At 47.6% G+C, this 144,179-nt stretch overlaps 1 protein-coding gene and 1 long non-coding RNA gene across 2 annotated transcripts; one reads left to right on the plus strand and one right to left on the minus strand.

Annotated features, from left to right (window-relative positions):
* The first annotated feature begins 1,945 nt into the window (after window positions 1–1,945).
* vmn2r1 (vomeronasal 2, receptor 1) lies at window positions 1,946–39,233 on the plus strand. Its single transcript, XM_072474407.1, has 6 exons — window positions 1,946–2,227; window positions 17,516–17,807; window positions 19,568–20,458; window positions 24,545–24,772; window positions 34,771–34,894; window positions 37,933–39,233. The coding sequence occupies exons 1-6, from the start codon at window positions 2,013–2,015 to the stop codon at window positions 38,925–38,927; spliced, it is 2,745 nt and encodes a 914-aa protein (XP_072330508.1). The 5' UTR covers window positions 1,946–2,012; the 3' UTR covers window positions 38,928–39,233.
* LOC140389843 (uncharacterized) lies at window positions 34,553–115,824 on the minus strand. The gene is made up of 3 exons (XR_011934492.1): window positions 115,623–115,824; window positions 95,827–95,893; window positions 34,553–34,867 (listed from the first exon to the last, which is right to left on the minus strand). It is a non-coding gene; the product is annotated as an uncharacterized lncRNA (long non-coding RNA).
* Between the last annotated feature and the right edge of the window lie 28,355 nt (window positions 115,825–144,179).

The following is a 144,179-nucleotide window of genomic DNA, read 5'->3' on the forward strand; positions in this document are numbered from 1 at the left end:
TGTACTTTTCTTTGTTCTTTATTCTATGCAATTGGCTACTACTAGGCAGAAATTGAGCTAGCATCTAGAACCTAGCTTTGACAAAGAGTCATCCAGACCCAAAACGTTTGCTCCCTTCTCTCTCCATAGATGCGGCCAGACCTGCTGAGATTGTCCAGCATTTTCTGTTTTTGTTTCAGATTCATCTTTTGCTTTTATCGTGAGCTGGCATCAATTGCTTTTTGTGGGACAGAATTCCACACTTCTACCAGCATTTGGATGAAAAGGTTTTCCTTCACTACTGTCCTGGCTGTGATTTTAAGATGGTGTCCCTTTATCCTGGGCTCCCCACTAGTGGAAAAACAACTTTATCTCTTTACCTACATTGAAACCCATCTGTCACCATTTCCCCCCACTCTCTCTCTCCCTGGTTAGGTGACAGCCAGGCAATCATGCAATTTAAAAAATGTATAATAGATGTGAGATTTAAGATGCTCGTTGTAAAACTGAAAAAATCATTACAAACTTGAATAATTATCGATCAACTGGCACTAGAAATGTAAAAGAGAATGAGTAAATGCTTTTTCAATGACTTCCCACATAAAAAGAATGCTCTGACACATTGTTACTGTCGCTGGGAATGATCCAGAAAATCATGAGTCATTTGAACCATAGGTGAGATTATTATTACTTCATGGCCATGGCAACTGTTAACTAACGGAGCAGTTATTTGGAAGTGTAGTTCTGTACAGTTAATTGTTTAATCTATGCTCAAAGGTATATTAATTATGATTTTCTAGCAGAGGGAATAGGACATAATCATCGTTCATATGGAACAGATTTGTTATTGTTTCACGTAAATAAAATGTGTTTACCAATTGAGAATCAGATCCGCTTTCTAACCATTCGGAAACAGCTAACCAGTCGCGTTGGATGAGATTGGTACACCGCCCCCCCCCCCCCATCTATCAGGCGATTGGAAATTTTGGCATTTTAATTCCTCCTTACTGAAGGGAAATTGAAATGAAAGGAGAAAGGGGAGGTTTTGTGCCCTGTTTGCGTTGCTGCATACACTGAGAAGGTCTAGCGTGTTAGACAAGGACGCGTTCGGTAGAAATGCTGACTGCCCTTCCAAGGGTGGCGTGACGAACAGGTACAAGGGGGTAGCCATTGTCCCAAAGGATACATTTGAACTAGGGTGGAAGATAAGTGTGTCAGCCCCATGGGGCGCTGTGCCAAACAGATCAGGACTTATCCGGAGACCCGCAGAGGCTTCAGAACAGAAGGCTCCATCAGCTGGTACTGAGGTCCATGGTGGCTCTGAACATGTTTGTCAGAAACATTGGCCAATCTCCGCTACTGATTGCGACCCATCCCAATGGTTTAGAAGAAAATTAATCAGCTGCTTGTCAATGATGTTTCGCTGTAATTAATTAACAGGGGACAAAGCTTTCGAACAGCTATTTCCAACAGCCCCAGGGCTGGGTACATTTAAATACCAATGCAACCAACCTCCCCTGCTTCTACTGCTTAAAAAAAAATTAATGGTCCCAATTTTATGTTAAGATTTTGACCTCATATTTAAATGAGACTTGTCTCTCTTGCAGTTTTATTTGAAAATGAGTTGCTCTGTGGTCGTTTCTTAGCGTGTAGCAGCGACCCATATTAATCAGTTCATCAACAGAGTTAACTAGTTGACGAACTAAACTCAGGATGAAATATCATCGGGGTTCCATTCAATATTAAGCGATCTCTGCAATTTATGGAAATAAAACCTATCTGGAAATGTAATTTTTATCTTTTATTTCTAACATTTGCCAGAGACGATTTGCCGAAATTGAACAGGCAAGACCAATGGTAATCTAACTCTGCTTCTTAACTACACTCCTGTCCCTCTGGGAGGTTACCAGCGGCGTTTCTTTTGCCCACTTCACTATTTTAACCAATGGGCTTATAGATGGCGTCCCAGGAACCCATAAAAGCTGGGGACTGAGTGACATTCGAGTTTTTTCCCACGTCCTGCAATCCCTGAAATGGAGCTGCTAAATTATTTCCGTTTTTTGGTGTACTTCACGATTTCCGTGGCCGTCTCTGGAAAATCGACATGCAAGCTGAAAGGGACGTTTAATCTGAATAGTTTCAAAACGCCAGGGGATGTGATCATCGGAGGGATGTTTCCCATTCATTACAGAGTGGTGGCCTCGAATTCATCGTCCAGCACATCGCCCCAGTCTTCGGGTTGTGAGGGGTAAGAACTGGAAATGCATAGTAGTCAGGTTATTGAAACTCGGGGTAATCCCCAGACTAGCGAAAACCTGTCTAAAATCATCAGAGCAGCTAAGGAAACAAAGAAGTCAAGTTTCCCCATTAAAGTAGAATCTCTAATTGTTTACAATTCTTTGGACTGGAACTTCAGACAGTGACAGCATCAAAAAAAAAATTCCAATCAGATTCCTTGTTCCATGAGATGTGTTACTTCTTTATTGAATTGTTTAGTTCCAGAGCCACAATGTATGGTTTATGCTGTAGGTTTATAAAGCACACGTTCAGTGGAATGTGGAAAGCCATTGGATCCTTGGGACTGGAGATAGTTTGTGGTCCAGTTGCGATCTCAGGTGAACGGTGGGGTGATAAGACTATTGTCAGTGCCGTTGTTTTCAGGGGGTCCTTATTTGAACGTTTGTTTTCGAGATGCATTTACTATTTATCACCAGCTGATTGAAGAAACCAACGTGGCAATTCAGTGAAACACCGTTCGAATCAAAAATCAAGCGAATACATTTTAACACGAGCTAATTTAACGTTCCCGCGAAAATATAGTAAAAGATCAACACTTAGATGGAACCTATGGATTTTATGATAGATTGCAGAGCTCGATATCTTACTGTTATCTAATTGGTGTGTTAACGATGCGCTGTTAAGAATTTCCAGTATTGACAAGAAGGTAAACACTTTCTTGGGGATTTTTGCGCACTGTCACATCTTCAGTTGAGTGACATTTCAGCCATTCACTGGGTGGGGCGTTTGTGCTTCCAATCAAAAACTTACAACTTGATGGTGAGTCATCTGTGTAAAACCGAATCAGGGGCTCTGTATGGTAATTGGATTTCAGGTAATAGCTGGAGGGAAAGTTGGGTTGATCCCAAATGGCCAAGGGAAATTGCAGATATCCAAAGGTGGAGGAAAAAACAGAGCAATGACCTAGATTTTGTGGTTGACGGTGCTTTTTCTACACTGACCTTGAAGCGAGCTGTTCACAAAGATTTGGTGAACCCTGGATTTTCCCTTTCCAGATTTAATTTAAATCTAGGGCTAATCGGAAACGCCAAGCGTCCAGTAACAGTGATGGCATCAAGCAGGGGAAGGAACCAATCATATTCCCTCAGACAGTAAATCAGGAAAATGCAGTGATGATCTGCCATCTTTTACTCATTTTGAAGAGAGTTATTATTTAGTCATGGGATGTGAGCATCAATGGAAGGCCATCATTTTTTTGCCCATTCCTAATTGCCCTGAAGCAGGCAATACTAAGCCACCTTCTCGGGCAGTCCATGTGGTGTACATATGGCCACAGTGCTTTTAGGGAGATAATGCTAGGATTTTGACCCAGCAGCAGTGAAGGAATGGTGGTCTAGTTCCAAAACCTGGATGGAGAGAAATTTTCAGATGACAGAGTTCAAATCATCTTGATTTGATTTATTGTCACATGTACCAAAGTACAGTAAAAAGTATTTTTCTGCGGCCAAGGGAACGTACACAGTACGTACATAGTAAACAAAAAGAATAATCGACAGAGTACATTGACAAATGGTAGATCGACAAATCGTGTTGATGTCCTTCTCGGTGATAAAGGTTACAGGATTGTAACGTAATGGCAAAGGAGCTTTGGTGAGTTGCTGCAGTGCATCCTGTGCATTGTACACACTGCTGCCACTGTGTGCTGTTGGTGAAGGGGGTAAATATTTTAAAAAGTGGATGGGGTGCCAATCAAATGGGTTGCTTTGTCCTGGATGTTGTTGAACTTCCTCGGTTTTGTTCGAGCTGCACTCATCCAGGCAAGTAGTGAGTATTCCTTGTACCTTGTAAATAAATGGTGGACAATTTTGGGAAGTCAGAAGATGAGTCAGGATTCCCAGCCTCTGACATGCTCTTGTCGCCAGAGACTTTGTACAGCTGGCACAGTCAAGATTCTGATCAATGTTAACCCCCAAAATGTTGACAGTAGGGATTCAGTGATGTTAATGATACTCAAAATCAAGGAGGGTTGCTTAAATTCTTCCTCTTTGGAGATGCTCATTGCCAGCACTTTTGTGGTACAATTATTACTTGCTACTTATCAGCCCAATCCTGAATTTTGTCCAGGGCTTGTTGCATGCAGGCATGGGCTGTTTCAGTGTCTGAGGAGTTGCAAATGGAACTGAACACTGTACAATCAGCAGCGAACATCCCCACTTTTGATCTAATTATGGAGGGAAGAGCTTTGATGAAGCAGCTGAAGATGGTTGGGCCGAGGACACGACCATAATGGTTGCAAAATAAATGATTGGGGCATAGATGTTAGAAGTTGAAATACCATAAACACTTAATGAAAATGATTACGTTAAAAATCCAGGGATTTAAAAAATCAAGTGAGATACACTGACATTACTGGAATATGTATTGGGCGGGATTCTCCGTTGCCTGCCGCCAATAATTGGCGATTGGGCGGAGAATCAATTCCGACGCTGGAATCAGGGCCGGCGCCGGTTTGGCCCCGGTTTGGGATTCTCCGCCCCCTCCAAACTGGCGTCATTGGGACACGCGCCGCACGCAAGGCCTTTGGCGCCTCATCAGCCGGCCCACCCATGATGCTCCAGCCCAATGGACCAATTCTCACCGGCGCGGGACACATATGGTCTTAGCCGGCGTGCCGGCTGCAGACTGTGTCCAGCGTCACCACACTCGGCTGAGATCCATGCCGCTGGCCGGGAGGGGGGACGGGGGGGGGGGGGGGGGGGGGGGGTCTGGTGGGGGGTGGCCAGGGGATGGGCTGTAGGGTCTCGGTTTGTGGGTTAGGTTACGCGCATGGCCGGCATCATGTTGTACGATGCAACCGGTGCAGGTCGTCAGCCGTGCGCATGTGTGGCCCGGGACCCGACCCTAGCCCCTCACCGGTACCGGAATCGATGAAGGGTTTGTGCCGATTTGCTGGTCGTGAAACACCACGGGCTGGATTCTCCTGTCATCGATGCCGAAATCGCGTTTGGCGATTGGCCGGAGAATCAAAGTTCCTGACCGAATGGGGTGGTGCCGCTTTCCCGATGCTCCGCCCCCTCTGCGTATGCCACGCGATGAATCAACAGCAGGCCCACCCCCGATACTCCACCCCCCGCCCCGCTGTGTTCCCGACGGCATCGGTCGCGTGTGGTCTCATCCGTCGGGAATTCGGCGTGGTGGCTGTGGAGTCAATCCAGTGCCGCCACAGTCGGGGGAGGGTCGATACGCAGGCGGGGGGGGGGGCTTTATCAGGGGCACTGTAGTCTGGGTGGTCTGGGGCATGTGAGCCGGCCAAAGGGGGGGCACTATTTCATGGGCCAGGTCCACGAGCGGCCTCCGCCATGTAGCACGGCGCAGTTGCTGCAGGCCGTCGCCATGCGCGTTCGTTGCCACGGCACGGCAATTCTCCAGGTCCTATCGGCAGCTAGAGCCGGGTGCTCTATGCAACTGCCCAGCTAGCCCCCAGCCGAACTGATGATCGACGGCCGTTTTACGCCATTTTCTCGTGAGGACATAGCTTCAGAATCGGAGAATCCAGCCTCATGGGTCCCATGCCAGTGTTGGCACTTGTGCAGAAATGGAGAATTCCGCCCATTGTGTTTCCCAGGGCCAGAGAGGTCATTCAGCAATAAATATGACTTAGTTTTCTATTTAAGAATCAAATTACACATCATTAACACAGTGTAATCTTTTCAAGGATTGTTGGATATGACATCAGGGCTTAAAAAGGAAGTTCTCTTCAGTTCAATAATTTCGAATTGATTGCAGTCTGTAGAGACTTCTTCAGGAGAAACACTTAATCACTGAAAGCAACTTTTGAATTTCCACACATAACTACACGTTTGAACACCATAAATTGCTGTCTGTTTCTTGCGTCAGAGAACAGCATAATCTAGATCGATGAAATAATGCAAGGAATACAAGCAAATCATTTAATTTCGATTGTAAACATGATGAACTCATACCAGCTTTAAATATTAACTGCTTCAATGACCTTTCTATCATAAGGTCTGAAGTGGGGATGTTCGCTGATGATGTTCAGCACCATTCATGAGTTTGCAGATACTGATGTCCATATGTTTTGGTCATGCCCGGCACTGGAGGGGTTCTGGAGAGGAGTGGCGGGAGCAATATCTCAGGTGGTGAAAGTCCGGGTCAAGCCAAGCTGGGGGCGAGCAATATTCAGAGTAGTGGACGAACCGGGAGTGCAGGAGGCGAAAGAGGCCGGCATTCTGGCCTTTGCGTCCCTAGTAGCCCGGCGAAGGATCTTGCTAATGTGGAAGGAGGCAAAGCCCCCCAGCCTGGAGGCCTGGATAAACGATATGGCTGGGTTCATAAAGTTGGAGAGGATTAAGTTCGTCTTGAGAGGGTCTGCGCAGGGGTTCTACAGGCGGTGGCAACCGTTCCTAGACTATCTCGCGGAGCGTTAGAGGAAGGTCGGTCAGCAGCAGCAGCAACCTTGGGAGGGGGGGGAGGGGAAAGGGGGGACTGCCTGGGAGGGTGGATGAGCAAGAGATAACATGAAGGGTTGGGGAAACTGGCATGTACGGGAGAGGGCCAGTGTACAAAGCTGTGTAAATATATCTTGCTCTGCGTGATTTCTCATTTTTGTGCTACGGGGGGGGGTTATTGTTTGTAAGGGAGAAAAATTGTGTTAAAAAACTTTAATAAATATTTTTTTAAAAGAGTTTGCAGATACTGAAGCATGCCCAAATGAAACAGGGCCTTGGCAATATCGAGGCTTGGTAATTCTCCTCGAAGCCACACACCATCCTGACTTGGAACTATAATGCCACATACCATCCTGATTTGGAACAAAAACTTCACTGTCGCTGGGTCAGCATCCTGCAACTCTCTCCGTACAGCACATGGACTGCAGATGTTCAAGAAGGCAACTTGCCACCACTTGCTCAAGGATTATTAGGGATGGGCAATAAATGCTGGCCTATCCAGCAATGGCCACATACCATGAATGAATTTTTAAAATGTTATGATTCAAACGATAACGGGTTGGATTATCCGTTCCTGAGACTATGTGCCAGCGCAAATGGAGAATCCGTGGGACTTTCACGATGGGAAAATTGGGGTAAACCACTCACCAAATCTGGTACCGGTGAGGGGCTAGAACTGGTGCCGCGTGTAACGGCCGGTGAATCGCCAGGTCCCAGGCCACACATGCGCAGGGCTGACGACCTACACCGGTCGTGCTGCAAAATATGGTGCCGTCCGTGCTGGAACCCTAACCCACCCACCCCGACCCCACCCCCGTTCCACCCTCCACCACACCCCTCCCAGCCCTAGCTGACGCCCACCCCGGCCAGCGGCATGGATCGCGGACGAGTAGGGTGGCCCTGGACACTGTCGGGGGCAGAGCATTGCAGTGGGCCAGCTGATGACGTGCCAACGGCATGCGATGCGGGTCCCGTGACGCCAGTTTCGAGGGGGTGGAGAATCGCAAACCGGCCTCAAACCGGTACCTGCCCCGATTCAGACGTCAAAATCCATTCTCCGCCTGATCGCTGATCCAGATTTCAGCGTTGGGCTACAGAGAATCCAGCCCAACCAATGCATTGGCACATCACTACACTGCGTCACAGAATAATAATGTGGAACTACAGGAAAGAAGCAGGGCATTTAGTCCACTTGGTCCATGATGTTATTAATGCTCCTCATGAGCTGTCTCCCAACCCTCCTCATCAAACCCTCCCAGAATTCTATCCTTTTTCCCTCATGTGTTTATCTGCCTTCTCCTTCAATGTATCTCTGCCCATTCACTTCAATTATTCCATGTGGCAGTGATTCTACATCTAATCACTCTCTGAGTAAAACTGAACTTTCTCCTGAATTCTTTATTGGATTTTTCAGTGACTGACATATATTTATGGCCCTTCATTTTTGTCTGCCCCACCCTGGAACTACCTTCTCTACATCTACTCTATCAATCCCTTTATAATCTTAAAATCCTCTATCCAGTTCCTCCTCAGACTTCTCTTTTCTTGATAAATGAGTCCCAGCCCATTCACTGGAACACAGATTTATACTTGTATCACTTAACACAAACAGATGCTCCATTTCCCCCATAAAATTCAAGAGTGGACGGAATTATGTTCTTGTAAACCTTCTAGTAGTTAGCTCAAGAGCAGGCCTAGGAGAGCATGTGTGTTATAGGGAAACATTTAAATATTCATTCATAAATGATTTTATCATAAATCATAAAACTATAAAATGATGGGCGATACGCTAGCACAGTAGTTAGCACTGTTGCTTCATAGCGCCACAGATTGGATTCGATTCCCGGCTTGGGTCACTGTCTGTGCGAGGTCTGTACGTTCTCCTCGTGTCTGTGTGGGTTTCCTCCGGGTGCTCCGGTTTTCTCCCACAATCCAAAGATGTACAGGTTAGGTGGATTGGCCATGCTAAATTGCCCTTAGTGTCCAAAAAGGTTAGGTGAGGTTACTGGGTTATGGGAATGGGATGAAGGTGTGGGCTTGGGTGGGGTGCTCTTTCCAAGAGCCAGTGCAGACTCGATGGGCTGAATGCCCTCCTTCTGCACTGTAAATTCTATGATTCTATGATAGCAGAGAATGAGTCCATTAAGGCTTGTGCCAGTACTGGATCTGCAAGTAAAACAATCTATACAGTTAAGAATTCTGCTGATGTTTGTTGCGAGGGTGCCTCAAAACCCAGAAGGGTAACTTGAAACACTGGTTCTCAATTTGATAAAATGTGAGGATAAATATGCAATCCAGGGAGGGAAAGGGTCCAGTCTTCTTGTAATCACTGAAAAAAATTATGTATATTATCATTTTAAAATGCACAATAAGAAAGGCCACAATACAAAACAAAGGTACTTAACTACAATAGTGGCTAAACACATGCTACATTCTGGAATTACACCCCATTCCCATCTATCTACATAGAATCATAGAATTTAGGGTGCAGAAGTAGGCCATTCGGCCCATCGAGTCTGCACCGGCTGTTGGAAAGAGCACCCTACCCAAGGTCCACACTTTCACCCTATCCCCATAACCCAGTAACCCCACCCAACACTAAGGGCAATTTTGGACACTAAGGGCAATTTAGCTTGGCCAATCCACCTAACCTGCACATCTTTGGACTGTGGGAGACAAACGGAGCACCCGGAGGAAACCCATGCACACACGGGGAGAACGTGCAGACCGTCCGCACAGACTGTGACCCAAGCCGGGAATCGAACTTGGGACCCTGGAGCTGTGAAGCAATTGTGCCAACCACAATGCGACCGTGCTGCCCGGTTGCATGCCAAACATACCTGAGCTCTGAAAAATGCCCTTGTCCTTAAATGTCCGTTATCCCAAAACAATCTTCCCATACTGTATAATTCTATGAGTGAAATCCAGCAAATAATTACCACCTACGGGTTATCTTTAAATTTAGGAAGTCTTCTTCAGTGCAGCACATATTGTCTCTTAAGTTTTTCAAATCAGCAGTTTCTAGCCTAGAGTTCTGCTTTCTGGAGCAAGGCATGGCTGTGATTGTAATTGCTTTCCAGCTGCTTCTCTTCTTTCTCCTTTATGCCTCTCCTGTCAGTACAGAGCAAATGGCTACTGATATACCATATTTCCCTTTTGATTTTCTCCTAACTAAACAACTCGCCAGGCTTTTGGCATTATGCGTGAAATGTATTCTCATGTCCCCACTTTGAACTAATCTCTTCTGCAGTTTTAACATCTAAAATTCTTTTTATTTTTATTGTTCCCACCTCACTTTGGGCAGCAAGGTAGCACAGTGGTTAGCACTGTGGGTTCACAGCGCCAGGGTCCCAGGTTCGATTCCCGGCTGGGTCACTGTCTGTGCGCACGTTCTCCCCGTGTGTGCGTGGGTTTCCTCCCACTCGTCCTGAAAGACGTGCTGTTTCGTTATTTGGACATTCTAAATTCTCCCTCTGTGTACCCGAACAGGCGCTGGAATGTGGCGACTAGGGGCTTTTCACAGTAACTTCACTGCAATGTAAACCTACTTGTGACAATAAAGATTATTATTACTATATTATTTATTAAAGATTATTATAATAATATTACTTATTAAAGATTATTATTATTACTTAAATAAATAACCATTTAGCTTGCCTCTAAGCTAATTCGCATATCAAAATTCCCTCAGACAGCTGCACACTTTTCAATTCCTCTTTCATCCCGTTCTTCAAACTTTATTTTATCCAAGCTTCTTTAATCTTTATTGTATCCTATTCTTAAATCTTTACTTTATTCAAGGTCTTGGCAACACCAATCTCATTTCTTGGCATCTTGTTATATTCTCCTGTTAGTGGTAGATTTTCCGATCGTGGAAAGGAGGCAATTGGACTGATGTTCCATAATGTTTTCATGCATGCCAATCAGGAATGACCACCTCACTTAAGCCTCCCAAAATACACCCAAATGTATACTTGAAACAAGTTTTGTGCCTGAAATTTAATTTGCTAATTAATTAACGCAATGTCAATTAGAGGGGTGCAGTGCTCTGACAGTGAGATGTGGCAGGTCCGGGAGGCATCCAGCGTCCCGGATGGCTTCATCTGCAGAAAGTGCACCCAACTAGAGCTCCTCACAGACCGCATGGTTCGGTTGGAGCAGCAGTTGGATGCACTTAGGAGCATGCAGGTGGCGGAAAGCGTCATAGATCGGAGTTATATAAATGTGGTCACACCCAAGGTGCAGGCAGAGAAATGGGTGACCACCAGAAGGGGCAGGCAGTCAGTGCAGGAATCCCCTGTGGTTGTCCCCCTCTCGAACAGGTATACCCCTTTGGATACTGTCAGAGGGGATAGCCTATCAGGGGAAAACAGCAGCAGCCAGAACAGTGGCACCACGGCTGGCTCTGATGTTCAGCAGGGAGGGTCAAAGCGCAGAAGAGCAATAGTCATAGGGGACTCTATAGTCAGGGGCACAGATAGGCGCTTCTGTGGATGTGAAAGAGACTCCAGGATGGTATGTTGCCTTACTGGTGCCAAGGTCCAAGATGTCTCAGAACGGGTAGCGGGCAACCGGAAGGGGGAGGGCAAACAGGCAGAGGTCGTTGTACATATCGGTACTATGACATAGGCAGGAAGGGGCATGAGGTCCTGCAGCAGGAGTTCAGGGTGTTAGGCAGAAAGTCAAAAGACAGGCCTCTCTTGTTTTAATCTCAGGATTACTCCCTGTGCAACGTGCCAGTGAGGCTAGAAATAGGAAGATTGAGCAGCTAAACACGTGGCTAAACAGCTGGTGTAGGAGGGAGGGTTTCTGTTATCTGGACCACGAGGAGCTCTTGCGGGGCAGGTGTGACCTGTATAAAAAGGACGGGTTGCATCTAAACTGGAGAGGCATAAATATCCTGGCTGCGAGGTTTGCTAGTGTCACACGGGAGGGTTTAAACTAGTATGGCAGGGGGTTGGGCACGGGAGCAATAGGTCAGAAGATGAAAGCATTGAGGGAGAACTAGGGAATAGGGCCAGTATGGCTCTGAGGAAGAGCAGACAGGGAGATGTTGCTGAAAACAGTGGGTCTAGTGGCCTGAAGTGCATATGTTTTAATGCAAGAAGTATTACGGGTAAGGCAGATGACCTTAGAGTTTGGATTAGTACTAGGAACTATGATGTTGTTGCCATTACAGAGACCTGGTTGAGGGAAGGACAGGATTGGCAGCTAAATGTTCCAGGATTTACATGTTTCAGGCGGGATAGAGGGGGATGTAAAAGGGGTGGCGGAGTTGCGCTACTGTTTAGAGAGAATATCACAGCTGTACTATGGGAGGACACCTCAGAGGGCAGCGAGGATATATGGGTAGAGATCAGGAATAAGAACGGTGCAGTCACAATGTTGGGGGTTTACTACAGGCCTCCCAACAGCCAGCGGGAGATAGAGGAGCAGATAGGTAGGCAGATTTTGGAAACGAGTGAAAACAACAGGGTTGTTGTGATGGAAGACTTCAACTTCCCCAATATTGACTGGGACTCACTTAGTGCTCGGGGCTTAGACGGGGCAGAGTTTGTAAGGAGCATCCAGGAGGGCTTCTTAAAACAATATGTAAATAGTCCAACTAGGGAAGGGACTGTACTGGACCTGATATTGGGGAATGAGGCCGGCCAGGTGGTAGAAGTTTCAGTAGGGGAGCATTTCGGGAACAGTGACCACAATTCAGTACGTTTTAAAGTGCTGGTGGACAAGGATAAGAGTGGTCCTAGGATGAATGTGCTAAATTGGGGGAAGGCTAATTATAACAATATTAGACGAGAACTAAAGAACCTAGATTGGGGGCGGATGTTTGAGGGTAAATCAACATCTGACATGTGGGAGGCTTTCAAATGTCAGTTGAAAGGAATTCAGGACCGGCAAGTTCCTGTGTGGAAGAAGGATCAATACGGCAAATTTCGGGAACCTTGGATAACGAGAGATATTGTGGGCCTCGTCAAAAAGTAAAAGGAGGCATTTGTCAGGGCTAGAAGGCTGGGAACAGACGAAGCCTGTGTGGAATATAAGGAAAGTAGGAAGGAACTTAAGCAAGGAGTCAGGAGGGCTAGAAGGGGTCACGAAATGTCATTGGCAAATAGGGTTAAGGAAAATCCCAAGGTTTTCTACACGTACGTAAAAAACAAGAGGGTAGCCAGGGAAAGGGTTGGCCCACTGAAGGATAGGCAAAGTAATCTATGTGTGGAGCCAGAGGAAATGGGCGAGGTACTAAATGAATACTTTGCATCAGTATTCACCAAAGAGAAGGAATTGGTGGATATTGAGTCTGGAGAAGGGTGTGTAGATAGCCTGGGTCACATTGAGATCCAAAAAGACGAGGTGTTGGGCGTCTTGAAAAATATTAAGATAGGTAAGTCCCCAGGGCTGAATGGGATCTACCCCAGAATACTGAAGGAGGCTAGAGAGGAAATTGCTGAGGCCTTGACAGAAATCTTTGGATGCTCACTGTCTTCAGGTGATATCCTGGAGGACTGGAGAATAGCCAATGTTGTTCCTTTATTTCAGAAGGATAGCAAAGATAATCCAGGGAACTACAGGCTAGTGAACCTTACATCAGTGGTAGGGAAATTACTGAAGAGAATTGTTCGAGACAGGAACTACTCCCATTTGGAAGCAAATGGATGTATTAGTGAGAGGCAGCATGGTTTTGTGAAGGGGTGGTCGTGTCTCACTAACTTGATAGAGTTTTTTGAAGAGGTCACAAAGATGATTGATGCAGGTTGGGCAGTGGATATTGTCTATATGGGCTTCAGTAAGGCCTTTGACAAGGTCCCTCATGGTAGACTGGTACAAAAGGTGAAGTCACACGGGATCAGGGGTGAGCTGACAAGATGGATACAGAACTGGCTAGGTCATAGAAGGCAGAGAGTAGCAATGGAAGGATGCTTTTCTAATTGGAGGGCTGTAACCAGTGGTATTCCACAGGGATCAGTGCTGGGACCTTTGCTGTTCGTAGTATATATAAATGATTCGGAGGAAAATGTAACTGATCTGATTAGTAAGTTTGCAGACGACAGAAAGGTTGGTGGAATTGCAGATAGCGATGAGGACTGTCAGAGGATACAGCAGGATTTAGATCGTTTGGAGACTTGGGCGGAGAGATGGCAGATGGAGTTTAATCCGGACAAATGTGAGGTAATGCATTTTGGAAGGTCTAAGGCAGGTAGGGAATATACAGTGAATGGTAGAACCCTCAAGAATATTGAAAGTCAGAGAGATCTAGGGGTACAGGTCCACAGGTCACTGAAAGGGGCAACACAGGTGGAGAAGGTAGTCAAGAAGGCATACAGCGTGCTTGCCTTCATTGGCCAAGGCATTGAGTATAAGAATTGGCAAGTCATGTTGCAGCTGTATAGAACCTTAGTTAGGCCACACTTGGAGTGTAGTGTTCAATTCTAGTCACCACACTACCAAAAGGATGTGGAGGCTTTAGAGAGGATGCAGAAGAGATTTACCAGGATGTTGCCTGGTATGGAGGGCATTAGCTATGAGGAGCAGTTGAATAAACTCGATTTGTTCTCACTGGAACGACAGAGGTTGAGGGGCGACCTGATAGAGGTCTACAAAATTATGAGGGGCATAGACAGAGTGGATAGTCAGAGGCTTTTTCCCAGGGTAGAGAGGTCAATTACTAGGGGGCATAAGTTTAAGGTGCGAGGGGCAAGGTTTAGAGATGTACGAGGCAAGTTTTTTAACAGAGGGTAGTGGGTGCCTGGAACTCGCTGCCGGAGGAGGTGGTGGAAGCAGGGACGATAGTGACATTTAAGGGCATCTTGACAAATACATGAATAGGATGGGAATAGGGGGATACGGACCCAGGAAGTGTGGAAGATTTTAGTTTAGACGGGCAGCATGGTTGGCACAGGCTTGGAGGGCCGAAGGGCCTGTTCCTGTGCTGTACTTTTCTTCGTTCTTTGTTCTTATTCTTTGAACTGGGGCTGGTGCAGGAATCTGGTGGAGTTAAATCTGAAAGCCAAAAGCTTGCAAAGTCTAAAGCTGGATTTAAAGTGAAATGGCCAGTTATTAGCTTGGTTAAATTTTGTCTAGGGCATAAAGATTGGCTGGCAAAAATCGAAGGATTGCAAAACAAATCTTGATATTAGAATTGATACTGTGAGCAATTAATGCGCGGCATCCAAAACCCTGCTTGACAATTGGTGAACTGGAGGGCTGCTGCATGAGATGCATGTGAGCAGGATTCCCTGTTTGTCATTTTAGAACATTGTGCACAGGAGATATCAATGCAGCACTCCTGGCAAAAGGAGGCCGCCAAGGTCAATACTGTGTACAGTTCTCTTAGGACCTGGGAACAGTTGCAGAAGGAAATGGTATCTGATGGAAGCTGCCACGGTAAGTTTATTTAATATACCATTTAACAAGTCTGAATGTTTCAAAGCAACCTGTTGCACAGTACTTCGGGCTCTTTCATGCTTAATTATACTTCAGCAAGGTGCATGTATATGGGAAGTATTGCGGCACATTGAAATCTTCAAAGGACTTTAAACATGAAATAATAAAATATCAGAATCTAAATGCACAATTGCTTACTGACACCCATAATAGGGTGTAAATTGGGAATATATTTGTTGTTTAATCTACTCCATACCCTGGAGAACAATTTATCCTCTCCAGTCTCACCACATAATCTGATGATCCACATCCATGATACCATTCTGATATATATGAAGGTGTATTGTGGAGCCAAAATTGGTTATTTTTCTGTTATTGTAGGTCTGGAAAATCCTGCCAGGATTGCCTGGAATCACAGCACCTTACATTTCTCTCACCAGTGTATGCAATCTCATCTGTACATCTTGCAGAAGGTGTAGTTAGTTTGAGGTGGCAGTATCAGTTGATTCACCATTTACGGGTGAGGAGGATCGAGTGGTTGTTGCAGATGTGGATCAGCAACCCAATACCTGGTTGTCCACATGCCCGCCGACAACCATTCCTCGGCTTTTGAAAATGCAGCAATCATGGGCAGCACGGTAGCACAGTGGTTAGCATGGTTGCTTCACAGCGCCAGGGTCGCAGGTTCGATTCCCGGCTTGGGTCACTGTCTGTGCGGAGTCCAAAGATGTGCAGGTTAGGTGGATTGGCCATACTAAATTGCCCTTAGTGTCCAAAAAGGTTAGGTTGGGTTACGGGGCTAGGATGGAGGTGTGGGGTTAAGTGGGGTGCCCTTCCCAAGGACCGGTGCAGACTCGATGGGCCGAATGGCCTCCTTTTGCATTGTAAATTCTATGTTCTATGGGCAGGTGTGCTATGATGGCTGTTGGTGTTGAGTAAGAATGGAGTTGAACATGTTGGCAGCACTTACCAATAACTTTGGCTAATGTGCCAGTCATATATTTGATATATATATATATCTGTGTGTGGCTATCATAGAAACATAGAAAATAGGAACAGGAAGAGGCTATTCGGCCCTTCGAGCCTGCTCCACCATTCAATATGATCATGGCTGATCATCCAACTCAAGAGCCTGTTCCCACCTTTCCCCCATATTCTTTAACCATTTCACCCCAAGAGCTATATCTTTCTTCGCTATAATCCTTCTTGAAAATATGCAATGTTGTGGCCTGAACTACTTTCTGTTGTAGCGAATTTCACAGGCTCAGTGCTCTCTGGGTGAAGAAATTTCTCCTAATCTCAGTCCTAAATGGTCTATCTCGTATCCTCTCACTGTGACCCCTCATTCTGGACACCTCCCCACCCCCGTCAACCCTCAGTAACATCCTTCCTGCATCTATCCTGTCTAGTTCTGTTAGAAGTTTATAGGTTTCTATGACATCCCCCCTCATTCTTTAGAACACCAGTGAATATAATCCCAACTCAATCTCTCCTCATACGTCAGTCACGCCATCCCAGGAATCAGTCTAGTAAACCTTCGCTGCACCCCCTCTATGGAAAGAACATCCTCCCTCAGATAAGGAGACTAAATTTGCACACAAAATATTCCAGGTGTGGTATCACCAAGGCCTTTTATAATTGCTTCAAGACATCCCTGTTCCTGTACTCAAATCCTCTTGCTATAAAGGCCAACATGCCTTCTTTACTGCCTGCTGCACCTGCATGCTTACCTTGAGTGACTGGTATACAAGGCCTAACAGATCTTGTTGCACATACTCCTCTCCTAATTTATAGCCTTTCAGATAATAATTAGGCTTCCTGTTTTTGCTACCAATGTGGGTAACCACACATTTATCCACATTATACTTTATCTGCCATGCATTTGCCAACTCACTCAGTTGTCCAAATCATACTGAAGTATCTCTGTGTCCTTCTCACAGCTCACTCTCCCACCCAGCTTTGTGCGAACTGCAAATCTTGAGTTCGGATCTCACAATGGAAAATTGTCAACTTTTTGTTTCAATATATCTGGCCAGAAAATCACCATGAAAATTCCCATATTGCTGTTTTTAAAAAAAACACGGCTAGTTCACTCAGGTGTATCATGGTTGAGAACATGCCTTCTCCACTTGGTCTGGCCAACATTTAATTTGAGCCTGCACCAAATGGTTTATTCTTAATACCTTATGAAATGAAATAGTAATCACCATCATTTTATTGCAGGTAGGCATGGGTAATAACTGCAGCCTTGCCAGCATTGCACATATGGTGAGAAGAAATAAGTAAAAAGAACATTTTTGCTCATATAAAATCACTTACTAGGCTAATGTGAAACTGTTTGAATGGGTTAATGCACTGGATAACTATATTTTCTCTGCGTAATATGTGGCTTTGTAAATGTGAGATGGAATTTTCTCTTAACCTCTCATTGTATGGCTGAACAGGTTCAACTTCAGAGCTTTCCGCTGGGCCAGAACAATGATCCACGCAATTAACGAAATCAACCAGAACAATTCCATTCTACCAGACATACAGCTTGGGTACACAATCTATGACTCTTGTTTTACCATTTCCAAAGCTGTTGAAGGAACATTAACCTACCTGACTGGACAAGATGAAGCTGTACCTAACTACCGGTGTGGCAATGGAGCTCCTTTGGCAGTGCTGATTGGAGCTGGCGGATCAGCTCTTTCTATTGCAACTGCCAGAATCCTGGGACTGTATTACTTTCCTCAGGTAACAGAATGGAAAATGCAATGGTGATAGGCTCTATGTTTTCATTAGAACTTCATTAAAAATGTGAGCATTAAGCTGAGGGATATTGTCTTAACATGACAAATTATCCATGCTTGTAAAGTATTTCACAATCTAAAGTCTTAACATGATAAACAGTAAAATTGAGTGAAATAACTTCAACGGTTTGTCTGAAATTACGACAGATCTTACTGAAAGTTACCTTATGAACAACATTGTGTGTTAAGAGTGAACGGTATTCCAGGCTATCTCAAACTCAACCAGTTCAAGAGAATTAATCCATAATTGCGCCATTTCAGATTCAGATCATTTTCATTAAAGTGTGAAAACTTGTGTATCTTTGGATAGAAATTCATAATTCTTCCTGCAGAAACTGTTGAAGCCCGCTAACTCCCTGACTCAGTTCTAGAATTCATTGGAAAAAATGTAAATCACGTTTAATGTTCTGTCTGTTATAAAAATAGGGCAATCTGAACCTGCAATGTGAAGAGTTTTAAAATTCATACCAAATGTACATTTTAATTAGATTTGGAAGATAATTTGTTTGTGCCTTTAATTTAGCTTTTCCAAACTGAAATCCAAAGGTGAGGCACAGAGACCTTTCTTAATCAAATAAAATCGTACTGGTGAATTCCGGATTTTATTTTGCCCCAGTTTATGATAAATATTTTTGGCATCGACTACCTTATTGAACAGGAATTAGAAATAAGTAAAGGCTGTATGAAAATGCCAGAAGATATATCCGATGGCAGAATGTGAAATGTACAAAGGAAGTGGTAGAATACATTGTTTTGCCAAATGTTTTGTTGTGGAGTGTGAGGAAATGGATTCCTCGTATAAATCTTTGCACATTCACATTCATCTTTTAGCACTGTATTTAATGCTGATCAGGGTGAAATCCAAGGCTGAATCAATAAGTTGTTCTTGCAGTTCATAAGCCCAAATGGCTTGACCAAGATTAATATCGAGGAGGATTGGCAACATTAACAAAGTGCATAAAACATCTTCAGTTGGGATGTACCCCATGGAGATTTAAGGGAAGCTCAGGAAATAAAATAAAGTGATATGAAAAAAGTGTGACATAAGTTGCTTGGTAGTTTGGAATTTGAGTACTGCTGAAAGAGACATCCTGTCAAAGCTTTTCATCTTACACTCATCAGGCCAGAGGCAATAAAGCCAAATTTCAAAGGGAGCAGCACCTTATACTGCATGAGAAAGATTCTGGTTGGTTGGCAAGTTGGTTCTGATTGGTCAAGGCATTGTAATAGACAATGCACCAGTGAGCTTTTGTCCCCCATGCCTTTGTTTAATTCAAAAAGGTGCAATGCCTGGACATGTTCCTTTTGCCTGGAGAGGTCAGGTCCCAGTGTATGAATATATGCAGCTTCGGGAAGTGTAATTTTTTTTCAACTAAACAAAAGCGTGGGGGTAACAGCTCCTTGTGGCATTCTCCATGGCAACCCTCAACCAATCAGAGCCAACATGCCACCAGTTTTACCAACCTTTTTCGCGTGGAGTATAAATTGTTGTCCCTTTTGAAATTTGGCATTCTTGCATCTGAAACTAATGAGTGCAAGATGAAAAGCTTTGACAGCATGTCTCTTTTTTCAATAATACTCATAACAAAAGTTTTCAAAAACTGGGGGGGGGGGGGATAAAGTAACTTGCACGTACTGCCATTGAAATATTGTATTGTTTTTGGCTGAATGTTTTACATAATTTCTTTGACTACTATTTTGCAGGTGGATTACTCAGCCTCTTGCTCAGTTCTCAGTGACAAATTTCAGTTTCCATCCTTTATCCGCACCATACCAAGTGATGTTTTTCAGTCCAAAGCAATGGCAAAACTTGTGGTACACTTTGGATGGACATGGGTGGGCACAATAGCATCAGATGATGACTATGGCAAATATGGAATAAAAAATTTCAAAGAAGAGGTAGAAAAGGTTGGAGTATGTATTTCATTTTCTGAGACTATCCCCAAAGTTTATGCAAGAGAGAAAATAGATCGGATCGTAGACACAATTCAGCAATCAACTGCCAAAATCATCGCCGTTTTCTCCGCTGATATTGACCTGAGCTACTTAATGGAAGAAGTCCTGCGACGCAACATTTCTGGCAGAACGTGGATAGCTAGTGAGGCTTGGATTAACTCCGCACTGATTTCCAAACCGGAATATTCCTCTCTTTTGGGTGGAACTATTGGATTGGCAATTCAACGAGCTGATATCCGTGGTCTACAGAATCATCTCATTCAATTAGATCCAATAAATGCTGGAGAAAAACTGATAACTGAGTTCTGGGAGAGAGCCTTTGACTGTATGTGGCCTGAGAGTGGTGTGGCTGTCAGTAGTATGTTTGATGCTGAAAAAACTGACACTAACAGAACAGGTATTAAGAATAGAATCCATAATATTCCCCCTCTTTCTCAGAGGTTCTGTTCAGGAAAGGAGAATTTGTATGGAATCTACAATACATACACTGATGTATCCCAACTGAGGCTGACATACAGTGTGTACAAATCTGTGTACACTGTGGCAAATGCACTTCACAATCTGCATACCTGTAAGAAAGGAGAGGGCCCTTTTGCTGGCGGATCATGTGCAAACATCACAAATTTTCAGCCGTGGCAGGTATGTTTTCATTGAATAGCTCTTCATGGAATTAATGGATTTATTTTAATTTGATTCTATTTTGTAACAATGTGCTGCTTTTCAGTCAAGCAACAATACACACATCAGTAAAGTATCTGTCCACACTGAGTAAACATTCAAGAGTAAAAAAGTCATATTATGCCCATTACTCTTCTATTCTGTGTAGCTGCCCTGTTTAGTCTTCGAGTAATAGAACACAAAGGACACCATATGGCTCTCGGTGACGTTGGCAACTGTTTGAAAAAGCTAGCCAATTCGTCACAGTCCTTTGCTCTTTCCCCATTGCCTTGAAAATGTTTTCTCTTCAAGAATTCATCCAGTCCCCTTTGAAAAGTTACTATCGAACCTGCTTTCACCAGCCTCTCAGGCAGCGTGTTCCAGAACACAACTCTGTGTGTGAGTCTTGTTGCTTTTAAGAGAAGCAACAAGACTCACACACCAGTAAAATATCCCTCCACACTGAGTGAAATGGAAAGAGTGAAAATGTCACTCTTCCTGAAAGTTAAGCCCATCTCATGCCTGTCCTCTGTACCTGCCCTGTTTTAGCTTAGAATAATACAGCATAAAGTAGATCATTTCATTCCATATTGAAATGGACGCAAACTTCAAAGTTGTTCTTGTTTTTGGGAGTATTGAAATATTTGATGAGTATTATTGAATCAGGCTGTTTTAAAGGTGTCTTCTTGTCTTTCTAAACTTGGTGTGTCCTCTCACTCGGGAGTCCCTACCTCCACCCTATGTGCTGCAGCATGTGACGTGCACACCAGAATGTGACCCAGGAGACTCTTCTCTAAATGCCCCACCGAGGTGATAGTCTCTGTGATTGTGGAGGGTGCAGATGACAGTAGTGACAAGAAGTCAGTGTCTTCCCCGGATTGGTGCCTCGGGGTATTCTGGGGCTGTGTCTGGGGACGGGGTACCCCAGACAGGCCGGTATGGTCTGATGATGTTCCCGCAAGTATCTGGCGAGAGGGGTGACTCACTTGCTACTGGGCCATCACTCTACATCGGGAGCTCACTTGCTTGTCACAGGCTGACCGCGGCCTCGGAGATAGCCCTCTTTTGTGCTTCCCTGGCTAATTCCTTCGTCCTTTGCTCCATGAGAGGGGGTGAGAGTTCTTGAGGTCCAGGCGCCCTTTCTGGTCCTCTCTGGCTCCCTACTGTAATGGGCTGCTTTTTCTTCAGGCTCACATAAAAAACATGATAGGATGCTACACGGGGAGGGACTGTACCTGGTGGCATGTGTGTGCAAGGCACCTGGCCAAAGAGAACAATACAGGTTTGTAGGCTTGGTGGGATGTGACGGAGATGCAGGAAGGTAGATTTTGATTGGCCTCTATGGGAGTGGGGATGTGTTGTGGGGAGTGAGGGATAGGAGTGATGCCAGGGGAACAGAGGTGGTGACTCACCCGAGCTGCCCTAAAGAGGTCATTCATCTTCTTCTGACATTGCGTGCCAGACAGTCTAGTGAGGCTGGCAAAACTGACCACCTCGGCCACCTCCGCCCAGGTGCAGTTGACCACGTGTTGGAGCCTCCTGCCCACCCTAGGGAAGAGGGTGTCGTGCGTCTCCTCCACTGCATTCCAACATTTGATCATCGGGAGAGTGGGGAATTGCTGCACAGAATAAACACCCTTGTGCACAACCAGTATGATGATTCTGTCACTTTTTTCCGCAATGCGGGTCGACCTCTGAACCCTTGACCTATCTCTCCAAGCATCCCCCTCCTCCCTGGGCACACCGCGTGCAGGTGATGGGTGTGAGCGAGCACTCAGCTGACAGGCAGAGGTCAGACTATAGCGTAGATTGAGGAGTGCTGACACTCAGCTCTCTGAGTTATCATCAACCCCTGCCTTGACAATGACCCGCTGACAGTGTTGACACACTCCCATCATCCTGGAGTGATGTGACATCGAGTCTGCTCTGCCATTCAATCATGATATTTTCTCATTCTCCTGCCTTCTCCCCATAACCCCATATCCCCTTATTAATCAAGAACCTACTATCTCTGTTTAAAAGACACTCCGTGATTTGGCCTCCACAGCCCTCTGCGGCAAAGAGTTCCACAGATTCACCACCCTCTGGCTGAAGAAATTCCTCCTCATCTCTGTTTTAAAGGATTGTCCATTTAGTCTGAGATGATGTCCTCTGTTTTTAGTTTTTCCTACAAGTGGAAACATCCTCTCCACATCCACTCTATCCAGGCCTCGCAGACGGACCAGACATTGCCCTAAGTGAATTGGGCAAGTATGAGGGCCTCCCTAGCCATCCGGACCCTCAATGCTGCCGCCTGTCCTGCACCTGTTGTTGTTCCGGTTCCTCCCTGGGTTCGTCCCCCAGCCCCTGCAGGTCTGGCGCTGCCTCATTATCTTCCTCCTCCTCCTTGGAGGTGGCCGCATGTTCCTCATTACTAATTTGTGCTTTGACAAAGGGTCATCTAGACTCGAAATGTTAGCTCTTTTCTCTCCCTACAGATGCTGCCAGACCTGCTGAGATGTTGCAGCATTTTCCCTTCGGTTCCTCATCACCAACCTCCAGCTCATCGCCCCCCCCCCACTCTGTGCAAGGTTTTGGAGGACACAGCAGACCACCACAAAGTGGGCGACCCTCCGCGGGTGTGTACTGCAGAGCACACCAGAGTGGTCGAGGCATCGGAACCGCATCTTGTGGAGTCCAATATACCGCTCAATCACAGCCCGGGTGGCCAGATGTGCTTCGTTGTAACGGGTCTCCACTTCAGTCTCTGGCCTCCATACTGGCATTATTAGCCAAATCCTCAGCAGCTACTCTTTACCCCCAAGTGCCACCCATCCTAGGGTGATCCTCGAAGAGGCCGGGGATGATCGACTGCCCCAGGATGTAGCTGTCGTGCACTCTCCCTGGGAAGCGTGCACACATGTGCATTATCTTCATCTGGTGGTCACACAACAGCTGTATGTTGAGGGAATAGAAGCCCTTTCTGTTAACGTAGGGCACTCGCAGATGGCCCGGTGAGCACAGGGCAACATGTACCCTAGACACCCACACATATCATCACCTGGACCAGGCGCTGGTCCCCTCCCCACCCTCTAGTCGTGGACATGTCCCTGGAGCTGTGTCCCATCCCCTGGGATTTCATCTTTTGGCTGCTGTATGTGTGGTGTTGCCTCTCGCAGTGTTCAGGCACAGTGTCCAGGCATCACAGTCTGATTGGGATGCTAGGAAATGACTCTCGCATGTTACATGGCCCGCCCACCCACAGAAATCCACTTGGGTTGTGTGAAGTGCTCACTTAACCACGATTGGCAATTGCCTATTAGTCTTCAGCCACATGATCAGAGGCCTTGGCAGTTGGCGTGGGCTATGGGTTATCGGTGTGGCAGACGGGCAGGGGCAAGGGTTGCCTCCGGAATAGGTACACATGATCCAGGTGTTGGCATGGTGGTGCTGTGTGCGGTTCCCCCCCTCTCCCCCCCCCCATTTCCCTCCCCCAGCGCCTCCCCCACAACACTCCCATGGCCACCCATCCCAGCCGAGGGCTCCCCAACCCCCGTTGTACACTGCGATGGCAAGTCCAGCACGCCGGACTCTTTGCCTGTGAGTAAAAATGGCAACTCACCTCCTCGACTCCCCACAGAAGCCCTTCCGCCGGGTTCACGTTTTGAAAAAGGAGTACTAATCGGCGCCAGCGTGAGCACTTGCTGAGGAGGCCGCTGAAGGCCGTAATATATGGGGTGGCTCCCGTTAATTGTATGGAAATAGGGCTTAATTGGTGATAATTGGTTTCTCGCCATGCTACGGCGAGATCCTGATTTCGCCTACGGGAGCGAGCTGGTTGCATCACAATCCGTTGGCACTTGGTGGGTTTTCGTTTTCTCCTCTCCGCTATTCACCGCCCTCATTTCGCTCAAGCGAGAGCACAACAAGGCTGGAGAATCACGCCCATATTCTCTCAAATGGAGAATTTGACCGAGTCACTTTCAGGTCATTTTAAAGCGTGTCTTAAATGAGAAAAGTGGGAATGAGAGGAGCGGCTAAGCATGAGATGCTGTTTTATATTGTTAATCTGTCCTCTGTTCTTTCCAGCTTATGTATTACCTGAAAAATGTTCGGTTTAGGAGCCTTCTTGGGGAAGAAATATATTTCGATGTAAATGGAGATATCGATGCAATGTATGACATTATGAACTGGCAGAGAACCTCCGATGGGCATATCTCTTTTAAGGTAGTCGGTAGTTACAACGGGACCGCACCACCAGGACAAGAGATGACCATTCAAAATGACTCTATTCTTTGGAATGCTGACCAGGTTACGGTATGTAAGTAGTGAAGCATCAGCTTCATTTCTAACAGAAGATGATTTAGTAGAATTTAATTCCTATCTGTGCTTAGTAGTGGCAAAGTCAAATGGGGATAAGTGTGTGAGTCTGGGAGGGGTTTGGACAATATGGGGGCGGGGAGCGCATTTGTTGATACTTCTTCTTTTGGACTAAATGGGTCCTTTTCTGATTGGCAGGCAGTGACTAGTGGGGGATCGCAGGGATCTGTGCTAGGACCCCAACTGTTCACATTATATATGAATGATTTGGACAAGGGAACTAAATGTATTATCTCCAAATTTGCAGATGATATAAAGTTGGGCGGGAGGGTGAGCTGTGAGGAGGATGCAGAGATGTTTCAGTGGGATTTGGACAGGCTGAGTGAGTGGGCACATGTATGGCAGATGCAGTATAATGTGGTTAAATATGAGGTTATCCACTTCAGTAGCAAAAATAGGAAAGCAGATTATTATTTCAATTGATGTAAATTGAGAAAGATGGATACTCAGTGAAGCCTTGGTGTCCTCGTGCATCAGTTGCTGAAAGTAGTGAGAGGATTTGAGTTTAAGAATATAGACATTTTACTGCAATTGAATAGGGCATTGGCGAGGTCACACCTGGAATATTGTGTGTAGTTTTGGTGCCCTTATCTGAGGAAGGATGTTCTTGCTTGGGAGAGAGTGCAGCAAAGGTTTACCAGGCTAATTCCTGGGATGGCGAGACTGTCATATGAGGAGAGACTAAGTCGTTTAGGATTTTATTCATTGGAGTTTAGAAGAGTGAGAGGGAATCTCATAGAAACTTCTAAACTTCTAACAGGATTAGACAGGATAGATTGAGAAAGAATGTTCCTGATGATGGGAGGAGTCCAGTACTAGGGATCATAGTTTGAGGATAAGGGGTAAACCTTTTGGACTGAGGTGAGGAGAAATTTCTTCATCCAGCGAGTGATGAATTTGTGGCATTCGCTACCGCAGAAAGTAGTTGTGTACTTTCAAGAATGAATTAGATATAGCTCTTGGGGCTAAAGGGATCAAGGGATATGGGGGGAAGGCGAGATCAGGGTATTGAATTGGATCATCAAACATGATCATAATAAATGGCGGACCAGGCTCGAAGGGTCGAATGGCCTTCTGCTGCTTCTATTTTCTATGTTTCTATGCTTTCATAATTCAAACCGACAAATGAATTCAAGAGGAAGCCCCACGATTCTCTGATGCCTCCCTGGTGGAGGTTCTATTGCAGGAGATAAGGGGAGGAAAGAGGGACATTTTCTTTCTCTTAAATAGGTGGTGGCTTGTCAATACTAAAACTAAGCATCAACATCACATTTTACACTTTGGTCTGCAGTATCTTTCCATAATAGCTCCTGAGCCTGCTTTGCCAGTAATATAAAAGTTGGATGAGTTATTTCAATTGTTACAACCCTCATGGGGAACTGTAAACCAAAATAGCCAAATTCACTGAATGATCCCTGAATGAGGGAATTAACAACAAGATTCCACCTTTTGTAGCATTTTCTTTAATACGAATCAGAACAAACGCAAATTACATATGAATTAACAGGCAATTGATACTTCAAATAAAAAGATAAATTTTACTTTAAATAGTTTATACAACAATGTTACAGCTTACATAACCACACCCATTCCTCCTCACCATGGCATTATGTAATTCCACATATGCTATTCACTCAGGGTAGGTCTGGAGTTCTATCCAACAATAGCTTTCACCCCGTGTTTCATGGGAATGATCATCATCAGCAAGGCACACTCCTACACAACCTCTCTCCCTCTGGTACAATCCTGATAGTGTAGTTTTCCAGAGTTCCTTTTCTTTTTAAAAAAAATATATATTTTATTCAAATTTTTTCGGTCAAACAAGAACAGTACAGGATTTTCCCCTTTTTACAACTTTAAAACAATATAAATAATAATGACCGTTTTTTTTTTAACAAATAAATAATATATTAACTAAACGGCAACTGCCAACAACAAAATAATAACTCTCCAAGACAATAAAGTCCCACACGCCAGTATAAATAACTAATATACAAACAACTATAGGAAACCCCTGAGGGCCCGCGTGGGCCCTCCCCTCCCCCGGGGGGGTTTAGCTTCTTTCCACATAAGTAGAATCCTTCGCCGGGCTACTAGGGACGCAAAGGCCAAAACATCGGCCTCTCTCGCCTCCTGCACTCCCGACTCATCTGCAACCCCAAATATAGCCAACCCCCAGCCTGGTTCGACCCGGACCCCCACCACCTTTGAAATCACTTTTGCCACACCCACCCAGAACCCATGCAATACCGGACATGACCAAAACATGTGGGTGTGGTTCGCCGGGCTTCCCGCGCATCTCCCGCACCTATCCTCCACTCCAAAAAAATCTACTCAGCCTTGCTCCCGTCATATGCGCCCTGTGTAGAACCTTGAATTGTATCAGGCTGAGCCTGGCACACGAGGACGAAGAATTTACCCTACTTAGGGCATCTGCCCACAGCCCCTCCTCAATCTCTTCCCCCAGCTCCTCCTCCCATTTTCCCTTCAGCTCCTCTACCATCGTCTCCCCCTCATCTCTCATTTCCCTATATATATCTGACACCCCACCATCACCCACCCATGCCCCCGAAATCACTCTGTCCTGGATCTCTTGCGCCGGGAGCTGCGGAAATTCCCTCACCTGTTGCCTCACAAATGCCCTCACTTGCATATAGCGAAATGCATTCCCAGGTGGCAACCCATATTTTTCTGTCAGTGCTCCCAGACTCGCGAACGTCCCGGCTAAGAACAAGTCCTTCAATTTCACAATTCCTGCTCGCTGCAAGATTTAAATCCCCCATCTATCCTTCCCGGGACGAACCTATGGTTGTTCCTTATCGGGGACCACACTGAGGCACCCGTCACTCCCTTATGTCGTCTCCACTGCCCCCAAATTTTCAGTGTTGCCACCACCACTGGACTTGTGGTGTACTTTTTCGGGGAGAACGGTAAAGGCGCCGTCGCTAATGCTTTTAGGCAGGTTCCCCTACAGGACGCCATCTCTAGTCTTTTCCAGGCCGCTCCCTCCCCTTCCCCCATCCACTTGCATACCATTGATATATTGGCGGCCCAATAATAGTCATTTAAGCTCGGCAGTGCCAGTCCCCCCCTATCCCTGCTACGCTGCAGAAACCCCCTCTTCACTCTTGGGGTCTTCCCAGCCCACACAAAGCTCATAACGCTCTTATCCACTTTTTTGAAAAAAGCCTTGGTAATCATCACAGGGAGGCACTGGAACACAAAAATAAATCGCGGAAGGACCACCATTTTGACCACCTGCACCCTGCCCGCCAGTGACAAGGGCACCATGTCCCATCTCCTAAAATCCTCTTCCATCTGCTCCACCAATCTTCCTAAATTAAGCTTATGCAAGGTTCCCCAGTTCCTGGCTATCTGGATCCCTAGGTACCGAAAATCCCTTGTTACTCTCCTCAGCGGCAAATCATCTATTCCCCTGCTCTGTTCCCCAGGGTGCATCACAAACAGCTCACTCTTCCCCATATTCAGTTTATATCCCGAAAATTCCCCAAACTCCCTGAGTGTCTGCATTATCTCGGGCATCCCCTCCACTGGGTTCGCGACATACAACAACAAATCATCCGCGTATAATGACACCCGGTGCTCTTCTCCTCCCCTAAGTACCCCCCTCCACTTCCTAGAGCCCCTCAGCGCTATGGCCAGTGGCTCAATTGCCAGCGCAAACAGTATCGGGGACAGGGGACACCCCTGTCTTGTCCCTCTATATAGACGGAAGTAGTCAGATCTCTGCCTGTTTGTGATCACACTTGCCACCGGGACCCTATATAAAAGCTGAACCCACCCAATAAACCCCTCTCCAAATCCAAATCTCCTCAACACTTCCCACAGGTAATCCCACTCCACTCTATCAAATGCTTTCTCAGCGTCCATCGCCACCACTATCTCCGCCTCTCCCTCCGGCGGGGACATCATCATCACACCTAGCAGCCTCCGGATATTAGTGTTCAACTGTCTCCCCTTAACAAACCCAGTTTGATCCTCGTGAACCACCCCGGAACATAATCCTCGATCCTCGTCGCCATCACCTTGGCCAAGAGCTTGGCATAATACATTCAGAAAGGAGATAGGCCTGTAAGACCCGCACTGCAGCGGGTCTTTTCCCTCTTCAGGAGCAACGATATCGTCGCCTCCGACATCGTCGGGGGCAACATCCCCCCTTCCCTGGCCTCGTTAAAGGTTCTCGTCAGAAGCGGGGCTAGTAGGTCCATGTATTTCCTATAAAATTCCACCGGGAACCCATCTGGTCCCGGGGCCTTCCCTGCCTGCATGCTCCCAATCCCTTTTACCACCTCCTCCACCTCAATCTGTGCTCCCAATCCTGTCCTCTCCTGCTCCTCCACCTTCGGGAATTCCAGCTGATCCAGGAAGTGCATCATTCCCTCCTTCCCTTCCGGGGGTTGAGCCTTATACAGCCTCTCATAAAATGCCTTAAACACCCCGTTCACCCTCTCTGCTCCCCGTTCCATCTCATCCTCCTCGTCCCTCACCCCACCTCTCTCCCTCGCCGCCCCTCTCTTCCTCAATTGTTGGGCCAGTAACCGGCTCGCCTTCTCTCCGTACTGATACTGTACTCCCTGTGCCTTCCTCCATTGTGCCTCTGCTCTGCCCGTGGTCAGCAAGTCAAATTCCGTATGCAACCTTCGTCTTTCCCTGTACAGTCCCTCATCCGGAGCCTCTGCATTCCACCCTCAAAATTTCTCTCAACAATCGCTCCCTCTCTTTACTCTCTTGTTTCCCCTTATGGGCCTTTATGGAAATCAGTTCCCCTCTGACCACCGCCTTCAGTGCCTCCCAGACCACTCCCACCTGAACCTCTCCATCATCGTTAATCTCCAGGTACCTTTCGATACATCCCCTCACCCTTACACACACAACCTCATCCGCCAACAGTCCCATATCTAATCTCCAGAGTGGGTGCCGTTCCTTTTCCTCTCCTACTACCAGATCTACCCAATTTGGGGCATGGTCCGAGATGGCTATGGCCGAATACTCCGTCCCTGTCACCTTCGGGATCAGTGCCCTTCCCAGGACAAAGAAGTCTATCCGAGAATACACCTTGTGGACATGGGAGAAGAAGGAAAACTCCCTACTCCTGGGCCTAGTGAATCTCCAGGGGTCTACTCCTCCCATCTGCTCCATGAAGTCCTTAAGCATCTTGGCTGCTGCCGGCCTCCTCCCGGTCCTAGACCTGGACCAGTCCAGCCCTGGATCCTGCACCGTGTTGAAATCTCCCCCCATTACCAACTTTCCTGCCTCCAGGTCCGGGATACGCCCCAGCATACGCTTCATGAAGTTTGCATCATCCCAGTTCGGGGCATATACGTTCACCAGAACCACCGCTTCCCCTTGTAATCTGCCACTCACCATCACGTATCTACCCCCACTGTCCGTTACTATGGTCCTCGCCTCAAACACTACCCGTTTCCCCATTAATATAGCCACCCCTCTATTTTTCGCATCCAAGCCCGAATGAAATACCTGTCCCACCCATCCTTTACGTAATCTGACCTGATCCGCCAGTTTCAGATGCGTCTCCTGTAGCATGACCACATCTGCCTTTAATTTCTTTAGGTGCGCGAGTACCCTTGCCCTCTTAATCGGCCCATTCAGCCCTCTCACATTCCACGTGATCAACCGGGTCGGGGGGCTCTTTACCCCCCCCCCCATGTCGACTAGCAATCCCCTTTTTTAGACCAGCTCCTCACCCGGTTCCCACGCTCCCGTTTGTCCCCCCGACGGTGTCCTCCCGTCCCGACCACCCCGCCCCATAACAGCTCCCCCTTTCCCTTAGCAGCAGCAACCCAGTTAACCCCCCCCCTCCGCTAGATCCCTTTCTAGCGTAATTGCTCCCCCCATGTTACTCCCAGAAGTCAGCAAACTCTGGCTGACCTCGGCTTCCCCCGTTTATCCTTGGCCCCCCCCATTGTGTAAGGCCCCCTCCTTCCTGTGCTCCCTTTCCCGCCGCAATTACCATAGCGCGGGAACAAAGCCCGCGTTTCCCACTCGGCCCCGCCCCTAATGGCGCAGCTCCCGCTCTCCTTCCTCACCGGCGCCCACAGTTCACCATACCCCCCCCCCCCCCAACGAGGGGAATAGAGAAAATTTCCCCCCCCCTTCCCCCTTCCCCGTCCCATACAATCCCCCCACTACTTTATTGCAGAAACTCCTTCTCTCTCCAGTCTAGTCCAACTTCTCCTCTACAATAAATGTCCACGCCTCTTCTGCCGTCTCGCAGTAGTGATGTTTCCCTTGGTGTGTAACCCACAGTCTCGCTGGCTGCAGCATTCCAAATTTAACTTTCTTTCTATGTAGCACCGCCTTGGCCCGATTGAAACTCGCCCTCTTTCTCGCCATCTCCGCACTCTAATCCTGGTACACGCAGATCACCGCATTCTCCCACCTGCAGCTCCGTGTCTTTTTCACCCATCTCAGGACCATCTCCCTGTCCTTATAGCGGTGAACCCTCACCACTATGGCTCGAGGTATTTCTCCTGCCTTTGGTCTTCGCGCAAGGACTCGATATGCTCCCTCCCCTTCCAAGGGGCCCGTCGGGGCCTCCGGTCCCATTAATGAGTGAAGCAATGTGCTCACATATGCCCCGACGTCCGCCCCCTCTGCACTTTCGGGAAGTTCTTCCTCCTCGAGTTATTCTCCAAGGCTTCCAGCCTCTCTACACACCTTTTATGCAGTGCCTCGTGCATCTCTGTCTTCACCACCAGGCCCTGTATTTCATCCTCACTCTCAGCAGCCTTTGCCTTCACATCAGGAAGCTCCAACTCCTGGGTCTTCTGTGCCTCCTTTAGCCCTTTAATCGCCTGTAGCATCGGGGCCAACACCTCCTTCTTCAGCTCCTCCACACAGCGCCGCAGGAACTCTTGCTGTTCCGGGCCCCACACCGAACGGCCTCCTTCCGCCGCCATCTTGCTTTGTGCTTCCCTTCCTTGCCGCTGCTCCTGAGGATCCTCTGCAATCCAGCCACTACTCTCTTCTTTCTCCATATATATCCGGGGGGATTCCCTTCTATTTCACCGCACAATGGTTTTAGCCGTCAAAAATTGCCGTTGGGGCTCCTAATAAGAGCCCAAAGGTCCGTTCCAACGGGAGGTGCCGAAACGTGCGACTCAGCTGGTCATCGCCGCACCCGGAAGTGTCCAGAGTTCCTTTTCAACCAAGCACATCTCAATTTGGCAATTTCTGGGAAAACACCCATCTCTTTAGCATCTCCAACCTATCCCGGCAGCTTTCAAGGTTTGGGCCACTTTTTTAGCAAGCCGAAACAGTCCTTCCAAGATCTCCCTTGTCTCATTTTCTGCAAAACAGAAAACCTGATCTTTTCCTGAAAATAATTTGCTTCTCCCCCTCAAAAATAATTCTTTGTGTTCCTCTTTCTGCCTCCGTCTGCTTCTTCTTTATGTCTCCCGTGCGCTGATTGCTTTCACCCTCAGGCTCCTCGACTTAGAACATAGAAGCCGTTCACATGGACCAGTATTTCTTATTAACCAAGAGAAGTACAATCGATCCCTTTACAATTAATACAAATTCTTAAAAATGTCGCTCAAAATTCCTTCATACATGTTTTCTTCATCAGGTGTAGCTGTTATTGCTGCTGCATCCTTGAAATGCAATATTCACCACAAATATGTTGGCTGCCCCACCCACCACTGCCATTGTCCAGCCCCACTGAAAGTCAATTGGCCTTTTGCTGGGGTCCTGCAACCCCTATGGCAGATCCTGCTACGGCGGGGCCTGAATATCTCTGCCTTTGTGTGGGACATACTACAGAGAGCAACCAGACCAAGTCCAGCATCCTAAAGCTTTGCTCCTAGATCTCAGTATAGTACTCCTTGTGGTCCCACAGCTCTGGTTATATTTGAGATGTTCTGGTATGGTGATATTTTCTTTTACTTTATTCTTTTATGGGATGTGGTTATTGCTGGCAAGGACAGCATTTGTTGTGCATCCCTAATTGTCCTCGGACTGACGGGCTTGTTAGGCCATTTCAGGGGGCAGTTAGAGTTGATCATGTTATTGTGGATCTGAAGTCACATGTAGGTCAAACCGGGTAAAGGTGGCAGATTTCCTTCCCTAAAGAACATTAGTGAACCAGGTGGGTTTTTATGATAATTGATGATAGCTTCATGGTCACTGTTACTGAGGTTAACTTTCAATTCCAGATTTTATTAATTGAAATTTTAACCCGTGTCCCCAGAGATTACCAGTCCAGTGACATCCTCACCCACCCCTATTGCAGCTCAGCACAGGGGTGGGTGAGGATAACCTTTGATCCCAAACAGCTATCATCTTATATTTTTAGAAGGTGGAATAGTGGGGAGATTGTTGATTCTTGCAGGATAAAGGCATCGTGACCACTGCCTACAAAAATGTCAGTGGTGTGCACGGGCCTTCTGTGGTCTCATCGCAGTTCATGCAAGCTGCTATCTGTGTTTTCTGGTGTCCTGTCATGCTACCTGAGTGCACTCTGTAACATTGGACACGAGGGCAACTAGCCACAGCTGCAAATCCTAGAGTGCTCTCATTTTGATTGTTGATGTCAACACAATAAATAATGTTTAAGTTGGCCCTAGAAAATAAACATTGTTGACCTGACAAACGCAGTTGTGCATTGTCGTCTGGGAGATACAATAGAGGTCCCTGCAAAGAGCCGGGAGCAAGAAAGTTCAAGGCGACGGTATCTTTGACAGCCACTGGCAATACAAGGTCACCGGGCCTAAACGGCAGCAGATTGTTTACAGGAGGCTTCACAGATCAGTGACAGACTCTCCATTCACTGCACCTCAAAGATAACCAGGACAATGGCCATTGGTCCATAAAAGTCTCTGAATTAGATAAGGTCTCCTATGAGTGACCTTCCTGACTTGTTATCTTTTAACAGGCCAATTTGTTGCACCTTCTGGTTTTGAGGCGACTGCTATTGTCCCTTTGTCTCTTCTTTCATCCAGGATATTAAGTTGGAATGCCAACATTGTAACCTGTGACTGCTTATTCAAGGACATGTTAGGCAAAAAAGATCAAAACGAAGGCTCGAAACCCATTGAAAATCCAAAAGCTACAACAGCACACAGATCCCTACGATCTGAGTATCTCTACCTCGTCAAATATTGCTTCCAGTCAGAATGCCATTCTAATCCTGTCATGTCTTACTCAGCGAGTACTGAGAACAGCTTCTTCTTATTTTTTGTTAAAGATGCATCAGGATCTTAATTACATCTGTCTCAATTTACATGTTTTAATGAAATGCCCCCTGCTTCCAGGATATGCCTCAATTGCCTAAAAAGAACTGATTAAAATTGGGACTGATTGGGACCTGTGTGATAAATGCTCTGAAACAATATTAACATAACTTTCCCATTTATAGCAGGAGAGTTAAGTTTAAACTCAATGGGGTTGTGCCACTTTGCCTTGTATTGTTCAAATTGCAGCAACTAAATCATTTATCTTTGTCTCTGCATCTCTTCTGGAATGTTCCTTGTAAATACTGAGGAAAATGCTGACAGTTTCCATAGGCATTGGGCCCATTATAATCTACAATATGATAAACAGATCATATTTTGCAAATATTTATCAGTATATTTTTTATTGTGCACACTATCATAAACATTCACACAATTTAATTTGTATAATTTATCATGGTGCATAAACCATGTAGGAGCAAAACGTATTGCTACCTTTCCCCAATTTAAAATTGTTATGTGCAAAACAATATCGGTCTTGCAGTAGGTTTTCACAACACAACATATTCACTACATTCATAAAGTGCTTTATTATGCTTTGTTTTTGAGATAACAGCTTCACTTGTAATTTTTATTCAGGTCAGAAAATTATCAGTTTTGATTTATATGTAGATTACTCTTTGGAAAATCCTGCTTAATTTGTATCAATGTTCCATTTGGCAGCCTCCATTTTCTGTATGTAGTGAGAGCTGTCAGCCTGGCACCAGAAAGGGAATTCGCCAAGGTGAACCTGTTTGCTGCTTTGACTGCATTCCATGTGCTGATGGCGAGATAACCAATGAGACGGGTTAGTTACAACATTTTAATATGAGATAATTCTCATGTTTTTATAAATTTATGTAAAATATTCATTCAATTTTGTATATTCACACAGCTTATTTTAATAATAACCTTTTATTGTCACAAATATGAAGTTACTGTGAAAACCCCTCAGTCGCCACATTCCGGCGCTTGTTCAGGTAAGCTGGTATGGGAATTGAACTTGCGCTGCTGGCCTTGTTCTGCATCACAAACCAGCTGTCTAGCCCACTGAGCTAAACCAGCCCTACCTATTTAGCATAATGCATCACAAACCAGCTGTCTAGCCCACTGAGCTAAACCAGCCTTGCTTACTTAGCATAATGTATTATAATTTAAGATAATGCACGAGCACTTAAAATACCAATACACAAACATATTAATTTCTATTAGTACAGTAACAGAAGTGGTAGTTTTATGACACTCAGCTCACAATTTTGTTACTAATGGATGGACACTGGAGATTATGCATCTAAATTCCTAATGTACAGGTAAGACTTCTGATTATGAGGGTGATTTTGTTACATTACCCTTAGAGTTCACGTATAAAAAATACCATATTTTAATTCCTTAATAGGGGGAATCTAGTGAAAGCATTAAAAGAAAATGTTCAACTTGTGCATTTGAGTAAGATGCGCTATGTACCCAAGGATCAGCATGGAAAGATTTGCATGTAATGAGTATACAGTGGAATAGCTGTTCTTCAATTCAGTTTGCACAAACCTAATAGTTGATTCATTTGAATAATGGATCCATTCAATTTTAATATGAACAAATAAAATATTCTCAATTATACAATTACACTAAGCCTACATTGAGAATCTTGTGACACACAGAAACATAATCCGCAGTTTTGTAGTTCCAGATATTTAAATGAATGTCATGGCTCTCATCTCTTATGCTGTTTTGTATTCCCGGTATTTTAGCAATGTTTCTGTTCTTTTACCTCCCTCCGCACTGAACAGTTCCTTTCTGGGGGATGGGGGTTAGGTGATAGTTGAGGTAAATCTTCTTGCTCTTAGGTATTTGCTAATACCTGCTTCATAACCGACTAATACTACACTGTACTCAGTCAGTACATGCTGCACTGAAGTTGTGAAGTTACAGTTGTGCCTGCTCCAGTTTTCTTACACTCCCATGAAGAAGCTGTTTGATCTCCACTTGACATCTTTCCTAATCAAAGTTCAGGAAATTGAAGTGGAAGAAATTGCTGGCATGAACCTACATATCACCACTGCATGATATACTGTGCCAGATAACCAACATACTGCTTCACCAGCTTATAACAGTCTCATCATAATCCTTATCACACTCTGTCATCCTGTTGGCATAGTTTATCAGTGGTAAATAAAGAAAGAAGGTTGGTGGTAGTAAGAGACATTTATAACTTGAATAATAACATTTGAAGTTAATCTCTTTAAAAAGTAAAGCAAATAGTAAGGTACAATAGTTGTATAAACATACAATTTCATGTGGTAAAATATAATGAATCTGAACACCAGAATTCTGAATTAATAAAACACTACACATCTTATTTGGGAAGGCCTCTGAGAGGCTTAACACTAGATCGGGCTAAAATTAATTTGTAAACTTCACTTGCCTCCATCCAGACAGTAGGGACAAAGAAAGGAATGGCCATTCATGTGATTGAACTATATGGATGTGTCGACCTGAATTTTTCATTGTGATATCAGAAATCACCATTGGGTTGTATGAGGTCAATTCGCTCACTTTTCCCAAAAATGTCAAATAGCTTGGGCAGTATTTGATGGAGCAACTGACGGTAGAGCCCCAGTCATCTCTTTCCAGGAAGACCCACTAAATTTATGCCAATTAGATACTTAACTGTGCCTTTCCCGCAATCAAGGACTGGCAAATTCTTTGTTGCTCGGCAGCGACACTAAGGAGATGGCACTACTGGGATTACATCCACCGGAGGACAACGATTGCCAATGGACATAGGCAGATGTCAATGGTGGCATATGGTTGCAGGGTGGTCAGAAGCAAGTGCAAGGATTTGACTCTCAACGGGCCTATCCTGCTCAATGCCAGGTCTCTTGACTACCTTTGAGGGATACTCCTGGGCGCCTGCAAGCAACGCCTTCGCCTCCATCAAATATCATCCATATTATTTGTCATTTTAGGGAAAAGCGAGTAAATTGATCTCGTACGATCTAGTCATGATTTCTGGATGAATACCAGTGGATGAGGGATAAGACCCTTAAATGGGCAATTGCCCACTCAAGGGCTTCAATTAGCGATGGCAAGAATGCTTTCCACCAGTCCTCTGCCAACAGACTTTGTTGGGGAACTGGTGGATTGCCACCCTCCTGCCTAATTGAATGGCCCCTGCCACCAAACCAGCCAAGGAGGAGAGCATTAATTCTGAATAAGTGAAAAAAATGAAGCCTTTAATAAAATAATTTGATATTTATTTGACTTATCCTAAAATTACCTCAGCTGGGGATAGGGGAATAGCTTCTTTAAGTAAATAATTATTTATCATTTGGCGGTGGTGAGTTAAAATTTACTCAGGTAGGCTAAGTTGCAATGGAAACGTGCACTTTTACATGTGTGGTATAGTCTGGAGCTTCTGTATACTGATGGTAGAGGCTGCAACGTTTTTTCCATCACATGGCGAACCAGGAATTGCTTCCACTCTTACCTCCTGCCATTGGTGTATGTTGGAAGATTTTCAGGTTGACAATCAACTGTTTGGCTGTGTTATGAATATATCTCCCTCGAGCCCTGGGCGGGTGCTCGAACCTGGGGCTTCTGGCTCAGAGGCAGGACAAGATTACTCACTGCACCACAAGAGTTGCTTATTTACATGGATTAAAAGTTAAGATAAAAGCAGCACTACAAGTCAGATGTTAATACTGCAATAGTGATTGGTTAATTGAGTATATTTACCAAAAGTAATCCCAATAAGTGGGATTAGCAATATATTGCAGGACTGAACATGATAATGAATAGTACATATGTATATGTCAACAGCATAACAATATTTTGATGTTCATTTAACAGATTCGAGGGAATGCATTCAGTGCCCTGAAGATTACTGGTCCAATGAAAATAGAGATGAATGTGTGCATAAATTGATTGAATACCTCGGTTATAATGATGCTTTGGGAATGGCATTAATAGCACTGTCGGTATTTGGGGCCTGCATTGCTATAGCCATTGCTGTAGCTTACATGGTCCGAAGGGATACTCCCCTTGTCAAAGCTAATGATCGTGGACTGAGCTTTGTGCTGTTGTTTTCACTAGTTATATGCTTTCTCAGCTCAATTGTCTTTGTTGGCTTGCCAGTCGCATGGTCTTGTATGACACGGCAGGTTCTCCTTGCTATTAGCTTTTCTACCTGTCTTTCATGTATGTTATCAAAGGCTGTTAATCTGATGCTCAAAGCCAGAGCAAACAAAGCAAAATCACCAGAAGGCACAGAAAAGAAACCTTTGAGCCCTTTTCAGCAAAGAATGATTACATTGGTCTTTGTCTTGTGCCATGCCTGTCTGTGTGCTGCTTGGTTATTAATACTCCCTCCTCACCCTATCAAGAATACACAGTCTCAAAATATCAAAATAATTATGGAATGCAATGAAGGTTCCGTAATATTTCTGTGCTGTGTGTTAGGATATGATCTATTATTGGCGGCTATTTGCTTTGTTTTTGCTTTCATTGCTCGGAAGTTACCTGATAACTTCAATGAGGCTAAATTTATGACCTTTGCCCTGCTTGTTTTTTTTATCGTTTGGATTTCTTTCATCCCAGCCTACTTAAGTACTCGGGGAAAATATATGGTAGCTGTTGAAATGTTTGCCATTCTGGCATCCAGTTTTGGTTTGCTTGCTTGTCTTTTTGTTCCTAAATGTTATATTATCTTACTGAAGCCAGAAAGGAACACAGAGGAGTTAGTTAAGGGCAAAAATGATACAAATGACAAGAGTGCACCACCAACGTCACAGTCAGTGACCAGCTCAGCAATAAGCACCACCTGTTCAACCGTTACACTCAACTAATAAACGTGCTTACAAACAAGATCTGTACATTATGCTACAATTGTTTTTGCTGCTTGAATGTACATTATTATACTCACGCACTTAAGGAAGTTTAGATTGTATATCATACATATTAAATGCTAATGGATTCTATTTTAATGTCAGAATTTGTAGAATGTATTTTTCTCTGTTCTTGCCTACCCACTGAGCAATTCTCTGTATGCAAAACTATAAAAGTGTAACAACTTGAAGCAGCAAATTAAGGTCATTGTGTACTCTCAACTGCAGGACCCATAACCTCACTTTATGTTTGAGAAAATAATGAAGTAAAGCCATTTTGTTTAAAAAGTGTAATATCTCAAAAGTACTATTTCCAAAACCTATTTTAAAATATGATTAGATTGCATGGTTTGTCTACCGCTCTTCAAACCCAGAGGCTGGCATTTAAAATGAGAAACTAACAGAGAATCAGCTATATTGAGGAAGAAGGGTGACGACATAATCAAGCAAGCTGCATAATTGTGGATTACAACATCTGAACTAAAAGATATAATGAAAAGTAACTGTGGGAGGGGATTTTGACATTGTTCATTTGGAAAATTGCATTCCTCGTACCAATTCTATGTATAAAGGCCCATATAGGGTACGTTTTATCACATTGCAACCATGTCCCAACTGAAGGTTTAGGTGTGCATGCTGAATGCACATTCAGCTTTAAATATGATACCATGGACTGAATTTCCAAGGAGTAGTAATCCACCGTCAGATTGCCACTCGCTCCACTCCACTTTTCTTACCTTGCACTGGAACTCTGCATTTCTCGCCCAGACCTCTGAAATTTGGAGTGTACATGTTCTGGGAGTTCTCCTTCATGATGCAGGGTCATCAGGGGAAGCCAGGCCACACCTCCTTTTTATGGCACTAGCTGTCACATTCTGATAAGTTTAAATGGCCCAGCCACTTTGCAAAGTTACAGGGAGAAGGTAAGTGAGTGAGGGGTAGGGTGGCAGGTGGATGGATGAGAGGCTAGGGTGGCTGGTAAGCGGGTGAAGGGTTAGGGTTGGTCGGGGATGAGCGGGTTAGTCAGAACGGGATAGTCAAGGGGATAGTTGGCCAGGTCATGGGGGTTAGTCAAGTGCTCCGTGGAGCAGTCAGTGGCGGGGGTGGTGGTTTCTCAGGAGTCTGGGGGTCAGTAGTAATTACCCAGGGTTTAAAACTGCTTAGAATCCTTCCAAACTTTCCTGGGTAACTATCCTGTTAAGTAAGTTGGAACCAACAGAAGTCTACAACTCTAACTCGGAGTTTCCAGAGGATTCCAGATGAGTGGAATTGCCCATCGGAAGTCCAGACTTCCTGGGAAATTCCCACATAGTCAGTCCAACAAGACTTCCAAGGGGTCCCCCAGTGGGGGTTACCTCCAGAGTACAAAGATCCTGAGATCGGAAAGTCTTGTTGCGCCCATATGTTTCAAAGGATGTGGTGCAACATTGTAATGGATTTTCACTGGGTTTAATCAAATCAGACTGCACTTGTTCTGCACATAAACAATTCTAATGTAGCTGCGTTTGTGTTCTGCTTTTGAAAATGAAAAATGAAAATGACTTATTGTCACAAGTAGGCTTCAAATGAAGTTACTGTGAAAAGCCCCTAGTCGCCACATTCCAGCGCCTGTTCGGGGAGGCTGGTACGGGAATTGGCCTGCCTTGGTCTGCTTTCAAAGCCAGCGATTTAGCCCTGTGCTAAACAGCCCCTTTTTTATTTAACACAAATTAGTTAAAACATAATAGTTGAACATTTAATGTGTTTTTATTTAATAGCAAACTTTCCTTGGCTATTAAAATAAATGGACAATTTTATATTAAAATAATGGGGAAAAATGTAATTTAAACACATTTACGTATTTGCTATAATTGCCAAATCATTTTGGGTTAAGGTTTTTAATTTAAATGACAATTGTGTTATTCTGAGGGCAATGTATTTACAGAATATCACACCAAAATCAAATATAAACAGACATGTTCTGCCTGCCAACCTCGTCAAAGGTTTAAGTTCTCTCGGGTGCTGTTTATTCCAATTGGACCACACGCTTGGGTTGATGTAAAGGATTAATTAAAAACAAGCAATTTATTTACTTGGTTTTCTTTCCCCTCCCATTTATTAAAGTATACCATAGCCTTTTGATGAATTAAGAATAATCCTTTAAAAAAATGTCTCCCCTTTAGGCTTGACACGCTCCATATCCGAGAGGACCATCTGCTGGAAATGCAGGATTGCAACTTTGTAACTGTTCTCCCTGAAGCATTTCCTCACTTAGCATCTCCTCACAATGGCGAAGGTACACCAAAACCTTATTGGGGTGGGGGATGAATTCTATTCTTCCACTCAATGGCACATCTTTTATTAAATAGCTTTGAATTTATTTCCATCCTTTATGTTAGCTTAACTGGTAATACTATCCAATCTCGTGAACTAATTCTAATATTTGATAAAGAAATCTTACAATAAACTTAATTATGAGTCAAAGGTTTGTGATATCAGAGGATTTAAAAAAAAATATTCATGGAATCTGGGTGTCACTGACTAGGCCAGAAGTTATTGCCCATCCCTATTTTCCCTTCAGAACCTGGCAGTAAGATGCCTTTTTGAACCACTGCAGTCCATGTGATGTAGGTACACCTAAAATGCTATCAAGGAGGGAGTTTCAGAATTTTGACACAGCGGCAGTGAAGGAACAGCGATATGGTTCCAACTCAGGATAGTGTGTGGCTTGGAGGGCAGTTGGAGGCCATCTGGAGCGTATTCCCATGCACCTGACGCCTTCGCCCTTCTGGATGGTAGCGATGATAAGGGTGGAAGGTGCAGTCGAAGGAGTCCTGATGAGTTCTTGCATTGCATCTTGCAGATGAGTGCACACTGCCGCCACTGTGCGTCGGTGATGGGTGTGGACGGTTTTGGATGGGGTGTCAATCAAACAGACCGCCTTGTCCTGGATACCAGAAAGGAGAGCATTTTCCTGGCCCGATCGGCGCTGGCGCAAATCCCGTTATGGCCGCTAACACTCGCAAGAGGGCCTTAACGAGATTTGCGCTGGGGAGATCTCAGACCTGAGGGGAACAGATGGTGGGGAAGACCTTTAAATGCCTTTAAATTAAGTTCCCCATGACATCACCAATGGGATGCAGGGAAAATCGGAAAAAGAAATCTCACCGGTGAGAATCTTGTCTTCTGATTCTCGTGAGATTTTGCACCCAAGTAGCCGTTTGTGCTTAGGGTGAAGACGGGTGCAAAATCGCCCCTGTAGTGGTTAAAATGAGACACAAAAGGGTGGATGACAAATGTATGATTCCTAATGCAACAGAGAACCAAGCTGAATTTAGAAAGACCAGAAGAGATCTAACAAAGGGAATAGGAGGCAAAGAGAAAGTATAAGATTAGATTAGTGGAAGGAGCACAAAAGTCTTTTAAGAACACATAAATAGTGAAAGAGCAGTTGAAGCAGGAATTGGAATGATTAGGGACTTGCAATGGGCTGGATCTTTTGTATTTTATATCAGAAAGAGAGGCCTTCAGAAATGTTAGATATTTATTGAATACCCTTTTTGATGTTCGCTTGTGATAGACACCACAGACCAAATTTTCTGATATTGAGTGCCATATAGATCAATCTATTTTTGCATGCACGTAAAATGAAGTTCAATAGGGATAAATGTATGGTGCTGCAAATTAGAAGAAAAATTAGGAAGACGTGTGTATTCCATAGATAGGGTAGAAATGACCAAAGCAGACATTAAGAACTGAGCCTGCCATTTCAGTGAGGACATTTTGACCCCTGTTGGAATTACTTTGTAGTGAGACTTTCAGCCACCTAATGCCACAAGCACTGACTCTGTCACAATGTTTAGGTCAATTTAGTTTGAATAGCAAACCCTATCTTCAAGCGTGGAAAATCTTCTGATTAAGAGTATGCCTATTTGACGTGGAAAACATAGATATGAATGTTGTAATATTTTTTTAAATTCACTGATTAGGGTAGGCCTCCTCCATGAGAATGTCACTGAATATTCTCCTACAAAATACAGTGAATTTGGAGATTCCTGCCACTGGATTCAGGTATATCATTGTCTGACTATCCCCATGTGCACACAAAGAACAAAGAAAATTACAGCACAGAAACAGGCCCTTCGGCCCTCCCAGCCTGCGCCGATCCAGATCCTTTATCTAAACCTGTCATCTATTTTCCAAGGATCTACTTCCCTCTGTTCCCCGCCCGTTCATATATCTGTCTAGATGCATCTTAAATGATGCTATTGTGCCCGCCTCTACCACCGCCGCTGGCAAAGCGTTCCAGGCACCCACCACCCTCTGCGTAAAAAACTTCCACGCACATCTCCCTTAAACTTTCCCCCCCTCACCTTGAAATCGTGACCCCTTGTAATTGACACCCCCACCCCTTGCTATCCACCCTGTCCATACCCCTCATAATTTTGTAGACCTCAATCAGGTCCCCCCTCAACCTTCGTCTTTCCAACGAAAACAATCCTAATCTACTCAACCTTTCTTCACAGCTAGCACCCTCCATACCAGGCAACATCCTGGTGAACCTCCTCTGCACCCTCTCTGAAGCATCCACATCCTTCTGGTAATGTGGCGACCAGAACTGCATGCAGTATTCCAAATGTGGCCTAACCAACGTCCTATACAACTGTAACATGACCTGCCGACTCTTGTACTCAATACCCCGTCCGATGAAGGCAAGCATCCTGTATGCCTTCTTGACCACTCTATCAACCTGCATTGCCACCTTCAGGGTACAATGGACCTGAACTCCCAGATCTCTCTGTACATCAATTTTCCCCAGGACTCTTCCATTGACCGTATAGTCTGCCCTTCCAAAATGCATCACCTCGCATTTGCCTGGATTGAACTCCATCTGCCATTTCTCTGCCCAACTCTCCAATCTATCTATATTTTGATGTATTCTCTGACAGTCCCCCTCGCTATCTGAAACTCCACCAATCTTAGTATCATCTGCAAACTTGCTTATCAGACCACCTATACCTTCGTCCAGAACATTTATGTATATCACAAACAACAGTGGTCCGAGCATGGATCCCTGTGGAAAACCACTAGTCACCTTTCTCCATTTTGAGACACTCCCTTCCACCACTACTCTCTGTCTCCTGTTGCCCAGCCAGTTCTTTATCCATCTAGCTAGTACACCCTGAACCCCATGCAACTTCATTTTTTCCATCAACCTGCCATGGGAAACCTAATCAAACGCCTTACTGAAGTCCATGTATATGTCATCTACAGCCCTTCCCTCATCAATTAACTTTGGCACTTCCTCAAAGAATTCTATTAGGTTTGTAAGACATGACCTTCCCTGCACACAAAACCATGCTGCCTATCACTGATAAGTTTATTTTCTTCCAAATGTGAATGGATCCTATCCCTCAGTATCTTCTCCAACAGTTTGCCTACCACTGACGTCAAGCGCACAGGTCTATAATTCCCTGGATTATCCCTGCTACCCTTCTTAATCAAAGGGACAACATTAGCAATTCTCCAGTCCTCCGAGACCTCACCCATGCTCAAGGATGCTGCAAAGATATCTGTTAAGGCCCCAGCTATTTCATCCCTCGCTTCCCTCAGTAACCTGGGATAGATCCCATCCGGACCTGGGGACTTGTCCACCTTAATGCCTTTTAGAATACCCAAAACTTCCCCCTTCCTTATACTGACTTGACCTAGAGTATTTAAACATCCATCCCTAACCTCAACATCCGTCATGTCTCTCTCCTTGGTGAATACCGATGCAAAGTACTCATTAAGAATCTCACCCATTTCCTCTGACTCCACGCATAAATTCCCTTTTTTGTCTTTGAGTGGGCCAATCCTTTTCTAGTGACTCTCTTGCTCCTTATATACGAATAAAAGGCTTTGGGATTTTTCTTAACCCTGTTAACCAAAGATATTTCATGACCCCTTTTAGCCCTCTTTATTGCGCGTTTGAGATTTGTCCTACTTTCCCGATATTCCTCCAAAGCTTCATCAGTTTTAAGTCGCCTAGATCTTATGTGAGCTTCCTTTTTCATCTTAGCTAGTCTCACAATTCCACCCGTCATCCATGGTTCCCTAATCTTGCCATTTCTATCCCTCATTTTCACAGGGGCATGTCTGTCCTGCACTTTAATCAACCTTTCCTTAAAAGACTCCCACATTTCAAATGTGGATTTACCCTTAAACAGCTGCTCCCAATCCAAATTCCCTAGCTCCTGCCGAATTCTGTTAAACTTGGCCGTTCCCCAATTTAGCACTTTTCATTTGGACCACTCTCATCTTTGACCATGAGTATTCTAAAACGTACGGAATTGTGATCGATATTCCCAAAGTAATCACCGACTGAAACTTCAACCACCTGGCCGGGATCATTCCCCAATATCAGGTCCAGTATGGCCCCTTCACGAGTTGGACTATTTACATACTGCTCTAAAAAACTCTCCTGGATGCTACTTACAAATTCTGCTCCATCTATGCCTCCAACACTACATGAGTCCCATTCAATGTTGGGGAAGTTAAAATCTCCCATCACGACCACCCTATTTCTCCTACATTTTTCTGTAATCTGTCTACATATTTGTACCTCTACTTCACGCTAGCTTTTGGGAGGCCTGTAGTGAAGCCCTAACAATGTTACTGCACCCTTCCTCTTTCTAAGCTCTCCCCATATTGCATCAGTGCTCGAATCCTCCATAGTGCCCTCCTTAATCACAGCTGTGATATCATCTTTGACCAGTAATGCAACTCCTCCACCCCTTTTACCTCCCTCTCTATCCCTCCTGAAGCATCTGTACCCTGGGATATTTAGTTGCCAATCTTGCCCTTCCCTCAACCAAGTCTCAGTAATACCAATAACATCATATTCCCAGGTACTAATCCAAGCCCTAAATTCATCTGCCTTACCTGCTGCACTTCTTGCATTAAAACAAATGCAACTCAGACCACCTGTCCCTTTGCGTTCATCATCTCTTCCTTGTCTACTCTTCCCCTTAGTCACAATGAGTTTATTATCTAGTATCTCACTGCTTGCTTAAAGTGATTGGACAATGCTTGTGCCAAATTTAATCAAATTACATGAATGTGCAGGAATCTCATGTTTATAAGTAACCTAAAAACTAACAGTTGCACTCAGTTTCTCGCCTGGGCACCCATTCAGACCAGAAATTGTACCTTTGGGTGTGATTTAACGGCTTCGTCACACCTGGCGAGAATCGGTGTGAGCTGGTTTAATTGCGGGAGCAGCCTAAATCCGGAACCTCGCCAGGCACCAAGTGGTTTGTGATTAAACTGGCTCATTCCCGTTGGCGGATTGCGCAACCCATCTAGGTGCGGTGAGAAAACAATAATCACCAATTAAGGCCAATCTCCATCTCACTAACATAAGAACTAGGAGCAGGAGTAGGCCATCTGGCCCTTCGAGCCTGCTCCGCCATTCAATGAGATCATGGCTGATCTTTTGTGGACTCAGCTCCACTTTCCGGCCCGAACACCATAACCCTTAATCCCTTTATTCTTCAAAAAACTATCTATCTTTATCTTAAAAACATTTAATGAAGGAGCCTCAACTGCTTCACTGGGCAAGGAATTCCATGGATTCAGAACCCTTTGGGTGAAGAAGTTCCTCCTAAACTCAGTCCTAAATCTACTTCCCCTTATTTTGAGGCTATGCCCCCTAGTTCTGCTTTCACCCGCCAGTGGAAACAACCTGCCCGCATCTATCCTATCTATTCCCTTCATAATTTTATATGTTTCTATAAGATCCCCCCTCATCCTTCTAAATTCCAACGAGTACAGTCCCAGTCAACTCAATCTCTCCTTGTAATCCAACCCCTTCAGCTCTGGGATTAACCTAGTGAATCTCCTCTGCACACCCTCCAGTGCCAGTACGTCCTTTCTCAAGTAAGGAGACCAAAACTGAACACAATACTCCAGGTGTGGCCTCACTAACACCTTATACAATTGCAGCATAACCTCCCGAGTCTTAAACTCCATCCCTCTAGCAACGAAGGACAAAATTCCATTTGCCTTCTTAATCACCTGTTTCACCTGTAAATCAACTTTTTGTGACTCATGCACTAGGACACCCAGGTCTCTCTGTACAGCAGCATGTTTTAATATTTTATCATTTAAATAATAATCCCTTTTGCTGTTATTCCTACCAAAATGGATAACCTCACACTTGTCAACATTGTATTCCATCTGCCAGACCCTAGCCCATTCACTTAACCTATCAAAATCCCTCTGCAGACTTCCAGTATCCTCTGCACTTTTTGCTTTACCACTCATCTTAATGTCGTCTGCAAACTTGGACACATTGCCCTTGGTCCCCAACTCCAAATCATCTATGTAAATTGTGAACAATTGTGGGCCCAACACTGATCCCTGAGGGACACCACTAGCTACTGATTTGCCAAGCAGAGAAACATCCATTTATCCCCACTCTTTGCTTTCTATTAATTAACCAATCCTCTATCCATGCCACTACTTTACCCTTAATGCCATGCATCTTTATCTTATGCAGCAACCTTTTGTGTGACATCTTGTCAAAGGCTTTCTGGAAATCTAGATATACCACATCCATTGGCTCCCCGTTATCTACCGTACTGGTAATGTCCTCAAAACATTCCACTAAATTAGTTAGGCACGACCTGCCCTTTATGAACCCATGCTGCGTCTGCCCAATGGGACAATTTCCATCCAGATGCCTCGCTATTTCTTCCTTGATGCTAGATTCCAGAATCTTCCCTACTACCGAAGTTAAGCTCACTGGCCTATAATTACCCGCTTTCTGCCTACCTCCTTTTTTAACCAGTGGTGTCACGTTTGCTAATTTCCAATCCGCCTGGACCACCCCAGAGTCTAATGAATTTTGGTAAATTATCACTCGTGCATTTGCAATTCCAAGCCATCTCTTTTAGCACTCTGGGATGCATTCCATTAGGGCCAGGAGACTTGTCTACCTTTAGTCCCATTAGCTTGCTCATCACTACCTCCTCAGTGATAACAATCATCTCAAGGTCCTCACCTGCCATAGCCTCATTTCTATCAGTCACTGGCATGTTATTTGTGTCTTCCACTGTGAAGACCGACCCAAAAAACCTGTTCAGTTCCTCAGCCATTTCCTCATCTCCCATTATTAAATCTCCCTTCTCATCCTCTAAAGGACCAATATTTACCTTAGCCACTCTTTTTTGTTTTATATATTTGTAGAAACCTTTACTATTTGTTTTTATATTCTGAGCAAGTTTACTCTCATAATCTATTTTACTCTTCTTTATAACTTTTTTAGTAGCTTTCTGTTGCCCCCTAAAGATTTCCCAGTCCTCTAGTCTCCCACTAATGTTTGCCAATTTGTATGCTTTTTCCTTCAATTTGACACTCTCCCTTATCTCCTTAGATATCCACGGTCGATTTTCCCTCTTTCTACCGTCCTTCCGTTTTTATGGTATAAACCTTTGCTGAGCACTGTGAAAAATCGCTTGGAAGGTTCTCCACTGTTCCTCCATGAAATCTTTGCTCCCAGTCTACCTTAGCTAGCTCTTCTCTCATCCCATTGTAATCTCCTTTGTTTAAGCACAAAACACTAGTGTTTGATTTTACCTTCTCACCCTCCAGCTGTATTTTAAATTCCACCATATTGTGATCGCTCCTTCCGAGAGGATCCCTAACTATGAGATCATGAATCAATCCTGTCTCATTACACAGGACTAGGTCTAGGACCGCTTGTTCCCTCGCAGGTTCCATTACATACTGTTCTAGGAAACTATCGCGGATACATTCTATAAACTTCTCCTCAAGGCTGCCTTGACCGACCTGGTTAAACCAATCGACATGTAGATTAAAATTCCCCATGATAACTGCTGTACCATTTCTACATGCATCCGTTATTTCTTTGTTTATTGCCTGCCCCACCATAATGTTACTATTTGGTGGCCTATAGACTACTCCTATCAGTGACTTTTTCGCCTTACTATTCCTGATTTCCACCCAAATGGATTCAACCTTATCCTCCATGGCACCGATGTCATCCTTACTGTTGCCCGGATTTATTCCTTAAATAACAGAGCTACACTACCTCCCTTACCATCCACTCTGTCCTTCCGAATAGTTTGATACCCTCGGATATTTAACTCCCTGTCGGGACCATCCTTTAACCATGTTTCAGTAATAGCCACTAAATCATAGTCATTCACAATGATTTGCGCCATCAACTCATTTACCTTGTTCCGAATACTATGAGCATTCAGGTAAAGTACACTTATGTTGGCTTTTTTACCTCTGTTTTGAATCTTAACACCTCGATCAGTAACCTCTCCTAAGTTATATTTCCTCTTAACTTTTCTCCTAATTTTCTTTGTCGATGAACCCATATCTTCCTGTAACAACCTGCTGCGTCGCTTACCATTAATGCTTTTACTTCCCGTTTTATTCCTTTTAGTATTACTGGGCCTATTCACTGAGCTCCCCTCAGTCACTGTACCTTGTACTGTCGCCCTTTTTGATTTTTGACTATGGCTTCTCTGCCTTACACTTACCCCTTTACTGCCTTTTGTTTCTGTCCCTGTTTTACTACCTTCCAACTTCCTGCATCGGTTCCCATCCCCCTGCCACATTAGTATAAACTCTCCCCAACAGCTCTAGAAACCCCCCCCCCCCGCCAAGGGCATCGGTTCCAGTCCTGCCCAGGTGCAGACCGTCCGGTTTGTACTGGTCCCACTTCCCCCAGAAGTTCTGTTCTGACTAGCTCGTGGCACTGGTAGAAATCCTGAGATTACTACCTTTGAGGTCATACTTTTTAGTTTAACTCCTAACTCCCTGAATTCAGCTTGTAGGACCTCGTCCCATTTTTTAACCTATATCGTTGGTGCCTATGTGCACCACGACAGCTGGTTGTTCACCCCCCCCCCCCAGAATGTCCTGCAGCCGCTCCGAGATATCCTTGACCCTTGCACCAGGGAGGCAACATACCACCCTGGAGTCTCGATTGCGTCCGCAGAACCGCCCGTCTATTCCCCTTACGATTGAGTCCCCTATCACTATAGCCCTGCCATTCTTCTTCCTGCCCAGCTGCGCAACAGAGCCAGCCACGGTGCCATGAACCTGGCTGCTGTTCCTTCCCCTGGTGAGCAATCTCCCTCAACAGTATCCAAAGCGGTATATCTGTTTTGCAGGGAGATGACCACAGGGGACACCTGCACTGCTGTCTTACTCTTGTCTTTTGGTCACCCATATTCTATCTCCCTCAGTGCCTTTCACCTGCGGTGTGACCAACTCGCTAAATGTGCTATCCACAACGTCCTCAGCATCGCGGATGCTCCAAAGTGAGTGCATCCGCAGCTCCAGAGCCGTCAAGCGGTCTAACAGGAGCTGCAACTGGACACACTTCTTGCACGTGAAGGAGCCAGGGACAGTGGAAGTGTCCCTGAGCTCCCACATCGCACACGAGGAGCATGACACGGGTCTGGGATCTCCTGCCATGTCTTAAACCAAAGGTAAACTTATACAACTACAATTCCAAAAAAGAAAGAAAAAATAAATAAATTAGACAATGAAAAGAAAAACTACTTACCAGTCACGTACTAGGGATAAAAAGTACCTCCTCCCAATCCAGCTTCGAATTCCCACCTAGCTTCAAATTCCCAAACTCACTCTTGGTTGTGTCTCACACTGGCTGTGTCTTCTCTGGCTCACTGAAGAACTCACTGGGAATGAGTTACAAGTTCTTTTTAAATTGGCCTGAGTTGACTCCCCTCCCCCACCTGCTTTTAGATCAAAGTAGATTAAGGTGACTGACACTTAACTGCCAACCAGTTATGTGAGTGGGCGGGGCAGCCCTTGTTTACCTACACTGCACAATTCTAGATTAATTTAAATTAATTTAAATTCCTTAGATTTAAAAGGAACAGTCTTAACGATTGGATTGGATTCAATTCCCACCTAGCTTCAAATTCTCAAACTCACTCTTGGTTGTGACTCACTCTGGCTGTGTCTTCTCTGGCTCATTGGGAGAACTCACTGGGAGTGAGTTACAAGTTTCTCTTTTTAAATTGGCCTGAGTTGACTCCCCCCCCCCTCCCCCCCACCACCTGCTTTTAGATCAACGTAGATTAAGTAGATTAGCGAGATGGTCGCCCAATCCAATGGCCTCCTAGGATTGAATGGGGTCGCCAGCGTGAGGTTCCGCGAGCGACAATTATTACTCGTCAGCACAAACAAGAACCATGCAGAACAGCACCTGGGACGTCTCCTAGGCTGTTTGACAACCCGGAGTGGTCAGGGACAGGGCAGGGTGGTACCTTGGCTCTCCCCCTAGCACCCGGGCACCTTGACACTGCTTGGCTGGCACCTTGGCACCACCACCGTGGCACTACCAAGGTACCATGGTGGCACTGCCAGGCTGGCAGGAGAACTGACGGGTGCCAGGGTGTCAGTGCCAGGATGCACTGCCAAGGGTCCAGGCCTGAGAGGATAGATGCCTGTGAGAGGAAGTATTATGAGGAATATGGAGAGCGGGAATGAAGGGCACATAGGTGGCCTCTGGTATGTTGGGGGTTACAGGGTAGGTGTCCCAGAAAGGGGTAGCCAAAAAGGGGTGTGGAATGGCCTGAAAATGGGGGCCTTCAGCGACCCTATGATGGGGTATCCTCACTGGGGGGTGGTGTGGGGGATTCCTCAGGTGTGTGGGTGGTGACGCTCCCCGTGGGTGGGGATGTGGGGGGGGATCCTCAAGCTCACTCAGAGATTGGGGGCAGCGTTGCAAAATGGCGGCCCGATCTCGGAGGAGCAGGTTTGGACAACGAACTCAGCTCCATAGTGCTAAAAATAATTCTAAATGTGGGCTTGCCCGGAGAGGAACTCGTTACGGCCCACAAAAACGACTAAGTGCCATTCGATTGCGGTCAGGAGCTCACCAAAGCGACTGTCGGGGAGCTCATGGGAAACCTCGCTCGCTACTGCACTTAGAACCTGTCTCATTAAATTGCGCCCTTTGTGTTCATTTTACTGAATTAATTATCTTTGAACAGTCCTCCATGGTCTGCTGGAATGTACTGCTGCAGGTTTACGTGATTCTGGCTGATTGGCAGATTCAGTGAAATTGCCCATCAGTCAATCAGATTTGAACCTCAAGCTTCTCAACCACTCCCTGGTAAAATTGTCAACAAACCCGGCCACCTGATTTAGAATGTGGCTCTCATTCAAGATATCACACAGTCACTTCCATAAAAAGATCTATGACTACGTGCTTCATCGTATTACATGACCTTTTGTCTCTCCAAACCATTTCAATACATCATCTGTTCACCAGTATTCTGAAACGTCTTCAGCTTAAATATCTAACACGATGCTTCTGGTGTCAGGCAAAAAGCAGTGAAAATAATTTGCTTTGCAAAATCATGAACCCCATTGTACAGAAATGTAGAGAGCACATTTCTGCTAAGTAACAGTAATGGCTTTCTATTGATATTTCTCTATTTCACCAATAATAGTGTCAACAATTCAAGGAAAATTCTCAGGAAAATTTAAATCATTCTTTCCCTTAGATTTTGGAGTAAGTTTAGATTTTTAAAAGATTTATAGTGCCCAATTATTTTTTTCGAATTAAGGGGAGGACGTGCAAACTCCACGCAGACAGCGACCCGGAGCCGGGATCGAACCTGGGTTCTCGGTGTTGTAAGGCAGCAGTGCTATCATACCATAGCATGCAAGGCTATGGACCAAATGTTACAAAATGGGATTGAGTAAATAGGTGCTTGATGGCTGGCATGGACATGCTGGGCCAAAGGATCTCTTTCTATTACTCTATAAGCACCAGCATTCTCAGTTTCTACACTGTTCATCCTCCCCTTGTGACCGGAAAATCCAGAATCTTCCTGCAATTGGTGGGGCGTTTCCATTATGCCCCCACTGCCAGCCATGTCCCACTTGCACCTCCCACCCCATCTCCCATGTAAGAGGACCACTGACACTGAAGGAAAGGTACAAGGTGCATGGGAGCACCATTGCCTCCAATGGGAACACCATTGCTTTCAAGTTTCTCTCCAAGTCACACATCATCCTGACTTGGGCATATGATGCTTCACCCTTTATTGTTGCTGGCGGAGCTTGCTATTTAACAACATCTTCACCACATGGACTGAAGCAGTTCACAAAGAAGATCCACCCCCATCGCCTCAGGGCAAACAGGGGATGGGCAATTCATATGAGTAGAAGAGTTAGTAAACAAATTTAGAAAAAAGCACTAGAGGTCAACTCTTGGGCGAGAAATTATTCCAAGGTGGTTATTGTATTTGCCATTTGTCATAACTCCTGAGAGGCCCACGGGGAAATTATAATTCTTCTCACCATGGGGCTCGTGGAGTACAAGCTTCCCCAGTATTGGGCGGAGGCCCACTCAGCTGGGGGTTGTAAAATCGAGCATAAAAACGTCCGCAAACAGGGACCGGCATGTTGGTTGTCTCAATGGGGTCTGTGAAGCGTAGATGGTTACAGCCGTGGGCAGACTGTATGTTCTGTTAAATAACTCCTTTGCTGGCTTCCTGGTCATTAAACCGGCGATGAGGAAAAGAGAAACTCTGGACCCTACTTCAGGATGCCCCAGCTGCCCTGGAAAACTGCTGTGCAGCAGCGTGCAGAATTAGGTTTCAAAACTGCTTTTTGATAATCTGGAGGCCTTTGACACAGGCCCGGAAGACTGGGCTCAATACTCAGAATGTATGGGCCGTGTTTTTCAGGCCGATGGAATTTTGGGAGAAGACCGGGAAAAAGTAATCCTCCCAACAGCTTGCAGGACCCCAACCTTTGGTATTGTAAAATGCCTTACCTTTCTGGTTGCTCCAGATTCCCAGTCATTTGATGATTTGTTGCTCTGGTGTCTAGCCATTATGACCCAAAGCCATCAGTCATTCTGCAATGGTACTGGTTCAACACAGCTGTGCGAACTCCGGGAGAGTTAGTGACTGATTTCTTTACCCGCCTCCGGCAGGTGATGGTGCACTGCGGGGCAGCACGGTGGCAGTGGTTGGCATTGCTGCCTCACAGCGCCAGGGGCGCAGGTTCAACTCCAACCTTGGGTAACAGTGTGGACTTTTCATGTTCTCCCCGTGCCTCCATGGGTTTCCTTTGGGCGCTCCAGTTTCTTCTCACAGTCCAAAGATGTGCAGGTTACGTGGATTAGACATGCTAAATTGACACTTTATGTCTAAAAAGGTTAGGTGAAGTTACGGGGATCGGGTGGGGGAGTGGGCCTAGATAAGGTGCTCTTTCAGAGGGTCGGTGCAGATTCAGTGGGCTGAACGGCCTCCTTCTGTACTGTAGGAATTCTATGATTTTACAGAGTTCGGGCCATCCCTATCCGGAATGTTGAGGGATAAGCTTGCGCATAGAATCAGCAACATGGCCACGTAAAGGAAGCTGTTGCCAGAGCCCACATTGGATTTAAAGAGGACCATTGAGCTAGCGTTAACCCACAAAAACGTGGAGAAAGAAATCCGGGAACTACAAGATTCCATGGACTACGGAGTCCATAGTATTACCTCATCTCTGTACTGGGCTTGCACGACATCCCAGGACAGTGCCCGAATGGCCAGGTCTCTCCCAAAGTGACAACCAAGGATACAATACCGCAGTCAGGCTCAGTATTCGGGAGCCACTACAGACCAGTGGGACACCTCCCCGAGGGCAAGGGGGTATTCCAACTGCATTGCTAGGCATGTGGGCGTAGAACATGCGGTACTCAGGGCTGCCAGAATCGCCAGAGAGGGTGACACCCTGGACAGGTAATGAGGTAAACTGCATCACGGCCCTGAAGGTGGCGCCGATTTGCATCACACTAGAGGTGAATGGACACCCCCTAGTGATGGAGATGGACACAATAGCCACCATCTTCATCATTAGTCAGCAAACCTTCCGCCGACTCTGCACAGGAATCTCGGCACTAACCCTGCATGACAGCAGTGTATTTGGATTGGTGACTTGCATAGATGAACCACCACTGGGCCGGTGACCCAGGGACAGCAAACAATCAGGCTACTTTTAGTCATGGTGCAGGCGCTGGGACCGAACCTGCTGGGCCGTGATTGACTGTGTGTCACCCATTTTGTTTGACGGAAGATTTTCCAGATGGGCACTGGAAACCTGTCTGAGGTCCGTGGCAAATGTCCAGAGGTATTCCAAGAAGGCCTGGTCAAGATAAAGGGAGCTAAGGTTCGCTTCCACAGAGACCCAAAGGCTCAGCCCAGATATTTCAGCACACAGCCTGTTCCTTACATCTTACTTGCTAAGGTAGATGCAGAGTTGCAGCACCTGGAAGATCTGGGCATCATATGCCCAGTGCGGTTTGCGGAGTGGGCCGCACCAGTAGGACCAGTGGTGAAGCTGGATAATCTGTTCATCTCATGTGGACTACAAACTAACAGGGAACAAGGCATCCTGCCTGCACCGTCACCCTATGCCTCGGGTAGAGGGCTTATATGCAAAACTGGCTGCAGGGTGCTCCTTTACAAAACTCAAAACTTGATATGAGCCATGCTTATGTGTAATTGGAACGGGAGTCCGTATCTCGAAGGTATGCAACTGTAAACACCCACAGGGGATTATTCGCGTACACCCACCTCCCGTTCGGCACTTCTTCAGCTCCTGAGATCTTCGAAAGGGTGATGGAAGGCATACTTTCAGGGACTGCCAAAAGTAGCAGTGTATTTCGATGATGTGCTCATTATGGGGACCACTGACAAGGAGCACATGGAAAACCTGGAGAAGGCTGCCAGAATCAGCAGCGAGTGTGACACCCTGGGCAGGTGATGAGGTCATTGTGAGCCAGGGCCTTGCACAATTCTCCAGATTGATTCCTGCCTGAAATAAATCAAATGCATTTTTAGAGTGAAAGCTGTGACGTATTTGGGGTATAGGGTGGACAAATACAGCCTGCACCTGTGGAGGAGAAGGTTCAGGCCAAAAAAGGGGCCCTGATTCCAAGAAATGCCACAGAACTATGATCCTTTAAATAGGCTTTGTGAATTACTATGGAAAATTCATTCCAAACTTGGCTACCCTGTTGGCACCCCTACATATTTTATTAAAAAGAGAACCAGAATGGTCCTGGGGAGCTCCATAGGAAGAGCCATTCGTTGGGGTGAAGAGGTTGTTGTCATCCTCGCAACTACTCACCCACCATGAACCCTTCGATCCACTCATCCTCACTTGCGACATCTTCCCCTATGCCATCGGGGCGGTACTGTCCCATAGATGGGACAATGGCACTGAGCGCACTATTACATTCGCATCCAGAACTCTGGCAGACCTGAACATTGTTATGCCCAGCCAGAAAAGGAAGGCTTGACGATGGTGTGTGATGTAAAATAATTTCATCAGTATGCTTACGGGCGATACTTCTTCATTATTTCCAACTACAAGCCTCCGCTGAGCCTTTTTTGGAGGACAAAGGTATCCCCCCAATAGCATCGGCCCGAATTCAGGGCTGGGCACTCTTGCTCGCAGCATACGAATATACTTTTCAACACCGCCAGGGCCCAGATGGCCCAGGGTGATGCCCTCAGTCATCTCCCACTACCTGTGAGCCCCCGTCTCCACCAGTGCGGTGGCGGATGAAGTTGTGCCGATTTTGAACTTTATAGAGAGCCTGCTGGTGATGGCTGTATAGATATGTGCATGGATGCAGAAGGATCCCAAATTGACAAAGCTCAACATGTTGGTATACAGCGGGGTTCAGGGGACCGCCTGAATAGTTGGTTGAATAGTTTCCATGTTTTTTTATTGCAGGGATTGAGAGTGTTGAATGAGATAACATGAGGTGTTCAAGCAGAAGAGAATTGTGTTTCAGGAGAATGAGCATATCAACTGAAGTGTTGAATAATGAGCCCAACCCTGGCATCTCTGACAGTAAGGGGTTGTAGTCTCTCTCTCTCTCTTATGCTCCTTCTGAACCTTCCCTTGTCTTACCCACCATACACTGAGTTCCTCTTGCTCTGCCTCCTCCATGCGCAGCACTCAATTTATGAGACTCTTCAAAAGAAAATTACTGCAGATGCTGGAATCTGAAACCAAAAGGAAAATGCTGGAAAATCTTAGCAGGTTTGGCAGCATCTGTAGGGAGAGAAAAGAGCTAACATTTCGAGTCCAGGTTACCCTTTGTCAAAGCTAAAGACAGAGAAAGTGGGAAATATTTATACTGTGGAGTGAGAATGAAAGATGAGTCATAGCCACAGAAACCCAGGGAAATGGGGGGCTAATAGCCACAGACGGCAAGGGGAAAGAGTGCTAATGGCAGTCCCCAGAGAGAACAAAAGATGTGGAAGACCAAACTGTAGAGAAACTAACATCAGAGGGTAAAATGTGACAGATATAGATGTGGGGGAGGGGAAGAGGGAAGCAAAGGGGAGAAAGAGTAACAAAAAGTGGATAGGATGGGGGTTGAATATATATAAAGAAAGACAAGAGAGAAAGAAATGGTAAAAAAACAGTTAAAATGAAATGAGATGAAAACAAATGGGATGAAATCCTTTTTCGGTCAAATGTTACAACCACTTTTTACCCAATATATCTACTATTTTAGCACCCCTACATCAACTGCTGAAGAAGCACCGATGTTGGAAGTGGGAAATTCCCAAAGGAAGTCTTTCGACCAAGTCAAACAGGCATTTGTTTTTTGCCGATCTTTCACCATCCTCTCGGACCACAAAACATCTCTTGGCATTTTTCGTAAAGTTAAATCAGTCCCACTAATAGCATCGGCCAGAATGCATGATGGGAATTACTGATGGCCGCTTATTACGAGACCTTTCAACATATATCGGGTATTTCCAGCTTGGGTCAGTGTCAGTGAGGAGCCTGCACCTTCTCTCTGAGTCTGCATGGGTTTCCTCCAGGTGCTCCAGTTTCCTCCCACAAGTCCTGAATGACGTGCTTGTTAGGTGAATTGGATATTCTGAATTCTCCCCCCGTGTACCCGAACAGATGCCGGAGTGTGGCGACAAGGGGATTTTCACAGTAACTTCATTGCAGTGTTAATGTAAGCCTTCTTGTGACTATAATAAAGATTATTAAATGCTGAATAAAAGCAAATTACTGCGGATGCTGGAATCTGAAACCAAAAGAGAAAATGTTCCAAAATCTCAGCAGGTCTGGCAGCATCTGTAGGGAGAGAAAAGAGCCAATGTTTCGAGTCCAGATGACCCTTTGTCAAAGCCTTTATTAAATGCTGATGCTGGCTCTGAAGTTTCTCAGCTCTCTAACATTTCCTGGGAAATAGCGAGGTAAGTCAGAACCGTCCAAACTCTCTGACTCTAACTCAGAAGTGGAGACTTTCTCAGAGTGACCATGGAGCAGGGGAATTGTCCTGGGAAATTCCCTTGGAGTCCTTGTGCGGGAATTTCCTCCTCCTCTGAGGCATGTTCTGTAGTGATGGAGGGCAGATCGCCAATGCCTGGCGATTGGATCTTCAGTTCCCGCCATTGTCATGCACCCCTCACTGCTGCGAAACCCGTGGCAGCGGTGCACTGTCGGCGGACCATAAGATCCTGCCAGCGTGAACTACCAGAAAACCTCACCCTTTGTGTGGGAACCCCTGAGGGATCCCGTAGCGTATCTTCCAGAGTGCCTCCCGTCTCCAACTATCTAGGGACTAGAAGGTTTGGACCATTGTTTCTTCTCAAGCAATCAAATTTACGGATCCTTACTTAGGCACATGAAGTCTGAACCAGGAAGTATATGTTAGAACATTGAATTCAATGGAAAATCGCAAATAGAAAGCAAAATAAGGAGAGGGAAAGAAAGATGGGATAAAGAGGTTCTTGATTAATAGGGGGTGAAAGGTTATCAGGCATAGGCAGGAATGTGGGGTTGAGGTTATAATCAGATCAGCCATGATGGCATTGAATGGGGGAACAGGCTCAAGGGGCTGAGTGGCCTACTCCTGCTCCTAATTCGTATGTTCATAGAGAGAGTTGAAAAAGACAGAGAAAGATAAATAAAAAGGCTTTGTTTTAATTCTCAGTTTTTGCAAAAATTCTAAAACCTATTTTGAAGGAATAAAATTCCACACTTGTAAAGTAAATTTTCAGCGGCCAAGAGATTGCTTGGTAGCAATTAGGATTTAATGCACCTTTGAAAATTCACTTGCACTTGAACGAACAAGCGCTCAGGCTTCCTGGTGCTTGAGAGGGTATCTCATGGTAGGTACCACAACCTCACGTCGTGACTGTGTTTGAATGCCAAACGTCTCAGTGAAGTACTGTGTAGCTTGTAGAGGAAAGGGCAAATTGGACAGCAACTTTCTGATTCTGTGTTTATGTGCAAAGTTGCTGTCTTATTTACTCCATAGTAACAGTTGCTGCTCATAGCCTCACTGTTAATCTGGGGAAATGTATATCCAAGTTTATGTTTTAAGGATTGCAATACCATGTTTTGCTCTGTAACACTTGTTTGGAATTTTGCACATAATAATGCAATGTACATTACTGTATGGTGACTCAATTATGCTTGTTGATCTAGAATTCTGATTTATGCAGTCTTTACAGGTTGTATAGTAGCAAACCAATAGATGTTTGCCTTTGGGGCTCTACATTAATAGTATACAATAGTAAAATATTTAATATTAAAAGCATGTGTTGTCACAACACCATTGCATATTACCATATATTCCTTAATTTCAGCTGTATAATTTATATTACTTACAGTTGTTTTGTAGAATGTGATTAGGATGTGAGTTAAATTGAACACAGATGATTAAGATTTTATATTTCATGAACAAGATCTTAAATTGTCGCAAGTTATTTGCAAGTTCAAGGGAAATCCACCGAGATGTTAGATGCTGAAGAGCCAGGTAAGAATCTGCCATTAATTGAAGATTTAAGACAATTATTTGCTTGAACATTGTGGTGGTATGTATTAGGGGTAGTACGGTACCTGTGAAGCCGAGAGGCTATTGGCAGACAGGCACCGGGTCCTGGTTGGATCTGCCGCCTGCTGGCTCCGCCCAGCAAGGCGGAGTATAAGAGCCCGGGTTCTCCCAGCAGCCGCATTCTGTAACTGAGCTGCTGGGGAACAAGTCTTGCTTAATAAAGCCTCGATTGACTTCATCACTACTCGACTTGTGAGTAATTGTTGCGCTACAATTTATTAAGCAGACTTAAAAAGACTATGGAGCTCCGGATCACCCTGGAGAGTCTGCGAATCAGCCCCCATGCAGCAAACTCGGCGGCTGTGTTTAAACACTGGCTAGCATGCTTCGAAAGTTACCTTCGAACAGCCCCCGGCCGGACCACGGAAGACCAGAAAATGCAGGTCCTGCATTCCAGGGTGAGCCCGGAGATCTACACGTTCATCGAAGACGAGAAGGATTTCCCGACGGCACTCACCATGCTGAAAGGAGTATACATTCGGCCCATAAATAAAGTCTATGCACGCCACCAACTCGCGACGAGATGGCAAATCCCCAGAGAATCGCTAGACGAGTTCTACAGCGCACTGTTGATATTGAGAAGGAACTGCAACTGCCCGTCAGTGAGCGCAAACGAGCATACGGAGCTCCTAATCAGGGGTGCTTTTGTGGCAGGGATGACTTCTTCTCAAATTCGCCAGAGACTGTTGGAGAGAGACTCGTTAGGACTCACAGAGGCACGGGCCCTTGCGGCCTCCCTCGACGTGGCCTCACAAAATGCCCGTGCCTACGGCCCCGACCGCGCGGCAGCCCCTTGGGCTCCGTGGACCCCCGTTGCGACTGACTCACCGGCACCCCCCACCCCCCCGCAAGCCTGCGCGGCTAGAGCACCAGACCATCCGGGTGGGCCCTGCTACTATTTTTGCGGGCAGGCGAAACACCCCCGGCAGCGCTGCCCGGCCCGCTCAGTTATATGTAAGAGCTGCGGCAAAAAGGGGCATTACTCAGCGGTGTGCCAGTCCCGGGGGGTCGCTGCTATCTCCGGGGGAGAACGGGGACAGCAGACTCAACCCCCCCAACGATCCATGTGCGGCCCGCGGGCGCCGCCATTTTGGGTCCCGGATACCACGCGGGGAGTATGGGCGCCACCATCTTGTGACCCCCGGCCACATGCGATCCATGGGGGTGGCCATTTTGTCCACCCCCAACCGCGTGCGATCCATGGGCGCCGCCATCTTGGCTGATAGCCAAGGACTCCAGCAGAGACGGCTCCATGGGGTCTGAAGAAAACGCAGCGATGCAACAACCACGACTGGCTTCGGTGACCTTGGACCAATCGCGGGCCCGAACGCTCCAAACAGCAACAACAACGGTGCTGGTCAACGGGTACGAGACGCCATGCCTGATCGACTCTGGGAGCACGGAACGTTTTATCCACCCGGATACGGTAAGACATTGTTTTCTTTCCATTCGTCCGAGAACCCAAAAGATTTTCCTGGCAGCGGGATCCCATTCCGTAGAGATCAAAGGGTTCTGCATCGCGAACCTAACTGTGCAAGGGAGGGAGTTTAAGAATTATCGGCTTTATGTCCTTCCCCAACTCTGCGCTCCCACTCTCTTGGGGTTAGATTTCCAATGTAACCTCCAGAGCCTAACGTTCCAATTCGGCGGCCCAATACCCCCACTCACTATCTGCAGCCTCGCGACCCTCAAGGTTGAACCGCCTTCCTTGTTTGCGAACCTCACCCCGGATTGCACTAGGAAACCGGGTAGAAGCAGAGGATGGTCGTAGACTATAGTCAGACCATCAATAGGTACACGCAGCTAGATGCGTACCCTCTCCCCCGCATATCCGACATGGTCAATCAGATTGCACAGTACAAAGTCTTTTCCACCGTGGACCTCAAGTCCGCATACCACCAGCTCCCCATCAGCCCGAGTGACCGCAAGTACACGGCCTTCGAGGCAGATGGGCGGCTCTACCATTTTTTAAGGGTCCCATTTGGCGTCACGAACGGAGTCTCGGTCTTCCAACGGGAGATGGACCGAATGGTTGACCAGCACAGTTTGCGGGCCACGTTCCCATACCTCAACAATGTAACCATCTGCGGCCATGACCAGCAGGACCACGACGCCAACCTCCACAAATTCCTCCAGATCGCTAACGCCCTGAACCTCATCTACAACGAGGAAAAATGCGTTTTTAGCACCAACCGTCTGGCCATCCTGGGATACGTAGTGCGTAATGGAATGATAGGCCCCGACCCCGAACGCATGTGCCCCCTTATGGAATTTCCCCTCCCCTACTGCTCCAAAGGTCTGAAACGCTGCCTGGGCTTCTTCTCGTACCACGCCCAGTAGGTTCCCCAGTACGCAGACAAGGCCCGTCCGTTAATCCAGTCCACTACCTTCCCCCTGTCGACAGAGGCCCGCCAGGCCTTCAGCCGCATCAAAGCGGATATCGCAAAGGCCACGATGCACGCAATCGATGATTCCCTCCCCTTCCAAGTCGAGAGCGACGCATCCGATGTAGCTCTGGAGGCCACCCTCAACCAAGCGGGCAGACCCGTGGCCTTTTTCTCCCGGACCCTCCAAGCCTCAGAAATCCGCCACTCTCAGTGGAAAAGGAAACCCAAGCCATAGTGGAAGCTGTGCGACACTGGAGGCATTACCTGGCCGGCAGGAGATTCACTCTCCTCATTGACCAACGGTCGGTAGCCTTTATGTTCGATAATGCACAGCGGGGCAAAATCAAGAACGACAAGATCTTAAGGTGGAGGATTGAGCTCTCCTCCTATAACTATGAGATCTTGTATCGTCCCGGAAAGCTGAACGAGCCATCCGATGCCCTATCCCGCGGCACATGTGCCAACACACAAGTAGACCGCCTCCAAGCCCTCCACGAGGATCTCTGCCACACGGGGGTCACTCAATTCTACCATTTTGTGAAGTCCCGCAACCTCCCCTACTCTGTTGAGGAGGTTCGTACAGCCACCAGGAACTGCCAAATCTGCGCAGAGTGCAAACCACACTTTTTCAGGCCAGATAGAGCACACCTGATAAAGGCTTCCCGTCCCTTTGAACGCCTCAGTTTGGATTTCAAAGGCACCCTCCCCTCCACCGACCGCAATGCATACTTCCTAAATGTGGTGGACGAATACTCCTGTTTCCCCTTCGCCATCCCCTGCCCCGACATGACAGCGGCCACAGTCATTAAAGCCCTCGGCACCATCTTTACACTGTTCGGTTTCCCCGCGTACATCCATCGCGACGGGGGGTCCTCCTTCATGAGCGACAAACTACATCAGTTCCTGCTCAGCAAGGGCAATGCCTCGAGCAGGACGACCAGTTACAACCCCCGGGGGAACGGTCAGGTAGAGAGGGAGAACGGTACGGTCTGGAAGACCGTCCTACTGGCCCTACGGTCCAGAAATCTCCTAGTTTCCCGTTGGCAGGAAGTCCTCCCGGATACCCTCCACTCCATCCAGTCACTGCTGTGTACCACCACGAATCAAACGCCTCACGAGCGCCTCCTTGTCTTCCCCAGGAAGTCCTCCTCCGGAACGTCGCTGCCGACCTGGCTGGCAGCCCCAGGACCCATCTTGCTCCAAAAGCATGTGCTGGCGCACAAATCGGACCCGTTGGTCGAGAGGGTTCACCTTCTCCATGCAAACCCTCAGTACGCCTATGTGGCGTACTCCGACGGCCGACAGGACACGGTCTCCCTGCGGGACCTGGCGCCCGCCGGAACCACACACACACCCAACACCAATCACCCCCTCCCTCCCACCGGCGCACCCCACGACTGCTCCCTTCCCGGGTGGATCGGTCCTTCTCCCTTGCCCGCCCAGGAGTAAAGAAACAGGGACGAACAGCGCAACGCTCCCAGAGACGACAGTGCCCGAGCCAGCACCTGCACCACCACCGGGGCTGAGGCGATCGACAAGGATGACCAGGGCACCTGCTCGACTCGTGGAATCCGCGTGACAAAAATCTGTAAATAATTCTGACAAAACCTGTACATAGTTAACTGTTGGGCTAAATGCATAGCCACTGTATGAAATTAGTTCCAGGACCAGACTTGTAAACCCCTACCACCATGCGACCCACCACCCCGCCGGGTTCTTTTTTAACAATGGTGAATGTGGTGGTATATATTAGGGGTAGTACGGTACCTGTGAAGCCGAGAGGCTATTGGCAGACAGGCACCGGGTCCTGGTTGGATCTGCCGCCTGCTGGCTCCGCCCAGCAAGGCGGAGTATAAGAGCCCGGGTTCTCCCAGCAGCCGCATTCTGCAACTGAGCTGCTGGGTAACAAGTCTTGCTTAATAAAGCCTCGATTGACTTCATCACTTCTCAACTTGTGAGTAATTGTTGCGCTACAAACATAAAAACAAATAGGTTAGTTTTTTTTTAACAAACAATTTTAATGAGGTATTTTTGGGCATTACAAACAACAGCAGTATAAAAACAGTGTACAAAGAACAATAAACATAGTGCAAACACCGACAACCATCCCTCCAAGACCCGCCTATTTAACCCCCTATTCTACGCTACCCTAGCGCCCCCTGCTGACGATTAATTCTCCGCAAAGAAGTCGATGAATGGTTGCCACCTCCAGGCGAACCCTAACACTGACCCTCTCAAGGCGAACTTAATCTTCTCCAGGCCGAGAAAGCTCGCCATGTCAGTTAACCAGGCCTCTGACTTTGGGGGCTTTGAGTCCCTCCAGACTAATAATATTCGTCTCCGGGCTACCAGGGAGGCAAAGGCCAGAACATCTGCCTCTTTCTCCTCCTGGACTCCCGGATCTTCTGACACCCCAAAAATCGCCACCTCTGGACTCATTGCCACCCTTGTTTACAATACTCTGGACATGACGTCCGCAAACCCCTGCCAATATCCCTGAAGTTTTGGACACGCCCAGAACATGATGACATGGTTCGCTGGTCCTCCCGCATATTTTACACACCTGTCCTCCACCCCAAAGAATCTACTCTTCCGGGCCACTGTCATATGGGCCCGATGAACCAGCTTGAATTGGATCAAGCTGAACCTTGCGCATGTAGCGATCGCGTTGACTCTGCTCCACTTACGCTTCAGCTCCTCGATCTGCATCTCCTCTGCCCCCATTAGTTCTTTGTAGATGTCTGAGACACTCCCCTCCCCCATCTATCCCCTAGACACTACCCTATCCTGGATCCCCCTTAGTGGCAGGAGTGGGAAGGATGATACCTGCCTGCGCAGAAAGTCCGGCACCTGTAAATACCTGAAGTAATTCCCCCTTGCCAACCCAAACTTCTCCTCCAGCGCCCTCAAGCTAGGGAAGCTCCCTTCCAGGAACATGTCCCCCATCCTCTCAATTCCCGCCCTTCGCCATATTCGAAACCCCCCATCCAGGCTCCCTGGGGCAAACCGGTGGTTGTCACATATTGGGGACCAAACCGATGCTCCCACTGCTCCAACGTACCTCCTCCACTGACCCCAGATCCTGAAGGCCGCCACCACCACGGGACTGGTGGAATATCTCACCGGCGGGAATGGCAGAGGTGCCATTATCAACGCCCCCAAGCTGGTGCCCCTACATGAAGCTGCCTACATCCGCTCCCAAACCAACCCTGCCCCCACCACCCACTTCCTTATCATAGCAATGTTGGCCGCCCAGTAGTAATTACTGAAATTTGGCAGGGCAAGCCCCCCCTCCCCCGATCCCTCTCGAGCATCGCCTTCTTCACCCGCGGGGACTTACCCGCCCAGACAAAGCCCAAAATGATTTTATTAATCCTCTTAAAAAAGGACCGCAGGATGAAAATTGGGAGGCACTGGAATACAAATAAAAATCTCGGTTGGACCGTCATCTTAACCGTCTGCACTCTCCCAGCCAGCGACAGCAGTAGCGCATCCCATCTCCAAAACTCGCCCCTCATCTGCTCGACCAACCGGGACAAGTACAGCTTGTGCAATCGGCCCCAGTCGCGTGCCACTTGTATCCCTAGGTACCTAAAACTGTCCCCCACTAACCTAAACGGTAGCTCCCCCTGCCAACCCTCCTGACCTCTTGCCTGGACTACAAACATCTCGCTCTTTGTCATGTTCAGTTTATATCCCGGAAACCGTATAAATTCCCCCAAAGTCACCATGATCTCACCCATCCCTGCCCCTGGATCTGCTACAGATAAGAGCAGGTCGTCCGCATACAGCGAGACCCTATGTTCCACCCCCTGCCCCCCCGAACCAGCCCCTTGATTCTCTCAGAGCAATTGCCAGCGGCTCTATAGCTAGCGCAAACAACAGTGAGGATGGGGGACGTCCCTGTCTTGTCCCCCGGTGCAGTCTAAAATAGCCCGAGGTCTCCTATTCATCCTTACACTGGCCTCCGGGGCCTGGTACAACAGCCTAACCCAGTCGATAAAGCCCCTGCCGAACCCAAACCGTCCCAGCATCTCCCATAAATAATCCCACTCCGCCCGGTCGAATGCCTTTTCCGCATCCATTTCCACAACTACCTCAACCTCCCTACTCTCCGGGGGCATCATAATCACATTGAGCAGCCTTCTTATATTGGCCACCAGCTGCCTGCCCTTGAAAAACCCGGTTTGATCCTCCATAATCACATCCGGCACGCAATCTTCAATCCTGGAGGCCAAAGCCTTGGCCAGCAACTTGCCGTCCACATTAAGCAGGGAGATCGGCCTATATGACCCGCATAGTTCCAGGTTCTTGTCCCGCTTCAATATTAACGAAATAGTGACCTGTGACATCGTCGGGGGCAGCACCCCTCTATCCCTCACCTCATTGAAAACCTTGACCAACAACGGCCCTAATATCCCCGAGAATTTCTTGTAGAATTCCACCGGATACCCGTCCGGCCCTGGGGCCTTACCCGACTGCATTGCCTTCAAGCCCTCAGCTATTTCTTCGGCCCTGATCGGGGCTCCCAGCCCATCCACCAGCTCCCTGCCCACTCTTGGAAAGGTCAGTCTGCCAAAAAGCGCCTTACCCCCTCAGGCCCTGTGGTGGGTTCCGAGCGATAGAGTCTGCTGTAAAAGTCCCTGAACGCCCTGTTTAGCCCAGCCGAGTCCCCTACCAGATTCCCATCCCCATCGACCACCTTTTCTATTTCCCTGGCCGCCTCCCCATGTTCATAAAACGCGCCTCTGGCCTTTCTAAGCTGCTCCACTGCCTTACCTGTGGACAACACCCCAAACTCAGCCTGCAGCCTCCGACGTTCCCTTAACAGCTCCACCCCACCCCTGGGGTCGCCGCATACCTCCAATCTATCTGTAGGATCTCCTCAACCACTCGGTCCATCTCTGCTCTATCCGTCCTGTCCCTATGAGCCCGGATCGAAATCAGCTCCCCTCTCACCACTGCTTTCAGCGCCTCCCAGACCACTACTGCTGAGACTTCCCCCGTGTCATTGACCTGCAGGTAGTTCTGCATGCACTTCCTCACCCTCTCGCACATCGCCTTGTCCGCCAACAAGCCCACATCCCTTCTCCATTGCGGGCGCTGGAAGCTCTCCTCACTAACCTGCAGTTCCATCCAATGTGGGTCATGATCCGAAATAGTGATGGCTGAATACTCCGTGTCCACCACCCCCGCCAGCAAATCCCTGCTCAGAATGAAAAAATCAATCCGGGAATAAACCTTATGCACATGCGAATAAAAAGAAAACTCCCTCCCCATCGGCTGCCTAAACCTCCATGGGTCGACCCCCCCATCTGCTCCATGAACCCTATCAGTTCCTTTGTCATTGCTGGCACCCTCCCCGTTCTCGAACACGACCGGTCCAGGCCGGGGTCGATGACCATATTAAAATCCCCTCCCATCACCAACTTGTGTGAGTCCAGGTCAGGTATCTTCCCCAATACCCTCTTTATGAATTCTACATCGTCCCAGTTTGGCGCGTACATGTTAACCAAGACTACCTTCCTCCCCTCCAGCTTACCGCTCACCATGACATAACGGCACCCCCCGTCCGAGACTATACTGCCCACCTGGAATTGCACCCGCTTATTGATTAAAATCACCACCCCTCTAGTCTTCGTGTCCAGCCCCGAATGAAAGACCGGACTGACCCAACCCTTCCTTAACCTGATTTGATCCGCCACTCTCAGGTGTGTCTCCTGCAACATCACCACGTCCGCCTTCAGAGCCCTCAAATGCGCGAACACACGTGCTCTCTTGACCGGCCCATTCAGCCCTCTAACATTCCACGTGATCAGCCTGGTTGGGGGGCACCCTCCCCCAACTCCGCCGATCAGCCATCCCCTTTCCTGGGCCCGTCCACAGCCCATGCGCTGCGCCTCCATCGGCCCGCCTCCTGGCAGCTCCCACCCCCGACCTCCTCTCTGTCCCAAAAACCTAAGTCCCTCCCTCATCAGCAGAGTAATATCTCCCTCCCCCCACCCCCCCAAGGCAACACCACCCTGTAACCTAACCCCTGCCATGTGTTGAACATATACACCGCCCCCCCCCTCCCCCCACTGTGCTTCCGTAGACTAGCTCACCCAGCTAAACAACTGGTTAGTTTTATGCATTTTGTTTGCTGTCCTTACTTGAAGCAAGATTATAACAACATTTTTCATGCGGTAATCATATCACTGAGGGTTTATCTGTAGTGAATCATTGTGATTCAGCGCTCCCACTCCCTCACTGTTCTCTACATTATCAGCGTTCTCTCCTTTATCAGGATGAAGATCCTCACTTAGTGATGACTTTATGTATTATTGCAGAGCGAAGTTATACAGCGTTCTGCAAGCCTCTATTGTGGGCACCATAGTGTCGTGCTTATGCCACTGAGCGATTTGTCCAGTAAATTCAAATCCAATAGGATAGTTTGAGAAGGCTGAGTTTTGTGAAGCTGCAACTGTAGAGGGTCCACTTCCTTCACATGTAGTTGCACTGCTTGTGACACCACAGCCAGTGATGTCACAGCTGCCTGTATCAAAGATGGCAACTCTATGGGCAAAACAAATCCTTTCTTTCAGCGATGTATGCCAAAATCTTCTAGCAGCAATGCACATGCTGGTGCTGAAATTCTGGATACCAAAATGTCAAAGGTCTGAATGTTTTATCCGGTGGATGTATCTCTTGTCCAGGCAATGTTTAACCTTGCTGAGAAACAAAATTTAAGATTAAAAAAAATAAATTTAGGGTAACCAATTATTTTTTCTCCAATTAAGGGGCAATTTAGCGTGGCCAATCCACTTAACCTGCACATCTTTGGGTTGTGGGGGTGAAACCCACGCAGACATGGGGAGAATGTGCAAACTCCACACGGACAGTGACCCAGAGCCGGGATTCGAACCCGGGTCCTCAGCGCCGCAGTCCAAGTGCTAACTACTGTGCCACATGCCGCCCTGAAACATACTTTAATAAGGACACGGGGAGTCCACAGCAAGTGAAATAAAGAAAAGTAGTTTTATTTACAGTATGGTATATACACTGCCCGGTAGATCTGTGCTGAATTCCTGTATTGATTGGTGCCTTACTGGCCGACCTTTTATACAAAGGTTAATAGGGGTCCCCCGCCCCTAGGGGGAGGCTCGTACTCCTCAAGTACCACGGAGAAGATAATCATTGCCACCCTGTGGGCCCCATGTGGGCTATTACACTGCACAATCCCTTTCTGGTTTGCAGCAGAGAGAAGGAGTGAAGGAGCATGTCTGCTGGGTTAGCGAGTGATATGCTGAGTCCTAGGAGAGTGAGATGGGGATGATTGACTCGTTTGTAAAGGCCAGTGACTGGAACACCACATGGAGAGGGAGTAGGAGAGGGGTGGGGAGAGAGAGCAGGAGAGAGGTGGTGAGGGCATGAGAGAGGGGCAGTGAGGGCTTGGGAGAATAATAGTGAGGTGGTGATAGAGGGGTGTTGAGCTAAAGGGAGGGACAGCGAGCCCATGAGAAAGCGATGAAGAGGGTATGGATGCGAGCTTATGAAGGCATGTGAAGGCTCACAAGGGTGTGGGAGAAGGGTAGTGAGGGTGCAGGAGAGGAGCAGTGAGGGTGCAGGAGAGAACTGGTGAAGGCTCTGGAGAGGATGCGGGATAGGGGCTGAGGATTGGTGTGGGCGGGGGAGAGGGGCAGTGAGAGCTCAGGGCATCAGAGGGAGCAGACAGGTTGGCTCCCAAGCTGCAGGCAGCAAGAGTGGAGTGATCTATGTGACGGTGAGAGTGGCTGGCTGAGAGACATCACCATTCACACAGATGCAAACCAGCACTACTGGCATTAGCAGATGGGCACACACCAATGATGTCAGTGGTGAAGAAAAACGCTCATGCTGGTGGTTGCAGTGCGAACTGTGTGCTCCTATGCAACTGTTCCTGCCACTTGGCTGATTGGCATCAGGAGCTACAGTGATCAAAGAATTTGTTTTTTTGAATGAAAAGTTGCTACCAGTAAAAATGACACTGAATTGTCATTAAAAACCCAACTGGTTCGCTGATGTCCTTTAGGGGACGAAATCTGCCAGCCTGTGACTACAGGCTCAAATCAAGGTGGCTGATTCCTAACTGTCTTCTAAATTGATAGAGAGCTGTTCAATTATATGAAACTGTGCAGACTGCAGTAGTTCAACATACTGTGGGTTACCATTGACCAAAAACTGAACTGGACCAACCATATAAATATTGTGGCTACAAGAGCAGGTCAGAGGCTGAGAATCATGTGACTAACTCACCTCCTGACCCCACAAAGGGGCTGGTTTAGCACAGTGGGTGAAACATCTGGCTTGTAATGCAGAACAAAGTCAGCAGCGGGGGTTCAATTCCCGTACCGGCCTCCCCAAGCAGGTGCCGGAATGTGGCGACTAGGGGCTTTTCATTGAAGCCTACTTGTGACAATAAACGATTAGTATTATTATTAAACCTGTCCACCATCTATAAGACACAAATCAAGAGTGTAATGGAATGCTCTCGACTTGCCTGGACGAGTGCAGTTCCAACAACACTCAAGAAGCTCGTCACCATCCAGGACAAAGCAGCCCACTTGATTGGCACCTCATCCAGGAACATTCACTCCCTCCACTACTGATGCACAGTTGCAGCAGTGCATACCATCAACAAAATGCACTGCAGGAAATCACTGAGGCTTATTAGACAGCACCTTCCAAGCCCATAACCATTATGATCTAGAAGACAAGGACACCACCCTGACTTGGAATTGTATCACTGTCGCTGGATCAAATCCTGGAACTCCCTCCCTAACAGCTCTGTGGCTGTACAGACACCATATCGACTGCAGTGGTTCAAGAAGGCAGCTCACCACCGTTTTCCCAATGGCAATTAGTGATGGACAAAAAATGTTGGCCTGAAGCTGGCCAGAGGTCCCAGGTCCCTGAGGGGAGGGTACCTTAAACTTGAAGAATCTTGGAAGGAATTTCACCCATGCAATTTTAAGCTCCCCCCGCCTTCCACCTGCTTCAGAGCCTGCCAGTGGGAAGAGTGTAAAATTCTGGCCAAGGTCTATTACTGCCTTTGCAGAACATTTAGGGATGAGCAATACACCTCACCATTTCCAGAGATACTTACATTCCTAGAAAAAAATAAGAGAAATTATGCAGGACATACTTTGTTGGATTGAATTGCAAGAAATCACCAAACCTGTTCAAGCAGCAGAACTGTTGCTTGAGAATGTCAGCTGTCAACTCGATCAGGGTACTACTGAAGTCATAGATCTGACTAAAGCAGTTCAGCCACTGAGTATGGATTCCAACGAGGAGTTAGGAATTAAGCCCATCCGCAAGTTAACCAACCACTCACTTGCCGTACAGGGGAAGAAAAATTGTAGCAGCTGTCAGGAAAGTGGGCACAGATCACCATAAACCACAGCTGATATCCACGAGTTGCACATATAATGCAGGAGATAGCTTTGAAACTCATGAAGGCAGAGGATAATGTGAAGGCGCCTACAGGGTGATGTGGGTGCAATCAGTGGAGGACATGCATACCTTTTTGTACTTTTTATAATTTGTGCGATTCTTTCATGTATTGATGCATGATCAATGACCACTAAAGCGAGGTTGTAGTCCAACTGAAGACTTTAATAAGCTAGATGTTTCCCCCAGCAGCTCAGGTACAGAATGAAGGCTGCTGGGGTGGCACGGGCTCTTATACCCCGCCTTGCAGGGCGGAGCTACCATACAGCTTGACCAATAGGAATCATACAATATCTACCAATGGTGTTCCAGCATTACCAGGTACCGTAAAACCTCTACACAGACTACCACATGTATTAACAATTTTTCACGTGTTCCTGGTAAATGAAAGGTTTATTCTAAATGTATGTTTAATGGTCGGAATTCTCTGGCCGTTAGGGGTTCTCTTTTCCCGCGGGCAGAGCACCCCCGTCCGTGGGTTTCCCAGCGGTGTGGGGAGGCTTCAATGGAAAGTCTTATTGGCAAGCAGCGTGGAGCAAGAATCCCGTTGCCAGCGAACAGCGTGCTGCCAAGACACATGGGGATCAGAGAATCCTGTCCGTGTTCTATGTGACTTGGACCAAATACAATTCACACTGTAACTGAAAGGAAATTGGCCTGTGTGACTTGAGTCAAATTAATGTTGCACTGTAACACAAATTGTGTTGCACTGTAACACAATAGTGCGAAAAGCAAAAGGCAAGTAGGACAGATGTTCACAAGGGGCATACTTTGAAATGTCCAGATCAATTAACTTTGGGGCTACAACTAAACGAGTGTATGTTATTGGGTGAGATTTATTGGTTGTTCAAGTCGGCAGGAAATTCCTGTCCCACGCTGGTGCACGAGTTTCCCAGAGGCGAGGGGTACAATCAATGGGAAATCCTGTTGACAATGGCAGAAGCGGTAGATCCCGCTGGCGGGCCTCCTCCACCGCATTGGGGTTGTCAGTATATTTCGCCCATTAAGTCTGTCAAATGGTTAAACAGGAATAAAATAATGCTGCATAATTTTGAGGATATCCTGTTTATGGGTCTCCGACCATTGACAAAAGATCAAAAGAATGACAGCAATATGAAGTGCATATGTTTTAATGCAAGGAGCATTACGGGTAAGGCAGATGAACTTAGAGCTTGGATTACTACTTGGAACTATGATGTTGTTGCCATTACAGAGACCTGGTTGAGGGAAGGGCAGGATTGGCAGCTAAACGTTCCAGGATTTAGATGTTTCAGGCGGGATAGAGGGGGATGTAAAAGGGGAGGCGGAGTTGCGCTACTTGTTCAGGAGAGTATCACAGCTATACAGCGAGAGGACACCTCAGAGGGCAGTGAGGCTATATGGGTAGAGATCAGGAATAAGAAGGGTGCAGTCACAATGTTGGGGGTATACTACAGGCCTCCCAACAGCCAGCGGGAGATAGAGGAGCAGATAGGTAGACAGATTTTGGAAAAGAGTAAAAACAACAGGGTTGTGGTGATGGGAGACTTCAACTTCCCCAATATTGACTGGGACTCACTTAGTGCCAGGGGCTTAGACGGGGCAGAGTTTGTAAGGAGCATCCAGGAGGGCTTCTTAAAACAATATGTAAACAGTCCAACTAGGGAAGGGGCGGTACTGGACCTGGTATTGGGGAATGAGCCCGGCCAGGTGGTAGATGTTTCAGTAGGGGAGCATTTCGGTAACAGTGACCACAATTCAGTAAGTTTTAAAGTACTGGTGGACAAGGATAAGAGTGGTCCGAGGATGAATGTGCTAAATTGGGGGAAGGCTAATTATAACAATATTAGGCGGGAACTGAAGAACATAGATTGGGGGCGGATGTTTGAGGGCAAATCAACATCTGACATGTGGGAGGCTTTCAAGTGTCAGTTGAAAGGAATACAGGACAGGCATGTTCCTGTGAGGAAGAAAGATAAATACGGCAATTTTCGGGAACCTTGGATGACGAGTGATATTGTAGGCCTCGTCAAAAAGAAAAAGGAGGCATTTGTCAGGGCTAAAAGGCTGGGAACAGACGAAGCCTGTGTGGCATATAAGGAAAGTAGGAAGGAACTTAAGCAAGGAGTCAGGAGGGCTAGAAGGGGTCATGAAAAGGCATTGGCAAATAGGGTTAAGGAAAATCCCAAGGCTTTTTACACTTACATAAAAAGTAAGAGGGTAGCCAGGGAAAGGGTTGGCCCACTGAAGGATAGGCAAGGGAATCTATGTGTGGAGCCAGAGGAAATGGGCGAGGTACTAAATGAATACTTTGCATCAGTATTCACCAAAGAGAAGGAATTGGTAGATGTTGAGTCTGGAGAAGGGGGTGTAGATAGCCTGGGTCACATTGTGATCCAAAAAGACGAGGTGTTGGGTGTCTTAAAAAATATTAAGGTAGATAAGTCCCCAGGGCCGGATGGGATCTACCCCAGAATACTGAAGGAGGCTGGAGAGGAAATTGCTGAGGCCTTGACAGAAATCTTTGGATCCTCGCTGTCTTCAGGGGATGTCCCGGAGGACTGGAGAATAGCCAATGTTGTTCCTCTGTTTAAGAAGGGTGGCAGGGATAATCCCGGGAACTACAGGCCGGTGAGCCTTACTTCAGTGGTAGGGAAATTACTGGAGAGAATTCTTCGAGACAGGATCTACTCCCATTTGGAAGCAAATGGACGTATTAGTGAGAGGCAGCACGGTTTTGTGAAGGGGAGGTCGTGTCTCACTAACTTGATAGAGTTTTTCGAGGAGGTCACTAAGATGATTGATGCAGGTAGGGCAGTAGATGTTGTCTATATGGACTTCAGTAAGGCCTTTGACAAGGTCCCTCATGGTAGACTAGTACAAAAGGTGAAGTCACACGGGATCAGGGGTGAACTGGCAAGGTGGATACAGAACTGGCTAGGCCATAGAAGGCAGAGGGTAGCAATGGAGGGATGCTTTTCTAATTGGAGGGCTGTGACCAGTGGTGTTCCACAGGGATCAGTGCTGGGACCTTTGCTCTTTGTAGTATATATAAATGATTTGGAGGAAAATGTAACTGGTCTGATTAGTAAGTTTGCAGACGACACAAAGGTTGGTGGAATTGCGGATAGCGATGAGGACTGTCTGAGGATACAGCAGGATTTAGATTGTCTGGAGACTTGGGCGGAGAGATGGCAGATGGAGTTTAACCTGGACAAATGTGAGGTAATGCATTTTGGAAGGGCTAATGCAGGTAGGGAATATACAGTGAATGGTAGAACCCTCAAGAGTATTGAAAGTCAAAGAGATCTAGGAGTACAGGTCCACAGATCACTGAAAGGGGCTACACAGGTGGAGAAGGTAGTCAAGAAGGCATATGGCATGCTTGCCTTCATTGGCCGGGGCATTGAGTATAAGAATTGGCAAGTCATGTTGCAGCTGTATAGAACCTTAGTTAGGCCACACTTGGAGTATAGTGTTCAATTCTGGTCGCCACACTACCAGAAGGATGTGGAGGCTTTAGAGAGGGTGCAGAAGAGATTTACCAGAATGTTGCCTGGTATGGAGGGCATAAGCTATGAGGAGCGATTGAATAAACTCGGTTTGTTCTCACTGGAACGAAGGAGGTTGAGGGGCGACCTGATAGAGGTATACAAAATTATGAGGGGCATAGACAGAGTGGATAGTCAGAGGCTTTTCCCCAGGGTAGAGGGGTCAATTACTAGGGGGCATAGGTTTAAGGTGAGAGGGGCAAAGTTTAGAGTAGATGTACGAGGCAAGTTTTTTACGCAGAGGGTAGTGGGTGCCTGGAACTCACTACCGGAGGAGGTAGTGGAGGCAGGGACGATAGGGACATTTAAGGGGCATCTTGACAAATATATGAATAGGATGGGAATAGAAGGATACGGACCCAGGAAGTGTAGAAGATTGTAGTTTAGTCGGGCAGTATGGTCGGCACGGGCTTGGAGGGCCGAAGGGCCTGTTCCTGTGCTGTACATTTCTTTGTTCTTTGTTCTTTGTAATATTCAAACACAGCATGAACTCTGGCTGTAGAAGATAAATATGGACAGTGAAAAGGCCCAGTGAGCAGATTTGAAGACACAGGGAGAGAAAGAGAAAGAAGTCACAGTCTATTGCCACTAGAGTCAGTGGGAAGCAAGAGCTATTCAAACTCTAGGATATCAACCGCCTATGTTCAGCATAACTATTGGTGTTCAATAAATTGTCCTGATACCTCCACGTTAAGTATCCCCTCATCCAAAAATTCATTGTCTGCTCATGAAACCTCTTCAATCAGTGAATCTCTGCACTTGGCAGAGGCAAACTGAGCAAACATGAAACCCTAACCCTGCTGTTTCTTGATGTCCATGGGGAACATGATATATGTGTTTGTTTTAGCAAACACAGTATTAGTCACCTGCTTTTTGCAAGCATGAACTGCAAACTGACTGATAGTACTGCAATATCCTGTGACAGCCTGGACAGAGCTGAAGGCAAAGAATTTGTGGCCAGCATTAAAATGGCATGGTGACTAGATGAGAATCAGCTGCCAGTAATCCAGTCAGGAGGAAGTTAACTGTATTGCGATTGTTCTGAGTGTGTCTCATGTTGCTTATCTATATGCACTTTCCAGTTAGCAGGCACAGGAGGTTTCTTAATGGTGGGAATTCACGGTTTTTTACTTTTTAAATTACCTATATGAGGCTGATTATACTGTTCTCATCATTGGTCTGGCTAAAGTCGGGGCTCTGGGGAACCATTTTTGGTCTAGGTAACTGTGGTGGTATGTATTAGGGGTAATACGGTACACCACGTGTCGACAGGCTATTGGTGGAGGGATGCCAGGTCCTGATAGGATCTGCCACCTACTGGACTCCACCCAGAAATGCCGGTATAAGAACCCAGTTTTTCCCTCCATTTCCCTCAGCAGTTGCATTCTGTAACCACGCTGCTGGGGATAAAGTTCTGCTTAATAAAGCCTTCAATTGACATTACCTCAACCTGCCTCGCATCATATTGACGGTGCCACAGTAACAAATGGCAGCATTTACAACAATGCAGCTCTCACAATCGCCCAATGCAGCAGTCAGCAAGTCTGGCCTACTTTCAGGCCCCATTTACATGAACACGCTCCAGCAACTGTGATCTGCCAGTAAGACCTTGTTGGTGGTGGGGAGGCATTAGAGAGGAATGGGCCAGCTGTAAGTCAGAAGAGGAACCGGTTAGGTCTTTTGACTTTGGGAGAAATAGGATGACATGCGTAGGACATTGATTTGCACAACTAATGCATTTTGGAAGGTCTAATACAGGTAGGGAACATACAGTGAATGGTAGAACCCTCAAGAGTATTGACAGTCAGAGAGATCTAGATGTACAGGTCCATAGGTCACTGAAGGGGGCAACACAGGTGGAGAAGGTAGTCAAGAAGGCATACGGCATGCTTGCCTTTATTGACCGGGGCATTGAGTATAAAAATTGGCAAGTCATGTTGCAGCTGTATAGAACCTTAGTTAGGCCACACTTGGAGTATAGTGTTCAATTCTGGGCGCCACACTACCAGAAGGATGTGGAGGCTTTAGAGACGGTGCAGAAGAGATTTGCCAGAATGTTGCCTGGTATGGAGAGCATTAGTTATGAGGAGCGGTTGAATAAACTCGGTTTGTTCTCACTGGAACGACGGAGGTTGTGGGGCGACCTGATAGAGGTCTACAAAATTATGAGGGGCATAGAAAGAGTGGATAGTCAGAGGTGTTTTCCCAGGGTAGAGGGGTCAATTACTAGGGGGCATAGGTTTAAGGTGCGAGGGGCAAGGATTAGAGTAGATGTACGAGGCAAGATTTTTACACAGAGGGTAGTGGGTGCCTGGAACTCGCTGCCGGAGGAGGTGGTGGAAGCAGGGACGATAGTGACATTTAAGGGGCATCTTGACAAATACATGAATAGGATGGGAATAGAGGGATACGGACCCAGGAACTGTTGAAGATTTTAGTTTAGATGGGCAGCATGGTCGGCACAGGCTTGGAGGGCCGAAGGGCCTGTTCTTGTGTGATACACCATCAATAATAGACGATGAGTAATAAACGTAATTGAGGCTTTAATACACTAAACAGCAAGCCTCCTGCTTCTGGATCCGAACTGGGTCCGGAGGCGGAGACTTGCCACTTTTATACAGAAGCCCCGAGAGGAGGAGCCACAGGCGGAGCCAGCCTGGACAACCCCAGGCATGTACAACACAGCACAGTGAAGATAATACAATAACGTGGTTCACCACATTGTGCTGTACTTTTCTTTGTTCTTTGTTCTTTGTAAACTGACCCCTGCCTGTCTCTCTGATGAAAGGTCATTGACCTGAAACATGAACTTGGTTTCTCTCTACGCTTATGCTGCCGGACCTGCTGAGTATTTCTTGCATTTTGTGTTTTTATTTCAGACTGCCACCTGTTTTTGACAAGGGTACTAGGCACTGAAAGTAGATTCAGACAGACAGGTAAGTGCACAATGTCCCCATCATGATTTCAATTGCTGATTGTCCATTTGTTTTTCGGTGAGAAACAGGTGCCGACAATAAAAAAACTCCCCTTCCCAGAGACAGGTTAACATATCCCAAAGCTGACAGCCAAATTCAGACCCTTCCTTATCTGAATGGCTACGTTCTAGAAGACTCGATGAAGGATAAACTAGATCACTCCCGAAACGGGCGTGGGTCACGTTGAGCGATTAACCTGCAGCCTTGGATTGCAACGCAGTCAGCACAGCGACTTTGAATTCGGAGCATTCCGGCCATTAGCAGGGCTAGACACCCCATGCTGCCGGGAATCCCACGGATGGGGGTGCGCTGCCAGCGGGAAAAGAGAATCCCAATGGCCGGAGAATGCCGGCCATTAAGCAGGGCGAGCAATACTTAAAGCTAGCTTTAACCACATAAAGGGAAAGTGTATTGTGATGGAGGAAGAGCTGGGAGACATAATTGAAGAGAACCTGGCCTGGGAAAGAGTGAGGAGTGGCACAACGGGCGAGAGAGTGGGGTCCTAGCTTTTTGAACACCACACTGAAGATCATAGTGGAGGAGATGGAAAGGAGAGATGCCCTGTACCCACAAGGAAGCAGGCGGCCCTCCGGGCACATAGTCGAAAGGTGAAAAAGTAAATAATCATAGAGGTCAATGCCAGGAGTCAAGCACTAAGGACCTGGATGAAGTGCCGCATGAAGTTCAGTGACCTCACACGTGTTCAAGGTCAATGAATGCATCTTGAAATACCATACCCTACCAACCGCAAAACTAGGCTAGACACAGCTCAATTCACCTCACTGACAAACAATTGCTATCAATCAGGCCTCACACTGAACTTATATGCTTCACCTTATCCTCCCACACTTAGTACTGCCACAAGACTCAAACGTACGCTTCACAGGTTCCAAATGCTGCCAATTATTCAACCATGGCAGCCACATCAGCAAACCACATGCATGGTACTCACTGGCATATTTCCCTGTCTCTTGCAGGACAAGGTGGTGTGCAACTAGACATTGCAGGACATGTCCCTTGACATTTAATGGCAGTATCATTGCTGAATCCCCCACCATCAACATCCTGGGGGCAATGAAGTTATCACTGACCAGAAATTTAACAGGACTATCAATACAAATACTGTGGCTAAAAGAGCAAGTCATAGAATCAGATAATTTACAGTACAGAAAGAGGCCATTTGACCCATCAGGTCTGCACCGGCCCTTGGAAAGAGCACCTTACTTAAGCCCACACCTCCACCCCCATCCCCATAACCCAGTAACACCACCTAACCTTTTTTGGACACTAAAGGCAATTTAGCATGGCTAATCTACCTAACCTGCACATCTTTGGACTGTGGGAGGAAACCGGAGCACCCGGAGGAAACCCACGCAGACACGGGGAGAACGTGCAGACTCCGCCCAGACAGTGACCCAAGCCGGGAATCGTACCTGGGATCCTGGAGCTGACCACTGTGCTACCATGGTCAGAGGCTGGGAATTCTGTAACTCACCTGCTGATTCCCCAAAGCCTATCCGCCATCGATAAGGCACAAGTCAGGAATGTGAAGGAATACTCTCCATTAACCTGGATGAGTGCAGCTCCAATATTCAAAATGCTCAACACCATCCAGGACAAAGCAGCCTGCTTCATCAGCACTCCATCCACCATCACACCCTGCAAATTCACACCCTCCAACACTGACACACAGTGGTAGCATTGTGTACCATCTCTAAAATGCACTGCAGCAACTCAACAAGGCTTCTTCTACAGCACCTTCCAAAGCTACAATCTTCACATAGGAGGGCAAAGGCAGCAGATACATGGGAACACAACCTGCTCCACACCATCCTGACTTGGAACTATATTACTGTTCCTTCATTATCACTGAGTCAAAATATTGGAACTTCCTGCTCAACAGCACTGTGTGTGTACCTGCACCAGATGGACTGCAGGGGTTCAAGTAGGTGGCACACCAGCACCTGCTCATGGACAATTAGCAACGGGCAATAAATGCTTGCCTAGCCAGCAAAACTCACACCCCTAAAGTGAATGTTGACCCCATGGGGAGACGGTGCTGCCCATTACTGAGATGCCCATTGCTGGAACCATGGCCAGAAGCTGGGTTGGAACTATTGATGGTGGCCTCATACCTAATTCTCTGTCTCATGCACTTAAAACCACAGACCCATAGAAATGTCACAGCACAGAAGGAGGCCATTTGGCCCATCTTGTCCATGCCAGCCCGAGGACATCCAGGTGCCTTTCTAATCCCACTTTCCTGCACCCTGTCCATAGCCCTGTAGCTTAAAGCACTTAAGGTGCAGATCCAGGTACTTTTAAAAAGAGATTTGGGTCTCTGCCTCCATCACCAACTCGGGCACTGAATTCCAGACCCGCACCGCTCCCCCCCCCCCCGTAAAACAATTCTTCCTCATGTCCCTTCTACACCTTCTGCCTTTTATCTTGGATCTATTACCCCTGATTCTAGAATACGTTACCAAGGGAAACAATTTTATCATTCTCGTCTTCGTGTTCCTGCAGGGCAGGGTGTACCCCTTTGGTATCTGAAAGGAAAAAAGGCGAAAGGGTAAGTCTGTGATGCAAGGAATTGGGTGTGGGGGCTGGCGGAAGTAAGAAATGCATGCTTACACCATCTTGAGCTGGTCCATCAGAATACAGTCCTCTGCACTCTCTCCAGAACAATTACATCCTTCTTGTAATTTGGTGCTTAGAAGTGCACACAATACTCCAGTTGTGGCCTCACCAGTGTTTTATAGAATTCCAACATTATATCCTTACTTTTATATTATACCTTTGCCAATGAAGCAGAGCATTCCATAAGCTTTCTTTACAACCTTGTCTACTTGAACTTCTGCCTTTTGGGACCTGTGTGCTTGTACACCAAGATCTCTCACTTCATCTCCCCCTCTTAGCATATTTCAATTTATTGTGTGCTCCCTATAACTGTTTGACCTCCCTAAATGCAAGACCTCACACTTCTCTGTGTTAAATTCCGTCTGCCACTTTATCGCCCACCACCAATCCACTTATATCATTTTGGAGATTATAGTGATCCTCTACACTCGGTAAATCTTTGTGTTGTCTGCAAATTTTCCAAACATGCCCTCCCACGTTCACATCCAAACCGTTAACATATAACACAAACAGTAAGGGTCCCAACAACATTTGAACCAGCTTCCCATTTGCAAGGGCAGCCATCGACTATTACCCTTTGTTTCCTATTGCTAAGCCAATTTTTTATCCAGTTTTCCATATTGACCTGTATCCAATGGGCTTTTACTTTTTTGACCAATCTGGCATGTGGCAGATCGTCATACTAGACTGTCTTCTGATTGACCAGCTGCGCATGGTGTAAGCATGCATCTCTTACTTCCACCAGTCCCCATACCCAATTCCTTGCATCACAGCCTTATCCTTGAGCCCTTTTTCCTTTCAGATAGCCACAAGGTACAACCTGCCCTGGATGTCCAGGAACACAAAGACGAGAATGATAATGAAGACATTGATGTGTTGGGTAGGCTGGGTTGAGGTGAACTGCATTTGATGCAGTGTAGCGAGAGACAGACCTCCAACACTTGATAAGATGCAACACGATTTTATTTAACATCTAAACTATTATACATGTTCACCTGTGGGTTGACACTATGCTGACTTGACTGGAGACCTGAGACTAGCCTAACCAGACTTACTAGCTACCACATGGTGTTTGCACTGGCCAGCTCACTAACTCTGACTGTCTCAGAGGCTGGGTCCCGAGAGCGCGGGAAAACTGGTGCCTGCTGGCTTTATAGTGGTCGTGTCCTGTCTGGTGATTGGCTGCTTTGTTCTGTGTGCTTGCTGGTCATCCTGTGTGTCAATCACTGCCTGTCTGCACTCCATTGTATACATAGATGTATATTATGACAGACATAAGAATATCACTTGATTTCATACTTGCGACCACCATTTTAGAAATGGACACACTATTTAGCTTAAAGGACAGGTTAGAGATACGATCCGCATGTGGTGAGACACAGGGCATGTGTGGACTGCAGCCAGGGTAAGGATATCACAGATACCTGCTTGCTGTGGGGGGCGAGGTTATATGCAGCTTCTGCTGTAGAGGATGCAGATGCATACCTAAATGGGCAAACCATAAAAGACATTAATAGGTGTGCACAATAAAACATTTGGTGAATTGGGACGGCTGCCAGAAAGCCTGCAATCAATCTTAAAGAATATCGAGCAGTCTGGCGCCAAATAGAGACATGCCTATGTGCAGAGCCTGGAGCCTATCCTTCCCAACATGGAATGGATGGTCACCTCCGTTTAGGCACTTGTGGATCCAACCATGATACAGTGCCTGATGGCCATGTCACAGCTTCCACTGCAGCACATGTAGCAGCCACCCAACACCTGATCGCAACGGTGGAAGCTCAGAATGCTGCCATGGAGGTCAGCTTGCTATTATATGAGCTCAAACAGCTGTCATCACGGCTGTGGATTGTGGTAGTCACCACTGTTTGTATATAGTACACATATGAGATGTAATACGATAAGGCTCCTGTACTATGGATACGGGGGTAGATCCCTGCCTGCTGGCTCCGCCCAGTAGGCAAAAGTATAAATGTGTGTGCTCACCGAGCTGCAGCCATTTCGGCAGCAGCTGTAGGAGGCCACACATCTCTGCGTAATAAAGCCTCGATTAATCTCTACTCTCGACTCGTCGTAATTGATAGTGCATCAATTTATTACGCAGAGATTTTACAGCGATGGACTTTTGCATCAAGCCAGATCGCCTGCAGCTGCACCGTCAAGCAGACAATGCCACATCGGCCTTCTATCACTGGCTAGCTTGCTTTGAAGCCTACATCGGATCAGCGACAGAACCACCCTCAGAGGCACAGAAACTACAGATCCTATACACACGGTTGAGCTCCGATATTTTTCCACTTATCCGGGACGCGCTCAACTACACTGAGGCCATGGCACTTCTGAAAGAGAACTACACGCGGCCGATCAACAAACTACGCCAGGCACCTCCTGTCCACCCGGCAACAACTCCCCGGTGAGTCACTGGAAGATTTCTGGCGTGCTCTTCACGCCCTGGCGAGGAACTGCGATTGCCAGGCAGTTTCGGCCGTTGAACATTCCAAACTCCTAATCAGGGACGTTTTCGTTACGGGCATAGGGTCGGCGTACATCCGCCAGCGCGTCTTAGAAAGGGGTACGCTCGACCTCGCGGCGATCAAGAAACTCGCGACCTCGCTAACGGTAGCCTCCCGTAATGTACAAGCGTACGCCCCCGACCGCACGGCGACCCCATCCTGGACATCGTGGACCCCACCAGCGACCGCCCCCAGCCAACCCCAAGCCCGCACCGCGCGGCAGCCAGCCAACCCCGGGGGGCCCAAGTGCTATTTCTGCGGGCAGACAAAGCACCCCCGCAAGTGCAGCCCGGCGTGGAGTGCACTCTGCAAGGCCTGTGGGAAGAAAGGACATTTCGCTGCGGTGTGCCAGGCCTGGTCGATCGCCGCTGTAACCAGCCCCATTGTTCCTGCACCCCCCATGGGCGACCAGTGGGCGTCGCCATTTTCGTCCCCACAACCCACGTGCGGCCCGTGGGCGCCAGCATTTTCCCCTCATCAGACCTCGTGCGGCCCGTGGGCGCCGCCATCTTCCCCCCATCAGACCTCGTGCGGCCCGTGGGCGCCGCCATCTTTAATGCCGCCATCTTCGGTACCATTTTGGACGGCGCCTCAGGACCCCTGCTCGTCGGGCACCTCATCGGGCCACGCATCGCCCGCAACCGCCGCCAACCAGCCTGGGGCCCGCCAACATCAGCTGCAGCTCGCCTCCATCACGCTCGACCAGTCCCGGCCACACAACCTCGCAACCGCGACAACGACGGTGAAAGTCGATGGCCACAAGACACCTTGCCTTCTCGACTCTGGGAGCAAGGAGAGCTTCATCCACCCCGATACGGTAAGGCGCTGCTCCCTCGCGTACACTCCATTACCCAATGAATCTCCTTGGCCTCTGGATCCCACTTCATGGAGATCCGGGGGTACTGCACTGCCACCCTCACCGTCCAGGGCTTGGAGTTCAGCAACTTCCAGCTCTACGTCCTCCCCACCGCTGCGCAGTCTTGTTACTCGGCCTGGACCTTAACCAAAGTGCAACCTCCAAAGTCTAACTCTGAAATTTGGCGGGCCCCTACCACCCATTACTGTTTGCGGCCTCGCAACCCTTAAGGTCGACCCACCTTCCCTGTTTGCGAACCTCACCCCAGATTGTAAACCTGTCGCCACCAGGAGCAGACGGTACAGTGCCCAGGACAGGACCTTGATCGGGTCGGAGGTCCAGCGGCTACTGCGGGAAGGGGTCATTGAGGCCAGCAACAGCCCCTGGAGAGCCCAAGTGGTAGTTGTAAAGACTGGGGATAAACACAGGATGGTCATTGACTACAGTCAGACCATCAATCGGTACATGCAGCTCGACGCGTACCCCTCCCAAGCATATCTGATATGGTCAATCAGACTGCACAGTACCGGGTCTTCTCTACAGTGGACTTGAAATCTGCCTACCACCAGCTCCCCATCCGCAAGGCGGACCGCCAATATACGGCTTTCGAAGCAGACTGCCGCCTTTACCACTTTCTTAGGGTTCCCTTCGGCGTCACTAATGGGGTCTCGGTCTTCCAACAGAAGGTGGACCGAATGGTTGACCGGTATGGACTGCGGGCCACCTTCTCGTACCTGGATAACGTCACCATCTGTGGCCACGACCAGCAGGACCATGACGCTAATCTTTCCAAATTTCTCCACACCGCCGAACTCCTGAACCTAACGTATAACAAGGAGAAGTGCGTGTTCAGCACCAACCGCTTTGCCATCCTTGGCTATGTGGTGCAAAATGGAGTTCTAGGGCCCGACCTCGATCGCATGCACACCCTCATGGAACTCCCCCTCCCCCACAGCCCCAAGGCCCTCAAATGATGCCTGAGGTTCTTCTCATACTATGCCCAGTGGGTCCCTAACTATGCGGACAAGGCCCACCCACTCATTCACTCCATAGTTTTCCCCCTGACGGCCGGGGCGCACCAGGCCTTCAACCATATGAAGGCCGACATCGCCAAGGCTGCGATGCAATCGGTCGACGAGACCGTCCCCTTTCAAGTTGAGACGTCGCTCTAGCCGCCACCCTCAACCAGGCAGGCAGACCCGTGGCATTCTTTTCCCGCACCCTCCAAGTCTCCGTAATTCGGCACTCCTCCGTCAAAAAGGAGGCCCAAGACATCGTTGAAGCTGAGTGGCATTGGAGGCATTACCTGGCTTGCAGGAGATTTACTCTCCTCACTGACCAACGGTGGGTAGCCTTCATGTTTAATAATGCACAGCGGGGCAAGATCAAAAACGATAAAATCTTGAGGTGGAGGATCGAGCTCTCCACCTACAATTACGAGATTTTGTATCGCCCCGGTAAGCTCAACGAGCCCCCCGATGCCCTATCGCGAGGTACATGTGCCAGCGCACAAGTTGACCGACTCCGGGCCCTACACGATGGTCTCTGTCACCCAGGGGCCACCCGGTTCTTTCACATCATAAAGGCCCGCAACCTACCCTACTCCATTGCGGAAGTCAGGGCGGTCACCAGAGACAGCCAGGTCTGCGCGGAGTGCGAACCGGACGTCTACCGACCAGACCGGGCACACCTGGTGAAAGCCTCCCGTCCCTTTGAGCGCCTCAGCATGGACTTCAAAGGGCCCCTCCCCTCCTCTGACCGAAACACGTACTTCCTTAACGTGGTCAACCAATACTCCAGATTCGCCTTCGCCATTCCATGCCCCGATATGACGTCTGCCACAGTCATCAAGGCCCTCAATTACATCTTCACTCTGTTCGTTTTCCCCGCTTACGTCCACAGCAACAGGGGTTCCTCCTTTATGAGTGATGAGCTGAGTCAATTCCTGCTCAGCAAGGGCATTGCCTCGAGCAGAACGACCAGCTACATCCCCTGGGGAAACGGGCAGGTGGAGATGGAGAACGGGATGGTCTGGATGGTCGTCCTATTGGCCCTACGGTCTAAAAATCTCCCGGTCTCCCGCTGGCAGACTGTCCTGCCCGACCCCCTCCACTCCATCCGATCGCTACTTTGCACTGTGACTAATGCAACCCCCCCATGAACGTCTCCTTGCCTTCCCTAGGAAGTCCACCTCCGGGGTTTCGCTCCCCACGTGGCTGGCAGCTCCAGGACCCGTTCTCCTCCGCAAGCACGTGCGGCACCACAAGGCGGACCCATTGATCGAGAGGGTACAGCTACTCCATGCAAACCCACTACGTGGTGTACCCCGACGGCCGCCAGGACACAGTCTCCCTCAGAAACCTGGCACCAGCTGGGTCCCCCCCATCAGTCCCAGTGCCACCCATCCTCCCCCCAGTGCACCTCACCACAGCCCCCGCTCCAGGACGATCCGTCCTCCCATTGGTTCCACCCGGGGATGAAGATGAGGACTACATGCTCCTGGAGTCACTGGCGACCAAGCCGGCACCTGCATCACCACCGGGACTGCGGCGTTCGCAACCAAGGATCAAGGCACCTGACCGGCTGAATTTGTGAACTTTTCCAGAACTGTACACTTTAAAAATGCTCACTTACATTTAAATAGTTTTCCACCACCCCCACTTGGACTCTTTTTTAACAGGGGGTGAATGTGGTAGTCACCACTGTTTGTATATAGCACACGTATGAGATGTAATACGGTAAGGCCCCTGTACTACAGGTATGGGGGTAGATCCCTGCCTGCTGGCTCCGCCCAGTAGGCGGAGTATAAATGTGTGTGCTCACCGAGCTGCAGCCATTTCAGCAGCAGCTGTAGGAGGCAACACATCTCTGCGTAATAAAGCCTTGTTTACTCTCTACTCTCGTCTTGTCTTAATTGATAGAGCATCATGGATACCTTTTGTTCAAGGAGCATACAGAGTTTCACAGTGGTCCAGCAATTGATCCTCCAGTGGATATTTAGGATTGCTGAGACTTCATCCTGGGGAAGTGCCAGTGGTTTCATGGAACTAGACTCTGTTGTTCTCTCTCAGGAATAAGGCATTCATTCTTCCATTCTTGTCACTCTGCCAGTACTCTTGCTGTTTCCTGTCAGCCAGCCAGCCTGGAATACTGCTGCCCATGCTGAGATAGTGCAGTCACAGCAGGGCTATTTATGATTTGGAGGTCATCCTCCAAGGTCATCTGCAGTCTCCTCCACAAAGTCAACAGTCTTCCACCAGCCATGCTGCAGTCACTTGGGCTGCACTGCATAGGACCACAAGTACAGGCAAAGGTACATGATAGAAAAGCTGTAAGAGACAAAGGTGATTTGATTTGTTGATTTTTGTTTGAAATGTTGCATGATTTGATTTATAAATTTGGTTTGAAACGTTTATTATTGGTGCCTTTTATTTTTGTATTGCGCCCAAGACAATATTGTGATGGTCATTGAGGGAGGAAAGGTAAGGTGTGGGAATGTTAGCAAATGTGGGATTGAGGTTGCAGTTACTGGTGTCACAGTCACATGGTATCTTCATGGACAGCTGGGCACAAAGAGGCAGTCTAGTTCCGCGCTTCAACTTGCTCGTCCTCTTTCCCCTACCTTAACTTTCTCATTCTCACGAGTCTCTCTCTATATAGCTGGTAGTAAGGACCATTCCCTCATGATATTCAGGTTGTGCAGCATGCAAAAGACCACCAGGAATACTGACAATGCTCTGCTGAGTACGACTGCAGAGCACCTCTAAAGCTGTCCAGGTAGCTGAACCATTGGGTGAAACTGTAATGTCCTCCCCTGTGCCACAGTAAGAAGTCTTACAACACCAGGTAAATGTCCCAACAGGTTTGTATCAAACACTAGCTTTTGGAGAACTGCTCCTTCCTTAGGTGCTCCTTCCTTCATTCACCTGAGGAAGGAGCAGTGCTCCGAAAGCTTGTGTTTGAAACAAACCTTTTGGACTTTAACCTGGTGTTGTAAGACTTCTTAATGTGCTCACCCCAGTCCAACGCCGACATCTCCACATCATGGCTCCCCTGTGGTGAGTTTTTTGCTGGGGAGGACAAGAGGGTGGTAGGTGGACCCCGTCAACTTCCTGCCTCCATCCCGATTAAATCTGTGGAGGGAAGGATCGTGGACAGCCTTCCTGCTCTGTCGCCAATTGAAGTCCTTAAGTAGGCAATTAATGATCCCTTAAGGGCCTCATCTCACCACTGCTGTATTAACCCACGCGATGTTCCTTGTGGGCTTCCTTGTGGAATCTATCATTCAAAGGCATTCGATGCCTGATCAAGGAATCCACCATCAGGAATGGGGGGCCCAGTGAAAACCAATTTGTGTCCTTGCTGCTGATTCCCCTACCCCCTCCCAATGCACCCACTCTGCCATCCCCCTCCAGTCATCACTCACCTGCGGCCTGGGTCCATCTGCAATCCTAGGCCTTGGGTGCCAAACCAGCAGCAGCCATTGCCTCCCTCGTGGAATTGCGATTCAATAGAATTGTCAGCCTCAGATTGGCTGGCAGCTCCCGGTGAGAAGGGGGAGAACGGAGGGGGGAGTGTGGGAGGAGGTGAATGGAAGGCAGAGGGGAGGAGGTGGAGGGTGGGGTAGGGGGGAGAAAGAGGAGAGAGTGGGAGAGGGACAAGTGAGGGGGAGGGAAAGGAATTAGGGGACAGGAGCAGAGAAGGAAGTGGGGGAGGAGGAGATGGAGGGGAGAAGGAAGAGAGAAGGGAGGAAGGGGAGGGGTGAATAGGGAAGGGGGGCCTGGTAGGTGGCGGGGATAGGAGAAAAGGGAGAGGGGGAAAGAAGGGACGGAAGACGAGGAGGCAAATAAGAGGGGGTTTGGGGAGGAGAACAAGTGATGTGGTGGAAAGGAGCGAAGAGCGAGGAGGGAGAAAGTGAGGTTGTGTGGGGATGTGGGGGAGTGTGACCCTATCACTGCATGTCCCAGCTGAGACTTAGGGACATTCTGGCTGTGTATATAGTCACACTTTGTTTTGATCAGTGCAGGGTGGCAATTGATGACAATAATGTCAGTTGATATTTGACATTGCAGGTATGGTTTTGTGTGAAAATAATAGCTAAATGGTCAGTTTGGAGAGAAAATGAAATAGAATGAGAACCAGATGATTGCTTGTCAGTGCAAGTGGTGTTAAATTATGACAAAATGATAGCATTGGGAACAATTGACATGAACTGATGGCAAAATAATTGCATTGAGAGCAGTTGACCTCAAACGAAAGCTGCTGAAAGCAAGTGATGCCAAATTATATGAAAGATTTTGCGTAAGTATACTCCTTGCATTTTCATATATACCTATGGGGTAGTTTGGCACCAACTAGGGACAGGCCTGTAAGCTGTGCTTGGAACACATCCTTTCCAACACTAATTTTCAATCCCCCATCCTCAAAATTTGCCCTCAGAATTCCACCCCCCTGCCAATCTAGTTAAACCTTCTCTAACAGCAATAACCAATCTATTTGCAAGGATATTCATCCCAGCCCTGCTCATCTTGCTTGTGAAAATCTCACCTTCCCCAGAATTGGTGTCAATCTCTGAGAAACTTGATACCCTCCATCTTTCCAGCCACATGTTCAATCGTTCAATCCTCCTATTTCTATGCCCGCTGTCCCATGGAACTGGGAGTAATCCTGAGATTTCTGCTTCAGAGGTCCTGCTTTTTAAGCTCCTTCCTAGCTCCCTAAAATCTGCTTTCAAGACGCCATCCCCTTTCCTACCTAAATCATTGGTACCAACTTGGACTAAAACATCTGTCTGATCAACTTCCCACTGTCCTGCAGCTGCTCCATGGCATCCTGGAACCGAGCACCAGGGAGGCAACATACCATCCTGGAGAAACGTCTGTCCCTCTAACTAATGAATTCCCTATCACTACAGTTCTTCCACACTTCCTCCTCAGCTCCTGGACAGCTGAGTCACCCGTGGTTCCATGAACATGGCTCGGACTATATGTCTCTGAAGATCCAACGCCTTTATCAGCATTCAAAATGGATAAACATTTAGCAAGTGGGACCTGCACTATCTACCTGGTTCTCTAATACTGTCTGGCAGTCACCCATTCCATTTCTGCCTCCATGTACCTGTACCTAACCTGTGGTATGACCTCGCTGAACTTGCTATCTACATGATGCACCACAGTGACCCCAGTTGCTGTTCGATCTCCAAAGTACGGAGCTCATGTTTCTGCAGCTCGTGACGTTTCCTGCATGTGGTCATCTAGGACACAGGCAGAGTCCACGACTACAGGACACGCATTTCACATGCCGAGCTGCCCTGCCATATCTTAACTTTATTTCACCTACATATTTTATTTTAGTTTACTTATGTTAACTTTACTTTATTTGTCCTTAATTTAATAAACCTTCCAACTATTGAAAAACTTTACTAGTACTGAAAAAATCTGATTAATACTTTACACACTTTACGAGTTGCATAAGTCTTACTTAAAGCATGCAAGACATGGGAAGAATCTTCAGCTCAAGCCTGGAAGATTCCAGACACATAAATATTCATCGTCACAGCCACCTTCACAGTCACGGTGCTACAAACAGGTGAAGAGGGGTTGAATGGCTCTCCCCTCTCCTCATTTGATGGCAATGTTTTTTTCTGTTTGAAAAGCTTATACCTGTCAATTTGGTGAGTACTTAACTGTTTACACACTGTGATTATAAAATAACCATTGGACAGGTTTTTCTGCGCGTAACAAAGAAATAGGTTAACTTTGATCTATTTAGATCTAAGTAAAATAACACATACACACACAGAAATAGATTGCAGAATGGGGAAGGATTGGTGGTCAAATTTGGGTCAAAAAATGGAACCGTATATACAGTCAGTAATGTGGTGACTCGGCTGACTTTTGACCAAATTCAGTGATCTAACAATTTTCCTTCGATTGTCTCAATTTCAAGACGTAGACAATGATTTGGATGTTTTTTTGGCGATGGTAGTTATGGGTTAAATTTTTTTGAGAGGACTTTGTCTGTGATAGGGATGTCGCTGGATGATCAGCAAACAGGGTTTGAAGTTTGCAAGGTGGACTGGAGAGTGAGGCACAAGAGATCCCATTGAGGTCTTTCCTCTCAGCATCGCAGGTGTTTGCCCTCAGTTCTGCAGAGAAATGGGTGCTTAACGGGTGGTGGTGGGGAGGGCGGGAGATGAGGGAGAATACAAGGGATTCCTCCGTGCTGCTCCATGCTCCGTGTTCAATTGTATGAGTGTAAGAGAGGGTGTTGCGTGGAACTTCAAAATGGTACTGCTGGCATCAAGTCAGCCAAGCATGCTGATTGATGTCATGATCTGGCTGATCCACATACTTCAACCAATATTCACATCACCTCTGATAACGCCCTTGGCAATATGGTATCCAGTCTGACTTACCCAGAAGGTGTGTGTGTGGTCCAGAAGATGCCATTTTGGACATCATACACATCCGTAATGCCCAAACAAGGGACATCAGCAATCCAAATTTCACACTGGGTGCCTTTACTCACTGGGGCAGTGCTCAAACATTAGGAATTCTGCCTGTTGGTTGTTTTTTTCCTGCAATGTTATTTTTGTTGAAAATTTGCATTTATTTTTGACTTTGAGTTGAGCTAATTCTTCTATTCGGTGCCGAAACTCTGAAAAAGGTATTCAGCAGAAAGCAGAATCTGATGACAGTGATGATAGCAATTTTTAACATTGCATACGTTAAAAACTCAGTATTGAGGACAAAGATTACTTTATTTATATTTCGTCAACAGTTAACTGGTAAGTGGACTTCCGGTGGTGGCCATGGAGTGAGTGGTCGTACATATGGTGGCTCCCGCTTAGGTGGATTTTTCCAGTCTTTCCCCGCCCAAACGGTGTGGTGTTTGAGGGAAAAGGTGCAGGAGTGCCCAGGGAAGGTAATACCCCTCTGGTGTGGCTGGTGCATGGATCCGGAAGGGGGAGCGCCACGAAAATGAAAGAGCATTTGGAGTAGGGGAGTTTTCATGGTGCACCATAGGTAAAGATGGCAGAGGGTAAGGGGAGCGCGCTGCCCGCCTAGTGGTCAATGGAGTAGCTGGTAGCGGTCTTGAATATCAAGTTTCAGCAGCAGAGGAAAGAGGCCCTGGGAGACCTGGCCAAGGTGGTGATGCCGTTGAGAACTGGGAGTCGAGCTATGGAGTCCCAGGACCGGGCTATTCAGAAAATGGATGTGGCGGTGGGGGAGCATGAAGAGCAGATGGCCTCATTGAGGCGGAGTTGGGGGTGATGCGGGAAAGCCAGAAGAGACTGAGGGAGAAGGTGGAGGACCTGGAGAATTGCTCCAGGAGGCAAAACGTGAGGATTGTTGGGATGCCTGAAGGCATTGAAGGTGTGGAGACTGCTGAATATGTGGCGAGTATGCTGGAAAAGTTGGTGGACCGGCCTCTTGAGGTGGACCGAGCGCACAGGGCGCTGAGGAGGAGGCCGCAGGTGGGGGAGCCGCCGAGGGCAATGATGATGTTGGGTGGGGCTGACTCTGAGTCTGGAGGTGGTAGTACTTTGGATGTCGGAAGAACCAGGGGATGAGAGAGGCCGAGGTCTTGGCTTTTGCCTCCCTGATAGCCCGGAGATGGATTTTACTAGGGTGGCAGGACTCGGAGCCGCCGAAAGCAGGGGTGTAGGTGAGAGAACTGATAGAATTCCTGAGGCTGGAGAAGGTCAAGTTCGCTCTGCAAGGGTCAGTAGAGAGAGCAGTGTTCCCGGATTCTGCACTTTGTTGTGCTGGCTTCAAAGCCTTTCATGCTCCTTGCCCTCTCTCCCTCACCTTCTGCCTAATCCCACATGTCCCACAACTTGTTTCTCAAGCGTGATCTTGGTTTGGGCCCTCCCTTTGACTTCTGTCTCACAGAATCATAGAATTTACAGTGCAGAAGGAGGCCATTCGGCCCATCGAGCCTGTACCGGCCCTTGGAAAGAGCACCCTACATAAGCCCACGCCTATCCCTGTAACCCAGTAACCCCACCTGACCTTTTTTGGACACTGAGGGGATATTTGGGATGGCCAATCAACCTAATCTGCACATCTTTGGACTGTGGGAGGAAACCGGAGCACCTGGAGGAAACCCACACCGACACGGGGAGAATGTGCAGACACCGTGGAGACAGTGACCCAAGCCTGGAATCAAATCTTGGACCCTGGAGCTGTGAAGCAACAGTGCTAACCACTGTGCTACCATGCCATCCTCATCCAGACTGGCAAGGACATAATAGGTTGAATGGTCTCTGTATGTGCTTCAAATTTTCTATGACACTATGATCGCATTTGAATTATAAGATGTAAAATATATATAAAATATGTAATATGGCAAGCCTTATAATGAAATGGCATTGAAAATCACCTGATTATGAGTCTGATTACAAATATGTCTTGGTTCTTCACTGTGCTGTGTCTTTAGTGAATGTTTGCCTTATGCATTGGTGACCAAAACTAGACCTATCACTCGAGAAACAGACTGACCACATTGTAAGGTTTCAGCCTGCTATTGTTTAACTGGTTGCTGCTCCTATAAGATGTTGGTCGACTAAGATCCCAGTTCTCTTTCAATTTCACCCTTAGTTCGCGGCCCTACCCAGGATACACTACCTATCCAGTCTTCTCTTTGTGCAATTACTTAGATTTGTCTATGTTCCACTTAATCTCTCAATCCACACATTCATTGACCTTTTATGTCTCCCTTTGAAGTGGGAAATTTGGCTGACTCACTAGAATCCTTCCAGGTTTAATCTGAAAATATTTGTATTAAATGCCTGAATCCAGTCATAGTGCAGGATTTCAGTTTCAATCTCTGGGCACTTCACTCAAAACATCTCACCATGTCATCATTAATCTCCTGCGCCATATATTTTATTTCCTTCACTTTGGCCAATTCTTTGTCTCTATCAAGAATTTATGCTGAATATGGACATACAAATTAGGAGCAGGAGTAGGCCACTTGGTCCTTCGTGCCTTCTCTGCCATGCAATAAGATCATAGCTAATCTAGTTGTAACCTTCCGCCTGCTCCGATGACGTTACACCCCTTTGATTATCTACCTCTGCCTTAAACAAATATACAGAGAGATAAATGGGTGGTCAATGTATCCTCTGAACCCGAGCTAAGGGTTAAATTGAAAGAGATCTGCATGTTAGTATTCAATGACTGCTTCCTCCAGCTTTTGAGGAAGGGAGTTCCTAAGTCTCACTGCCCTCTGAGAGAAAAAATTCTCCTGATCTCTATTTTAAATGGGTAACCCAATATTTTGGAACAGTGACCCCTAGTTTTAGATTTTCCCACACTCATTCTTGCAGCCCTCTCAAAGTATTACATGTTTCAATCAAGTTGCCTCTTATTCTTCTAAGCTCCAGTGTATACAAGCCTAGTCTGTCCAATCTTTCCTCATAAGACAACCTGCCCATTCCTGATATAGTAAACCTTCTCTGAACTGCTTCTAAAGCATCTGCATCCTTCCTTAACTAAGGAGACCAATACTGAACACAGTACTCCAGATGTACTCTCATCAGTAACTGAAGCACAACCTCCATATTTTATATTCAATTCCGTTTGCAATACATTATAATGTTCTATTAGCTTTCCTAATTACCTGATGTACTGGCCTTTTGTGTTTCATGCACTAGGACACCCAGATCCCTCGGAAATGCAAGAGCTCTGCAATTTCTCTCCATTTAAAAACTAAGTTTATTTTTAATTCTTCCTGTCAAACTGGAAAATCTCACATTTGTCCACATTGTATCATCTGCCAGATCTTTTCCCACTCACTTAATCAATCTGGCCCCAGCACTGATCCCTGTGGCACACCACTCATTATATCCTGCCAACCAGAAAAAGATCCATTTATGCCTACTCTCATTTCCTGTTAGCCAGCCCATCTTCAATCCATGCCAATATGTTACCCCCCTATTTTCCCCATATCCTTTGATGTGGGACCTTATCAAATAATCAAATATTTTGGTCAGACGTAGCAGCCTTTTGTGAAGAATTTTGTCAAGACATTTTTGGAAGTTGACACATACCAAAGCGAAACGGAAATGCCCCTCTGCAGCAGCAGTCGCTTCATTGTAGTGTTAATGTAAGCCTCCTTGTGACAATAATAAAGATTTATTATTATTTTGTTTTCTGGAACTGGGGGGAACAGAATAGGCTGGTAAAGTGGTAGCATTGAATTATATTTTGTCAGCTTTAGAAGTAACTTTACAGTACTGTTGGCAAACACCATCTCTGAGGTTGGAGTACTTTGTAATGTAAATGGAAAACAATTTACCTTCCCAGGGGCATCATCACACACATCAGAGAACACACATAGAAACACTGGCATACAGGTGCATGGACCAAATAACACACACACTGTATGGACACACAACAGTGTTTTTAATTCATTTAATTAGTTATTGGCATGCCCAGGAGATCCAAATGTTGAGTTTCACCTGTTTAAAATCATGTTTCTTTTGTTTTGCAAAAACTCTGCAATTAAAAGTGTGAATTTTAACTATTTTGGCAGAAAAAAAAGTATCAGTCAGCTACTTACCTTGCAGTATAGGAATGCAGAATGAAGTGGTCTGGAGAGGCCAACTGCAGTCTCATTACATAGATTGCTAAAAAAAAATTCCAAACCTAGTTAGATGTAATGTTGTTGCAGAATGCTCTCATTTATTTCAGATGTACATTATATTACCTATGGATGATAACATTTGTTACTAGCACAGTGATTAGCACTGTTGCTGCACAGCGCTAGGGTCCTGGATTCAATTCCTGCTTGGGTCACTATCTGTACGGAGTCTGCACTTTCTCCCTGTGTCTGTGTGGGTTTCCTCCGGGTGCTCCGGATTCCTCCCACAAGTCCCGAAAGACGTATTTGTTAGGTGAATTGGACATTCTAAATTCTCCCTCTGTGCACCCGAACAGGCGCCAGAGTATGATGACTAGGGGCTTTTCACAGTAACTTCATTGCAGTGTTAATGTAAGTCTATTTGCGACAATAATAAAGATTATTATTAGTAGTAGTAGAAGTACTTTAAGAAGTTGCAATTTATGCAAATTACTACCTTCAATTAGTATTCAAAATAGAAATGATTCCCATTCACATAGATGTTGTGTCTTTACTTTCTTTAAGTCTGTACAGATGTTCCATAATATTTCATGGTTTATTGCAATAACAATGTAAGGAATCTACAGTAAATCATTTTCCAGAGTGATCTGTTGGCAAAGGTGTGGTGCTTCCTTGGATGGATGCAGGGAAAGAGAAAATCATAAGGGGAAAAAGCAACTCCATGGCTTACTGCCTTAGCATATTTTCCCTAAGCAATCATACAAAGCTCCAGATTACCACAGACACAATTCACCTTTCTGCCCCTTCAGCAGGAGAATAGTGACTGGCACAGAGAAGGAACACATTATTTTCAAACAACACGTTATACATCATTTTCAGAAGTAAATTCTAAAACAGCTATTCTGAGGTTTAAGGTTTGAGGGCATGTATTACAATGACACAATGTAATCCTAAAAAATTGTCATAACATTTAGTAGACTATCACTCTGACTTAAATAACTATTTACTAGTTCTGTTAACTTTCATTTTGATTTTCCCTCTTTAGTGGATGTTGCATTTCTTTATTTGGAGTAATGTGTTCTGATTCATTGACTGGCTCACCTGGCAAGGTTTCACAGAAGCAGAATACTGTTGCTATGCTGTACAGGTATGGGTATTTTTTTGTCAATATTGAAACTTTCAATAATTCTTCACATCACTAGAGCTTATTTTACTCTTCTGAGCTATTGAACTTTATTGTTGTGCATGTGATTTGAGTTGTTAAAATACATCACTGCTGCTGAAAGGTTAAAAAATGAAAGGTTTCATTGACATCAGTACTTTTCATCACAAATGTTAGTCACACATTGCTTTGAAGGAGATTGTATGCACGATTCCTCTCTGCATTATTGCAGTTATAATTGGTAAACATTCTGTTGAAAATTTCATCCTACACTTTCCGAAATGAGAAGAGACATACGTTATTTAAAATTATTCACAACATCAAGATTGCAGTGTTTCAATTGCGGCAGACAGGTTCTACGATTTAATGATTTCTCAATTGATACATGCAATGAAGTCTTTTAGCCACAACTGTTGACGAAAAAGTTAGTCGGCGGGATTCTCCTTTCAGGGGACTAAGTCCATATGCCCGTCGGAAAACAGGCGCGAATCACTCTGGACTTTTTCCTTCAAGGTCCGGGGTGATTCTCTGTTTTCCAGGGGGCTAGCAGAGCCCCGGTGTGTGTCCCACAGCTCTGGCTGCCGGTAGAGCCCTGCTAGCCAGACCGCATGGCCGCCCATGCACAATGCGGCCACAAGCGGGTCCGCCCATGCGCGCGGCGGCCCACCTCGGCGCAGGCGCCGCCGACGTGGCAGAGCCACACAGCGGGCCCGCGCGGACTAAGGTAAGTCCCACCCAGATCGTGATTGCCCGCCGATCGGTGGCCTCTGATCACGGGCCTGGCCACCGCTGAGGCCCCCTCCCCCCCCGGAGTCAGACACCCCCCCACCCCCACCAGGACCGCCACCGCGGGTCCCAGTCCCGCCGGGTGGTACCACATGTAAACCATGCCGGCAGGAGTTCAGCTGGTCGACCGGGGAGAATCGCCGCGGGGGCCTGTTCTGACCAGCGCCGTGTTGACTGCGCGCGTGGGACTGGCAGGTCTGCAGAAGCGCCGGATTTCCGGCGTGAACGGCTATTCTCCACCCCACACCGGGCGCAATTCCTGCGCGGAGGGTCGGAGAACCCCGCCCAGTGTGTTTGATAAAACCGCAATTATTAATATGTCTTAATTATTTAAAAATCTGTATATTCTACCTATGGATGTGGCAGGGATGAGAACTGTGTGAAGTCTCACTCTGAATGAGTTGGATGTTACTGTAAGAACCTACACCTGTTTTTGCACAAATGGTATTTTGTTGCAGGGCTAATTTGGGCTGCCTTCAGCAGCCACGACCCAGGAAGCTTTGCACGCGCGCAGACTGTGCCCAAAAGCGCATGCGCGGTTTCTCCGGTCGATGATGTCAATGCTGCGCGCGGTTCTGGGAGCTGAAGTGCGCACGCGGCCACCTGCTGCATATCAGGCGGCGGGAGCTGACCGTCCACTGCTGGCCTGCACATCCTGAACCCGGAACCCAGAGCCCACGCACCGCGCACTCCCCTGCCCTGCAGCAGAGCCTGCGCCGCGCTCTCCCCTGCGCTGTGGCACCCAGAGCCCGCGCTGTGCGCTGTGCGTTCCCCTGATCTGTGGGCCTCCATTATGCTCATGTTGGGACGTCTCTCTCACCCAGCTCCTTCCAACACGCACGTCACGTCTGGCAGGGGTTGTACAGTTATATGTTCCTCCACAGTGCACTGGGTTTAACAATGATTTACTCCTCTGGTTTAACATTGGTAATGTTCCTCAGCAATGCACTGGATTTAACAATGGTTTATTCTTCTGGGTTTAACATTGGTAATATTCCTCAGCAGTGCACTGGGTTTAACAATGCCTGTGTTTAAGACAGAGGTAGATTTTGATTAATAAGGGGATCAGGGGTTACGAGGAAAAGGCAGGAGAATGGGGATGAGACAAATATCAGCCATGATTGAATGGCGGAGCAGACTCAATGGGCCGAGCGGCCTAATTTTGTTCCTATGTCTTTATGGTCTTATGGACAAAAAACACTTCTGACATTTTGACATTCATACTGTTATTAGCACACTTAATATTTTATCTTCTTTCTTTCATATGTTTCAGTAGACACTGGCACATGTTCCTGAAAGAAAGGACTTGTCTTTCCTATTTGCCACCCTTGATGCAGGCACCTGTCTGGGACGTCGTTGGCTTTGACTTCACAGATAGTGCAACTGCATTTTGGGAGATGGCATCACTAAACTACCTTGTGGAAGTTTATTGTAACACCGCAATGCAGCTGTCAGGTGTGCAGGTGAAATAGAATATCCAACTCTGGTTGCTCTTTCAAAATGTTTTTTGTTCATAGAATCTCAGGTTGTATTACATTTATTGTATAACCATCTATTTGGCACATCCTATTCAGGAAAATTTTAAATGTTTTAAAGTGGGTAATTATCCACACATTTCAAATAATCCAATCATAAAGTAGTTCCAATAAGTGAATGAACCATAAATTAACGAAAGGGTGACTGAGATCCAACAAACAAGTACAACAATCAGCATATAGCGTGAGCTGATGTGTAATTCAAGGAAAGCTAAGCTCTGTGACAAGTCAAGGCAGCAACATAAAATATTTTACAGAGGTTCGATGTTCAGTATTTTCTCTGAAGCTTTCCAGCAGTGACAGCACTGAATGGAAATGGTGTGCAGATATGCTGCCAGACAACACAAAGTCAGTGCCTGAATTTGGCACCAAAACCCTAGCAGGGAGATGGAAAGTCATACTGGAAGAATAAGGCACAAGTAAAGTTACCATAGACCCAGATGACCATAGGCTGCTTTACCTTTTGAGGGGGAGGGATGATTTAACCTGAGGATCACCACACCTCAGGCGAGGGGCAAGGTTGAGAAGGCGGGTCGTCGTGAATAACCTTAGTCGGTACGGAAATTGAGCCCACACTGTTGGCCTTGCTCTGCATCACAGACCAACTGTCCAGCCAACTGAGCTAAACCTACTTGTGACAATTGAAGATTTATGTGGCACCAACCATAACCCTTGTAATAATGACCTGAAGGAAAGGAAGATAATTGGATAGATACAGTATTCCTTCTGAACATGAAGCACAAGAAGACAGTTATGACTTGTAAATACCTGACAACTGCAACTATGAGATTCAGTGGGCTGTTTTGTGCCAAGGGATTTCAGAGTTCAATAGAGTTCAATGAAGCAGGATTTGGAGGTGTCCAGTATGCTGCGAATATTGACAATTTGAGGTGAACAGCCATTGTTTCCCACATTGCATGGCAAAGGAAGCCGCTTCGGGATATTCTTTCACATACACAAAGGTAAAGAAATGTCAAGGGGATGAGGCTCAGAAAGAGAATGGGGAAAAAAAGTGAAAAATAAAACTACAAAGGAATGTACTGTATTTGTTGGAAACCTGAGATAAACATGGGAAATACTGGAAATAATAAGCAAGTCTGGCAGCATCTGGACATTTAGGTCAATGAATTTTATAGTCAGCAAAACCACTAGCTAACCTAGTGATTGAAGTGTGACAGATGGGTGGCATTTGGACAATTGACTTTTTTGTGTTCTGCGAAAGATCACAGTCCACTTAGGTTTATCTTTCTGAAAATGTATCAATCGGCAACGTTATTAAAACATTGCCCATCATTGGATCGTTTACACAGTGAAACAGATACGTCTCATTGAATGCAAGTATGCCATAACAAATTAATGATTCACAGCTATGATGACATAGATACCCTCTCAAAATTCCACTGTAAGTAGAGAGCAGTGTTTTCCAGTCAATGTTAAATTGTTGCAGTGGAGAAGGAAAAGTTGTATTCAATTATACTTGAGTCATATTAATGAACTTGATGTTTTGCAAGTCTTGTTGCAAACTATCATAGTGGGATTTGAACCTGCATTCAACAGATTATTATAACCATTAAGTTGCCGTTGCAAATGATTCAATTATCTCACTCCTGGAATTCGACCAGTAGGAAACTTATTGCATTGTGTTGGGTTTATATCATGAATATTTCTAACACCAATATGCCAAGATCAGTTTACACCGTTTTGTTTCGTGAGTTAGCAAAATAATTGTGCTATCAGTGGGACAAATCTTGAGCAATTATTGCGAAACTTGTCTGAATAAAAACTTTGTGATTTATTATTTCTTACTACCTCAAATGAATGAATTATGCTGAGAAAGAATGTCAAGAAAATAGAATACAAATCTGAGGATGTTGTGCTGAAAATGGATAGTGCTCTGGTCACAACACACTTTGAATACCACCCCCCCCCCCTGCCCCATGTCAAGATAATACTGGAAACTGGCTGGTCTTTATGAAAAGCCTCTGACTTAATAAGGCATTGAAATTGCTGCTCAAGCATGTATATTTTGTATCTGATGATGGCTGTGGTGCAAGTATGGACTTTGTTATAGCTGCCTGTGAGATGTAGTGGGTCATGAGGCAATACTGTGACTGGGCTTCAATGCTGTAGTTTATGGTTAGTAGCAAATAATGGGGTTGTTACAGACTGCTCGAAAATAAAGGCAACATGCCATCTGCCACTGGAATACTCAACCTTGTTATCCTGTGAGAATCGTCACAGACAATTTGCTCATTGATTGAGTAGAAACTATTTTGGTTCTTACCTGCTGGAACAAATAATGTAGTATGCACGTAATCAATTACGTCATGCACCGGGAAATCTTACCGCTGAAAGAATCTTACAGTCTTCTCTTGTTCTCTCTTGGCTCAGGCAAAGTAATTGTTATTGTAGACAAGGTATCACCCAACTGTTTCATGCAACATTGCACTACAGTTGTAATTACTAATGTTCCAGTTGCAACCCCCAACTAGGTTGACGATGTAAAGATCAGTGGTTTAATTTCATACTGGGAGCCAAACTTACAGAAAATATTTCAATCAGGAAATTGAATGTAATTTTTTGATACATCTTATTTATGATGAGCCAGTGTGAAGGCTGCATTAGAGATACATTGTCCTTATGCAAATGCTTGGTAAACAGCTTGTTTTGCTTCTGGATTGAAAAGAACCCAGAGAGTTGTGCATAGTTTTATCTCAATGACAATACATACCGTGATTCTGTCATATTTTTCATACACATCATTTTATGGCATTGCATGCCTGTTGTGTGCGAACAAATGAAACACAAGTTGTCAACCAGATTCATGAGGATAGTACCCCTTTAACTGCAGGTGATAGTTACCAAGTAATAAGAGTAATACTGAAGGCTGCCTGACAGTCTCTCTTCAGTTGTCAAACTTAATTATATCTATATTGATGTGTTGGGTGTTCTGGATCACATACAGGTCACCAACACTTGAAGTAGTGCAACACTATTTTATTGAAAGGTTAACTATTTAAACATACTTGAACTGTGGGTAAATACGATACCAGCTTTAACTAAAGGCCTTTGCCTTGCCCTAACCAGTTGATGCACTCAGCACATGGTGAATGTCTGTGTTGCAGGCTGTGAGCTCTGTGCTCCTAGCTAGCTGCTACTCGAATGAGCGGGAACTCTGATGTCCCCTGTATTTATAGTGCGTGTGCTCTCACTGGTGATTGGCTGCGGTGTTGTGTATGTTGATTGGTCCCACAGTGTGTCCATCAGTGTGTGTCTGCACCATGATATACTGGTGTATATATGACATCCCCCCTTTTATATTAAAAAAATGTGCCTACGTGACAATAAATAGTGTGTGGTGAATGTTCCTGACTACGTGTGTGCGAAATATTTACAGGACTATGTACATAAAACTAAGCTATTTACATGGGAAGGTGCCTGGTGCAGAAAAAAACAGTGTGTCACACAAATAACGAGATGAACACTATATGCAAACCACTTGAACGATTAAACGGAAGAACAGAAGAGACCAGAGAGTTCATTATTGCAAAGTTCACAAATTAAGTCTCTGAGGTGGGCGACGAAATCTGGTTGACTGCCTCAAGGGTGGGTCAGGAGCCACCAGCTGAAGAGCGGGCTGGACAGCGTCAGAGTGAGGAGGATGCAGAGTAACCGGAAACTCTGCATAGTCCAGGTCAGGGACAACAGGAGGGCGTGGCACTGGCGGAGGATCACATCGCGAGCACGGAACGAGATGAAGGGCACGCCGATTGCGGCGCAGAATGGAACCATCCGGTAGACGAACCAGGAACGAGCGGGGAGCCACTTGCCGAAGAACCACAGCAGTTGTAGACCAGCCACCATCCGGAAGATGGATGCAGACATTGTCATCTGGAACAAGAGCAGGGAGATCAGCTGCACGGGCGTAATGAGCCGCCTTGTGCTGTGCACGAGACAGTTGCATTCGTTGAAGGACCGGAACGTGGTCGAGGTCTGGGACGTGAATGGACAGCACTCTTGTGGACGCCCTTCTCCGCTTTGCCATTGGATTGGGGGTACAGGGGACTGGATGTCACATGCACAAAGTTGTACCTCCTGGCAAAATTGGACCATTCCTGGCTTGCGAAGCAGGGGCCATTGTCCGACATCACAGTGAGTGGGATGCCGTGACGAGCAAAGGTGTCCTTACAGGCACGGATGACTGCAGACGATGTGATGTCGTGCAGGCGTACGACCTCCGGGTAGTTTGAAAAATAGTCTACAATCAGAACATAGTCCCTGCCCAGTGCGTGGAACAGGTCGATGCCGACCTTGGACCAAGGGGACGTGACTAACTCATGGGTCTGTAGGGTCTCACGTGGTTGGGCCGGCTGGAACCGCTGACAGGTGAGGCAGTTGAGCACTGTGTTGGCGATGTCGTCATTGATGCCGGGCCAGTACACTGCCTCTCGGGCCCATCGGCGGCACTTCTCCACGCCAAGATGGCCCTCGTGTAGCTGTTCCAAGACGGGCTGGCGCATGCTGTGCGGGATAACAATGCAGTCCAGCTTCAGGAGGACACCATCGACTACCGCCAGATCGTCTCTGATGTTGTAGAACTGCGGGTATTGGCCCTTGAGCCACCCGTCTGTTAGGTGGCGCATGACACGCTGTAGCAGGGGGTCAGCCGCAGTCTCGCGTCGAATTTGGACGAGGTATTCATCCGTGGCCAGTAGATTGGAGGCCACGAAGGCCACATGGGCGTCAACCTGGCAGACGAATCCCGTTGGGTCACACGGGGTGTTGACTGCCCTGGACAGAGCGTCGGCGATGGTCAGGTCTTTGCCCGGGGTGTATACGAGCTGAAAGTCGTATCGCCGGAGTTTGAGCAGAATGTGCTGGAGGCGAGGCGTCATGTTGTTCATGTCTTTTTGTATTATGTTGACCAGCGGGCGATGGTCGGTCTCGACTGTGAATTGGGGAAGGCCGTACACATAATCATGAAATTTGACGACACCGGTCAACAGGCCCAGGCACTCCTTTTCTATCTGCGCGTAGCGCCGTTCCGTGGGGGTCATGGCGCATGACGCATATGCAACGGGGGCCCATGATGAGGCCTCATCACATTGCAGGAGCACTGCCCCAATGCCAGATTGGCTGGCATCGGTCAAAACCTTTGTCTCTTTCGCTGGATCAAAAAAGGCCAATACCGGGGCCGTGGTAAGTTTGGTTTTAAGTTCTCTCCATTCGTGCTCGTGGGCAGGAAGCCATTGGAAGTCTGTCGTCTTCCTGACCAGATTCCTGAGAGATGTGGTATGAGAGGCGAGGTTAGGGATGAACTTCCCTAGGAAGTTGACCATGCCCAGAAATCAGAGGACCGTCTTCTTGTCCTCTGGCTTTTTCATGGCTGTGATGGCAGCCACCTTGTCCGCATCCAGCCACGCACCCAACTGGGAGATGTGGTCCCCTAGGAACTTGAGTTCCGTCTGGCCGAAGGAGCATTTGGCTCTGTTGAGGCGTAGGCCCTGCTCCCGTATGCGTTTGAACACGCGCTGGAGGCGACTGATATGCTTCTGCGGAGTGGTGGACCAAACGATTATGTTGTCAACATAGACGCGAATGAGACTTCCGGTTGCGGCTATGCGGAGCTAAGTCGCACATTCGGCGGCTCCACAAAAACTAACTTTTGGGCTCTTTTCAGGGCCCCCAAGGGCACTTTTTCGACGTTTCCCGGTGTGGGAAGGAGTTAATAATAGCTCCCCGTCAGTATATGGCTTTAACTAGGAGCGGGGTGATAAAAAAGGTGGTGGTGGACCAGAAGAAGGGAGGAAAGAAGGACAAAATGGCGGCGGGCGGAGACCAGGCAGCGTGGAGGCAGTGGGCGGAGGAGCAACAGGAGGGTATCCAGCGCTGCCTCAGAGAGATTAAAGCGGACCTGCTGGAGCCGATGAAGGCTTCTATTGATAAGCTGCTGGAGACACAGACGGCCCAGGGGGTGGCGATCCGAGAGGCTCGACAAAAGATCTCTGACAATGAGGACGAGATCTTAGGCCTGGCGGTAAAGGTGGAGGCGTACGAGGCGCTCCACAAGAAATGGCAGGAGCGGTTCGAGGAGATGGAGAATCGGTCGAGGCGGAAGAGTCTGCGGATTCTGAGCCTCCCGGAGGGCTGGAGGGGTCGGATGTGGGGGCCTATGTGGTCACCATCTTGAACTCGCTGATGGGAGCGGGGTCCTTCCAGGGGCCCCTGGAGCTGGAAGGGGCCCATAGAGCATTGGCGAGGAGGCCCAAAGCTAACGAGCCTCCGCGGGCAGTGCTGGTGCGGTTTCATCGGTTCGCCGATCGGGAGTGTGTGCTCAGGTGGGCCAAGAAGGAGAGGAGCAGCAGGTGGGAGAACGCGGAGGTTCGGATATATCAGGACTGGAGTCCGGAGGTGGCGAAGAGGAGGGCCGGGTACAATTGAGCGAAGGCAGTGCTGCACAGGAAGGGGGTGAAGTTTGGCATGTTGCAGCCGGCGCGACTGTGGGTTACCTACAAGGACCTGCACCATTATTTTGAGTCTCCGGAGGAGGCGTGGGCCTTTGTTCAGACCGAGAAGCTGGACACAGACTGAGGGTCGGGATGGGCAATTGGGGACTGCGGTGGATATGTTATGCTTATTTTTGGTTCGGTGGGGGGTGCATTTGCATTGTTTTGGGTTTCTTTTTCTCTGTGTTTTTCTCTTTCAGGTTGGGGAGGGTGGATGGCGCAGGTTGGGCACTGTTTTTGTTGGTGGCGGGGCCTGGTAGGTGGAGAGCGCGGGCTTTTTTCCCGCGTCGAGGACTGGGGTGGGCTGGGCGGTCTCCCGGTCGAGTTCTATAAAACATATATGGACCTGTTGGGCCCGTTGTTAGTTAGGACTTTTAATGAGGCAAGGGAGGGGGGGGGGGGGGCTTTACCCCCGACGATGTCCAGGGCACTGATCTCCTTGATTCTGAAGCGGGACAAGGATCCCCTGCAATATGGGTCTTACAGACCGATTTCCCTGCTAAATGTCGATGCCAAGGTGCTGGCGAAGGTTTTAGCCACGAGGATTGAGGATTGTGCGCCGCAGATCATCCATGAAGACCAGACGGGGTTTGTGAAGGGGAGACAGTTGAACGCGAATGTGCGGATGCTTTTGAACGTTATCATGATGCCGGCAAGGGAGGGGGAGGCGGAGATAGTGGTGGCGATGGACGCTGAGAAAGCCTTCGATAGGGTAGAGTGGGGGTACCTGTGGGAGGTGCTGAAGAGGTTCGGGTTTGGGGAGGGGTTTGTCAGGTGGGTTAGGCTGTTGTATGAGGTCCCGATGGCGAGTGTGGCCACAAATAGGAGGGGGTCCGAGTACCTTCGGTTGCACCGGGGAACGAGACAGGGGTCCCCCCTGTCCCCCCTGCTCTTCGCACTGGCAATTGAACCCCTGGCTGTGGCACTGAGAGAGTCGAGGAACTGGAGGGGGTTGGTGCGGGGTGGGGAGGAGAATTCGGGGACTTTTTGGGGTACAAGCTCAATATGGGGAAGAGCGAGCTGTTCGTAGTTCAGCTAGGGGACCAGGAGAGGGGGATTGGCGAGCTCCCACTAAAAAGGGCGGAGAGGAGCTTCAGATATTTGGGGGTCCAGGTGGCCAGGAGCTGGGGGGCCCGGCATAGGCTTAACTTTACAAGGCTGGTGGAGCAAATGGAGGAGGAGTTCAAGAGGTGGGATGCGTTGCCGCTGTCCTTGGCGGGTAGGGTGCAGTCAATCAAAATGACGGTGCTCCCAAGGTTTTTGTTCCTGTTCCAGTGCCTCCCTGTGTTTATCCCAAAGGCTTTTTTCAGGCGGGTTAACAGGAGTATAATGGGGTTTGCATGGGCGCGAGGGACTCCGAGGGTGAGAAGGGTGTTCCTGGAGTGGAGTAGAGATAGGGGGGGGGGGCTGGCACTGCCCAACCTCTGTGGGTACTACTGGGCCGCCAATGCGATGATGGTGCGCAAGTGGGTGCTGGAGGGGGAGGGGGCTGCATGGAAGAGGCTGGAGACGGCGTCCTGTGTGGGTACGAATCTGGGGGCGCTGGCAACGGCGTCGCTGCCGCTCCCTCCAAGGAGGTATACCACGAGCCCGGTGGTGGTGGCGGCCCTCAGAATTTGGGGGCAGTGGAGGCGGCATAGGGGGGAAGTTGGGGCCTCGGCGTGGACCCCATTACGGGGGCACCACCGGTTCGCCCCAGGAAGAACAGGTGGAGGGTTTTCGGGGTGGCACAGCGCAGGGATACAAACGCTGGGGGACCTGTTTGTGGATGGGAAGTTCGCGAGCTTGGGTGAGCTGGAGGAGAAGTACGGGCTCCCCCCAGGGAACACCTTCAGGTACTTACTGGTAAGGCGTTTGCCAGATGGCAGGTGGTGGAATTCCCGCGGCTACTGCCACACACAGTACAGGACAGGGTGCTCTTGTGGGGGTGGGTGGGAGTGGGGAAGATCTCGGAAACTTACCAGATGATGCAGGAGGAGGAGGAGGCCTCGGTGGTGGAGTTGAATGGTAAATGGGAGGAGGAGTTCTTCCTCTTCGTGCGCGAGGCTCAGCCTCATACAGTTTAAGGTGCTGCACATGGCATACATGACCGGGACAAGGATGAGCCGGTTCTTTGGGGGTGAGGACAGGTGTGTTAGGTGCTCAGGGAGCCCAGCAAATCACATCCATATGTTCTGGGCATGCCGAGCGCTGGAGGAATTTTGGAAGGGCGTAGCGAGGACGGTGTCGAGGGTGGTAGGATCCAGGGTCAGACCGGGCTGGGGGCTCGCAATATTTGGGGTGGCAGAGGAGCCGGGAGTGCAGGAGGCAAAAGAGGCCGGAATTCTGGCCTTTGCGTCCCTGGTAGTCCGGCGAAGGATTCTCCTTCAGTGGAAAGATGCGAGGCCCCCAAGGGTGGAATCCTAGATCAGCGATATGGCAGGGTTCATTAAATTGGAAAGGGTGAAATTCGCCTTGAGAGGGTCGGTACAAGGGTTCTTTAGGCGGTGGCAACCGTTCTTAGACTTTTTAACAGAACAATAGACATTGGTCAATGGCAGCAGCAGCTCTGGGGGGTGGGGGTTTACTTTATTTTTGTTTATGTTATTTACACTGGAGGGTTTGAGGGGGTGTATACACCTGTTGTGTTAAGTTGGGGTGTTAATGTTAATTTATTATTTATGTACTGGGGGGAGGGATTTGGGGGGTTGCTTTTTTAGATTGTGTTTTGTACTTAACCCTGTTGGGTTCTTTTTTCTTTCTCATTTTGTTATTGATATTTTATGAAAACCTTTAATAAAAATTTTTAAAAAAAAACATAGACGCGAACACCTTCAATGCCTTCCATCATTTGTTCCATGATCCTGTGGAATACTTCTGACGCCGATATGATCCCAAACGGCATCCTGTTGTAACAATATCTGCCAAAAGGGGTGTTAGAGGTCCACAGCTTCCTGCTGGATCTGTCTAGTTGAATTTGCCAGAATCCTTTCGAGGCGTCAAGTTTGGTGAAGAGCTTGGCCTGAGCCATCTCGCATGTGATCTCTTCACGCTTGGGGATTGGGTAATGCTTCCTCATTATGTTGCGATTCAGATCCTTTGGATCAATGCAGATTCTGAGCTCGCCGGAAGGCTTCTTTACACACACCATGGAACTGACCCAGTCGGTTGGTTCTGTAACTCTGGAGATCACTCCTTGGTTTTGGAGGTCCTGCAGCTGCTGCTTGAGGCAGTCCTTGAGGGGTGCTGGGACTCTGCGAGGTGCATGCACCACAGGCGTGGCGTTCTGTTTGAGTATGATCTTGTAAGTATATGGGAGCATGCCCATGCCTTCGAAGACGTCGCGGTGCTGGTCAATGATGGTGTTGAGTTGCGCCCTGAAGTCAGCATCCTGAAAGGCAGACATGTCATCAGGAGAGAGAGAGTGAACTCTTTGATCGAGGTTTTGCAATTTGCACGCCTGTGCGCCAAGCAGAGAGTCCTTCGAGGAGCCCACGATCTTGAAAGGAAGGATGGCTTTTCGTGACTTGTGAGTCACTTCGAGTTGGCATGAGCCGATAGCAGGAATGATGTTGCCATTGTAGTCCAATAGCTGGCAGGCCGATGGGAGAATGGTTGGTTTGACACAAAGGCTTTGGAAAGCAGACCATGCCATGCGATTGGCGGAGGCACCAGTGTCCAGGCGGAATCGTATTTGGGACCGGTTGACCGTCAGGGTGGCACACCACTCATCGTCTGGATCAATGCTGTATACCGACAGCGGCTGGTGTCTTTGCTTCGGGAACAGCCTGATTTTCGTTGTGACACCGACTCGAAAATGCGCCTTCGGGTCTTCGGTGTCACTGCTGTGTGGGAGGTCGGAATCGGACTCGGTGACCGTGGGTTGAATTGCCCGGACATTCCTGCGAGGCTGGCTGAAGCGATATGAATTGGCAGGCTGAGCTGCTCGACAGCAGGCAGCATAGTGGCCAAGTCTGCCACATCGTAGGCATTGTCGAGATTTTGCGGGGCATTGATGCTTTAAATGGTCGTGACGTCGGCACGTTCGCTTTTCCAACGTGCATGCACGGTGCGGTCCTGCGTGGTGCGCGCCTGCGCATTACGTTCCTCCATGTCGCCCTCATCCAGGCTGAGGCCCTGGAGGTGTTCAATCACTTGGACCCATTCCGCCTCGTGGGGACCTTGCTGCGCCGTTTCAGCCGCTTGCACATGGGAGTACTGACTGGTGGCATTTTTATGTAGGACACAGGTCTCGATGGCGGTCGCTCGGGTGAGTTGCTTTACTTTGAGGAGCTGCCGACATAGGGGGTCCGACTGAACACCAAAAACGATCTGGTCGCGTATCATGGAGTCGGAGTTGGGCCCGTACCTCCAAGATTGCGCAAGGATGCAGAGGTGCGTTAAAAAGGATTGGAAAGGTTCGTCCTTACCCTGCAAACGCTGCTGGAACACGCAGCGTTCAAAACTTTTATTCACCTCCACGCTGCAGTGTGTGTCAATTTTGAGGAGAACCGTCTTGAACTTTGTCTTGTCTTCGTCATCTGCAAAGGTGAGAGAGTTGAAAATATGGATGGCATGGTCCCTGGCCGTGGAGAAGAGAAGAGCAATCTTTCTGGTGTCTGAGGCACCCTCCCTGTCCGTGGCTTCGAGGTAGAGCTGGAAGCGCTGTTTGAAAATCTTCCAGTTGGCCCAGAGGTTGCCGGTGATGCGGAACGGCGGAGGCGGGCTGATGTTGCCCATGTTGCAGAATGACGGAATGCTGGTGGAAGGCAGATCACTTGCAGGTAGGTCTAAGAAGTGCTACTATGCAACCATTCCTGGTATCATGATGTGTTGGGTGTTCTGGATCACATACAGGTCACCAACACTTGAAGTAGTGCAACACTATTTTATTAAAAGGTTAACTATTTAAACATACTTGAACTGTGGGTAAATACGATACCAGCTTTAACTAAAGACCTTTGCCTTGTCCTAACCAGTTGATGCACTCAGCACATGGTGAATGGCTGTGTTGCAGGCTGTGAGCTCTGTGCTCCTAGCTAGCTGCTACTCGAATGAGCGGGAACTGTGATGTCCCCTGTCTTTATAGCGCGTGTGCTCTCACTGGTGATTGGCTGCAGTGTTGTGTATGTTGATTGGTCCCACTGTGTGTCCATCAGTGTGTGTCTGCACCATGATATACTGGTGTATATTATGACATATGTTGCTTGACATTTTTATATCTGATAGCCATAAGGAACAGGAAACATGTTCAGTGTAAAGTAGAATAATAATTTTTAAAAAATTTAATCCAATTCGTTGTCTGTTAAATCTGAATCATGCAGAAATTTATGAATATACGATGTGTAAGTCTTATAGCTAAGAGATTCTGAGAAAAATAGAGCAGATTGTTTCAGTGCTGTCTTATCTGTTGGGCCACAAGAATATTTGAAAGCTTGTGCCATCTCCCTATTTGTAGATTTATTTTGTGCCTGCACCACTTTTACTGTGATTTATGCCTGCTTGTTATCCAATTAAGAATGTGGTATTAGGAACTGCTACCTTAGAGTAGATGTGTTAATTTATAGAATAACAACAGTGCTGAAGTATTTGTTCACAAGCAGTTTGGAGACTGTTTATCCAAGTCTGTACAACAATATTAAACATAGACTTCCAATATTTTTTTGTTTTTATTCAGAAGTTTTTGAACTAATAATGTAATCAGCCTTACCTTCATGTATTTTAAAATAATATTGAAAAGGTATACATTTATTCTCATCTTATTTTGGACCTTAAAACTAAATCACTGATATCTCGTGTGGCAGGTTTGCTCATTTCCTACTTTTATTGGAATATCAGATTTCCTTCTAAGATTTCAGCTCTGATTCCTGAAATTGTATATGTATGGCATTTATTTCATTGAAAATTCATTCCATTGCTGGTGTATGTGCCTTTTCAATATTCAAAGTGACATTTTTGAACCATAGCCCAGTGAAAGTCAATGCCTTTGTGAGAGGAAAGAAATACATTTGAAGAGGCAAAGACAATATACTATAATGTATTCTATCAACATTGTGCAAAAAAATTCTTCAAATTGAAAATACCTCCTTTAAATAATTTATAACCGGAAAATGCGAATGGAAGAGCATTTTACTTCTTGTGACTCTATTGAAAAAGAAATGATAAAAGCAAAATTTGTTGGTTAATTCAAAACCACACCACTTACTTGTCTTCCACAAGCATCCTGCATTATTGAAGGCAAAACATTTAGTCATATATAATTCAAAATGTAACAACTATCATTAAAGGAACTGGGAATCAATTTAATTTTAAGGGGTAAAGCTGCAATATTAGACTGGCTACCCGTTATATAACGTGCCCAATAACCAACAGAAACAAAAGGTGGACAGCATTTAGGGCAACCAATTTGGTTTTGCCCCTTATATACCATTGGTGAAAGTTAAAATGACCACATTACAACTTTCTGAAACTTAATTTAACTTCAAGTATCAAATAAACTAGATTGACTCTAAGATAAATTGACAGTGGGATACGTTTTCATCTTCACTGTATGGGTAATATTCTGGCAGAGGTTATAATCAGTTCATCTATTTGATATAAACATTGTCTGGTTTTCATATCATCAGTGGAAATGAAAATTGGGTGATAAATGTATCAGCCGTTTTATGCCCTGGTGGCAAGTTAAAAATTGACTTCATCATGTCATCGTCACTGCTTATGGGCAAGGATAGCTCTGTAAATAGAATATTGAGCATTCTTTGAAGTACAAATAACTGGCTCTTTTAGAACTGTAGAACTGTAGAGTTTAATATTTTAGACCTAGTCAGATCATTAAAGAACAGAGCTCACAGGGCCTGATGTAATGGGAAAAAAGTCCGCTTTTGGGTGCGTTTAGTGAGGTGTTTCTCGGTGGCTGCAACGCTGAGACACACCCCACTATTTGATGTAACTTTGCTGGTTTTCTTTGGCCTTGGCGGGGAATGCCCATCGAGGCCATATCATTTCCTACACTGATGAGTTCGCGATTTGGGACACCATTTTTAAAGGCAGCCCTCCTTTCGACCTCCCTCAGCATCCCCACTACAACCTCCAAACACCCCACTGAACTCAACTTACCTCTTCTGGGGTCCTTAAGACCTCACCTCTTAAGGGAAAGGCACCGCGGGCCCGACCCCTGGCACTGGCAACCTGGAATCCGGGCACCTTGGCAGTGCCACCTGGACACTCTAGCATACTCAACCCACTGTTTTTGTCTTAGCAACTTACCGACAAATGCATAAAATGGTTTAAGGTCACATGCTGTAGTTTGAGTGTTGCAATCACATACCCACATTGGTATTGAATGTTCATTCAGCACCTCTAAGACAGAACCCTCCCTTTCTTGCTACCCCATGCTTCCTTAAACCCATCCTGCCCACCCCCTGCCCCCATTACAATTACAGCAATGCAAATTTCCAAAACCTGGAATTCCAATTAACTACATGTGGCTAGGAACTAATGTATGTGACATTCTTGTTTTAGATGTACTAGGCAGCAGTGAAATTCCATGGAACAAACTGGCAGTGGGATAAGTCAGTTATCCTGACATCAGTGATGCCAACTGACCAGATCGTGTTCTCAAAATGATCTCTGAGAATGAAACTTCTGGGTGTCATGCAACCATGGGATAGCCGCCCATAAAAAAATGATGTTCAATAGGTCAGAGAAATGACGGATATAACTATGTGTAGGGGAGTTCAAAACTAGGGGCTATAAATCCAAGATAGTCATTAATATATCCAGAGCTGAAGAGAATCTTCTTTGCTCAGGATAAGTAGAATGTGGAACTTGCCACCATATGTGGTTGTGCAACAATTATTTTGGGTGTTCTTAATAGGAAGCTAGATATGTTAATGAGGGAGAAAGGAATGCAAGGATATGCTGATGAGGTTAGATGAAAGGAGAGTGGATGGAGCTTGTGCGGAGCATAAATGACTAGTGGGGTCAAAAGGCCTGTTTTCTGTGCTGAGAATTCTATGCAAGTCATTGTTCTTCGTTACAGACTTGTAATTGATGAATATCTGAAATTCATGACTATCTTTGGTCTACAAAAGGAAGAATTTTTAAATGTAATATTTTAGCTGATTCTGTTTAAACATTATTGCCACAAAACTGCTAATTGCTCTCATTCCAGTTCTGATATACTTGCAGAGGTGCTGTCACAGATACCTCAGAGGAACACTACAGCTTCTCTTATCTTTGAGGCATGATTATCCATATATCCCATTACATTTGTGGGACAGGATAGGTTATAAGGGGAGGAAATAGCAGCCCACAGTCACTTTAAGCAATTTGATGACTGCGCCTCCTTACTTGGTGTTGCTCTCTCCTCCAGCTCAAGCAATCAGACAAAATGCTGGCAGCACGAAGTGGATCTTCAGGAAACAAACCTGATGAAATCTCCAAATTAAGAAAATATTCTGTTAATTCTTTGAGCAAGGAGAGGAGAAAGATTTCCCAGGACATTAGAAATAGCACAGCAATCCAAATGCACCAGAGGTTCCAAAGAATGGCTATTGTCCGTCCATTGGAAATTAACTGGTACTTGAAAGAATATGATTTATCTTATGAAGATACTGTAGCATATCAGACTGGAATGCTCTACAGGTGAGAAGTGTTTTCATTAGTCAGACAAATACTAATACCAGCCTGCAAAAGGAGTATTTTATTTGAAATTGATGATATAAATGCTGGTCTTGTTTAATAAACTTTTAAATTTGAGGAAAGGAGTGATTATGTTGTATCACATTTTTGAACAATTAATCTGTTTATTTGATTTCAACTGGAACAAATCTAATTTCTCACAGACACCTTACTTGACATTGAGAATATAGTACTGTATTTTGGTCATAGATTTCTCATGGACAAAGTCAGAGAACCAAAGATTCAGCTACTCACACATGAAAACAAGTAGAGTGTAAACTGTGTGTGAATAAAAACTGGCTGTTAGTAGTTGACTAAATTGTTCACAATGTGCATGCTTTTCAATAAGGAATTGGTTGGAGACTTATAGGAGACATTGTGAAGTGATGCGTTTTTTTTCTGCCTAGACAGAAACAGGTGACTTGATTTGTTTAATGCAACATTTTTTCCCGTTTATTGCTCTTGGCAGGGAGAATACTATGCTCTTTTTGGTAAGAGGTCATGCTAACCCTGTTCACTTTACCTGTCATCTTGCATTGCTGCTTTTGTTACAATCCCCATAGAGACCAATAACTTTTAAAATAGCTGTGAATTTCCCAATGATCAATGCAAACAAGATTTCACGTTTTAAGACTTTTACTGCAACAACTAAATTCAACAACAATTAAACATTACAGGCAACTAATACACTAAGCTACTGAAAAGGTATTTACCATTAATTTCTTAGCGCGACTGAAAACTCCACACCACATTTATACATTACACTGCATTCCCAGCAGAAATGTAATCTGTTGTTTAAAGGCCTAATCTAAGTTTAACAGGATATCATCTCTCTGCTCCACCAGGGTGAATCTTGCTTTTTCAAAAATAAATTTAGAGTACCCCATTCTTTTTTTTTCAAATGAAGGGGCAATTTTAGCATGGCCAATTCGCCTATCCTGCGCATTTTTGGGTTGTGGGTGCGACACCCATGCAGACACAGGGAGAATGTGCGAACTCACATAGACAGTGACCCGGGGCTGGGATCGAACACGGGTCCTTGGCGCCGTGAGGCAGCAATGCTACCCACTGGGCCACTGTGCTGCCCCCAAATCTTGCTTTGAAATGAAATCTGCTTCACCCTACCTTCTAAGCACCTTCAAATGCATTTTCAGGAGCAAGGTACCCTCTGGAAATTCTGTTGTCTTTATCTCTTCACCAGCCTCGTTTTGTCAAACTAGGAATCCATCCACACCAGCACTCTCCAAGGTGGTTAACCTGAAAATAGTTATTTTTCCGTGCTTAACACAGGCAGAACCTGTTGTGGATCGTCTTCCTCAAATTTCCTTGTCTGATTGTCTCTGAAAGTCTGTGAGCCTGGGCAGCAGCAAGGCAGCTGCTTCTCCTTTGTGTCAATGTGTTAAAACTTGCACCTTACTTTGAATAAGTTTCTGTCTGAGCTTCTGTCTTCATTTCAAGCAGGTCACATGGGGTTGTCTCTGGGCAGATTTAATGTGAAGTCACATGGGATTGTCTGTAGGCAGATTTTGTTGGAGGTCACATCCCCCTCTGCAAACTACCATTTTACCTTGAACGAAATGAGACAATTTGAAACATAACTGCCCAGCAGTCATAACACTTCAGTCATAATTTCTTTGAATGAACACCAGTCACTTGTACCAATGCCACCAGTTTACGTTTTAGATTCCATCAATTTTGCTTTTAAATATCCAACTTTATGACAGTGAGAATGATCAAGATGAAATCCAAACACCCAGTAATTAACGTACAGAATTATATCACACAATTTCACATTTTTAAATGAAATCAAACTTTATTGAATATAAAGAGAAAGTAAATTAAGCAGAGCACCATTAACACTATAGCTTATAAAGATTTATTGTAAAACTCAATTCTACATTCTACTTCCTGGCACAACCTCCACCCTGCAAACCCGACAAGAGGTCCCTTCTCTTATGAAGTCTTGAAGGTTCATTAACCCTTCGTGGAACCAATCCAAAGGAATGCCACTGTCCTCCTAAATTCACTTTATTTCTCCTCAATGTTCTAGCTATCCTCTGAAGTAAGATTCTATTAGCCCTTCCATTAGCTTTTTTGGTTATGTGATCTTCCATGTTTTCAGCTCTTTTTTCCTGTTTCCAACTGATACCTAACTGCCTTCCCACAGCTGACTGCTTTCTCTATGAGGCTCTGTAAGAACTATTGTGGATTTATTCTGCTAGTTGCAAGTTGGAGCAAATTTTACAGCTGCATTTCTCTCATGAAATACAAATTGAGATAGAGCCCCATCTGCAATTCACATTGTGAATGATGAAGTTAGTATTTTCTCTGATTTCAATAAAAGCCAATTACCTTTCTTCTGTTGCCTCTCTTAATCTAGTGGGATGCAATCTGCACAACAGCAACTACCCATTATTTCACCAGACTAAACTGTTGGGTTCTGTCAGCAACACACACAGGCAAATTAAACAAAAACACTTCTAACCAAGGGTTCACCCTGAATAGCTATCTCTATGGAAATGTGCCACACTTCTTGATGTTTCAAAAAGAAATGCAAACAAATGATTCTACCTTCAATACAACTCTTTGCTTCTGTAATTGATACGAATAATTTATATTGCTTTTGCAGTTTTATGATGCACTCCCTATCCCCAAATTACTGGCCCTATTAAGGAACTCTCTTGTTTACAACTTGGTTTTACCTTAGTTTGATCTGTCAATTACATACAATACTTATATATTATATTGAAATAAATGTGGACCTCCTGGCTCCAAGAAGAGCTCAGAGATAGATCATTGTTTAAGTTTGACACTTCTACCTCTGACCTTGAAAGATAAACATATGGTAACTTTTAATTAAAATTAACTAAGCTTGCTTAAAATATATCCGCTTGAGATGCCTACTGATTTCTTAACCAGCTATCCCCATTTATTTACTGTTAAAATTTTAATTCCTAAAACTTACAAGTTATATGCTGAAAAATCTGAATTATGAACTAGATATTCACAACAAGAAGTATTTCAAAGATGAAAACATCAGCTTCTACCATTGTGCTAATATGAAAATTACATTTTTCCGTAACTTCGTAAAGATCCTTGTTTTTGTCTTCAAATTCAATGAGCAACTGTCAATTCATTTATATTTGAGGCACTCCAAAAGGGAAAAGAATGAGAGACAGTTTAACCACAAAGGCCTAAGCTATTTTTTCTTATCTATCATCTTTAACATATTTCCCCACCTCTCCATTTTTAACTCGGATACTCTAAGGCAAGCTAGAATGGCTGAGGATATTTGCTTGTGGTATAAGTTAATAAAACCAGCAATCTGTTGTTACTAACATTAGATAGTTGTAAATCAGAGATTAAATGATTGTTAATTCTCCAGTATCTTTTCATCCTAATCCATTCATCAGGTGCAACAGTAGATCCTGAAATCTGCATGTTAGAAGTCTGCAATCCACTTAGCAGACAAAGCTATTACAGCCTTTTTATGCACCAACAAGCATTTGATTAAGGTTTGTTTTTGTGTTGCTACAATTTCTGAATTTTAAAAAGGCACATCTGAGTGAAGCCCTTCAAATGTCCAAGTAATGCTGACAACTCAGGATATTAAAAAACTAAATGGATAAGGTAGTGGGCATGTTTATGATCCACAGGGCTGGATTAAAGTTGTATCAAAGCTGCATCAAGGTTTGCTGATATTACGAAGCTAGGTGGGAAAGTAAGCTGTGGGGAGGACACAGAGATACTGCAAAGAGATATAGACATGTGAATGTGCAACAAGATGATAGCTAGAGTATAATGTAGGGAAATGTAAAGTTATTCACTTTGGGTATAAGAATGGAAAAGTAGAATATATTTAAAGATGTGAAACATTTTAAAGCATTGATGTCTAAAGAGACTTGGTTGCGCTTGTGCAAAGAATGCAAAAAGATAGCATGTGGGTGCAGCAATCAATTAGGAAGGCAAAAAGCATGTCGGTCTTGATTGCGAGGGAATTGATATACAACAATAAGGAAGTGTTGCTGCAATTCATTGCTCCTGGTGATAATTGTTTATTCTTGTGTAATTGTACATTCTCCAGATAAATAATGTGAGAACTGACATTTCAGATGAGAAGTAGAATGGACTATACTTTTAAGCCACAGATTAAACAGTCAGACTTGTAAAATGTTGAAAAATGGATCTCCCATTAGCTTCTCCCGTTCACATTTTTCTTGGTGAAGCGCAACAGAATTAGATCAGAGTGATTTTAAATGATGGTAAAGATCATTGAATTGGGCTGTATCCACCTGTATTAGCTGGTGAAAAACTGAGGCCCAGATTATGCAATGCATGGAGAAAAGAAAATCACTGGATGCCCTGAGCACACATGCGGCAGCCACACATAACTAAATTGTCAGATAATGGGCGTGATTTATTGGCCACGCCTGCTGCACACGGGGCGGAACGTGGCCGGTAAATGCTGCGAGACGTCTCTTCTGGGATTCCTGATGGTCGTGACGCCCCACGAAATCTAATGAGATGTTGCAAGACATCACGATCTGGATCCCGCCTGCAATGGGCAGGATCCGAACTTGCATAGTTAATTGAGCTTAACTTAACTATGCCTACGCCAGATCTAACCAGCCCTTGGGATCTATCGGTCCCGCCAAGGAGGCCCAGTCAGGCGCCGTTTAGTACTGGTCCACATAAATGTGGACCAGGCAGAACAGTACCTGATGGGGTCTCCAAGGCCATTGGATACGCCTGGGTAGTTGGGAACAGGGCAGGGTGGCACCCTGGCACCAGGGCCAGGTCCTGAGGGGGGTGAAATGGCCATGAAAGGGGGGTATGAAGGGTGGGGGGAGGTGGTGAAGATCCCTCCGATGGGCTTGGGGGGTTGAAGGGTGGGGGCCGTGAAAATGTGGGGTGCCCAAAAAGGGCTGCGGAGAGGCCTGAAAAGGGGAGGCCCTCACCGACCTCAGCGGACTGTCCTCACTTGGGGGAGGGGTGTAGGTAATATGCACGTGGGCAGGGATTGACATTGCCTGTGGATGGGGGTGTGTGGGGGACTCTCAAGATCACTTAGAGATTGGAGCACCCCGTGAGGATGTTTCCACTTCGGGGAGACCCTTGAACCAATGGGCACAGTTTAAGAATAAGGTGAGGAGAATTTTTTCCTCTCAAAGGATTGTTAGTCTGTGTAATTCTCTTCTGTAGAAAGCAATGGAAGCTGGATCATTGAATTTATTAAAAGTAGATTTAGACAGATCTTTAATAGACATTGGCGTCAAGGGGAAATTGGGAGGGGGTGAGGGCTACTGCAAGGGGCAGCAAAGTGGAGTTGAAACCACATCTAGATTATTTTATTGAATGGCAGATCCCTGCTCCTAAGTCCTAAGTTTCTACATTCCTCAATACTGTTCACTTTGTCCCCCCTGAGATTACTCCACTAGCAGCAACGTGTAAGTGCAGTGTTTTCTTTTTAGGTTTCACATGTGCACTGTTGACACCCAGCAGTGCCTCACTACCTCTTCAACTCCTCCAGTGGGCTTAATCAGCAGCCTGTTTATTTAGCATCCAGCATTGGATGAGCAGAGATTTCCTTGAATTAAATATAAGGAGGACTGAAGCCATTGTTTTCGGTCCCTGTTTTAAACTCTGTTGCACAGCCATTAACTCCACCTCTCCCCTTGGCAACAGTCTTGAGATTAAACCCGACCACTTGCATCCTTGCTGTCATATCTGACCCCGAGATGCGTTTCCCATCACATATCCACATCATCAATGAGGCATTGCCACCTTCGTAACGTCGCTCCACTTCGCCCCTGCCTCAGTTTGTCTGCTGCTGAAACCCTCATCAAAGCCTTTCTTACTTCTAGACTTGACTATTCCAAGACACTCCTTGCTGGCCTCCCATATTCTACCTCCTGTCAACTTATGGTCACCAAAATCTCTGCTGCCATGCCTTTACTGACACCCAATCCCTTTCACCTATCACCACTGCTTACATTGGTTCCTCGTCAAGCGATGCCTCAATTTTAAAATTCTCATCTTATGTTTTCAATTCCCTCCCTGGCCTCACCTGCCTTATCTTTGTAATCTTCCCCAGCTGCACAAGCCTCTGACATAGCTGTATTCATCTAATTCTGACCTCTAAAGCAATGTCAATTTTAATTGCTCCAGTTTTCTGATTTGCGGACTGTTTCTGGCTGGTTCTACTGACAGAAGCACCATTTTAACCCCAGCCAAAGATCAGAAATATTCAGCCATAGTCCAGGAAATAATTTCTTACAGGGTAATTACATTGTTTTTGGTTACTCCAGCAAAGATTTTTAAAATGGGGATTTGAAAATGCCTCTCTCTACTTACGTATTTTTAAATGCGAAAGCAGGAATGACAGTACTTGCATTAGATACAGATTTGCTGGGTAATTCAGCGATCCAGGCAAATCTGCCACAGAATGCCTGAAGAGGACCAGGTTTATTCAGCTGAGATTCACCAAGAGGGCAGATCTGGAGTTCTGCTAGCCCCTGAAATTTGACCTGCAGACTAGTTTTTGATCTAGGAATGGCAGAGTGACAGCAACAGTTAAGGTTACCACAGCTCTGAACCTTTATGTCCCAGGTTCCTTTCGTGCTACCACAGGAAACCTTTATAGAATCTGTCCCTGTGATTCAAGGATGCATTGAGGCCACAGATGCTTTATTTAATGACCAAACTGCTCCATTGCTTTTCTGATGGAAACACTAAAGCAAAATGAATTGGCACTGCTGGTTTTTCATGCTGCAAGATTCCCCAAAGTCCGAGAGGTTATTGATGGAACTCAGATTAGCCCTTTCATTATGAATGAAAATTGGGCAAGCTCGATAAAAGGTAGATAATTTGCACTGCCAGCATAGTGCCCAATTGTCACATTGGCTCTCAGTATAATTCTATAATGTTAGCTTCAAGGACAATGGCTTCTAATACTTAATGGATCTGAGAGGTTGTTCCTCACTATATTAGAACTAAAGGGCTCATTTTCAGAAGTACGCCTAGAGTAGAAGTGACTACAATAGGCATCGTTGAAACTTGTGTTTTTCACAACTGTCACAAGTGCCTGCTACAAACTTTGTTCTCTAGCTACTGACTCTATTCCTCTCCCTGTCGAATGTCTGAGACTGAACCAGACTGTGTGCAATATTGGTGTCATTTTTGACCTCAATGAGCCTCCAACCACATGGCTGAACCATTATTGACACTGCCGATTTACATCTCTGTAGCGTTAACTGACTCCACTTTCTGCCTCAGCTCATATGCTGTTGAAATCCTTACCATGCTTTTATTACCTCCAGTCTTGAATATTTCAACACATTTTTGATCAGCCTCCTACATTTCACCCTCCATAACCCATCCAAAAGTCGCCATGTTCTTACTCACACAAAGTGCATTTTGCCTATCGCCCCCTGTGCTCACTGACCCACAATGTCTCCCAGTCAGACATCCTCGATTTTAAAATTGTTATTCTGTCTTCAAATCCTTCCATGGCCTCATCCCTCCTGATTTCTGTAATCTCCTCCAGCTCAATGACTCTCTGAGATATTTATGCTTCTCTAATTCTGATATATTGAGCATTCCCAATCCCAATTCTAATTGCTCCACTATTGGTGGCTGTGCCTTCAGCTGTCTACGAACTAATATCTAGAATTTCCTCTTTCCACACCTCCTCCTCTCTTCCACTCTTTCCTCCTTTAAGACACTCCTTAAAACCTACTCATTGGACCATGCTGTTGGCTATTTGCCCTTAAACGCCTTAATGACTTGGTGCCAAAATGATCCCTACAACACTCCTGTGTCGTGCCTTTTGGACGTTTTATAGACTAAACACAGTATATATGTCAGAAGTTGTGATGTCTTTCCAGAATTCAACATCAGCCAGATATACTCAGCGTGCAATATTTTTGGAATCGAACCAGAGTGTATTATTTATGTTTCAATATTTATGTAAGTTTATGCAGTAACCTATAATTGTTGACTGAACTGAGATGAAGTTGCTTTTTAATATATTTAGAAGGAAGAAGCAATATTAGATTTTGATCCTCTAAATTCTTAACAATGAGAGAGACAAAAAGACTGATTGATAAACTCATAGTAATGGCTGTAGTTGTAAGTTTCCTTGACACTTCCAGAAAAATAAATTAGAAATTACTTTTTAAAAGATGTTTTTGATTCCTTACTGCTTCTTAATGCTCAAGACAGCAACTTTGCAGTATAATTTACTTCTTACCTACATCTGGGCTCCCCTCTAACTTGGTAATTTCCAGGTTGAATGCTGCAATTCTCATTGACCTGTCACAGCTGTCAAATACACTTAGACACTAAAACGGCCTCTGCAAAGCACCCAATCCAGAAAATGAAAAATGCCACCATTACAAAGCCCTCAGGTCTTTGAAGCACTAGTCACAAATGTAATTTTGTTAGTATAGTTTCTTGCCCAATAATACATGTTTTTCCAAAGGTTTCTGTAAATCTAGTTAACAGTTAATTCAGTCAAAAAAGCAGGGCACTGCCTTGTTACTTTGACTACTGATACCCTGCACTTAATGAGTTTAAAAGATCAGACTTGTACGTGCAGTGCCTTGCCTAGGATATTTAACATTATCGCTGTTTCTATTTCATGATTCGAAGCAGTCATTATTTTAACGTTTTAATGCTTTCACTTTTTAAATCATTAGCAAACTGTTTTCTGAAATATTTAGAAATGCAGATAAATTGCAGGTTTGTTTTAGCAGGTGTCATAATATACACCAGTATATCATGGTGCAGACACACGCACACACACTGGACATGCAGTGGGACCAATCAGCATACACAACACCGCAGCCAATCACCAGTGAGAGCACACACACTATAAAGACAGGGGACAGGAGAGTTCCCGCTCATTCTAGTAGCAGCCAGCTCGGAGCACAGAGCTCACAGCCTGCAACACAGACTTTCACCATGTGCTGAGTGCATCACCTGGTTAGGACTAGGCAAGGGTCAACAGTTAAAGCTGGTATTGCTTTTACCCAAAGTTCAAGTATGTTAATATGGTTCGAAGTCTTACAACACCAGGTTAAAGTCCAACAGGTTTGTTTCAATGTCACTAGCTTTCGGAGCGCTGCTCCTTCCTCAGGTGAGGAAGGAGCAGTGCTCCGAAAGCTAGTGACATCGAAACAAACCTGTTGGACTTTAACCTGGTGTTGTAAGACTTCGTATTGTGCTCACCCCAGCCCAACGCCGGCATCTCCACGTCATGGTTAATATAGTTAACCATATAATAAAATAGAGTTGCACCACTTCCAGTGTTGGTGACCTATTTGTGATCCAGAACACCCAACACATCATGGTACAAGGAGTGGTTGCACACCAGCACTTCTGAGACCCACCTGCAACTAATCAGCATTCCAGCATCCTGAAGTATGGAGAACATCAACCCGCCGCCACCGCTCCGCATCGCCGGCAATCTCGGGGTCAATTGGAAGATTTTTAAACAGCGCTTCCAGCTCTTCCTCGAAGCCACGGACAGGGAGAACGCTTCGGACACCAGGAAGATTGCTCTGCTCCTCTCCACGGCCGGGCAACACGCCATCCACATCTTCAACTCCCTCACATTCGCAGACGACGAAGTACAAGATGATTCTCCTCAAATTCGATACCCACTTCAGCATAGAGGTCAATGAAAGCTTCGAAAGATACCTGTTCCAGCAACGCTTGCAGGGTAAGGACGAGGCTTTCCAATCCTTTTTAACACACTTCCGCATCCTTGCGCAGTCCTGCGGCTACGGGCCCACCTCCAACTCCATGACATGCGACCAGATCGTATTTGGTGTTCTGTCCGACTCACCCTAAGCGACTGCCATCGAGACCTGTGTCCTGCATGAAAATGCCACCAGCCAGTACTCCCACATACAGGCGGTTGAAACGGCGTGGCAAGGTCCCCACGAGGCGGAACGGGTCCAAACAATTGAACACCTCCAAGGCTGCAGCCTAGATGAGGGCGGCCATTTCGCACGCTTTTCACGGCCTCCCGCGCTTGTACGTGCCAAACGAGGGGACCGTGACATGGAGGAATGTGATGCGCAGGCGCGCACCATGCAGGACCGTACCACGCATGCGCGGTGGCGCAACGAGTGTACTGACGTCACGACATACGGCAACTGTGGCTCCGCCCATTTAAAGCGGCAATGTCCTGCAAAATCGCGACAATGCCTACGATGTGGCAGACTTGGCCACTATGCTGCCTGCTGTCGAGCAGATCAGCCTGCCAATTCGCATCGCTTCAGCCAGCCTCGCAGGAACGTTCGGGCAATTCAATCCACGTTCACCGAGTCCGATTCCGACTTCCCGCAGATCAGTGACACTGAGGACCCGAGGGAGCCTTTTCGAGTCGTTGTTATAACAAAGAATAGGCTGTCCCCGAATCAAAACCACCAGCCGCTGTCGGTGCACAGCATTGATCCAGACGACGAGTGGTGTGCCACTCCGACGGTCAACCGATCCCAGATACGATTCCACCTGGACACTGGTGCTTCCGCTAATCTCCTAGCGTGGTCAGACTTTCAGACCCTTGGGGTTAACCAACCATTCTTCCGTCGACCTGCCAACTAGTGGACTACAATGGCAACATCATTCCTGCTATCGGTTCATGCCAACCCGAAGTGACGCACAACTCGTGAAAAGTCATCCTTCCCTTTGAGATCGTGGGCTCCTCGAAGGACTCTCTGCTAGGCGCACAGGCGTGCAAATTCCTAAACCTCGTTCAACGAGTACACTCTCTCTCTCCAGAGGACATGTCTGCCTTCCAGGATGTGGATTTCAGGGCGCAACTCAATGCCATCATCGACCAGCAACACGATGTTTTTGGAGGCATGGGCACGCTTCCATTCACTTACAAAATCCTGCTCAAACAAGACGCCTGTGGTTCATGCACCTCGCAGAGTCCCAGAACCCCTCAAGGACCGCCTCAAGCAGCAGCTGCAGGACCTCCAGGACCAAGGAGTGCTCTCTAGAGTGATGGAATCAACCGACTGGGTCAGTTCCATGGTGTGCGTAAAGAAGCCTTCCGGCGAGCTCCGGATCTGCATTGACCCAAAGGATCTGAATCGGCAACATAATGAGGGAGCATTACCCTATCCCCAAGCATGAGGAGATCACGTGCGAGGTGGCTCGGGCCAACATATTCACCAAACATGACGCCTCGAAAGGATTCTGGCAAATTCAACTAGACAGGTTCAGCAGAAAGCTGTGTATCTTTAATACCCCGTTTGGCAGATACAACAGGTGTCGTTTGGGATTATATCGGCATCAGAAGTATTCCACCGGATCATGGAGCAAATGGTGGAGGGCATTGAGGGTGTGTGCGTCTATGTTGACGACATCATCATTTGGTCCACCACCCCGCAGGAGCATATCAGTCACCTCCAGCACGTTTTCAAACGAATACGGGACCAAGGCCTTCACCTCAACAGAGCCAAATGTTCCTTCGGCCAGACGGAACACAAGTTCCTAGGGGACCACATCTTCCGGTTGGGTGTGCGGACGGATGCTGACAAGGTGGCAGCCTTCACGGCCATGCAGAAACCAGCGGATAAGAAGGCAGTCCTCCAATTTTGGGGTATGGTCAACTTCCTGGGGAAGTTCATCCCCAACCTCGCCTCCCATACCATAGCTCTCTGGAACCTGGTCAGGAAGACGACAGACTTCCAATGGCTTCGCCCACGAGCGCGAATGGAGGAACTTAAGACCAAGCTTACCACGGCCCCGGTATTGGCATTTTTTGATCCTACGAAGGAAACAGAAATTTCAACGGATGCCAGCCAATCCGGCATTGGGGCGGTGCTCCTGCAACGCGATGAAGCCTCATCATGGGCCCCCGTTGCATACGCGTCACGTGCCATGACCCCCACGGAACAGCGCTACGCGCAGATCGAAAAGGAGTGCCTGGGCCTGTTGACTGGGGTCGACAAATTTCATGATTACGTGTACGGTCTCCCCCAATTCACTGTCAAGACCGACCATCACCCTCTGGTCAACATTATACAAAAAGACCTGAATGATATGCCCCCTCGCCTCCAGCGCATTCTGCTTAAACTCCGGCGGTCCGTTTTCCAGCTCCTATACACCCCTGGCAAGGACCTGATCATAGCCGACGCTCTGTCCAGGGCAGTCAACACCCCGTGTGACTCAGAGGGTTTGTCTGCCAGATTGACGCCCATGTGGCCTTCACGGCCTCCAATCTGCCGGCCACGGGTGAACTTCTTATCCACATTCGCCGCGAGACTGCGGCTGACCCCCTACTACAGCGTGTCATGCGCCACATGACGGACGGGTGGCTCAAGGGCCAATGCCCGCAGTTCTACAATATCAGAGACGACCTGGCAATAGTCGATGGTCCTCCTGAAGCTGGACCACATCGTGATCCCACACAGCATGCACCAGCTCATTTTGGAACAGCTACACGGGGGCCACCTTGGCGTGGAGAAGTGCCGACGGAGGGTCCGAGAGGCTGTGTACTGGCCTGGCATCAATGAGGACATCGCCAACACAGTGCTCAACTGCCCCACCTGTCAGCGGTTCCAGCCGGCCCAACCACGTGAGACCCTACAGCCCATGAGTTGGTCACGTCCCCTTGGTCTAAGGTAGGCGTTGACCTGTTCCATGTGCTCGGCAGGGACTATGTTCTGATTGTAGACTATTTTTCGAACTATCGGGAGGTCGTACGCCTGCACGCCATCACATCATCGGCGGTCATCCGTGCCTGCAAGGAGACCTTTGCTCGTCACGGCATCCCACTCACTGTGATGGCGGACAATGGCCTCTGCTTCGCGAGCAAGGAATGGTCCAACTTTGCCAGCAGGTACAACTTTGTGCATGTGACATCCAGTCCCCTGCACCCCCAACCCAATGGCAAAGCGGAAAAGGACGTCCACATCGTCAAACGGCTCCTCTGCAAGGCTGCCGATGCAGGATCCGACTTCTACCTCGCCTTGCTGGCCTATCGTTCGGCCCCACTCTCCACGGGCCTGTCGCCAGCCCAGCTGCTAATGGTTCGCACCCTCAGGACCACGGTGCCGTCCATTCACGTCCCAGACCTCGACCACGTTCCGGTCCTTCAGCGGATGCAACAGTCTCGTGCAGAACGCAAGGCGGCGCATGACGCTCGGGCGACTGATCTCCCTGCACATGCGTCGGATGACAACGTCCGCATCCATCTTCCGGAGGGTGGCTGGTCTGCAACTGCTGTGGTTCTTCGGCAGGTGTCTCCCCGCTCGTTCCTGGTTCGTCTGCCAGATGGTTCCATTCGCCGCCGCAATCAGTGTGCCCTTCGTCTCGTTCCACGCTCGCTACGTGAGCCTCCACCGGTGCCACGCCCTCCTGTTGTCCCCAACCTGGACTATGTGCAGATTCCGAATACTCTGCATCCTCCTCACTCTGCCATGGCCCAGCCCGTTCCTCAGCCGGTGGCTCCTGACCCACCCTTGAGGTGGTCAACCAGAATTCGTCGCCCACCTCAGAGACTTGACTTATGAGTTTTACAATGTTGGTCTCTTTGATCTGTTCTGTTATCCTGTTTCATCGTTCCAGTAGTTTGTATATAATGTTCATTTCGTTGTTGGTGTGGCGCTCTATTTCTCTGCACCAGGCACCTTCCCATGTAAATAGATTAGCCTCATGTACATAGTCATATAAATAACACGCACACACATAGTCAGGTACATTCACTACATGATATTTATTGTCACGCAGGCACATGTTCTTTATATAAAAGGGGGGATGTCATAATATACACCAGTATATTATGGTGCAGACACACACACACACACACACACTGATGGACATGCAGTGGGACCAATCAGCATACACAACACCGCAGCCAATCACCAGTGAGAGCACACACACTATAAAGACAGGGGACAGGAGAGTTCCCGCTCATTCTAGTAGCAGCCAGCTCGGAGCACAGAGCTCACAGCCTGCAACACAGACATTCACCATGTGCTGAGTGCATCACCTGGTTAGGACTAGGCAAGGGTCAACAGTTAAAGCTGGTATTGCATTTACCCACAGTTCAAGTATGTTAATACAGTTAACCTTATAATAAAATAGAGTTGCACCACTTCCAGTGTTGGTGACCTGTTTGTGATCCAGAACACCCAACACATCAGCAGGCATTTGAGAACATCAAGAGATTTTGGGCACGATCTAATGGAAAAGTTTCTAAATGTGGCAGTTTCCCAACAGCTGACCCGGCGAGGCTGTCACCGGTATCCAATGTTAACTAGGGCACTGAATGAGGCCCCACGGGCTTCACACCACAATAGACTGTCCCGCTAACAAGGGGGAGCAGCACGTAAACCGATCCTGCAGAGCAAACCCCAGACAGCTCGTAGCCATGCCACCGCGCAGGCCATCTCCATGATTCAGGGATGCCAAACTGGCCAGACTGATGGACGCAGTTGAGTCCCGAAGAGGTACCCTGGGCGGGATTTCTCAGCCCGGGGCCAGGCCGGCGAATCCCCGCGACCGGCGCGAATCGTGCCACGCCAACCCGACGCAGAGCGGAGAATCGGCGCCATTGGCGCTGGCGTGGTTGGCGCGGTGCCGCTCGCGGGCCAGCCCGCCGATTCTCGGGCCGAGCGGCCGTCATGGAAACGCCGAGTCCCACCGCTGCCATCCACACCTGCTCTCAGCCGGCGGGAACTCAGCATTGAAGGGTCGGGTGGCGGCCTGTGGGGGGGGAAGGGGCTCTGAACCCTGGGGGGGGCCTCAAGTGTGGCCTGGCCCGCGATTGGGACCCACCGATCGGCGGGCCGGCCTCTCCGTCTCCCGCCATCCTTTTGTCTGCACCGGCGCCTATACTCTTGCGCCATGTTGGGTCGGGGCCGGCGCGGACAAGGGAGACACTGCGCGCTTGCGCGGAAATCGCGCCGATGGGCCTGCACATGCGTGAACCACTCCAGCGCCCTGCTGGCCCACTGTATGGGTCAGAATTGCTGATCCTGGGGCCGTGTTGACGCCGGCGAGAAACGCGACGGCATTTCCGACGGCGTCAACACTTAGCCTCAGGATCAGAGAATCCCGCTCCCTGTTAACCCAAGGGGCTTGGTGGGTCACCCACGAGCTGCCAGCGCCACCTGGGAAGCAGTGGCAGCAGTCGTCTGCAGCCGTGTGACAAGGATGACCGCCACCTAGTGCCGCAAGAAGCTCAACCACCTCCACCAGGCTGCACGGGTGAGTTGGCATTGGCCCGCTGGCACCTGGTTTAGCACAGTGGGCTAAACAGCTGGCTTGTAATGCACAGCAGCGCGGGTTCAATTCCGTACTGGCTTCCCCGAACAGGTGCTGCAATGTGGCGACTCGACGCTTTTCACAGTAACTTCATTGAAGCCTACTTGTGACAATAAGCAATTATTATTATTATTACCTGTTCTGCCTGCTACCCCCCAGAGGCCCCCCCAAACAAATCTGTGCCTGGCACTGCCCTCAACTCCCAGCACAATACCGTGACATGTCCCAGCATCCACCAACACACCCCACCCATGCCCAGCAGTGGTGCACCCGCCTGTTACCGCCATGCCCCCCTGCCACCCACGAAGCATGAAGCGTGTGGCTCACAATGCCCCTACTGTGTCACCGCAGGAGAAGTTGGCTGACAGCAGATGGGGGGCGCAAATAGGTGACGGGATGCCGGACCTCAGGATCCTCACCCTCTATGGTCAACGGGTTTGGAGATTGAGGGGGTGGTCAAGGACAGAGCGGCTTTGGCCTTGATAACTGGCGGCCACTTCTTTGCCAGTTCCACTCCTCCTTCCCAGTAAAACCTGATGGTATGCCCTTCCTGCTTATATTTCTGATACTCCTTAGCCCTTTGCAGGATCCATTTCTTCGCCTTGAAGCTGTGGATGTACAACAACAGCCCTCGGAGGTTTGTTGGGTCGAGGCTTTTGCAGAAATGTCCGATGGGCTCAATCCAGCTTGGGAGGGGCCATGAATCCACCCTTCCCCCAACATCTTCCCAAACATCCTTGAAAATTACACTGTGGGTGTTGAGCTTTCTGTATCCTCTGGCAACCCCACGATTCTGACAATGTGCCTCCTAGAGCGGTTCTCTAGATCATGTGACTTGACTTTTAAAGAGACATTGCAACACAACAACAACCCACATATACAACGTTTCATATTACCCTTGTCCATTGTATAGGTATGTTTCTTTCAGCAGAAGTCATTCTACAACGATCAGCAGCGGGGATTCAGGCTGTGTTCTTTCCTTTATATCCTGACCTTTCGACCATGTTCAGGAGTGTTACTTCCACCCTACCTAATTAATGATCAGGGATTAAACTCAGGACCTACCTCATCTATATAACTCCACTTCACTTGGTAGTCCAGTTATCAACTCAACCGCTGTAAAAGCCCATGTTCACTTTGTTGCTATCTTGTCTTTGAATTAGTCCGGACTTAAGATACAGTGCATTGTACAAGATGGGAAGAATTTTGCAGCCTGTCCATTAGTGGGATTTTCCGATCCCAACAAAGTCAACAAACGTTTTATCGGCTTGCTACATTTGCCCCACCGTGATGATGCCATAAATTCTGCCCCGAGCAGCACAGTGGCGCAGTGGTTAGCACCGCTGCCTCATGGCGCCGAGGTCCCAGGTTCGATCCCGGCTCTGTCATTGTCCGTGTGCAGTTTGCACATTCTCCCTGTGTTTGCGTGGGTTTCGCCCCCAGAACCCAAAGATGCGCAGGGTAGGTGGATTGGCCATGCTAAATTGCCCCTCAATTGGAAAAAATGAATTGGTACTCTAAATTTATAAAAAAATAAAATTATGCCCAATAATACTAGGTGGATATAAGTTTGTATGTTATTTTGAGGAATTTGTGGAAGTCGAGCTGGAGTTTTCCTTTGATCGTGTATGCAAATATAATGCTCCCATTTGTTAACTAAGGATGCAAAATCTGTGTGCACAAATTATTAGAGAAGCCAAAGTATTTGAAGATGAATGATTTGACTCCGAGGCAAATAGAATTAGTGTGCGTGATTTAATGGCCCCGTTGCGCTTAAGCGCTAGCACAACGAGGCCGTTAGATTCCGAGAGAGGCCGAAAACGAGAACCGTGACAACGCCGGTGTTAGCGATCTAACCAGCTCGCTTCCATTGGCGAAATCAGGAACCCGCTGTAGCATGGCGAGAAAGGAATAATCACCACTTAAGGCTAGTCTCCATACAATTAACGGGAGAGACCCCCTATCAATGGCTCCTCATGGTATAACCGCCTCCTCAGCGGGCACCGATTAGTACACCTTTTTAAAAACAGCAAGCTGGCGGAATGGCTACTGCGAGGACCCGAGGAGGTGAATAGCCATCTGTGCTCTCAGTCAATGAGACCGGGGGCACTGGGGTTGCTGCCCGGTACGCGGAGAGAGGGGGGGAGCAGACCCTTTGGGGGGCAATCTTGATTGGTGTGGCCTGCCATCAGTGAAGAAATTCCTCCTCATCTCTGTTTTGAAGGGTCATCCCTGTAGTCTGTGATGGTGTCCTCTGGATCTAGTTTTTCCTACAAGTGGAAACATCCTCTCCATGTCCACTCTATCCAGGCCTCGCGTTATCCTGTAAGTTTCAATAAGATCCCCTTTCATCCTTCTAAACTCCAACGAGTACAGACCCAGAGTCCTCAACCGTTCCTCATACGACAGGTTCTTCATGCCAAGGATCATTCTTGAGAACCTCCTCTGGACCCTTTCCAAGGCCAGCACATCCTTCCTTAGATACAGGGCCCAAAACTGCTCACAATACTCCAAATGGGGTCTGACCAGAGCCTTATACAGCCTCAGAAGTACCTCCCTGGTCTTGTATTCCAGCCCTCTTGACATGAATGCTAACATTGCATTTGCCTTCTTAACTGCCGACTGAACCTGCATAGTAACCTTAAGAGAATCATGAACATGGACTCCCAAGTCCCTTTGTACTTCTGATTTCCGAAGCATTTCCCTATTTAGAAAATAGTCTATGCCTAAATTCCTCCTTTCAAAATGCATAACCTCACACTTTTCCACATTGTATTTCATTTGCCACTTCATTGCCCACTCTCCTAGCTTGTCCAGATCCTTCTGCAGCCCCCTTGCTTCCTCAATACTACCTGTCCCTCTACCGATCTTTGTATCATCTGCAAACTTAGCAACAGTGCCTTCAGTTCCTTCTTCCAGATAATTAATGTATATCGTGAAAAGTTGTAGTCCCAGCACAGACCCCTGAGGCACACAATTAGTCACCTCCTGCCATCCTGAAAAAGGCCCCTTTTTCCCCACTCTACCTTCAGCCAGTCAACCAATCCTCTATCCATGCCAGAATCGTACCCTTAACACCATGGGCTCTTAACTTACTTAACAGTCTCCTATGCGGTACCTTGTCAAAGGCTTTCTGGAAATCTAAATAAATCGCGTCCACTGGTTCTCCTTTGTCTAACTTCCTTGTTACCTCCTCAAAGAACTCTAACAGATTTGTCAGACAAAGCCGTGCTGACTCAGTCCTATTTTACCATGCACTTCCAAGTACTTTGCGATCTCATCTTTAATAACGAACTCTAAAATCTTACCAATGACCGAAGTCAGGCTAACCAACCTATAATTTCCCGTATTCTGCCTCCCTCCCTTCTTAAACAGCGGTGATACATTAGTCACTTTCCAGTCCTCCGGGGCCCTTCCTGCATCCAGTGATTCCTGAAAGATCATCACCAATGCCTCCACAATTTCCTCAGCTATCTCTTTTAGGACCCTTCTTCTACTTTAGGCCAACTTCTACTGCGGGGACACAGAGGGGGCATCATGAGCTGCACGTGTCGTCATCGCAGGTGTGGGGGGGGGTTTTGGTGGGAAAGAGATGGGAAGTATGGGGGAGGTGGGGAGTATGGGGGGGAGAATGTGGTATGGGATTGGGGAGTATGGGGGTTGGGGAGTATTAGGGAGATATGGGGAGTATGGTTGGGGGGGCAGCATGGGTGGCAGTGCTGGACATGGATGGGCCAGGGCATGGAACGGTTCTGGGTGGGGGCGGTGCCAGGCTCTTGCTTTGGGGGACCAGGGGTGGGCTTCAGGGCTGCCCCATAATGGGATACCCCATTGACCGGCCGGCATTCATTTGTAAATTATCTGAAGGAAGATTAAAAATATTGCAATATTGCAATGAAGTAGGACAACAAAGCAGTTCTTGTATGGTTTGGACAAAGTAACTTCATAACACCTTTATGAAAGATTGTTTTTAGGTGTGCATACCTAAAAGTAACTGTTGTTTTAAAACAACATGGGTGTGAAGTGCTTTTTATTAATTCAGTGTGGAAAGCAAATTAATTTTTCACAAAGGAAAGCAGGCGGCTCATTAAATCCTCATAAGTTGTCTTGCATAATGAAGTAATTAATCTGTTTTCTCCATATGATACCTTTCTTACAGTATTAATTTAAATACAAAGTATTTCACGTGGCAAAGAATGTTCATGACTGAAAGACCAAAAATCCAACAAGTACAAATTATTTGAATACATTTATTAAAATGAATGATTCTCTGGGTATCTTCACCTCAGTGATCCTGTTCTTCAAACAAAACCATACCAAAGCAACAATCTTAATGGGTTTTTCATTAAGAATATTAAAGGGGAATATTCTTCAATTGAGATTAACATTGGTATAAATTTGCATAATCTTGAATTATTTACAATGGATAATCTTTATACTGTCTGATGGTAGAATATATTGAGCAAATGCATGATTCATTCCCTCGATCTGCTGAATTTCAGATACTAAAATGTGAGGTTGCTACGAATGGAATGTGTCCAACAAAATGACATTATATTGCTGTTGAAAGAGTCTGTGGATGAGATATTCCGGCCCTTCCCAACAACGGGAATTTACGGTCCTGCCAAGGGCGATCCCCGTGGTAGATTCGCCTACAGCAGAGGTTGTGAGCCATGAAAATGGCATAGACATCAACAGGACTGGAATATCCTGCTGTCGGCCAATGGCGAACACATGCCATAGGGAGTGGGGGGAGGGAGGGGAGGATCTCAGCCATAGGATTTATTGTCCAGGTGGTAGAAACACACAAATGATTTTTTTAAACTTGTATAATCCTACCACCAGGGAACATTTTGCTAAAATATGTGCCACCTCAGTCTCTGTTTAAGGCATAGGAAAAACATATACACAACAAATCCTTTTTTAAATCCACTTTACATCATACCCTTGGCTGGGATCTGCCTCCAGTCCCCCCCCACCCATGGTGGATTTTCCGGCGGCGGATGCAAAGACGGTTCATCATTGGCCACCAGCGGGATCTTCGGTCCCGTCAAAGTCAATGGCCATTTGCGTTGCTCATTGGACATGCCGCTGGGGAACCCGTCACGGGAGTTCACCACCGAAAGGACCAGAAAATCCTGCTGGCGGGAGGGTCTGGGTTTGTCTCCCAAATTTTCCATGGTAAATTTTCCATGGCACATTCAGCAGGTCAGATTGCTGCACTCCACAATGCTCACATGCTGTACATAATGTGGGTTTGCATCAATCTGTTGGAAGTACATCCAGAGTAATATTGCTCTTGGGAATCATACAGAAATATGCTCTTAGTTGAAAATAATTCATGGATTATCCATTCACAAAATGACAAATCAGAGCAATCCTCAAGTTAGTGTTGCGAACCTGCTGGGAGCAGCTTTTCAACTTCTGTCCAAAACTGTTGCGAAATCAACATAGAAGCTGTGCCACTTTCTGAAGATGAGATCAGAAGGCCAGAACCATATTAAAGTTTGGGTTTTATTTGAATATAGTCAGGAAGCTGTGGGTGTTAAACTTCTGTTTAACACCCACAGCTGTGGTCTGTTATAGCTTGCAAGTTATAGGAGGGCAGAAAATTTCCTGGCACCCACACTGGTCCAGCATTTATGTGCAACCACCAGTAATTCCTGTAAGGACTGCTGGCTTAGCAGCTCATCACCTTGTAAAACCTGGTTGGTACCATCCATTTGTACCTACAAATTGCAAATAGGGACCTTCAACCTGCATAAGTCCCCAATTCATGTAATCAGTCATTTCTGCCGGAAACAGGTGAACTTACAGGCCTGCATCAGATTTGGATAAGGTGAGCCTTTGGTTCAATGTAGTGACTGAGGTTCCCCGTCGTGCCCCCTTGCCCCTCCTCACTTCACCCACACATCTAGGGGGCGATTCTCCAGTCATGTTGCGTCCGGCGCACACCCCACTATGCCAGGAGAATAGTGTGACAGCCCCTAAACAAGGTTTGTGCTAGGCACTGATCAGTGTGCGATGCTCCCAGCCCACTGCAGCTGACTTTATCTGGTTCACGCCCTTGCTCGACGTGAACCAGATTAGCATATTTAAATCATCATTTAAATATGTTGGGTCAGTTGCAACCCAGGTTCTTACGGCTCCCGGTATTCTCCCTGCTGTTAGCACAGCATGAGGCCAGCAGGAATCACTACTGGACTCCACAACAGGAAATCAGACGTGATGACCACACCCAGAGGCTCAGAGGACATTGGACCCCAGGTGGTTAGGGACTGTATTAGTATGCATTAGGGGTCATGTGGGACTGTGAAGCCGTGATGTCATTGGCTGACAGATCCCGGGTCCTGGTTGGACGTTGACCTCTAGCTCCGCCCTGAAGGCGGAGTATAAGTACCTGGAGTCCTCCCCCGCAGGCAGTCTATTACTGAACTGCGGGGGAACAGTCACGCTTAATAAAGCCTCATCGACTTCACTCTATTCGTCTCTCGGAGTCTTTGTGCGCTACAATTTATTAAGCGTGACTAAAGGATTATGGAGCTCAGGATCATCCCGGAATGCCTGAGGATCAGCCCCCACGCAGTGAACGCGGCAGCAGCTTTCAAGCACTGGCAGACTTGTTTCGAGGCCTACCTCAGAACGGCCACCGGCCGGGTCACAGAAGACCAAAAACTACAGGTCCTGCACTCGAGGTTAAGCACGGAGATTTTCTCTCTCATCGAAGACGCAGAGGATTTCCAGACGGCGTTCGCAGCACTAAAAAGTCTCTATGTCCGCCCAGTAAACCAGATCTACGCTCGCTATCAACTCGCAACGAGACGGCAAAGTCCCGGAAAATCGATAGATGAATTCTACGCTGCGATACTAATTTTGGGACGAGCCTGCAGCTGCCCGCCGGTGAACGCAAATGAACACATGGACATGTTAATGCGCGATGCTTTTGTGGCAGGTATGAACTCCTCCCAAATCCGCCAAAGACTTCTAGAAAAAGAGTCGCTAGGACTCTCAGAGGCACGGGCCCTAGCAGCCTCCCTAGACGTGGCAGCGCGAAATACCCGCGCCTACGGCCCAGACCGCGCGGCAGCCCATTGGGCTCCGTACGCACCCGTCGCGACAAACCCACTCCCCCCCGGACACCCCACAGGCTTGCGCGGTCCAAACGCCAAGTCGCACCGGGGGAGCCCGCTGCTATTTCTGCGGCAGGCGAAACACCCCCGGCAGCGCTGCCCGGCCCGCGCAGCGATCTGTAAGAGCTGCGGGAAAAAGGGCCATTTCGCGCTGTGTGCCGGTCCCGCGAGGTCGCCGCTGTCCCGGGAGAACAGGGAGCCCTGCACGCCGTTTACGCTCCCCAACCCCCCCAGCGCGCCATGTACGACCCGCAGGCGCAACCACTCTGGGTCCCGACCACCGCTCTCCCCGGAGAACAGGGAGCCCTGCACGCCGTTTACGCTCCCCAACCCCCCCCCCCCCCGCGCCCCATGTATGACCCGCCGGCGCTACCACTTTGGGTCCCGGCCACCGCTGTCCCCAGAGAAGAGGGAGTCCTGCGTGTTCCCAACGCTCCCCAACCCCCCCAGCGCCCCATGTGCGACCCGCAGGCGCCGCCATTTTGGGTCCCGGCCACCACGAGGGGAGGAAGGGCGCCGCCATCTTGGACCACCCCAGACCTGTGCGACGAATGGGGGCGGCCATTTTGTCCACCCCCGCCGCCATCTTGTGACCCCCCAGCCATGTGCGATGCATGGGAGCAGCCATCTTGTTCACCCCCGACGCCATCTTGGACGGCAACAACGGACCCCAGTGTCGACGGCTCCACGGGGTTCGAAGAAGACGCTCAACCACTACAACCAGGTCTGGCTTCAATGACGCTGGACCAAGCTCGGCCCCGGACGCTCCAGACGACGACGACAACGGTGCTGATAAACGGGCACGAGACACCATGCCTAGTCGATTCCGGGAGCACGGAGAGCATTATCCACCCCGACACGGTAAGACGCTGTTCCTTGACCATCCATCCCAGCGCACAAAAGATTTCCCTAGCTGCAGGATCCCACTCCGTACAGATCAAAGGCTTCTGCATAGTTACCCTAACGGTGCAAGGGAGGGAGTTCAAAAACTACAGGCTCTACGTCCTTCCCCAACTCTGCGCCCCCACATTACTGGGATTAGACTTCCAGTGCAATCTACAGAGCCTAACATTCAAATTCGGCGGCCCAATACCCCCACTCACTATCTGCGGCCTCGCAACCCTCAAGGTGCAACCCTCATCCTTATTTGCAAACCTCACCCCGGATTGCAAACCCGTCGCCACTAGGAGCAGACGGTACAGCGCCCAGGACCGGACCTTCATTCGGTCCGAAGTCCAACGGCTACTAAAGGAGGGCATAATCCAGGCCAGCAATAGTCCCTGGAGAGCGCAGGTGGTAGTAGTGAAGACAGGGGAGAAACAAAGGATGGTCATTGACTATAGCCAGACCATCAACAGGTACACACAACTAGACGCGTACCCTCTCCCCCCGCATATCCGACATGGTCAATCGGATTGCCCAATATAAGGTCTTTTCCACCGTGGACCTCAAGTCCGCCTACCATCAGCTCCCCATCCGCCCAAGTGACCGCAAGTACACAGCCTTCGAGGCAGACGGGCGATTATACCATTTCCTAAGGGTCCCATTTGGCGTCACAATCGGGGTCTCGGTCTTCCAACGAGAGATGGACCGAATGGTTGATCAACACGGGTTACGGGCCACGTTCCCGTATCTCGACAATGTGACCATCTGCGGCCACGATCAGCAGGACCACGACGCCAACCTCCAAAAATTCCTCCAGACTGCTAAAGCCTTGAACCTCACGTACAATGACGACAAGTGCGTCTTTAGCACAAACCGGCTAGCCATCCTGGGCTACGAAGTGCGCAATGGGATAATAGGCCCCGACCCCGAACGTATGGAATTTCCCCTCCTGCACTGCTCAAAAGCCCTAAAACGCTGCCTGGGGTTCTTTTCATACTACGCCCAGTGGGTCCCCCAGTACGCAGACAAGGCCCGCCCCCTAATACAGACCACGACCTTCCCTCTGTCGACAGAGGCTTGCCAGGCCTTCAGCCGCATCAAAGCGGATATCGCAAAGGCCACGATGCGCGCCATCGACGAGTCCCTCCCCTTCCAGGTCGAGAGCGACGCCTCCGACGTAGCTCTAGCGGCCACCCTTAACCAAGCGGGCAGACCCATGGCCTTTTTCTCCCGAACCCTCCACGCTTCAGAAATCCGCCACTCCTCAGTGGAAAAGGAAGCCCAAGCCATAGTGGAAGCTGTGCGACATTGGAGGCATTACCTGGCCGGCAGGAGATTCACTCTCCTCACGGACCAACGGTCGGTAGCCTTCATGTTCGATAATGCACAGCGGGGCAAAATCAAAAACGACAAGATCTTAAGGTGGAGGATCGAGCTCTCCACCTTCAACTACGAGATCTTGTATCGTCCCGGAAAGCTGAACGAGCCGTCCGATGCCCTATCCCGCGGCACATGTGCCAACGCACAAATTAACCGCCTCCAAACCCTCCACGAGGACCTCTGCCACCCGGGGGTCACTCGGTTCTACCACTTTATTAAGTCCCGCAACCTCCCATACTCTTTAGAGGAGGTCCGTACAGTCACAAGGGACTGCCACATCTGCGCAGAGTGCAAACCGCATTTTTTCAGGCCGGATGGTGCGCACCTTATTAAGGCTTCCCGCCCCTTTGAACGCCTTAGTCTGGATTTCAAAGGACCCCTCCCCTCCACCGACCGCAACATATACTTCCTTAATGTGGTGGACGAGTACTCCCGCTTCCCATTCGCCATCCCCTGCTCTGACATGACCGCGGCCACAGTCATTAAAGCCCTGAACACCATATTCACACTGTTCGGTTGCCCCGCATACGTCCACAGCGACAGGGGGTCCTCCTTCATGAGTGACGAGCTGCGCCAGTTCCTGCTCAGCAACGGTATAGCCTCGAGCAGGACGACCAGCTACAACCCCCGGGGGAACGGGCAAGTAGAGAGGGAGAACGGCACGGTCTGGAAGATCGTCCTACTGGCCCTACGGTCCAGGGACCTCCCAGTTTCACGGTGGCAGGAGGTCCTCCCGGACGCCCTCCACTCCATCCGGTCACTACTGTGCACTAGCACTAACCAAACGCCTCATGAGCGCCTCCTTGTCTTCCCCAGGAAGTCCTCCTCTGGAACGTCGCTGCCGACCTGGCTGGCGGCCCCAGGACCCATCTTGCTCCGAAAACATGTGCGGCGCACAAGTCGGACCCGTTGGTCGAAAGGGTTCACCTCCTTCACGCGAACCCGCAGTACGCTGACGTGGAGTACCCCGACGGCTGACAGGACACGGTCTCCCTGCGAGATCTGGCGCCCGCCGGCAACACACACACACCCCCGACACCAATCACCCAACCCCCCCCCACCTTCCTGCCACCGCCGCACCCCGCGACCGCCCCCTTACCAGGAGAATCGGTCCTCCTCCCAGGCCCGACCAGGAACGAAGCCCAAGCTGAAACCGTAAGGCTCCCGGAGACGACAACACGGGAACAAGCACCACCACCACCACCGGGGCCGAGGCGATCGATACGGACGACCAGACCGCCCGACCGACTCGTGGCGTCGATCTAACAGTACAATATGTGGACTTTTAACGAGAACATTTTGTCTTTTCCTGACGATTACTGTAAATAGTTTGAAACAAAAAAAAACCTTGTACATACTGTAATAACATGCAAAAGTTTTCCTCCCAGGACCAGCCTTGTAAACCCTTACCACCATGCGAAGCATCACCCCACCGGGTTCATTTTTAACAAGGGGTGAATGTGGTAGTATGCATTAGGGGTCATGTGGGACTGTGAAGCCGTGATGTCATTGGCTGACAGATCCCAGGTCCTGGTTGGACGTTGACCTCTAGCTCCGCCCTGAAGGCAGAGTATAAGTACCTGGAGTCCTCCCCCGCAGGCAGTCTACTACTGAACTGCGGGGGAACAGTCACGCTTAATAAAGCCTCATCGACTTCACTCTATTCGTCTCTCGGAGTCTTTGTGCGCTACAGGGACATGGCCTGGCACTGCCAGGTAGGTACTGCCAGGGATCCAGGGGTCACTGGCAGGTTGGTACTGCCGCGGAGTGGGGCCTGAAATGAGGGTGTATGGGGGGTGGGTATGAAGGAGCGTGGCATTAAGAGAGATGCATTTGGTGAACCCACAGTGAGGTGTCGCTCACCTGATGCCGGTGAGAAGGTGGATGGGTCTGAAGGGAGACCCATTGGGAGGGTCCTGATGCCAATGATCCTTTGCGGGACGAGGGGGAAGGGGGCCTTTACTGACACTTTGGGATCGGGGCACCGCCGACCTCTGAGAGGCCACGCTTGTTGGCATGTTTCGGCCCTGCCCCTCTCAGCGCTGGTGCAAAACTCACAAGTGGATTGCAATATGGTTTGCGTCCAACCACCCGATGGTAATCACATCTTGGGCGAGATTCCCTGACCCCCGCCAGGTCGGAGAATCGCCGGGGGCTGGCGTGAATCCCGCCCCCGCCGGTTGCCGAATTCTCCTGCACCGGATATTCGGCGGGGGCAGGAATCGCGCCGCGCCGGTTGGCGAGCCCCCCCCCGCCCGCGATTCTCCGGCCCGTGTGGGCCGAAGTCCCGCTGCTAAAATGCCTGTCCCGCCAGCGTAGATTAAACCACCTACCTTACCGGCGGGACAAGGCGGCGCGGGCAGGCTCTGGGGTCCTGGGGGGGGGGGGGGCACGGGGCGATCTGGCCCCAGGGGGTGCCCCACGGTGGCCTGGCCCGCGATCGGGGCCCACCGATCCGCAGGAGGGCCTGTGCTGTGGGGGCACTCTTTTCCTTCCGCCTTCGCCACGGTCTCCACCATGGCAGAGGCGGAAGAGACTCCCTCCACTGCGCATGCGCGGGAATGCCGTCAGCGGCCGCTAACGCTCCCACGCATACGCCGCCCGGAGATGTCATTTCCGCGCCAGCTGGCAGGGCACCAAAGGCCTTTTCCGCCAGCTGGCCGGGCGGAAATCCATCCGCCGCGGGCCTAGCCCCTTAAGGTTGGGGCTCGGCCCCCCAAGTTGCGGAGCATTCCGCACCTTTGGGGCGGCGCGATGCCCGACTGATTTGCGCCATTTTGGGCGCCAGTCGGCGGACATCGCGCCGATACCGGAGAATTTTGCCCCTTGTTCCTGCCGGAGACCAAACTTAGAAATTTCTTGGGAGAATTCTGCCCTAATGTTCAACTGCAAGTAGCTGGTTTTTCAGTTGAAAATCTCTTCCATCCATTTATGTCTATGCCTCATGTGATTAAATGAAACCTGCTGTTTTGGAGAGTGCTTTTATGCTTATTGAAATCTATGGCAGCAGTCATACTCATGGTATGACCTAACTGGCAGTTGGGCCGAAAAGTTTCAAAAATCAATGTGCTTTGCATTTTCAGTTCTTTTTCAGTGCTTTTCCCAGATAGGACATTATAACACACAAAGACAAATAGTTTCTAATGAGGTATGTTACACTGAGATGATTGTACCAATGCCTGTTTTTATATATAGTAATAGGCCTCAAGCAGTGAGGTGCAAGGTTGTAACTCGATGAAGGAATTCCGATAGCATTGGTTGAGAGACTTGTGAAAGTCATCTGAACCCTGATATTGAATTACAACCTTCAATTTTGAGAGTGTTAGATTTGCCATGACACAAGCCAGCACAGGGCAACATTGGTTCAGAGCCCAAAATAGTGCTCAGTCATTTCTCCTTAAAGCTGTCTTGTAATCTTCATTCAATGAAACAGAAAGACCAAAAACACATTTAAATGCAACATTGTGCGTATGCCTTCCATGTGGTAGAGTTATATTATATTGCAGCTCTTCTGTGAGGCATTGGGAATTCGGGTGCTGAAATTCAAAGCTACAGATTCAGGCTGCAACCTGTTGTCATTCAGAAATGAGAGACTGGCTGAAGTTAAAATAACATAGAGATAGTGATCTGTTCATTGCCAAACAACAATAACTTGTATTTATATTGAACATTTAACATAGTAAAACATTCCAAGGTGCTTCACAGGATCACTATCCAACAAAATTTGATACCGAGCCGCATAGGGAGATGTTAATTATTCACCAATCTGTCTAGTCCAGAATTTGAAATGGTGGGCGTCATTCTCCGACCCCCCGCCGGGTCGGAGAATGGCCGTTGGCCGCCGTGAATCCCGCCCCCGCCCCCGCCGAAGTCTCCGAAGGGAGAAAAGTCGGCGGGGCGTTAATGGCGCCGCTGCCGCGGAGAATGTCACGGGTCTGCGCAAGGCAGCCGATTTTCGGCCTGCCGATATTCTCCCTTCCGGATGGGCCGAAGTCCCGTCGACGTGAACGGTCATCGTCGACGTGAATCAAACCTCCTTTTCATCGGCGTGACCCGGTGCTCCAGGCTCACGCCGACCAGCGAGGAGGTGAGTGACGGCCTGGGGGGCTGGCTCTGGGCAGGAAATGGCGTGGCCGCAGACTGATTGCGTGAGGAGAGGTGTGTCTCGGCTTGTGTGTGTGTGTGTGCGGCGGGGGGGGGGGGGGGGTGGTTAGAGTAGGCTGGGCTCCGGGGGAGTGCCGGGAGGGGGTCCGTGCTGGGGTGGAGGTTGGGGGGGGGGTCCGTGCCGGGGTGGAGGTTGGGGGTTGGGGGGGGGGGGGGTCCGTGCTGGGGTGGAGGTTGGGGAGGGGGTCCGTGCTGGGGTGGAGGTTGGGGGGGGGGTCCGTGCCGGGGTGGAGGTTGGGGGTTGGGGAGGGGGTCCGTGCCGGGGTGGAGGTTGGGGGGGGGTCCGTGCTGGGGTGGAGGTGGGGGGTTGGGGAGGGGGTCCGTGCCGGGGTGGAGGTTGGGGGGGGGGGGGTCCGTGCTGGGGTGGAGGTTGGGGGTTGGTGAGGGGGTCCGTGCCGGGGTGGAGGTTGGGGGGGGGGGTCCGTGCTGGGGTGGAGGTTGGGGGTTGGGGAGGGGGTCCGTGCCGGGGTGGAGGTTGGGGGGGGGGGGTCCGTGCTGGGGTGGAGGTTGGGGGTTGGGGAGGGGGTCCGTGCCGGGGTGGAGGTTGGGGGGGGGGGGGGTCCGTGCTGGGGTGGAGGTTGGGGGTTGGGGAGGGGGTCCGTGCCGGGGTGGAGGTTGGGGGGGGGGGTCCGTGCTGGGGTGGAGGTTGGGGGTTGGGAGGGGGTCCGTGCCGGGGTGGAGGTTGGGGGGGTCCGTGCTGGGGTGGAGGTTGGGGAGGGGGTCCGTGCTGGGGTGGAGGTTGGGGAGGGGGTCCGTGCTAGGGTGGAGGTTGGGGGTTGGAGAGGGGGTCCGTGCCGGGGTGGAGGTTGGGGGGGGGTCCGTGCTGGGGTGG

This window comes from Scyliorhinus torazame, chromosome 14 (genome assembly GCF_047496885.1).
Source record: "Scyliorhinus torazame isolate Kashiwa2021f chromosome 14, sScyTor2.1, whole genome shotgun sequence".
NCBI classification, from domain to species: Eukaryota; Metazoa; Chordata; class Chondrichthyes; order Carcharhiniformes; family Scyliorhinidae; genus Scyliorhinus; species Scyliorhinus torazame.

Coding starts and splice junctions, on each gene's coding strand:
- vmn2r1 (XM_072474407.1), top strand. CDS start 2,013: ATGGAGCTGCTAAATTATTTCCGTTTTTTGGTGTACTTCACGATTTCC. Junction 20,459..24,544: donor CAAATTTTCAGCCGTGGCAG/GTATGTTTTCAT, acceptor TGTTCTTTCCAG/CTTATGTATTACCTGAAAAA. Junction 34,895..37,932: donor CGAGATAACCAATGAGACGG/GTTAGTTACAAC, acceptor TTCATTTAACAG/ATTCGAGGGAATGCATTCAG.